Here is a 144,179-nt window from a genome sequence, read left to right on the forward strand (position 1 = left end):
TGGTCACTTGGGGCAGGGGACTAGGGATGATACCACCACCCCTCCCTCTTTAATAGTGAACCAATCCAAACACAAATTGACTACAGCTGAGCAAGAGATTTACAAAAAGGACTATAATTTTCCCACAGCTCACTATGACCCATTCCAAATGAGAGTTGAATGTACTCATTCGTAAGATCAGATTAAAACAATACTTCTCTGAAAAGATTCAGGAACAGCAAGATGTGACAGACCTGCACCCAGTTTCACAATTCTTCCCACCCCTCTGCACAAATTCTGTTGAATCCATTACATTCGAACAGGCATTGCAAAAAAAGATTGCGGATCTTGAGAAAGATATCCCATTCATCCATAACTATTGTACAAAATCACAACTGGCAGCCCTTACAGATTTGGCAAAAAATGCGACAATAACCATCAAACCAGCAGACAAGGGAGGCACCACAGTAGTTCTAAACACTACAGACAACAACATGGTCAACTGTCTCTTAAAAGACCAGATGAGCTATCAGACATTACTGGACGAGATCTAGAAGATGCAATCATTTATAAAGGACTCTACCACTATGCTACTGCTTCTCAACATTCTAGAATTCAATCCAGATGAGGACTGGCTCGTGACAATGGACATAGAGTCCTTATACACAAAAATCCCACAACAGGAGACTTTATCCATGGTACGGAGACTCCTGGAATCAGGGATTGACCTCCATGGAGAACCCTATGGATTCATCCGCGAACTGGCTGAGATTGCCCTCACCAGGAACTTTATAAAGTTTAACAACACTTACTACCAACGGGTATCGGGTAAGGCCATGGGAGCCACTTTCGCTCCTAGCCTGACCAATCTATATGTTGACCACTTCGAACAGAGTCACATCTCTCCTGCTACCAATCTGTTTCGGGACAAACTGACAATATGGCGGTGATAAATCGATGATATTTTCCTAATATTCAAGGGGACTAAAGAAGATGTGACCACTGTCCACCAGTGGCTCAATGAGCAAAATCCAAATCTAAAGTTCACCTTGGATTTTGATGAAAAGGAGACTTTCTTGACCTCACTATTACACCACATAATGGAGGCCTGAACTCAAGAGTTTACAAGAAGACCACGGACTGTAATTCTCTTGTGCCACTCAAGCTACCATCCCCAAGCCCTGAAAGACAATCTGCCCTTCAGGAAATTTTTGAGACACCAGAGATTGTGCACAGAAACTTCAGATTACACGACCAAGGCGAAAACACTCAATAAGCAAATAGAACACTGGGGATATCCAACAAGAATAATTAACAACACATACAAGAGAGCCATAAACATTCCGATATCAGTGACACTAGAACAGCAGAATAAAAGACCAACTGAGAACAATGGGATAACAGAGGTTTTTAGCTATTCACCATTGTTGAATAAAATCAAGAAGGAAATAAAAAAGCTCTGGCCAATTCTCAACACAGGTAAATGCACTTTACCCATATGACGTTTCGCTCTTACAAGAAGGCAAAACATCAGGGACAAATTGGTAAAAAAACGTCCACACTTTGATCAAGAAAAAGAACTGACATTGCCTACAATATGGAACAGGAGTCCTCCAACGGGCCATTCTCCATGTGGCCTATGTCCTATGTGTGCCCAAACTATGAGAAGCAAGCAAATAGATATTCGATGGAAAACCCAGTGGTTATAAAAGAGCTTTACAAACTGCAACACTAAAGGTGTCATCTATATGATAACTTGCCAGTGCCACCTTAAATACATAGGGATGACCACACGTGAAGTGCGAGAATGCATGATTGAACATAAGTTGTGTCTTAGGATAGGTAAATTGTCGGCACCCCTTGTCTCCCATTTTTTATGGCTGTGGGGCACACTCCTGAAGATTTTCAGTGAACCATCATTGAAAAAATTAAATGTCCCAAACAAGGTGTCAATTACCACAATGTTCTACTCAGAAGAAAACAGTCCTGGATTTTTCGTTTGGATACCTGTAACCAGGGACTGAATGAAGCAATTCAGTGGCAAGAACTAGTCGTCATGCCACGTTAATTATAAATAGATGACAAACTGGTTGTCTCAGTTCCGTAACATTTCGATTCTCCTTTAGAACCAGAGGACAAAATCAGACATCTTGTCCAGGATAGTTGGTTCTCATAAGCCCTTGTAAGATCACCTCTGACTAGGATCAATACAAGTATCAATGACCAATAACCTCCATCATAGACCCTTGATAGACCTCTCCTAAATAGGGTCTTCTCAGGCACGACCAATAACCTCCATCACTTGGAGATCCCAGTGCTTTGGACCAACATCAATAGCGCCTTTTTTTCAATTTTTTCAATAGTTACATGCTCTAACACATGGTCCTCAGGAAGGGCCACTGAGCATCAATACACATAAGATCAGATGTGTGAGATGCCACTTTATATGTCACGAAGTGTCAACTACATGTAAGTGAGCCATTGTAATGAGAAATGGACCTATGGTCCAGACCCCGAAAAAAAACATTACAAAATAACGGATCTATGAGTATTTAATATCCATCTAATAGGCAATGAGATATGTTGGTGCAAACATTGCTTCAGTGCACGTGACTCCAACATCTCCTGCAAATGTAACAGTCGCATGCCATTACACACAACAAGAAGCACAATGCTCCAACATGGCCGCCCGCATGCATGGACGGCGTGCAGTGATACGCATTGACCACTCCCCCATGAAAACATAGAACTGTTTTCCCAGTCTGCGTTCACCCGAGGGCTGTGTTCGTCCAGCGAGAGCGAGTAACTGAGCAGTGTCCATTGATACAGAATGGCCGATCACGGCAAGGTAAGCGGCTGCTCGAACCAACATGGGTATATAATAACTCTCCCAGAAAATGGGTGCAGGCACTTGTGTTGGCAGCCCATTCTCTGCCCCCCTCCTTTTTCTTCTCTTAGAATAATGAGGCTTTCTTTGGAAGAAATCAAAGCGGAACGTTTTCAGTCACGCTGTTCATCTTCCTAGATCAGCAATCTGCTGTTTCAAGGTAGGTAAATATAGGAGTACAGATACTTGAACATACATTAAAAAATCAGTGAGAATATGAATTTCTTGTACCTAAGGGCTTCAATAAGCTGAAACTAGGCAAAGAACACTGAACAGCATATGGAATATCACCACCCTCTTTCCTCTCCCCATTACTGTTCCCTTTCCCTTTCTTGTAAAGCATTCCCCCCATCCCCCTTTCCACCTAGCAGCAGAGTATGTGACCAGCCAAAAATAATTAGGCAATACAAAGTCATTCAAAAGATAAGACACAGAAGAAAGTTGGAACTTTTTTCACAATGTGTTTGTTATGCTGTTAAATGAAGACCAAACTAAGCCATTGGGGTACTTACAACCAGCCTTTTGCACTTTTTGTCTCCCTACAGGTGACAGTTGGACTCGCCTGATCTATAAATACACAGATGCAGGCTGGATTTGGAATTGCCATATATAAATCATGACCATTACGATATCCCAGATAACAAAGGGGAATACGACAAAATAAGTCCTAGTTAACTCACGTGTAGCCTTTTAAGTGGTTCTGATTAACCAAATATGAGCATAACCAATCTTGTTTGGTACATTTGACGCTTATGGGTGAATAAATTAACAAAAAAAACAAGGTTTCAAAAAAAAAACTTTCCATCCAATCAGCCATTCAGACAGGATATAATTACCAGTCCTACCTGTGTAATAATCAAGGGGTTGTTCTGTGTTTTTTTTTTTACATTTAGGATATTTCACATATCTAATCTAATTAGCCAAGATGAGGGACAGTTTCTTCTCCCACTATCCCTATTAGATAGGCAGCGCACCATCCATAACCTAAGGTAAGGCACTCCTGTTAGGGTCAGGGTGTTCTACAATTAGGGATAGCCAGGACATTGTGTTTATTTTCTCTCTTTTTTAATGCATGTGACAATCAAGTATATTTCAATCTGTTCTCCCAAGTAACCTTGTGTTAAGAAGACTGTTTCTTTAACGGTCAGGGCAAGTATTTGGTCCCACTTAAGGTTTAAAACATTACCCTGTTGTTGTTGGAGTCTGAAATGTCCCCACCTAAGTCTCTTCCTCACCGTGCTCCAGCCTTTGCCTCCACAGGTGGCTCGTCCAAGAGCAACTCACTATAAATACTGGATACCAGGCCTTCATTTCCCCCCTCCACAGAAGGATTTTTTTAAAGGCCGTCAGTTCCCTACGTAGGTTGTCACTCCATCTCGGGTCTAAGAGTGCTCCCTTCAATTCTATATAACGACATACCGCAAGATCACCAATTTGAAGATACTCCCTCGTAGCTCAATGGCTACAAACTGCTGCCCATCCCACAACTGCCCTGCTTTCTCTAAGATGGACTCATATCAAATGTGGAAACCCATCAGCTCATTTATCACATTTTGCAGTGGTGCGGCACATTTGCAACCTAGCAGAGAAAGGCATGACATAAGCCACTGTGTATGACTCCCCTCCTTCCACAAGTTGCATAATACCGAAAGCACCAGATGCTCCAAGACTCTCCTTGGCATTCTATTCTGTGGGACCCACAACCACTGCCACAATGAAAATGGGTCCAAAGCAGCATTTTCCAGATCTACCCATTGCTTGGACTGGAGCAGATTGAGGTGGTCCACCATCACACGAGGCTGCACTGCCCTGTAGTATCATGACAGATCAAGGAGTCCCACACCACACCTCTTCCTCAGAAGGATAATTGCATCTTACCCCACCTTTCCAGATCTATCCTAATTCTAGTCCATAGTGGTAGATAATTCTCCCCAAACAATTCATTTAGGTCTTTCAGTATTTGCACTCCTAAGTATCTGAAAACATTTTAGTTAATCACAAACGGCAGTGACTGAAGATATTCCAACTCAGCACCATCTGTCTGTCCCACCAGGAAGACTACTGATTTGATGAGATGCATCTTAAATTTGAAACTATACCATATTTATGTAAGTCCTCCATGAGGCATGGGATAGACTTTCTGCCTTACCACGTACACCATAGTCTGATCAATAAATAGGGCCAATTTATAAGTTTGCCCTTCAATTTAAATCCTCTGAATATTCTGGTCCCCTCGTATGCTGGAGGCCAATTTTTCCATCACTAGTGCATAAAATAAAGGAGAACGTGGGCAACCCTGTCTGGTACCTCTTTACAGGAGAAATGAACGAGATATCATCCCAATGACAATCACTTTGGCAGAGGGTACTGAATATAACAACTCGATCCAACCCATCCACAATTCCCCTATGCCCATCTTCCGAAGCACTGCTCTCATAAAAGACCAACTAACTCGGTTGAACGCCTTTTCAGTATCTAGGGGGAGTATAAGTGCTCCTTCACTTTTGACCTCCAGGAAGGTGAAGTGATCCATGTCTTTCTGATATTATCTGATCCTGCCTATTCTGTACAAAGCCAGCCTATTCCGGATGGACCAATTTTGGAAGAATCATCTCAAACCTCGACGCCAGGACTTGTGTGAAAATCTTGGCACCTATATTCAGGAGGCATATTGGTCTGTAAGCGGAGCATTGGACCCCCTCTTTCTGGATTACTATTATGAAGGACTCTAGGAAGCTTGGGGCACATCCCCACCCTTTTTAATACTCTTACATACATTGACCAAGAGGGGAGACAGGGGACCCATAAGCAGTTTTAAAAATCTGAAGCAAAACTAAACTCCCCTGGAGCCTTCCTCATTTTCATATACTGAATGACCTTCTTAACTTCACCCAGGGTGATCTCAGCTATCAAGGTCACCCTGCTGTCTTCCAGCGACAAAGAGGGAATGGGAATTTCCCTCAGATATCTCTCGACCTCCATGTCACAGGCAGTCTCTTCATTGGGCCTCATACCACAAACCTCCTAAGTATCCCTCCTAGGTCCCTACCTTTGTTACCATCCTTATCCTGTATCAGTTCTACCCTTCTCTCATTTCTGCCAGCATGTTGCCTAGGGCCAGAATGAACCCCATGCTTTCCCCTTTATCATAATACCTTTTTTTCATGAAGTTCATAGTTCTGCTAACCTCTCCTAAAAGCAGGGAATGCAACTCTTGCATTTTTCCTTGATAGTGTTCAACATTGCCTCCTGGACGGTCTGATCTCCATTAAGATTAGCCCTGAGTTGGGTAATGTCCTCTTTTAGTCTCCTTTTCGCATCCCCATTCTCACTTTGTCCCGGTACCTTCAGCAATAAGGCGACCCCTGACGGTGGCCTTTGCTGCCTCTCAAACATGACTTTGAGAGATCTCACCTGAGTTATTGATCTGAAAAAAACAATTTCCTTCTCCATGAATTTCCTAAATACCACATCTAAATACCACATCTCAGATGAGTGAGTCATTGTTACCAGAGACCACCACATTTGTGGTCCCCAATGGCCAGTGTATTCACCACCATGTCATGGTCAGATTACATTATAGTCTCAACTACCACTGTCTGAATGGTCTCCCAATATTCCCTTGATAAAAGTAAAAGATACTACATTCTCGTGAATGAATTATGTGGCAGAGAGAAAAAAGTTTATTCCTCAGGCAGGCTTCTTACTTGGTGCCACACAGGTATTTCTATCAGTACCATTGTATACTAATAATGGCTGCCCGTTCGTATGTTCATAACACAAACATTTACATCACTAGGTGATGACATTACGCATATGCTATGCTAGAATGCAGTTCTATCAGGGTGCTCTATTCAGAATAGATTTAATATTTTTTTATATATCAATTTGCCACATCTTGAGATTAACTCAATAACTCAGGACCTACTTTTGTCTATCTTTGACTATTGAATATTGGACAATGCTACAGGCAGATGTAATACATACTAGATCAGCAACACAGTAGGAGTATTTGGTAAGAATATCAACTTAACTTTTTGTTAAATACACTGCTTTGCCTGAATTCATAATGCTCATTCAGGTTTTATGTTGTCTTCTAACTATATAATTTAGAAGATTATATGGAACAGAATATGAAGAATATGAGAATCTACTGAAACACATATGCAGCATAAGTAGATCAATAAATGAGAATTTTGATGGATTTGTTTATGATGGTAGACGCTCAGGTTTTAGGAGCTAGTCAAAACATACATTTATGAACAAACCTCCATGTACGTTACAAGTTGTACATATAGTATATGCACTTGCTATGCCAACACGTGTTTCGACCTCTGGTCATTCCCAAGGCTACAGTTGTGCTTCTAGAATCACCCTGACTTGTTTCCTAAAGTCTTTTTTGGGGGCAGTTCTCTTGTTCCATGTGAATTTGAAATTCTGATTGTGTTTAAGGTTAATATAACAATAGAGGGGATTTTGTATAGGACACCTACGATTATATCAGCTACTAAGAGGAAGTATCCTCTAACAGAGGTATTAACCTTAACATAATCAGAATTGCAAACGACAATAGGTCATAACATGTGTTGGCATACCAAGCACATTGAAAAAAGAAATACTATATGTACAACTTGTAATGTACATGGAGATTTGTTCATACATTCACATTTTGACTAGCGCCTAAGACCTGAGAGCAAATAGTTGACATAGTTACATTGTGGAGACAAGGGGGAGAGTCTCTGCTCCCGGAGATAGGCAGCTGTCCATTTGTTTCTTAACATTAAGAATGTAAGACTTTTAGGCATAAGCGCATCAGCAGTCCAGTTATCCCCTGAATATTGTACCTTATTATTTACCACTAAAACTATGAGACATTTATACATTATTGAGCACTGCACTAATAATTAGCTTTTATTTTCACTTTTTCTTCTTTCTATTCTTGTTCATAATATGGTTTTTATATCATTATTTCTTTTGCTAATTTGCCACATATGCACAACAATGTACTGTAATACATTTTGTAAACTTATGTTCTTATCTTTTTTATATATATATATGCATTTCCCATATAAAATTGCGGTTCAAAGCTGTATTGTTTTATGATGATTAACAATAATGCCTTGATTATGACCAGATGGTCGAAACATGTGCCGCCAACTAAGAATAACTAGCACGAAACAAATATCATGGAATGGACTAGATAGATCTTTTTAAAAATCATTGTTTATTTGCTCTATATATTGTGACGAATCGAGGGATTCAGGCACTTTCCCAAATCGGGTAGCTCCTTCCTGAGAGGCTAGGGAAGTGAGCACGCTACACAACATTCCCCATATGGGTGGCGATAAGTGGGACCTCACAGGGAGAGTTTCCCCTATTGGGGATATGGCCTCCCTTTCCAAAAAAGAACATCCTTTTAATTATCCTCAAACACTCAATACAATCCTATCAATCGACAGACAATTGGACTCCTCTTATGTATGCTATTGTGGTGTTATTACAGTAGAAAAGTACCAGCCTGTTACAGTGAAGAGTAAGAACATAGGAGTGGTGAAGAATGCCTGTCTGTCAAGCCCTGAGATGAAGAAACTTAATGGAGTTATGAAGAACACAACTCCCAACACAAAGGAAGGACAATTCTGAGAAGCTGGGGAAGCCCCACCGTTGTGTGATAAAAGTGGGAGGACCAAGCGAACCATGAAGAAAGACCCAGGAGTTTCAAACCGACTGGCAGAGGGAAGCCAGTAACTCGAGAGAGCACAGGTTTGTGAGTCGGCAAATCGTAGGAGAGAAGCAGTTCCGGAATGTATTACGCAGAGAACAGCATACCGAGAGATTGTTTGGACTCTGGTAGTCCCGGGAGGGGCATTTGAATAGGACTGATGGAGAGCCCCAACCTTGATGTGCATAGAGTGCAGAACATCAAGAACAGACCATGACAGGACTGCCAAACCAAAGAGAATACCAAAAGGGAGTAGAGCATAAGAGGTGGTTGCAAGAAAGAGGAGGCACTGGAGAACCTTGACATTGCCGATATCACACAAAGACACACAAAAAGTGTCACTGTAGAGATCATAAAAAGGCAGAAAAGCCATCCTGACAAACAACTGAAAGGAAACAAGAAAGAATGCCTACCGGTGATGCAGCCTCATTACAACTGAGTCAAAGGGGAGAGCGGGAGACTGGGGGTACAGGGCATAAAAGTTAAATGGAACAATCATATTAATGAATGCTGGAAAGCTGAATATAAAGAATGGAGTAATCATACTTGTCCCAGTGAATGGAAAAGTTATTAGAAGAGTGAGAATAATTCAGGCACTCTTCATCCTCGTCCCAATGAAAGGCAAAGTTATAAGAAGAGTGAGAATCATTCAGGGACTCCTCATCCTCGTCCAAGTGAATGGTACTGTTATGATAAGAGCAAACATCATTCAGGGACTCCTCATTCTTATCCCAGTGAATGGCAAATTTATAAGAAGAGTAAGAATCATTCAGGGACTCCTCATCCTCGTACTAGTAAATGGCAAAGTTGTCAGAACAGTGAAAATCATTTGGGGACACCTCATCCATCCATCCATCCATCCATCCATCCATCCATCCATCCATCCATCCATCCATCCATCCATCCAGGAATCCCAAAAAGTTATTGGTTAACATCAGCTAGCACCACCCTTATTTCGATCCTAACCACATGACATGCACCTGGTTATCAATGTAAACTCAGTGGGCAACTTTGAGGTCAGTCTATTCATTGCAAACAAAGCAGCCCTTTTCTCATCTCAGGCATGATGTGCCCCCACCAGGCCCTCACCACTGTATGGGCATCATTCTTAGCTCTTTAGCTCTCCTTGACAAAAAACATAGATCATGTTGTTCCCAGCTTCCTCTTTATCTGTTCCCCTCCCCGAATATGAGCCTAGTGTCCCACTAAACTATCCAGCTCATGGAGGAGTTATAGTCCCTGTCCCTGCAAATCTGGTAGTTCTAATAGAGAGGCCATTATTCTGAGGGGTTGCTAGTGTACTAAATCTTGGTTCGTGTTTTGGCATCCTAAGACCTGTACCTTCGCTTCCAGGAGTACAACCTTGGTGCTAGACCGCAGCTTTTCACTTCTTCAGCTGTACACATTTATACCTTATTAGTTCAAAGGCCTAACTGATGTGGGGGCATACCTGCGCTCCTTTGCCATGCCTGAGAATAAAGATGCAATGGTGGGACGAGGGATTGTGTTTTGTTGAAAACACAGCCTGCAAGGTTTCAGGCCTACTCATAAATGCCATGTTAGTTCAGGTTATGACTATCATGTATATATGTATCCTACATCCTACATAATAACTTCTCTCTGTGTGATCTTGCACTCCCACCCATTATTCCCGCCCATGACACCTCCCATCCCCCTACACTGTTGAATGCTCATTTCCATTATTCTAATATATTTTTAACAATCTGAAACGTCTAGGAGGGGCAGTTGTCTGAACATGCATTCCAACATTCGCCCCTTTAGTTAACCCTTCATTTACTTACTTATCTCTTTCTCTTTGTCGATTGCTTCATCCTTAGGGACCAAAGCCCTACACAAATGATGCAAACTACCCCCATCTCTTGCATACCTTTCCAGAGTGCATGTAAGATATATGCAATCTCCCTCACCCGCTAAATCTACCCAATGCTCATTGTAGTTTAGTTTATTTACTTAAATAGCGCACCTAACCCAGTTCTCAGGCTCTGATGGGGTTGATATTAATGTGCTTGGGGGGGGGGGTGGTTGTTCAATTCTGACCATATGTGGCTTAATCAAAACCTTGGTTTGAGCCTACCCCTCATTTGTGCCCAGGAGAGGTATTCTTGCCCCAATAGTAACCATGATTTGTGTGCTGCTCGGGATACTCTTCACACAGAATCGGAGTATGATCTGACATGTGCAAAACACCACCAACAGGAACACCATGATCTGCTAAATTATCTTCACCAGTGTCCCAAGCCAGGATGGCGCCCATGAGAACTATGTGTCAAACCAATCTTCAGAGTGTACACCTGCTTCGTTTTCAATTCCAGTCTTCAACTTATGTAAGACCCCTATAATATGTTTCAGAGACCTGTTCTCCTTATCATTTGGTGGTATGTACATCCAACATGATAACTCGATCTAGCATACTCCCCATCGGTGAACACTTCTCTCACCAAGAACTTGGCAGCTGATTTGGCATCAGGATATGCACATAGACCAGTCTCAACACAACGGGAGAAAGGACAGACAGCCACTATCAAGTAACGAAAGGAATTATACCTCTCTCACATATCAGCAAAAATCTATATGTAAATTACAGAATGGACTAATTGTGTGTGGCAGAGTACCTTTTAATGTCTTCAAAGTTTGTTCCATAGTATAGGTCTGCCACACTGCACAGTTAGATGTGAACAAGGATAACAAGTTCTGACAATGGAAGCTGCTGTGTTTGCAAGAATGAGACTGAGTCTGTTTGAACGAGCTATAACACACAGTGCGGTCGACGTCTCATTCTTCGCTGTTTGGTGCTTTCCTCTAACCACTAACCTTGAAGGAAGGAGGGAGTGCTCGGCTTTGCAGACGGGAGCTGCGTGAAGCAGGGAGCCGTGAGCTGTGAGCTGCAAGCCGGTCCTTTGTGCTGTGATCCGAGCCGCAGAGCTGCTGTGCGGGGGTACGCTGCCTTGGAGCTGGCGCTAGGCAGAACAAAAGCATGATGGAGCAAAAGACTTACAGCAGTAAGCATGTTAGTACATAGCTTCATGCTGGAGGGCTTGGTGTTCGGTGCTGGTAGAGGGGAGTTTTTAGTTTCATCACAGCCGGTTTCTCATCCAAAATATCCCTAATATCCCTACTGGGGGAGCTCCACACTGAATATGGGAAAGGGTGGTCTTCCGGCTAAGGCATTACCATCATTTGACTAATCTTTTGCCTTGATGCATAAGAAGCTGTGGAAACATTGAGTACTGTGCTGTGCTTTAGTTACTGTGCTCCCGCTATTTTTGAGTAATATACATGCCTGGCTCGAATAGTGGCTTGGTTCAGAGCTGTTCGCTTGTGCTGAGAGGTGGCACTTTTTGAATAGTCCGTTTAAAGTTAAAGAGGGGGGAGAGCTTCCAAAACCTCTCATTAGAAACACGGTCCAGAATGGTGCGGAACGCATCTCAGGGAAAGCCACCCCACTCACGTGCATATTCCTCTTCGCAGCAGTGCTGCTTTGCGTGCTGGCACGTGGCAGCTGTAAATTAAAAATTGCGGTGCCCAAGGAAAAAGACTTATAAAAAAAAAATAAAACCATGGAAAATGTCTTTAGCAATAGAGGCAAAGATCACGGTTTACTACCACGTTGCTGCTCCTATAAATGAAACATCAGAGGATGTCATCATAGTGCGGACTGCACTGACAGTAAGCTCTCCCACTATACCAGCAGGTTTGGATAATACCCACTCATTGTTGCATTTGGTTTGGAATCTACAACGTGATGTGGTGGATCAGTCGAGTGATCGGCACAAAGCTGGGATAATAATGAATGAAGAGAACATCATCTGCAATAATCTATCGGCATCGTCTGATTTGACAGGGTTAACACTGGGCAGAATAGATGGCCCGGTTGTGAACTCATACTGTCTGAGTATGTCATCGGCTTCCTTCTCCTCAACATATGATGAACTGATATTTAATCCTAGATTGAACTCACTTGCTGTGATTATTGACACAGTTTTTTGGTTTGTGCTCAATAATGGTTGAGGAACAAGGAAAATAAATTAAAATCAAGTACTTGCCCTGGTGGTGAACTTTATACTTAAAAACAATACCTGTACATTTTCTGAAAAGTTGGGAATGGAAACAAGTGATGTGAATCCATCCTCACAGAGCTCTTAGGAAAGTGATATGGAAAAACAGTGGGCCCCACAGGAATCTGCAAATCTGACCAAGAACACAAGAAGGCGGGGGGATATGGAATTTCCTCACATTAGTGCCCTAGTGGAGGCTAAACCATCCTTAATGCCATGTCAGATTACAGCAAAAAATAGATTACACTCAAAAAGAAAGAAGAAGAGGGTGGCCCTAGAGCCTCTGCAAAAAACAAATTTGAAGGGCAAGAGACAGGATGAGAAACAGCTGAGTGAGAACAAAGTGGAAATGGGGAATGGCATGCGAATGGGCCTCATAAAGAAGTGAGGCCTCTGCTTCTGGAAACTAGCTGTCTGGGTTTACTGGACACATGGCTGTTTACTCCCAAACTCAACAAAATGGAGGCTGGCAGGAGTAAACTGGTGCAGGGTGTCCTAACCGATTCAGCGATAAAGGAGAGACGGGATGGGAGGTTTAATATATCTTGCCACATACAAACTGTGGCTAAATAATGTACTGAGGCTAGCATTTGTAGGCCTGGCCAGGACTCACCTCAAGTACAAAACAACTTGGTAACACCGAAGGTGGACAATGAATGAACTTTAGCCTCTTGTCTGGTTCCATCAGCAGCACAACAACTAAATGTATTAAGTAAGCAGCAGATCCCTCCGGTTTCCATACACCTGATACTTAAAAATTGTTGAGACTCAGCCTCTGGAAACAAGTGCCTTTTTAAATCGCATGAGGTTGATAGATATATTCAATCACATTCCGAAATTGAGTCTCCTCATCTCGAATGACATTGAGTCTCTGGTGCTGCATCCCTATTATAGTACAACCAATTGGTCACTGGTGACCTTTGTGTCTTCGGTAGTGGTTGAACAAATATGTCTTCACACTAACGCCCTGAATAATCTGCTCTTCGAGGTATTCTTCTTCCAGACCAACACACAATCTGCTGAATCTCTTGCCCACACACATTTAAAGGTAGGGAGATGAGAGGAGGAGAGGTACTGGAAAATGCTGTCACAGTCAGAGGGGGCTTATTCTATTGGTAGCAATCAAGCTCAGACTATTGGCCAGCTGTCAATGAGATTGAGCGGTAATTGGCTATCAATGGAGGCTCTGCCCTGATTTGAGATAACCACTCTTGAGTTGCCATTTAGTATTCTCTCCTGGAACTTCCGGGGTCATAATTCATTTCTGCAAAATCCAGGGGGCAGACTTGCAATACAGAAAGCAGATGTATTTTTACAAGAAATATGGCCAACATCACTGTTTGATTTAGATGGCTACCCTTTGATATTTGCATTGGCAGCACTGTGTCCTGGCTGGAAGATTCTGCTAACTCCCGTTCCTCCCCACTCTCCTCACCTGATTCAAAATCCTCTGGTTGCAGTTGCCTGTGAGAGAGGTGGTCCTTCTCCTTTTTGTGTAGAACGTATCTGTCTCGAGAGGAAGCCACAGTGAGCGCTAAAGTATAGCAAACCTGGGGCCCCCTTCCCGAGACCAGACAGTGCGAAGGGAAAAAGCCTGTTCAGGCAGAAAAAACCCTCAGAGGAGTGAAGCGGCTTGAGAGGATCCGGAGCAAGCAGTTGTAGTGGCGTTCTTGAGGCAGGTAGCTTATGGGAGCAGGCGAAGCCGGACATCCAAAGTAGAGAAGGAACCGGAGAGAAAGAGAGCCACCGGTAAGAGTACCAGCGGAGAAAACTACTCCGGAGCAACAGAAACCAAGGCGGCTGAATGACAGCGCAGCCGAAGGTAAGGCAGAGAAGGCGGACGCGGAGGACCGCGCACCGTAAGAGGAAACAAGCCGGAAGGGAAGGAGAAAGCGGGAAGAAGAGGCAAGGCAAGGAAAGGGAGAGAGAAGGAAAGGTAGTCCGAGGGAGGCGGACCGAAGGAACAGAGAAGTGACCGTGGCGGTCGAGGATGGAAAAACTAGCGTGTAAACCCAAAGAAGCGAGCTAGCGCAGTGAAGGGGGTTGCAACGCGGCGATCGCTGGGAGAGGAGGAGAGAAATACTTCCCAGCGGCGCCATGTTGGAAAACCACTAGACCGTAGGGTGCGTAAAGGAGGAATCACGTAGCGGAACCTCCGCTCGCCCCTCCAGCACGTAACCGCCAACGCAGATATAAACGCCAAACAGGACGGCGAGTGACACACTGCCCCTGAGAGGTCGTCCAAAGGTTGGTCTCTGTATCGGGGGAAAATCAGCCCTCTCATTAAGTCCTTACTCTGTGGCATGCTTTTCTTCAGTGCAAAGCTCCCGAATTTTCCAACAAATGGCACTCAAACACTGGATTCAATGTTATGCGACCCATAGGGAGGATATGCAAAAGATCCAATGAAGGTGGTCTTGGACACCTTGAGGTCATGGGCAATGCAATCTCCTGGAGGTGGAATAATATTAACTGGAGACTTCAATGCAGACTGTTCTCTGGCTTGGTTGTGCAAAATGAACATTGAAAGTCACTTCAAGGTTTCTGATGATGACATCTCCAAATCACAAAAAAGAGGAGAACTATGACTGGATCTATTGCTCGAGCTTGATCTGCATCCTCTAAGGCACAGGGCTTCAAACTGGCATGTGACTTGGAGGAATGGCTCCCACGACAGTTGTATTGATTTTATTTTTGTTAATCTCCTTGTTATTGATTTTTTCCATGAAAATGAAATCCTTCCTATGACTGCGAGTGACCATGACATGTTAAGCAGTAGGAGCACATTAAAAACCAAAAGAAAGAGGGAAAAGCATTGTCCAAATGTCACAGTGAATTTAAAGGACAACCGAATATTGTGGTCAGCAATTAATATAAATAGACTCAATTCTCCATTGGCCAGTTGTGGTACCACCCTCAGAGATATTTTAACCAGTAGTAACAGGAATTTAAGGAAATGATAGACACTCATTGTCCTAAACAGTTTGGAAAAATTGGTCTCACACAAATCTTAGGAAAACAGGGGGCCCCTTTTGATCAGGGAAATTGCAAAGAAGCAGGAATTGTATGCATTGGTCCATAGGATCAGGAGGGTGCGGTATAGACTGGAGAGGGAGAAAAGGTCTCAGATAACTACTCTTCGCACCAGTTACAGGAACTGGCTTACTGATTATACATTTGAGAAAGGAACCTCAAATTCAGGTTTATTCAGTCCCTTATAAGAACCCATGACACAAAACAATTTGGACAGCTGCTTCGTATATGCAGGTCGGGAGACAAAGCAATGCAACTTTGTGGTATCACAGAGGAGGCCTGGGGGTTACACATAGAAGGGATGTACTGGGAACAAAGGTTGCCCCTCAGAGAATCCTGTGTTCAATTATTTTAAAGAAGCAGATGTCGAAGGGTACATTACAAATGCGAAGGCATCAAGGCTCCACGGCCTGGACGGCCTCTAGAATGCAGCCATTAAGAAAGCCCCACAGTTATTGGCAGCTATCTTATATTAGGTTTTCTTGCATATTATTGAGTGGGCCGAATTTCCTCATACATAGTGTGACTCCATCTTGATGCCAGAACATAAAGGGGGATTACGTTTAGATCCTAAGAACTATAGGACACTGGCAATGCTCGATACTAGTGCAAAGATTTTCGTGACCCTTCTTTTGGAAATGTTGACAGCATGGTCTGATGCAAATAATTTGTTAAAACCGCATCAGAATGGTTTCAGAAAGGGTGGTAGAACAATGCCTTCAATCTGGGTTCTCCACTCTCTAATATCAGATACATATCAAAACCCTGAGACCTGTCTATGCTTATGTTATATTGATTACAGTACGGCCTTTGATAGTGTCTGTCGTGTAAAACTCTAGCAGAAATTGGCAGCAAGGGGCATTGACCCACAACTTTTTTATTATATTAAGGCACTTTACAGCAAGGCAACAGTCAGGGTGAGGGGGGCACGGCAAAAGCTTCCCTCCAAATAGGGGCCTTAAATAATGCTGTGTTCCTGCCCATCTCCTGTTCAATCTTTATGTCGCTGACTTACACTTAGCATTAAGGGGTGCTCATATTTTCCACCGAATTCTGGAGGGGAGAGCATATTCTGGGTATCCTATGCAGTTGATACTGTCGTCCTTTATCAGGCGGCAGTAGGCCTCCAGCATTTGTTAGAAGGCTTGTATTTATAAGTTAAGCGAAATGCCCTCTGAATGAATCTGAGGAAGACAAAAACCATGATAATTGGGAACAGGATATATGGAGGGACCTCATACTCGTGGGCCATGGGTGGGACATATCTGGAGCAGGTGAAAGAATATAAATATTTAGGACTACCTATAAAGATGACACGCAGCCTTGCATATTATTCTGAGACTCTCCCCCTAAGGCATGACGACATAGCTGGTGATCAGGGGTGTCTTAGATAGGAATGGGGGTCACTCTATTGAAGCCAAGCTTCAAGCTATTATTCCAGCAATAATGTACGTGATGGAAGTTCTGCCTGAGAAAACGGTTCAGTGGCTCCATAAATTAGAAGCTAAAATTCTGCACTCATTACTGGGTCTCCCGGGATCAGTACTGGTTGAAGTAATAAGGCTGGAATTAGGCCTGCAGTCCTTAATGTCCCTTTGGAAAATTAGCTCAAAATTAATAATATGGGTGCTGTTAAAATAACTCTTCTGTACTTGACAATAGAGCATGCAAGGCTGAGATCCAGTAGTGGAACCTACAAGGAATTGCTACACAAAGTTAACGCCTATTTAAAAGAAATTGACCTTCCTTTCCCGGATAAGAAGAGTAAAAACAGTTGCATGGGATAGTGCTCAGTCCATATCTAGGCTAGCAAATATGAAGCGATATGCGCTTTATACACATCAGGGACAGTTCACAGAAATTCTTCGTAGTTATATGATGAAACTTTCCAGCCCCGCCTTAATACATTCTATTTGCGTATGAGTATCTTACCAGTACTTGAATATGTGAATGCATGGAGGGGTACACCGCTGGAGGAGCGACTGTGCCTGTTATGTAAATTTAACATTGAAACCTCAAGGCATGGAATTGCATGCATTGGTCCATAGTAACAGAAGGGTGCAGTTTATATTGGAGAGGGAGAAAAGGTCTTGGATAGCTACTCTTCACACCAGTTACAGGAACTGGCTTACTGATTATAAATTTCCGCCCAGCCTTTTGCCTCAATCCCCACTATCTTTTTGCAAGCCTTCTGCAACTATTTTGGGAGACCGCTTTTGACCACAAAATAGAAAAATGGAATTTCTTGATCCAGTGAATCCCCTGTTTCCACCCGCCACATCTCCTGTATGTGTAATATGTATGGGGCAGGATCCTTATCATCGCTTATTGTTTGTTGCATAATCGACTGGAGAACATGTTTATCTGGTGTGAGAAAGGCATGGTATCAACAGTAGACACAGACACAAGTAAGGCAAGTTTCAAAAAACTTTATTTTGGTATTGCAAAGGGTTGGGAGAATGTCTGACTGGCCCTAATGCTATAACAGGAGTAGTCTCGATCATTAAACAAAGAAAAATAAGTCAAAGTCAGTCTAGTCAAAATAAAAATGTCTATACTAAAAAACTAACCTTGCCCTCATTCTCAAATGACTAATGTGAAAAGGGGATATGAAAAGCACAGGGTTTCAAGAGTTCTGGAAATGGTGGACGGGTGGCACAGTTCTGCGAATATGGCACACTTTGGCTTACTGGCACGATTCAACAGTTCAGGCTCGGGCATCAAGCTTTTCACAATTCAACAAGTTCTTTGGAATTCCTCCATCTTTCAACAAATGCACAGTTCACATCTTAACGTATTACTATTCAACACAGGCTTCTCCCATAGGGCACGAGCCTGTCTTTAATTTCACAAACTTCTGAAATTCAACTTCTCATGTGGTTTTTCCCTCCGCCGGGCTCCAACCCTCTTCTATTGTTCACCTTTTTAACATTCACAGTTCAAATCATTTCAATTTGAGTTTCCCTCCATCAGGTTTGAACCCATAATTTCACAGTTCAAATTATTTCACTATGGGTTTTCCTCCATCAGGTTCAAACCCGTAATATCACTTTGCAGGGTTGCCTTCCCCAACCTTCATTTCACAGAACTTTTATCTTATTTTACTTTAACTGTTGAAGACATTAAAAACTGCAAGAATTTTACATAAACCTCTGCTTGATTATTCTGACCTTCCTTTTTCCAAACAATTTAACAATCTTCATGAACTCTCTCTCCACCAATGCTTCTTAGTAATTGCAGGTTCTTTGTATTACACTTCCATTACTTTTCCCTCTTGGCATGCTGAAAGTTCATATACTTCGCTTTTCACTCAATCAACTTTCTTTCGGGATCCCGGTTACTTCTTGCCTTCTTCTCCCGTTTTATCACAATGTAAAACATTTCACAGAGACTTTTGATTGTGCGATTCAGCCTCACACGACCACTTTGTATGTTCATGTTACAGTTCAACAATTGCCTTTTTCATTCCGCATTTATCGGCACACGCGCAACCTTCAACTCTTGACATAGTTTCACTCACTTTTAACACAAGCAAAGCTTTTGTTTTATTTGATAACTCACCAGTCGGGCTAATTGGCTTTCGTTCTTCAACGCATTTCATATAAGAGTCAAGGCCTTTACCAATACCTCCTCTGCTCCTCCCCAACTCGGTCATTCATCCGGGAGGGGAGCAGGCTGCCTTGAAGCATTTCAAAAGAATATCCTTTCTTCTAATTCGGCTTCACCCTTTGAACGCTTACTGTTGTCCGAAAGTATGGAACTCTTGCCTGGCTTTCTCTCAATTCATTTTCCTCAACTGTTGATCAGCCCCATGGCTGTCCAATTTCGATAGCCTGGTTTGCATCAGCCCAGGAAGAGCTGCTCCTTCTTGTGCCCAGCCTCGCCCCCAAACATTTCTAAAATGTTTTAATTTCCCAGTCTTTATTTTTATTTATTTAATTTCTTGGATTTGTAAAGCACACTATAACCCAAGGGCATCGAAGGCGCTGTTGCAAGGAAGTGTCTTAGTTACAGTCTTCAAACTACAAGTCCCATATTATATTTTGTTCGTTTTGCTCCAACTTCGCTAGCTCCCCACAGCAGCATTTTGGCGATCTTTTGAGCTTTAATCTTTCAAATGGGATCAAACTGAGATCAGGGTCTCACCACGCGCCCATAGCTGCCAGGGTTTTAGAAGCTCACCGAGGGAATGAGTACTGGCTTGGGCATTTCCAGAAAACTGTAGCTGTCCCTGCTCTGGCTCCTTGTAGACACAGCTCCCTCAACACACTGCAGCCTCCCCGCCTTGCACTCAGGGTCAGTGTCCTAGCACTCCGCCCTCCTCCAGACTTCCCCCAGCTGCTGCTTCTTCCTCCTGGCTTCCATGCTCTGTCCAGAATCCCCAACTCGCTCAAAGTGTGGCTTCTGGCTCCACCTATTATGCTTGGTGGGAAAGTCAATTGGAGTCAGGTGGGAGTAGTTGCCTAGCCCTGCCTAACTCTGCCTCACCCCATTAATGGGAAAACCTAGTGGTGGCTCAAAACAGTCTTCCCTCTGTTTCTTAAGGTGTAGTCCAGATGCAATCCTCACTGCTCTCAGTCACCTCTTCTTATTTCCAGTGTTTGTTGGAAATTGGGAGGCGGAGATAGAATGAGATTGGAAATATCCCCTGGAAGTCAAGGGAGAGGGTTTTAGGGTATAATTAAAAAAGGTGACTAGTCTGTCTTGCTATTTGACACTCAGGGTGGAGGAGCGGAGCAGAGGTGCTTTCAAAGCCGGGGGCCTTGTTATCCCCCACCACCTGGAGATCTCTACAAGGGACCACTGGCCCATTGGACCCGAATCGAAGCCTGCACGGAGGACGGGTGCTACGAATTGCCTCCAGCTCACGGCAAATACCTTGAGGAGGACTTGGCCCAGGTCAAAGGTCTACGGCGGTATATCAAGTAAGTGTGGGGATTTGCGGGGGGGCCACCGAGGCAACAGGAGTGAAGGTTGGGCCCCTCTGCATGCCCCTCCCCATTGCTGTGACACCCAGGGGCCCGGGCATCGGGCGAAGAGGGGACTCCCCCGGGAGGTGAGACCCGGGTGGGGAGCCTAATATCTATCACCCCACCCCAACACCAGACGGCCTCGGTTCTGGCTGGAGGGATCACAGGCTGCAGGCCAGCACAGGATCCCTGGTGAGGAACAGTAACAGTTAAGGCTAGCGAACTGGAAGGTCTAAAGCAAGCGTACCAACGTGTCCACCATCTGGACCACAGAGAGCGCAGGCCCTCGGCGACTGATCTGCTGGCCTTCCACGGTCAATAACAGGGTGGAGGGGGCCCTGGGCTGCTCACTCACTGGCAGTCACGACAGCATCCACATCTGCTCCGACACAGCAGAGGGGGAACCCGAACACACAAAACCGGCGGTCACAACAACGCCAATGGCATCACAGCACCGAGTAGTCTATATCTGAATCATCCCGAGAACCCTCACGCCCCACCGGGATGTCTAGAGACAAGTCCAAAGATACCCCAGGCCCTTCCAAGATAGCGAAAAAGACTCAGGAGGGGACTCTTGCGCAAATCTAGGCCAGGGAATCGGGGGATCAGAGGCCTCAAGACCCTAAGGATGGGACCACAGAATCAGCGCCGGATACCAGGCAGGATCCACAGGAAATGCCTATCACCCATTCAATGCTCAAGGCTCTTCTGGGGAAAATTGTGGAGTAAATCACTGATGCAGACCAGAAGCAAATGGACGTGTTAAGGGAAGACTTTGCTAAAGGCCTACAAGAGATAAAAAGAGACTTCAACAAAATTGAAGAGAGGCTAGACACGAATGAGTGTGCCATACAGGAGCTGACTGAAGATGCACGAAAGGCGGACACCCTTCTGGAAACCCTAGCTATAGCCACTCATAACCTTGAGTTGAGGGACAAGGACTTGGAGAACAGGTCCAGAAGATCCAATATTCGTATTACATCCCTGCCGGAGGCTGTGCAGGATCAATATCTGGGTGAAACAATGAGAGCAATATTCGGAGACCTATTAGAAGAGGACCAGAACGGTGACATCATTTTCAACAAGATTCACAGGGTAGGGTCAAAGCGCCAAGAACCGGGAGCGAGACCACGTGAGGTCTTGGTGGCGTTCCATAGTTATACTCTGAAAGAGAGGATCCTGCAAGCAGTTAGAAAGACGGGCCAGATTTCCCACAATGGGTTAGAAATCCAGATGTATCAGGATCTATCTCAAACCACCTTGAATCGGAGAAAGCACATGGCTCCGATTCTGACCCATCTAAGAGAAAATCAGGTGCGATACAGATGGCTCCATCCATTTGCCCTCAGCTTCATGTGGCAGGGGAAAAACCATAAAGTTACGGCATGCGAGCAAGGAGCAGCTCTACTCGGACTAGAGGACGATATACCACTGCCATGTGCTTTGCCGGCTGGTCGAGCGGTTCCCCAGAAACCGTGGGGATGGACAGAAGCAGGTCCAAAGAAATCAAGGAAAGAGTGGAAACAGTCTCTCCGTGGATCTCAGCACCAGGACCAGCTACCAGATTAGATGGGGCAACCTGGGATAAAGGACAAATAAGCAGGTCAAGGAGCATGACCCCTAACTTTAAGACACCCCTGGGGAGGGTGCATACTTAAAGAAAATGACATGCTTAAAAGATCAGAAGCGGCTAGTGCCGACACAAGAGTGGGATGCAAAGGGGAGGAAGAGGAGACCTGGATTCTTGGAATGGGAGAGGGAGTTCCCACGTGGAGACGAGCTGGGCAGTCGAGAGGGGCTGGGCGCCAGCCGGACCCACCTGGTGGGGGGGGAGTGGAGGAGGGATGCAGGGAGGGGGAGGGGAGAGGAGGGAGGGGTGAAGATCCAGGAGTCAGAAACCAGCAAAAGACATCTAAGACCGAGGCTAAGCCCTTTTTGTCAAAAATTTTGAGACGCCTCTGTATCAATAGGAGGGGCAGGACTACCATGGCCCACCGCACTGGCTAATATGGAACAGCTGAATGTTCTGACCTTAACCATCAACGGTTTAAACTCCCCACTCAAGAGAAAGAAAATAGAGAGATTCCTCCACAAGGAAAATCCACACATAGCCACACTCCAGGAGACCCATATTCAAACCAGAGACTTACACAGAATCAAAATTTGGTGATATAAAAGGTTTATTCAGGCCACACAACCCTGTTAGAAAGGAGGAGTAATAATCGCTCTGAAAGACGGGTTAGAGTTGGCAATCAAGTAAACACAAAAAGATGACCAGGAAAGGTACCTGGAGGTGCTGCTTGAGGGTAGGGGGGAGACACACAAAATAGCAACAATTTACGCACCTAACAATGGCCAGGACTTCCTCATTCAGAAGTCCCTCTCCCGGGTGGGTAATTTTGGCAGGGGCTGCATCATATTAATGGGGAATTTCAACATGGCACGGGACCCCTCTATAGACAAAAGCAGGGTCACATGGGGCAGCAGGGGGGCCCTCTGTGGACCTCAGGAGGAAAATGGGGGAACTGGCCCTAATAGATACTTGGAGGGAGATCAAGGGGAACATGGCAGGATACACATTCTATTATAATGCAAGGTTCGGGTGGATATCTTTCGCTCAAATCATATACTTTTACTTTAGTTACAGAAATTATTATTTTTACAAGTCCATCCTTTTTATCCATAGATTTCTTCCAAATCAATCCAAAATTCAGTTGGCATAATGTATCTCCAAAATGAGTAATTTTAATTCTTCAAGCAAACACACAGCCGACACGTGTTTCGTCCTCAGGTCGTTCTCAAGGCTGTACCAAATTACATATTCATCAGGTATATACATTTTATATAAGTTTTTTGAGAAAACCATACCATACAGTGTCACATACCAGGGCAGGATGATGGGAAAGTCACGTCATATTCAAGTAGTAAATTCCAGTTTCAAAGAAAAAACAAATAAAAACCATAATTTAGTGTCAAAACTTGGTCAGATAACCATCATTATATAAGCCTCATGTATAGTTCGTTATTATCCTTTTTCAATTTGTAGCCCACACACCATGTGAACCCATTCCAGCAAACCCATAATGTGAGTAGCCAATTAGAAACTAGGAATATGTTGAAATATCATATTGATGCATTATTGAAATGTACTCCCTATATCTTTTTGATTTCGGTTTTCAATGCCCGACAGTTTCATTTGACAATTTCTTTCAACATTTTCTCAAAAAACTTATATAAAATGTATATACCTGATGAATATGTAATTTGGTACAGACTTGAGAACGACCTGAGGTCGAAACATGTGTCGGCTGTGTGTTTGCTTGAAGAATTAAAATTACTCATTTTGGAGATACATTATGCCAACTGAATTTTGGATTGATTTGAAAGTAATCTATGGATAAAAAGGATGGACTTGTAAAAATAATAATTTCTGTAACTAAAGTAAAAGTATATGGTTTGAGCGCAAGATGTCTGCCCGAACCTTGCATTATAATTTTCATTTCTGGATACAAGCTTTGTGGGAAGCTTGAGGGTAGGATATAACTTGCTGCCAACCTTTTCATTTAAGATTTTTGAGTGGTAAATAGCGCACACAATTCAGTAGCGATCCCACAATTTTGTTAGTCTACACATTCTATTAATACTTGCATAAAACCCACTCCCGCATAGACTATATATGGGTGTCTTCCCTCTATTGGGCACCTTAACAGATATTAACCTAGGGCCCATGTCAACATCCGACCATGCCCCTCTCACCTTGCCTATAGCAGACAGGCCACGCAGACCAACGGGACTGTGGAGATGGCAGTACCCAACCCCGTTGTTCAAAGATGCAATGCTAGCGAAAGAGATAGAACAAGAGCTGGAGGAGTTTGACGCCTATAATAACTGGAAGGATACATCACACCAGGTGTGGTGGGACGCCCTTAATGCTACGGTAAGGGGCACAAATATCGCATATAAGGCGAGGAGAGAAAGGGAGATGAGACTAGAGGAAGAAAACCTGGGAATTAGACTTAAAGAGGCAATGGCGCAGATGGCCACTAAACATATGAGAGCCACTGAGAGGGAGGTCCGCACACTCAGGGGTCAATTCAATCTCATTCAGACCAGGGCAGTGGAAGGAAGCCTCCTGCGCTTGCATCAAAGGTACTATGTCAAGGCAAACAGATCCAACCGCCTCCTAGCGAAAATGTTACGAAGGGAGGAAAATGACAGAACCATCTTGAGAATCAAGGGGGAGGGAGGCCAGGCATATACAAGAAATCATGAAATACAAAGGGAGTTTTGCCAATTCTACACCAATCTTGACTCTTCTAGCAATCCTGACCCTGCAGTGCAAGTGTCTTACTTGGACAGAGTTGCACTTGCGGCCATTTCAAAGGAGGACAGGGACAGGTTGGAAGAGGATATAACAACAGATGAGGTCAGGAAGGCTATTGGCTCACTAGTGACAAATAAAGCCCCAGGCCCCAATGGCTACGGGGCCGAGTACTATAAACTACACAAAAAATTTGTAATCCCACATCTAACAAGATTGTTTAACTAGGTAGGGCCCACTAAAGTACTGCCTAGGTAAATGGAAGAGGAAAAGTTCATCCTTGTACACAAAAAGGAGAAGGATCCGGAGTTGTGTGGGTCTTATCGCCCGATAGCGTTAATTAATGTTGACGCTAAAATACACACTAAGGTCCTGCCATCCAGGTTAGATTTGATTATGCCCAAGATAGTAAAATCCAACCAGGTGGGATTCATCAAGGGCCAGCAAAAGGCAGATAATATATGGAGGATAGCCCATCTAATAGAAAAAGCGCAGTGGAAGGAGGTCCCTTCTCTGCTGCTGGCGATTGATGCCGAAAGGCCTTCGATCGGGTGGAGTGGAGCTTCCTTTTCACCACGATGGTTAGGATGGGCTTCGGCCCCAAATACTTAAATAGGATTAAGGCCAACTATCAAGCCCCGCCCCTTCGATTGACAGTTAACGGTCAGGTATCCAACCCGGTTAAAGTAGAGCGAGGCACTAAACAGGGGTGCCCTCTCTCCCCGCTGCTGAATGCTTTGCACCTTGAACCATTCATTGTGGCGGTGAGAGCGGCAGATTCCATGATTGGCATACCATTTGGGGGTCAGGAATATAAGGTGGCCGCCTTCGGCGGATGATCTGCTTCTTACGCTGACATGTCCCGAGCAATCCTTGCGGGGGGTCTTCGAGGAGCTTACCCAGTTCGGACAAGTTACTTAGTCTCAATATGCCCACCCCCACTAAACAGCTAATCAAAGCTACGCACGTCTTCAGATGGTCTATTAATAAGATAAGATATTTGGGGACATACTTAACCGAAACTATAGAAAAAATATACCAGGCAAATTACCTACCTTTACTGGAAAAGATTAAATCAAAGCTAATAGATTGGGGTCCACTCTCCATCTCGTGGGTGGGGCGGGTGAATGTCTTAGAAATGACGATACTGCCACGGCTGCTAAATCTATTCGCTGCACTACCTGTAGACATCCCGCTTGCCTTCTTCAGAGCCCTACAGAAGACCACTAATTGATTCATCTGGAATCATAAGCACCCGAGAATCTCTGCAAAACTCATGAGAATGCAAACCTCTCAAGGAGTTATGGGAGCCATATTTTAGGGCATACTATATAGCAGCACAAATTAGAATACTTAGATACTGGCAAAGAGGTGACCGGGATAATCCATGGCAGAGGATGGATAGGCCGGTGGTGGCGGGTCACTTAGAGGGAATGCTATGGAAACCGAGGGAAGATAGAACACCTCAAATGTACGCCAGTAAAATTACCTCGAGTGTGGGGCAGGCATGAGGCACTGCAGTGAAATGGGCCCAGATTACCAAATTCCCATCCCCCTACACGCCCCTATTTGAGAACCCTCAATTCACCCCAGGCTGCGGCACCTCATAGTTTGAGAAATGGTATCAAGGTGGCTGTCGAATAGTGTGAGATATGTTTGCAGGTGGTAAGGTCAAAGATTTTGAGCAATGCAAATCAGACTTTGGGCTGGAGGAGAGGCATAGGTATGGATATATGCAATTGTGTCACTGGGTATCCCACCTAGAGCTGAAAAAAGCAAGTTTGCGGTCCCTAACCTCCTTTGAAAAATACTTAGATACCCACTTCTGGGACATGGGCCTGAGGACCTCCATATAAAAACATATCAAGGACGGGAAAAGCATACCAAGTAGGACCTATATGAGAAAGTTGGAGGCGGATACGGGCATGCACATAGGGGATCAAGAGTGGCAAAGGCTGTGGAGCCAGATACCTAAACTCACTAGATCTCTACAGGTCCCGGAGAGCTGGCTAAAGTTAATGTTTCAATGGCACTTAACCCCGGTCAGGCTGCATGAAATGTACCCAAATTCTCCCCACCTGTGCTGGAGAGACTGTGGAGGGGTTTGTATGTGGGCCCATATTTGGTGGGATTGCCCAAAGCTGGCCACATATTGGAGATACATATGCCAAGCTATAACGCAGGTCCTGGGGGAGGTGGGAGGGGAAAATAAGGGGTTGGATATGTTTTGCTTGCGTGGCACTCTGGCCGAAATTCCTACAAAATCACTCTGTAAAGTATACGTAATCGTAGGTGGAAGTCAAAAGCACCCCCCCAAGAGCATGAGTGTATTGCCAAAATATGGTCAGTGGTCTCCATGGAATGGCTAACGCACTCAATTCAGGGAGACCATTTGAAGTTTGCAACAGACTGGTCCACCTTCCTGGCATTCCACGGAGGAGGAAAGACTAGAGTATGGTGCCCTAAAGCGGTGACCGTGTTGGGAACCATTGACTCACAAGAATCCATGAAAGGGAGAGAACGGAGACGTGAGACTTGGCCTATGTGAAATGTAATGAAAGGAACAAGGCCCCATGTCGCCACAATTGGTGCCATGCAGAGAGAGAAAGACAGTGCACCTGGCTCCAGCATCAGGGAGAAAGGTGGGAGGGAGAGGAAGGGAGGGACGTTCCCTTTTTTCAATGTTGATTGTTCCTTTTAAAAATGTCAATAAACACATGTTGAAAAAAATGCATTCTGTCATGACTGTCATCCCCCAACTTCACACCCAGATACCCAGCTTTAACCCATATATCATCACCCTGATCTCTCAATATGGACACAAACAAGATTTTCAAATCTCCTACCACCAATGTAGTCCCAGCAGTGTGTTTTTAAAATGCATATATCCACTTACCCGTCCCAGCTGTGAGGAACAGGAGTGTTTTGATGAGATTATTTATATCCATGTGTGCCCAAGGAATACACTGTGCTATCCCTGGGCGTTTGTGTAACAATGGGAACTGTGCTCCTACACACTTCCCAACTTTCTTCTTTCCCACCACCTGCCTCTTAGCCACTGCCATTCGTTCAAACCTATTACATAACTTAGGTCCCCACAAACTTTCTACTCATGGAGATATTGCAGGTGGCTGTTTTGCTCCTTCCAATTCATCTACAGTATCTCACTCTTCTTCTCCTTCAAGTGTATAATCATATTCCTCATCTGACAATTCCTCATCTGACCCTGCCGCTGCTTAATCCACACCCCCTCTCACCTCCTTCTATCTTCACGTTTATTCTCTATGTGCACATCTTTAATAGCGTAGTATCTATCTGAAACTAAATGTCCCCTGCCCTCCATTCCTCCACCTTTATAGGTGTACACTGCCCATCCCGTTGTTCTAATTTTAACCGCGCCAACTCACCATCCACTTTCCTTAATGCATCCACTGGCTCCTTTTTATGGTTTTGCATCATCTCCTACTAGCCCTTTACTCCTCCCAGCTAATGGTGCTGTGGGGTTTGAAGATACCTATAGTGTGCCGTTGTGGGTGGTGGGGGCACCGTAGTGGGCAATGGGACATACATGCGATGTGTGTATCCTGATGCAGCCCACGTAAGGTAGCATCCTAACAGAGGACACCTGTCTGTTTTCTTGGGGGGTACAGGAGCGATTGGGATGATAGCTGCAGTGGTAACAGTACTTCATGCGGTGACCACCTCACATACTGCCTTGGAAGAATCAGTGGCGCTATCCTCTAAATCTTCCACCATTTTCCACAATTCCAGTACTTCCTTTCTGTTTTTAGTTTCCTTCCCTTATATTTAGCATTTAAAAAACGTGTTACTTAATTTATATCTATTATTTGTACCCAGAGTCGACAATGGCTTAAACAGCACTCCCTTTGTTTCCGCACACCATTCCCTATGGTATTTAAGAATCTTGTCTTGATCCAACTGAAGGGCCTTGCACATGTAATCCAACAGAGTTATTGGCTTAATGATAACTACCCTTTCCCGTCAGTATTTTCCCATTATACTAATACTCTTACCCTGCCCCAACAATCCATATCCCTCTGCCGTACCCCCTTCTTATACCCCTCACCCACCCCTCTTTGCCCACACTCATTTTGCACCCTTTCTACGTCACACCACAACCAATCCTACATCAGACACTAGTAACCACATCACAAAACAATCACCAACAGTAAAATCACAATACATTTGACTTTTTCATTCCAACACCCCCCCTATATGGGGCAAGGAGATCCCAGGCGAGTAAGGGCCTCTATCAAAACTTCTATGTCATACTCACGTCCCGTATATACTGGATGCAGGGATCCCAGACTCACTAAATATACAGAGCCTCTGCGTATATATTGTTTACTTCCATTATACAGCGCTGTCTTCTCCCCTGTTACCTAAGGAAAGGATCTTGTTACTCCACAAACCATGATATAAAAACTGCAACAAAAATATATATATATATAACATGACGTGGTTCTCTACTCCATCAACTCAAGCTCTCCTCATCACTCATGCATACCCACTCTCCTGTACACTGCCCAACACTCAAACACCCATCCCATACCTCCCTTATTTTGCTCCAAAAAGGAGGTGCACTTACATCTGCATGTTCACCTGAAGTCCTCCATCATGGGGTCCCAGCAACAGACTGCACAATACGGGGCAGCTCCCCGCTCCAGAAAACAGACAGGAATTCTGATGACATGGCTCCTGTGAACCTCTCAAAGGTTGTGCACAAGGGGGTCTAGTCGTTGCAGGTGGGCACGGCCCCTCCGGATGTGTGGCCAGGAATCCTTCATCTTCACGGGGGTCACTGGGATCATATTGGGGTCATCAAAAATGTAGGGAAACTACCATTGATCAGACTGAGAAAATACAACTGCTAACGAAAAAGGCTAGGTGCACCCTTATTTGAGAAAGACAAGAGCTTTTATTTTGTATACAAAAGGAAAAAGCGGCAGGGTATTACAAATCCACTGCTGAAGAGCTCTCTGACATCTTTCGTACAAAATTCAGATTATAAACACACAAATCGTCACTTATGACACACTCGATATACAGTGTTAATCCCCCACCTTCATTGGCTGCCGCCTATATACATGCTTATGATTACATATAACCCATCCTCCAAATAGTTCTGTGGTCTTCTAATTCCTCTTCACCACATGCGGGTAACGTCCTCATCCATCAGGCAATGCTAAAAAGCAATTGGGTAACATCAGCAAGCACCACCCTACTTTCTATCCTAACCACGTGATATGCAGCTGGTTATTAATGTGAACTCAGTGGGCAACTTCGAGGTCAGTCAAGTGCTTGCCAACAAAGCAAACCTTTCCTCATCCCAGACACATTGGTGCCCCCATCATGCCCTCCCCACTGTATGGGCATCATTCTTAGCTCTTCTTGGCACAAAACATAGATCATGTCATTCTCTGCTTCCCCTTTATCAGTTCCCCTCCCCAAAATTAAGCCTGGTGTCCCACTACTCAATCCAGTTCACAAAGGGTTTAGAAACCCTTTCCCTGCACAACTGGTAGTTCAAATAGAGTGACCATCATTCTGGTGGGTGCTAATGTCCTAAACATTGGTTCGTGTTTTGGCATCCTAAGACCTCTACCTTCCTAACTAATTAGTTCAAAAGCCTAACTGATGTGGGGGCATACCCATGTTCCTTTGTCGTGCCTGACAATTGAGGTGCAATTGTGCGGTGAGGTTTAAGGCCTCATTGTTCTGTGTTTCGGTGAAAACACAGCCTGTGAGGATTCAGGCCTACTCATAAACGCAGTGTTAGTTCAGGTTATGAGTATCATGTACATATGTATCATACATCCTACATATTAACTTCTCTCTGTGTGATCTCCCACTCCCGCCAATTATCCCCGCCCATGACACACAACCCTCCCCCCTACACCGTCCCATCTCATTTCCATTATTTTCATATATTTTTTGCAATCTGAATTCTGTAGGAGGGGCGGTGGTCTGACCATGCATCCCAACATTGGTGCAGACTTTTGGTTACAGACTTCATTATTGACAACAAGCACCCTAGTTTATTTGAGTTAGGTAGGGAAACCCCTAGGATAACTAAAGTTAGGCATTTTCTTTGTTATTTTACAAAAAAATCTGGTTGAATATGGGTCCCATTTGTCCATCTCCTCCTTTTGAACTACCATAATATGTAAAGATTGGAGCACAAAGGAACCAACATTTTTGGATTAGTTGTCATAGATTTGTGCTATTTGTAGTTTACCATTTCGAATCTGTTGGTGCACTAATTCACAGATTTGTTTACGGTCACAGGATAATTGACACCCAGTGTGGGGCCTGCTTCGGACTTTGTTCTTTCTATATCCACAGCATCATCCAATTGTCCACTATTTTGTTTTCACACACCTATCTATACTTGATAATAGGAGTTAACATTGAACCTTTCATAATTATTTTTTTAAAAAATCTTTATTATTTTTCTTAGATAAGCAAATAAGAGGATCCCTCAGAAACAATCAAATATCCAGTGTACAGTTGTCTCCCATTTTTTTTTTTTACATTGTAGACAATTGGGGTCATTATGACCCTGGCGCTAAGGGATTACCGGTACCGGTAAGGGTACCGGTACCGGTAATCCCTTAGCGCCCAATTCCCATAACGGTGGCTGGAACCAGCCGTTATTGCAGAGATCCGCAAAAGGGACCCTGGCGATAATTACAGTACCGCAATTTGCGGTACCGTAATTACCGCCTTTCCCCATTCCCATTATGCCCTTTGGGGCAAAAATGGGAATGGGGAAGGGCCATGGTGAAATGGGGAAGTACCGCCCCGCCAACCTTGGAATCGGGTGGTACTTCCCCATTTCACCATGGCAGACTCGTTACAATACCGGCAGCAACCATGGTGCTAATAGCGCCATGGTTTAGCGCTGGTGTTGTAATGAGGGCCAATGTGTGTACATGCCGAGGAGTGGGAGTAGCCCAGAGAGTAATGCAGCCCTTCGTTGGAGCCCTGGTGCCTTCTTAGAAGTACCCAATGGTGAAGCCTACCATACTTGACCACCATGGAGATATGAAGCAGCTGCCCAAGGCCTGCACATCCTGACATCAAACAAGAACATCGTGAGTAATTCCTTATCTAAATGCACATATGTCTTTATTATGATATATACAGGGCAAAGCATCACTAACAGTATAATTGGGGCATTGCTGAGCCTGCGGGCATACGCCTCTGCATGTCTCCTTGCATTAAATGCTGTCACTAAAGGCTTGCTGAACATATATTCCTGTGTCATGGTCTTATTTAGAAGAGTGACGGTTTCAGCTGGAGAAGTCTGGTTCCCCAGACTGAGCTAGTAATCAGTAACGAGGAAGGGGATGCTGGGTTCCTGACATCCAATAACTGATTATAATGATATACACTGCAAAAAACAATCACATTCTGAACTACAAATCTTACTGAGAACAACACAAATTCAGTATGGTAGCAAGCAGTGAGAAGAGACAAGGAGAGAGGGGTTAAGAGGGAAATGGGAAAGTATTCCCTAGTATGCCTTCGCTTTTCATATCATATGCTTTGTGATCTGGTCGTCGTCTGATATCTATAGTTTGGGCTCTTAGGTGGTGCTTAAGCGCCAGCTATAAGTTGAAACTATTGTATTGGAGTACAGGTAGGAGGTAGATGACATGTGATAAGGGACACACACCTTGTGGGCGCTGTTTGGTTATTTACCCACCCACTGATTGCCCCTGGAAATGCTAATCCCTATGGCCATTCCCACCAACTACCTGTCTTTACCCACCCAAAACACATCCTCCTGGGATCTCTTTGAGCTTGCTCTATTAAGAGGTAACATCAACCTTTAGTACATCACTGTTATTTCTCAGCAGTCTTCTGGACGTTAATGGTTTAATTAGAACTGCAAATGACTACTGGAATAATGAAAATGTCTTAAACAAGATTTCCTTCAGCCACTTGCTTTACATCTCTTCCGTGCACTGAAGTCCTGTTCAAAACAAGCAACGACAAAGCTAATAGGTTTGGCTTGAGGTATTAGAAAGGCATTTGCCAATACTTCTACCATAGGCCAAGATAATCACTTTATGTTCACGCTATTGCAGTCTTATGGCCATTATGGCAGTATCAATCAAATGCCTAACCTATGCCTACCCAAAAGCCCAAACTGTTGGCTTTGCCAATGTTGTTTATTGGTAGTCATCCCGTGACAATAGCTACAAAGTATTGCCTCCAGATTAGTTTGTTAAGGCTTTTATAGTGAGATCTAAAGTTTATATTTTCCATAGACATTAGATCTGTCAATTTACTTGTCCATTAGACCACTGAGATATTCGGGTTGCTCTTCCCCTGTCCTAGGGTAATTTCTGCTGCTCATAATCCATGCCTTTTCAATCCGGAAAAGGCATTCTAAGAAGATCAGGCCATTGAGGACTATGTCCTTTGTTAGAGAGATGTTTATGTACTTTGCTCATGTATCGACTCAGATTGCGCTAGAGCTACCCCAAAAAGCCTCTTAATCGTGGGAAGCCGAAACCACCACTGACAATATTCATGCTTTCAGAGAAAACTTGTTACTGTTTCCATTATTCAGGAAGGCCGGAGTACGCAGAGATACGGAAGCATTATTGTTATGCAAGATGACCACTGATCGAAATGCTGTCTACTTTGTACCTAAGTTTATTTGTTAATCCTGGGCCCACACGAACCACCTGATTGAACTTTTACCCGATGCCAATTGACAGTTGCATTCTTTTTTATGATGTTACTAATTCTGAAATTTTATTAATACCCATATTGTGATCAATGAATTTTATGGTTTTTGAGTGTTCTTGATTGTAATCCCTTGTGTGCACTTTTACTGATTGTATTGTTATTTGTAGTGCGGTAAAGACCTGAGTCAAATAAAGCTTTTATGAACTGCACTGAACTTGTCAATTTGTGTGGTCCAGGTGTAGTATAAAACGTTACTTGTTCTGTGAGTAGCCAACGTTTCATTCTGTGCTGCAATTGATGGACGTATCTCCACCCTTCTGGGGAACATTGCTAAGCAATGCTTGGTTCCAGGGGCCTCCCTGTCAAAAAGGCACCCTGAAACATTGCAAATGTAATTTGTGACAGCGCGGAGGAAGCCCCTTCGTAAACTATTGCTTTTGGTTGTCTTAAAAGTCATGTACACCTGACATTTGGGCTAATTACATGTTGGCCGTGCTATAATAATGTGCCAGTATTTACATATAATGGCACGTTACAGCACCAGCCAACTACAAGTTTGCTGGTGGGGTGTAGGGATGACCTACAGCTAAGAGTTGGAGGTCATTCCTCCACCACACCGGCAAAAATCTCCAGCATTACAGGCGCCGGTAATACCAGTACCTGTAATACTGGCAAACTCCCCCATGGAGTCCAATCTGACTCCATGAAATGGCGAGTTACATCCTCAGCAGGCAGTCGTAATCGGATGGCATTCCTCCAAACTGAGTGCAGCTAATGGAAATTCCATTTGCTGGTATCTTTATTTATTTTATTTTTTATTTGATTGGGCATTTGTAAGGTGATTATACATCAAAAACATTGTGTTTCAAAGTGCCCACAGGACAAGGGAAGGGAACAAGGGAAACAGCAAGACAATGGAAAATGAAAAATACAGAAAGCGGTCCTACTAGACCTTGTGAATATTTGGGTTGTGCAAGTGCAGGGAGAGAGAGACAGGACACAGGAAGGGGGTACGTACTAGATGATACACATAGCGGTGAAGTGCCAGGTGATAGTTGCAAGGCAACAGGTAAGTGCAAGAGTCGGTTGCGAAGGAAATAAGTAAGTGCCAAGCAGTGACTTTAAGATGGAGGATGGGTCACCAGCCCAACACTAAGTGCAGACCTGTGGGGCAACAGGCCAAGGAGTGCCCAAATTCAAGTTCATGGGGCAGGCGGATGCTGTGGGCAATCGGACAGAAGACCAGGACCCAGAACGACACATAAGTTCCCAAGCCACCAATCAACAGCTACTGTGTGGTTTAGCATGGGAGGGACAGAGGGAGGAGGAGGAAAAGAGGAAAATCTTGAGGTGTTTGCGGAACTTGAGGCGATCTGGCTCAAGACAGAGAGAAAGGGGAAGGCTGTTCCAGAGGAGGTAGCCAGTTGAGGAGAAAGAACTGCCACCCGCTCTCTGCTTAGAGAAGCTCTTGACAAGCAGAGAGTTGGAGTCGAAGGATCGGAGGGATCTGGAAGGATAATACTTGATGAGAACAAGTTGCAAATAGCATGGTACCTGGCCCCAGAGAGCCTTATGGATGATGCAGAGGGCTTTCAATTTGATCCTTGCAGCAACTGGCCAAAAGTGGAGAGATTTTAGGGCTGGAGAGATGCGGTCCCTGGGTTTAAGGCCAAGGATAAATCTTGCAGCCCTATTCTGGATTAGCTGGAGAGGCGGATAGAAGAAGAAGGTAGATTAAGGAAGAGGCTGTTGTAGTAGTCCAGCCTGGAGAGTATCAGAGCTCTGGTGACATTGAGCTTCTGGGGAAGGTGAGGAAGGGTAGGATGCCCCTGAGGAGTTAGAGTTGAAAATGGGCTTTCTTAGCAAGGTCCAAGATATGAGGAATAAAAGAGAGAGAAGAGTCAAAGATAACTCCCAGGTTTCTGGCCTCAGAGGAAGGAAAGTGGGGAGAGCTAATTGAGGGTGGCCAGAGTGAAGGGAGAAAAAAGGGAACAGTAGTCCCCATAAGAGGAATCTCAGTCTTGCTGGCATCAAATAGAGGTCATTGGAGGTACATCTAGACTGGATAGCGGACAGGTAGTCAGGAATGACAGAGGAGATTAGAAGAGATGCAGAGAGTAGTCTGAAGAAAAGTTGAGTGTCATCTGCATAACACTGGTAGTGGGGTGATGTTAAAGAGCCAAGACAAGAGGATACAGTCCTGGGGAACACCACAGGTGGAGTTAGAAGTGGGTGAGGAGAAAGAGCCCAGGTTAACCTGGGAGGGACAGTCAGTGAGGAAGGAGGTCAGCCAGTCCAGTGCCCAGTCCAAATTACCAACTGTATCATAGAGACGTTTTATGGGGTTGGAGTGGTCACTGTGTTAAAAGCAGAGGAGAGATTAAGTAGAATGAGAACAGCAGGTGAGTTGGAATCGATAGATGCAAGCAATTCTTCACGGGTGTTCAGGAGAGCAGTTTCTGTGCCTCTGGATGCTCGGAATCCAGATTGATGGTCATGCAGACAACCAATTAGCTCGGTATGCTGGGTCAGTTGTGGGAAGGCCATCTTCTCCAGAGTTGTCCCAAGGAAGGGAGTGAGAGAGATGGAGTGGTAGTTAGCCACACATGAGGGGTCGGCCGAAGGCTTTTTTCAGTAGGAGGCACACAAGAGAGTGCTTGAGGGTGGACGGGAAGGGCCCAGTGGCAAGAGAGAGATTGCAGAGGTCCATGAGTACAGGAGAAAGGGAGCCAATATTGTCCTTAATAGTTCTGGAAGAACAGGGAGAGACCTGTTTGGAAGAGACCTACATAGAGCGGATACCTCTAGTGACCTCATCCCGTGTGATAGGAGAAAAGGAGAGAAGAGTTAATGAGAGCGGTGGAGGGTCTAAGGGCAGCAGGGGGAGGAGGTACGGTGAGGATGAGAGCGAGCTCAGGATGTCCAGAGTTTTAGTAGTGAAGTGGGTGGCCATTGCAGTGCAGAGGGCCTGGGACTGTGGAAGCGAAACCAGCAACTGTAACCTCACTGGCGGATTTACTGCCAGGATACCAGCAAAGTTGTAATGAGCCCCATTGTGTGGGCCCTCCCAATATTTTATCTGTTTCGCATCTCAAGCTTAATTATCCTGAAACAATCATCATGGTGACAGAGTTGCAACTGACTATTGACATGGGATATTTAATAAGGTGTGCAACTAGGAAATCCACAGAATGTTGGCAGTTGTTTACCATACCCAAACTAGACCCGATTTGATGCAATGAAATTGGTGCATTTGCTCTATAAGCTTTTCCTAAAACGTAGCACAATGTAGCTTTTAAGCTTTGTCTTAATTGGGGCTGGGTGAAATTAGATTACTAAAACAGCAAATTGAGCATATCTTGTTAGCAATCTCCCCATTTCAAATAGAAATGAAAACAATGGAAGCACCAATTCAATTTATTACAAATGCGAAAAAAACGGAGTGAGAAATAAATGATTTTGAAACCTAAACCCTTTTGTTTGAAAAACTAATAAAACGGCCAATTTCAAATGTTAAACCAGCAGCAAAAACGTCCCTGTGCATTTCTCATTCTGACGAATCGAAAGTTTTTCAGGTGTTCGATCTGATTTCCATTTCCGAGTGGAGAAATAATTAAAAATAACGAAAAATTAAACTAAGTTCTCTTGCTCTTAGATACAAGATTTCTCATGCCAAGACCCACAACCCCCCTTGCCCCTACTCCCCCTATTCAACCCCTACCAGAACTACAAGATTTCTAATATTTTAATAACCTGACCCTGAGATAACCGTTCCGGAACTTTGAAACCTTTTGTCTTATGACATTAAACACAAGCTTGCCTTTCCAAAGGAAGTATAACATTACAAAATATAATCTTAAAACAGTCACGTATTTACCTGTTTATACTTAATATCCTCTATATTGTTGGTATTGTGCAGACAAAGGGGGATTACGCCATATACAATCCAAAACATCGAGTGATTTGTGTGCTTTATGCTTTATCTGCCGAGTACTTCCGCTTATCTATATCCGATGTCGGTGACAAGGACAGGTACCTCCCCAAAGCTTGTCCAGAAGGATCATGAGCTCCTCCAGCACCCATTTACTGGGAATCCCAATGACTGTAAATAGGCACCGAGTAACGGAGCAAGCAAGTGCAGGGGGTGAGTTATCCTTTCCGAGGGAACGTTCTCTCATAGCGTGCTTTTAAAAAAACCTGCCAAATAATTCATATCGAAGTTAAATCTTCCAAATCTATTTTCTAAAACACAGAAGGTTTTAAACATCGCTTATATTTCAATGTATGTCGCAAGGCCTATGGACATTATTTCTCTACAGTACAAATGGATCAAAAAAGTGTTTGACTGAACATTGGATGCACAGCCGATAAAAAGCGTGACGCAGGAACAATATTTTGTAAATGGTATATTGTGTTCCACCCTTGTGTCCCCAGGGACGTCATTTCACCAAAATGCTGTGGGTAGCGGAAGTGACATCACATAACCCTTGACCTCTGATGACATCACAGGACGTGGTGTCATTTGGCCCCACCCTGAAGTGACATAACCGGAAGCGATGGAACAAGACCTTTCAAACCTTGACAAAACGGGAATGGAAACGCATCACATAGCATTGTTCCTAAGTACAATACGAAAAATATGGTTACGATATCACTGTAATGTGATATACATTGCATACAAGAATGAATACACATATTCGTCGTTAATATGAGTGTGTATAGGCCCATATTACCAAATTACTGTGAATGCAAGCAGACGTCCAAGTCCAAATGATAATGATATATTATATACCACTTATGCTTAAGTGATTAATATAGAACACATATACATACAATATCACCCAACCTTTGTTGGTACTCATTTATCAACCTCAGAAGGATGAATGGCAGAGTGAGCCTTGCCGGGATTCGAACCTGCAACCTGCAGATCACACACACATTGCAGCAGCGAGTGCTCAACGCAGTGAGCTATCTTACCGGCAAAAGCTATCTGACCGGTGATAGTAAAATTAGCAATTACATGTCTGAATGTTCTGAAAGGCAGAAAGCGAACTACACTCTATTGCGGATACCACTAAACTGATAACTGAGAAACAGCTCATCTGCAGGTCTGGTGCAAAGTTGGCCACAGGTGAAGCCTGGTGGATTTACTTTTCAGGCTTCAGCGGTTAGCAAAATACATACCATTGAGAGGGTTCATAACTGTGTATTAAAGAATTTTGAGTAGCGCAGGGAAAGCAGCAAAGAGAAAGCAGGGCACGACATCCCATACTCTGGGCACTGAATAACTCATACATGGAACCAAACATCCTGAACAGCATGCAATGGAGATAGGAAAGACAGACACATTACAAAAAAACATTAATTGTGTATGCGCTATGGTCAAACATTTCGGAACTGTACACAAGTTTTAGCAGAAGGAGTTTGCCAATTGACCGAGGACACTGAGATGGAATGTCTTATAATCATCACAGAGACTACGGCAGAAAAAGACATGCAATAACTGCAACTTGCGAAAAGCAAAATACATAGTCCGAAATGGATGCTTAGTCTACTCTAAATGCTTTTTAGAAGTGTTTGTCTGCCTTGTGAATTTGAGGTGTTTAAGAACATACTAAATCAGTGACTCAACCCCTGAAGTGTGCTTGAAATAAACTTGTAATGAGTCTATCAATTATTGTATAGAATTCCAGAAAGATAAATTGTTTGTTATCCATATTCTTTCTTATTTAGGGTCACTTCTGAAAGTGTTACACTTGTGGAACTCCATGTTTTTAAGAGGCCTGAACAAGAAAGCCAGCCACTCCAGAAACAAAGAGCCACACAGCACTGGCCCCAACCAAGGAGCTTCAACAAAAAAAAAACAAAAAAACATCTTTTTAATTTTTCTTTTTTAGGGGTAGCAAGGGAGACCACAGGAGTAACAAGGGAGACCTCAGGGGTTGCAAGTGCAACCCCTGGTGACCCCAAATTACATCCCTGTGTGTTTCACTAAACTCTTAAACCATTAGCATTATGGAGCGAGTGCCTTTACTTGCTCAGTAATGCAAAGGGAGTTCGTAGTGCATAATTTTTTTAAATTTGCAAAATATAAAAAATAATTAGATTCTTTGCACAAGCAAAGATTGATGCTGCCTGTCGGCCTGCGCAGTGTTTTTTGAGCAAGGACCGAAGTTATTTCAAAAATGTGCCATACCAAATGCATGCTAAGCACCTGTCAAATGCAGGTCTTACCTGGACATTTTGTTTGTTTTTCTTTAGCAAGGACCATCTTTCCCTTCCCTGATGACACTATGCCTGCGGATGAAAGTGCAGATGTGAGGCAAGTTTGATCAGGAAGAGGGTGCATGGCCCTATTGAAAAACCCCAGAGCGAATCAGGAGTACTTCAAGGCAGAAGAGTGGCCATTTTGGTTGTTGTTGACTTGAAAATATTTTAAGAGGAAGTTGACTGAAGGCAAGAGGGCTATGAGAAGGAACTGGAGTGGAATGGAGCGAGGGAGACTGATTATTGAAGAAAACAACAATACAGATTAAGGGAGCTGCTGAACTCAGGCACTGAGAGAAGAGCCACAGAGGTTCAGAATATGACTGAAGGCAAGGGTGGTAATTGAAGCTATACGATGGATACAGAAAACAGGAGCACTGAAAACAGGAATTTCTAGTTAGTTAGGTTATCTTATGTTAGTAAGCTTTGTACCATGCCATATCACCAATCCGTGTCTATATCATATTGTGCCTTCCCTTGAAAGCTACAGCTTAGTCTGCTGGAAAGGAGAGCAAAAGTGACGTTAGAGGGAGGGGAGCAGGGACAGAGGTTGCATATACTGGTAATGAGTCTGGCAGTGTGGAAATGCTTTTTTTGCATAATTGTGGATGACTAATAGTCCACTAAATATGGATTATCTTTTCCAGAGATAGGGCACATACAAGTATGGGTTGGCTTAATATATACCTATTTGAATTCCAAGACTGTTTCAAATGAATTTGCAGGCAGAGATCAAATAGGTTTGGGTGTGTGAGAGGTTCGAGGGCATGCATTGGCAATTTTGCAAGACATGTTTGCTTTAAATATCTGCAGTGTCTATTTATGGTAGTGCAGGCAAGTTCCAGAATAGTATTTCTGGGACTGCCAAGCCAACTCCAGAGGTGCTCAAAGGTTCAAATGTGTGAAAAGATGCATTTGTTTAGTAAAAAAGGCAGGGGAGTGGAAAAGACAGAATTAATTTCGTAAAATGTGATTGTATCTGGCCCTTAGATGAGGGGAAACTCTCAAAAAGTAATTTGACTGCTATAATGTTTTAATCAGACACAACTAACTTTGGGGAATTTTCCACCCACCCAAGGTCAGGCTTGTACAATTTTCATTTCTTTAATAAAGTTATTTTTATGAATCTGGGACTGTCAATTTACCAATATTGATTCCCTACAATATCCCTCTCCTTTCAGGATAAGAAACATGCAGGGTTGCACAGAAGGGCTATGTAGTAATACAATTAGAAACATGTATTTAAATATAAACAACATATGCAGCCATTCAATTCCAACTTCAATGAAGAATGATCAATACACTGGTCACAACACTTTTCTGTGCTACCTTTACCTTGAACTTTGTAAATACACACATCCCATCTGTACATTTGGTGTACTCTGAACACCCATCCACTATGGATTGGAAAATGAAAGAAGTCTCTGGACAAAGATTTAATTTGCTAAAACAATATTCCATAAGAATAACCCTGCCTATCTAAGTTTCTCTACTTCCCGTTTATTGAAAATAGATCCCCCCTACTCAATGGGCATGTCGGAATTTCAAACAGTGTTCTAGAAAACTCAATTGACATTGCTGCATGTAAACAACTTGCAAAGAGAGAAATATCTGTTTAACATGCTTGATCGCTAGATTCCCTTCAATGGTGCTTTGTTTGCATTACCATGTAAAAGTGTACCTTTCTCATTTTCAATGGACTACGTAAAGGTGGTAGAATGAGTGGTGGTGAATTACCCTTTCACCTATGTCATGAATGGTTCAGTGCCAGTAACAGAACTCTGCTTGGTAATGTAATCAGGAAATGACATCAATTTACATTATTTGTCTAGGTGTGCACACTGGGAGATAGTCTTTTGACTCCCAGAATACTACTTCTGTGTTTGATCATTACAGAGAGAAGGAGGCAAGAGATCTCCCCGTATAAGCACCATAGGCACTATTCTATCAAATGTATGATTCCAGAAGCACGTACACTTCTAAACTATTTATTAATTTCTCAGAAAATATAGTCCATTTATCTACCCTATTCCCTCAGTCCTTTCAAAAATGAAAAGGGCTGCGATTTAATTGATTTCCCTTTAAAGCATCATTCCCCTCAAGATTATTTCCCCTTAATATTATACTTACATATGAGTTTCTTTTGGCTGTCTCACAGATAGGTGGCACCCTCTTAAGGACTGGTCAAATGTTCCTCACTGGAACAGGTGGGCACCCGACAGCAAGATGGTATCACCTTCCCTCCACTCACTGGTTCCCTTCTTTCTGTATTTGGGCCAATCTGCTATCTTTCCCACCAAAGAAGACCTCAGACTTTAACTCCAGCTAGGGATTCTTTGTAGTTTCCTGCCATTAATATAAAAATGGGTCCAAAAGGAAAGCAATCCAGTCCAGTCTTATTTATTTAGTTATCAATTCTCCCTTCTCTCCTTCTTCCCCTCCATCAGCCAGCCAGTCAGTGAGTAAGCATGTGAGTGAGTGTCCGTGCAAGGAACAGGGTTTGGACCTTTAAAGATAAGAAACCACTCCCTTTAGAGGAGTGTATAATTTCTGTTATCTAATTGGTTAATGTTTGTGATTGGACATAGTTCCACATGTGACATCACACGAAATAATCCCCCTCTGCTCATTGTGCACTTCAATAGTTTAATGAAGAGGGCTGTCTAATGGGAGGGACATCAAAACTAATTTTCCTTCCCATTTGATGTGATGTGATCTAAGAGATTTTGACATTAAACAATAGTAATTTTCTGAAACAATATGTTACACACATATGATCAAGGTACTAATCAGTTAAGCAGATTAATTTTACCTAGATGAATCAAATAATGTGACTTTTATCCCAGGACGACATATGGGGGTTGTCTTGTAGTATTCTTTCTTTTTTGCACCAATATTTTTATGCAAAAATGCCCTTCAGAACTCAGAAAAACAGGCTTCCCGGCACACACACTGGGATATTTGATTCATTGGCATGTGCCAGTTCTGTGTAAAATATTAATATTAACTTAATTTACATAATTAACAAAATGTGAACAAAATATCATTTTACATTCAGCTAAACAGTTTTTTGCAAGTCTTTTTAAATTGTGTTCACAAGTTATGAACTAAAATATGATTCCCCATGCAAAATTCAAAAGGCATTTATTTCTACTGTTTACAATATCAAGGGTCGTCTACAGATCTTCTGGTTGGTTACAGAACATCTGGTGTCATATACTGTTTGTTCATTTGAGATCAGGGCTGGGCATTTATGACTCCTGAGAATGCTGGTTGTCATTTTGCAATGTCCTTTGAGGTTCATTTTCTCATAGACACCTGTTTATTTAGCTCTGCCCCCTGAGTGAATACATACACGTTCTGTCTCAGAGAAGCATGGGTGCCGGTCTTCCATGAAGCACATGATTTTACAATCTGCAGAGAGCAGACAAATCATAGAAGTCCTTATGGGAAACTCACATTACTTCAAAGTGAAGGTATTTGGGCACTGGGAACCAATATAGTAAGTATTATAGAGATGAGTCTACTTTGTGGGCGAATTGACAATATATACGACACAGAGATTTGGACCATTTGCATTTTCCTCCCTGTAGTTTGGAACTGCCAGATAGGGAACATTACAATAAATTAGATTGGATTCAATTGAAGCTTTTATTAACATAATCTGATGAGAAAAGGGAAAAACAGGTACATTTGAAGGATTCTTAATTACTTAAGGCAGAATTGGGATACTGTAGTTACTTCTGGTTTTAACAACAATGGATATACATCAGGGCCCCATGGTTTCCTAAATGGTTTAGGTTGTGAGGCTTGCCTTGGAACGTAACTAGCATACAATGATTGAGGTAGCAGGGTCTGAAGGTGAGGTCTCCTTCAGTCCAGATAATATCTATCTCTGTCCTGCAGATTTCTATTCATGAGACCTATCACTGCTACCTTCTCTTACCTCTAAAGAAACCCTTATTTGTAGGGTGGGGTAATTCCTGACCGCGATAATTTGATTAATCTAAAATCGAATGCCATGGTATAATTAAGCAATAATCAGCGACATGGGGGGTATTACCTGGTCAGGTAATGCCCTGGGCCTAAGTTACGGATGGGCCTGATCGAAGTGAGGGCCTTAATGATAGCCCTGGGTCATTACCTGAACCCGGTAATGCCCATCCATGGTGAATGATAGTGAATGATAAGTCATGATTAGAAGATAATTCCAGTGGGGAGAGTTATAAGACGAGTTATGGAGCCACCTGCAGTACTCCCTGGCTTCAATGACAATTGTATCTGATTCTAAGAGGACGGACCAACAATTTAAACACTGAGCCCATAGAGCAACGTCATTAGGGATCAGGAAAAACAGAAATATGAACAATACATGGGAAATGCACAAGTGGAGAGGGCACACTTGAATGGATGGGAGGTGGGATCACAACACTGTGACCAATCCTACAATCAAGTTCTAGGAAAAGGATGGTTCAAATTATCATCCACCTTATCGAGGCACTTAAACTTATGGATACAATATAAACAGAGGTCAATGCTAAGGGAGTTAGGATGGCATTCCAGAAAAGTGGTGTATTAGCAGAGACAGGAAGCGGATGCAGTAGGTGTATGTAACTGGCCCAAGTAGCTCAGTCCCTGAGTGAGATAAGGCAGCTATTGGGATTTGGTGCACAGAGCCTGTTGAGGGTTGTAGTTCTGACACGTGCCAGGATCAGGAGAGATTAGGAATATGGACTGTGATTAGCCTGTTGTGAACTAGATCTCATATCCAGGTGGGGTCCATACAGCACCTGAACCTGTGAAGAAGAGTGGCCAGCCTAATGGGGTCTGCAAACCAGAACCATGTGGGATTCAGTGACCACCAGAACCTGTGAAGGAGAAGTACCATCCCTATAGTGCCTGGCATGAGCTTGAGATCTAGAGAATCTAGGCATTGCCTGCAGTGGGCCCAAGCACAGGAAGGTAACCCCTGGCTGGTAAGTGAGAATAACATTAGCCTGAAAAGCACCAAGGCAGATGGGAAGAAATTACTGCTAGGAATCTTTTTGGGTGTCACCTAAAGCCAGGGGGAGCCACACATTCTGGCTTGTAAATGTGTGTTGTGTCTCGATCTACAGAACATCATAGGGCAATTGCAGATGAGCCAACAACTAAAGCTACCTCTGGAGCAAGCAACACATTCAAGTAAGATGTGTATTCGGGCATAACATACTGAGCCCGTGAGTTAACTGGAGTTATTCTACAGGGTGAGGCACACTGGGCTGCTGTTATTTATAGCAGGTACATTACCCTAGACTCTAGGTCCTCTTAGTATAGCATCTTGATTTTGTAATCCTCGACTCTGACACTGTTATCATTAGGGTTTACCCTTGTGTGTTTTAGCAATCTCCCTCATATTCCTTATATGTGATTCCCTAACCCCTTATTCCCTGAACAATGAGGTTCAGGGGGAAGTCAATTCATAGGATAAACCTTGGGAACATCTCTCAGAAGAATTTAAAAAATGATTAGATTAATAGATATTTGTTAATATATTGTTAATTTATTTGCTCCACTCCTATTCACCATTGACACTGTTAGCAGCCCAGTAGAGTACACTCATATTTTGTGTACACTTGGTTCCACTTATAGGCATTCACGTAACCGTCCCTGGAAAGAAAAGAAAATGTGTTTAATTTTGTTTTTTATTCATATGGCCGGGACCAGGAATGATTGCTAGAGACCCCCTGGGAGCCAGAGGGCGCACCCAATACATGATGATGAACCAGAGGTAGGACATGGGGTGACCTTTCCCTCTTCCTGGCCTCTAAATATATAAATATATAATATATAATTGCCCCTAAAAGTCTTAGAAATGCTCCATTGTTTGGTGGGTTCCTGGGCATGTCCATGTTCAACCCTGATCAGGCCCTCAAACCTCTGCCACTAACACGTTACAAATGCACAAAGAGGTCCTTGAACAACCCTTCACCCAACTTTTAAAAACATTGTTGTTCCAGTGTGGACAATGAGCCTTCTGTAGAGCTACAAGGGGACACATGGGTCTGTGAACGCAACATTTTAAGATTAAGTGCCATCATCGCAGAGGTGGAGGTTGGAAATGAGGATGAATTGGGAGGGATATAGGAGGATGGAGGAAGACGGAGGCAGAGGGTGGACAGAGGCATGGAATGTTTGCTGATCCAGGAAGGATAGCTGAGGTGAGAGGAGAACAGGAGGAAATAGGTAAGTCACAGAGGGAGGTGGGAGACGTAGCTGGGGATTAAAAAACATGAGGATTTCCAAAGTTGGTCAAGTCAAAGAGCCAAAGTGTAAAAGTGGAGAAAAGAGGTTGTATGTGAAACTGACATGCCCTACCGTGGAGAAGGGTCAAGTTAGCTGTGCAGCGTTGACTGGAGACCTTGTTAACCCTCGGCTGATATTTGGTAGGGCTTAAACTTAAGTCCCCCTAATTAAGCAAAGAAATAGCTGGTAGCCATAAAAGGATTGTGACCAACAATACTTAAGAATACTTGCAGACCCTACTTGCAGACCCAGCCGAGAGCTAAAATGTTGAATATCTGAAAATTCACAAAAGACTGACAGGGGAGAAATAACCTGCCACATGACAAGCATCTTCAGTAAGGACCTCTTAGGTGTAAAGAGCTGAGCTTAGAACTGTGAGAACATTGTGTGTTGGACATTCAATTTTAACGAACATTTGTTGGAATGTTCTCATGGTGATAACTGTATCAAAGTTTGGCCCAGTGTGCATTGAAACTGCCATGCATTCTTTGCTCCTTTTGCCATTATTGTGTTTAGAGAGACGCATTGTATCTTGGTTATCACATTTTGCTCTCACCCAAACGAACACCACTTTAAACCTGCATCCTTTTGACAGATTTTGTCTTTCAAGTCCTCGACCAATTGTGCCATAACTAGACACAGTTTACCTGTAAGTCTCTTCCTCTGCATGAAACAACACAGAGACAATGGCACATTCTTTTTTGCAGAAAACCTTGAATCATGGATTATCAGCACCCGGACGGGGGGAGCCAGCCAATCATATGGCTAGGAACACAGGCTTGAACTGCCGGTACAAACCTGCGTTCCAAGCTGCCTGACGGCTGGCTACCCCACCTCCATCTTCCCCCGACCTTCGTCCCCTTTGCCCCCCACTACTCCCCTACTTACCTTATTTCGTAAGAGCACTGCTGCGCCATCTGCCCCTTCTCCTTGCCCCCTGCAGGCCACCATGGAAAGGGAAGAGGGGTTCTGGACAGAACCCCACTTCCCTTTCCATGGTGGCCATCTTGGAAAAGGATTTTCATTCCTACAGCAGGATGCCGCGCGTGTCCTGTTGCAGGAAGGAAAATCCTTTTTTTTAGCACACACCCCAGGTTACCGCTTTGGTAACCCGGGTGCTAATAGCCTTCATCCCTCGTACCAGGGGCTGGAACTGTGGATAACTGCCCAGAGCCCTCATTATCCACCCTGCTTCGCATGGGCCGATGACTTGGGCTGCCCAGCCATATTCTCATAAGATACAGAGATAAAAAAAGTTTGAGGAATGAAATGTGTTATTAATCCAAGTTGTGTTCATTGCATTTTCTTATCCACACCATCGATAGGGCTGTGCAGTGCAGTCTAATTTGAGATCCAGTTTTCAAAGTGTACCCTGCTCACCTGTAAGGACATCTTTATTCATTCCAGTGAATTGTATACCTTAGTCCAGACATTTAATGCATTCATGTTATGCATTTAAAAATATATTCTATCTAATCATGTGTATGTTAACCTTACAAAAAAACATATTTACTAGATCTTATGTATCGTTAACGAACATTTATGAATTTATTTGCAAGTTAAGCTTTATTGAAGGATTTGCGTGGAATCTCTGCCTATCAACTCAGCATTCATATGTAAATTTGTTCTTGAATAACAAATCCTTTTGATTTAAAATGTAGTGTACACATTTTCTATTCTGACAATTTTTTCAATGACTATTTAAAATAGTGTATTTTATTTTGCAAAACTCGAATACACGTTAAATTAAATACATACCTAAAAGGTATATATTTGCACATGGCTAAATACTTGGACATAAAGGGAACACAAGCAGTTATTAAGATGGTAATCCCAAAGGACATATATGATAAGGATTCATATGGTTCATAAGCAAAGGGTCAATGACTGATTTAACTCTTCACTTAAGTTGCTTGTGGAAGTGGCTTTGTGTCACCTCTAGTCAGCTGAATCATCATGACATATAATGGCTTCCGACCTCGGGGCATACTTGTTATGTTAATTTAACAACATTTATAACACGCATGTTCACCCGAAGGAATCTTAGCGCAAGGATATTCACAGTAATAGCAATCACGAGAATTAACAGAAAAGTACAGTTTTGAGCAGGTGACGGAAATGCAGGTGATTTGAGTGGAAGACCATTCCAAAGTTTACTGCCACCACTGAGAAGGCTCGTCCACAACTCTCTGAAGGCAGAATTCAGGAACTGGACCAGCAGCTCATGGCTGGAACAAAGAGCCAGCCGAGGTATATAGGGTTCGTATTTATCCCGAAGGAAATCAACCCCTACCATATAGTATGCCTAATGGACCAGGCCTAGAGATTTAAAGGCTATTGTATGTTTCACTAGAAACCGGTTCAGAGCTCGCTGCTCTAGGCTAATATGGGAGCCATATGGCTTAGCAGTGGCTGTCCGAGCAGCCAGATTCTGTAACAGTTGAAGCCAGTGAATTAAGCCCAATCGTTGAGGCAAATATAATGCATTACAGCAGTTGAGCCTGCTGGAGATGAGAGAACCAACAACTAGAGGACAAAGAGATGGGGGGAGGAAAGGCAAGACCTTCTGAAGAACCCTCAGTTGGAAATGTCCAGTTTGACAAACCACACTAACCCGCAAAGCCATTGTGAGAAACCAGAAGGTGTCTCACCCGCTAGTCCCCAGGGGTCTCTTTCTCGGGAGGCCAGGGCACGGCCATCGCCTTTGGATCCAGACCCTTGGGGTGGACCAGTGTAGGAGGAGCACCTGAGTGAGGGGTCTGCGGGGAATTGGAGTGGGACACCTGAATGTGAGGCATAGTATCCCCCTCCATGTAACACATTTACCCCATCCTGCTCTGTAGGATATTTGGGAACTTTACTCCCCCTTTCCCTTCATGAACACTTGCACATGGACAGCCATCCTTGGGAGAAAACAGACTCACACCTGAGCATTGTACCGACATGTCCCACTATGATGGTCAGGCAAGGTCAGTTACTTACCCAATCACACCTGACTTCTATTAAGCTTCCCCACACAGATAAACGGCAGAGCACGAGAGCACACTCTGAGCGAGGCAAAGCACATGAAGGAACAGCATTTTCGAGATGGCAGCTGAATGAGGGAAGAAAGACAGCAAACCAAGAAGGGCGCACAAGAAGGAGATACCCTTGACCTTTCTGACAAGAAACCGCGACTTTCCAGACTTCTTCAGATTAAAAAGTATAAGGCCAGGAAATCAGACTGAAGAATCCTACATTGTGTGCCCTCCTGCATGGCTGACTGGGTTGGGGAGGAGCAGCAGCCACTGTGGTATCGTCCTTGGCTCCAGGTACAAAGCAGCGCCAGAGTGATCAACACAGCCGGTGAGTTGGAGAGACCGATGCAAGACCAGTCTGAGTTGAAGACAAGGTTGCAAGTGGCAACACTGTATAAAGAGCGGAAGAATGAAGATTGCTAATGCTTGTGAAAAAATATACGAGGAAAGCTTAATTGCTGATGGATGTTTGAACTTTAACAGAGAAAGATACAATACCATTGACAGAGTGGTCAGGCACCGTGAGTGTGCTCAATCGAAGGTCTCTGTGAGGTTCCAGCCAAGAAGTGGCAGAAGCGAAAGTAAAAGATGAGAATGAGAAATTAAGTGAATCGAAGTGGTCCTGTGACGGCTTAAGCAAAATCCATTACACAATTGAAAGTGTTCCATTTTTGATACAAAGAGGAAATCTTAGAAAGTGAGATTACATGGTGCAAGCCCAGACGAGGGAGCCCAATTGTGAACATTGTGCTTAAGGGGTCCGAGCCGGAATGAGGGAGACCAATAGTGAACATTGTGCTAAAGGGGTCTGAGCCCGAAGGAGGGAAACCAATTGTGAACATTGTGCTAAAGGGGTCCAAGCCTGATCGAGGGAGACCAATTGCGCTAAAGGGGTCCAAGCTCGAAAGAGGGAGGTCCGTGGTCTGAGTATGATCAAGGGAGACCAATTGTGAATATTGTGTTAAATTGGGGTCCGAGCCTAAAGAAGGGAGATCCATGGTGAACAGAGGACTCGAGAAATTGTGAATGTGAAAATCCTGATAAGAAAGGAACTTTTGTGCTTGTTTGTTACACCAGGCCCTCTGCAATAAGAGACTGTTATTGGGAGAGAAACTTTGGCAGGAGGCCCTGATACCTGAACTATATCCTTGTGGCAGAGGAGCCAGAGTATATGCTAAACTCGAGCGTGCAGCCTTGACCCATGCTGAAAACATGGGGAAGGGAAGCCAACTGCTCAACTATCCTGACATATCATTTCTTGAACACTTTTCATTTTGCATATATTGCTCTCCCACACCATTTGTATTTAGAGGTAAGGATTGCCAACATTTTTATTACTATAGGCCCTTTTATTTTGGCACAGACTCCACTAGGACTACATTATTTTTATTGTATGGTTGTAGCCGGCTCCCATCCTTAGAGTTAGGGTTACATAGGCATTTAATCAACCCATTGATGTTCAGTAAAGACCTTTGTGATCACTTGTGTCTGTCTTCACTGTTTGATACCATGCCTTCCTTACACCATGGACAAAGAAGCTGACAGGGAGACCCCAAGATGTTTTAGCACTGTCACTGCAGTAGGGAAAACACCCAGTGAAAAAGGCCAGAAAGAAGCGGACCAAGAACCAGAGTCAGAGGGGGCGCTCACAACCAGGTCCTCTGTCTTGTCGCTGTTAAGTTTAAGCCAACTGCCACCCATCCAATCTCCCACGGCCACCATGCAGTCCTGAAAACGTGACCACACCTCGTCCCGGTCCAGATCTAATCTGACGAGGATCTGAGTGTCATCGTGTATGAGTAACACCTGAAGTCATAGGAGCAGATGAAGACAACCAAGGGCTGAAGATAGATGTTAAATAACATAAGCGACAAGGCGGAGCCCTGGGTGAGCGAAAGACCGAGTACAAAGAGAAGAGAAATGGGGGCAAGAATCGTATTGGCGCCAGTCAGTCAAAAATGAAGCAAACCCCTCCAGGACAGGACCTGAGATGCCAATGGAGGCCAGGCAAGATAGGAGTAGGGAGTGATCGACAGGGTTGAAAATCGCGGATAGGTTGAGTAAAATTAGGGCCCCCACTCCTACTCCATCAATCAACCTGGCCATGTCATCCATTACTGATACCAAGATACTCATTGTCCCCCTTCGGTGGCGGGAGCCCTACTGATAGGGGTCAAGCATAGAGGAGGACTCAAGAAAAGCAGAAAGAAATGGGGAGATAAGAGCCTCAAGAAGTGTCATAAAGAACCCAAGTAGTGAAATAGAATGAAAGTTAGACAGAACAGAAGCATCTAGTGACAGTTTTTTTTAAAAGAGGGACCACAATAGCCTGCCAGAGTTCCATAACGATAAGTCCTGAACAACACAAGAGGTTTACAGCCTGAGAAACCAAGCAGATAATCTTAGGCAGAAGATCCTTCAAAACAAATAAGAGGCACAGGATCAGATGGTGCTGAAGAGTTCAATTTATAAATAGCTGCCAGGTCAACCTCATCTGTAAATACTGGAAAGAAGACCAGCTAGAGGCAACTTGCTGCCTGACTGGCCAAGATGAATATGACTACGTATTCTTTCAATTTTGGAACAAAACAATTCTGCCAACGCATCGCAATGTGCCTGAGAAGCCGGGTCAGTAGGCAAAAAACATGTGTTGGAGGAGAAAGACCTGACCACAACAAATAGCTCTTTAGATTGATTGAGAGCACTTTCAACCCTATTTGTAAGAAAATGCTGTTTAGCTGATTTAATGGCCAGATGGTAACTTCTAGAGACAACAATCAACTTATCACAGGAGCTGTAAGAAGAACGCCATCTTTGCGTAAACCTAATTTAGCCAATTTAAGTTCCTTCGAATACCATGGTTTAGAAGGACAATCACATAGCTGCATAAGTTTAAGAGGTGCCATTTGGTCAGCAGTAGCCAAACGTGCCTGGGATAGAGTAGAAACGTCCATTAATCTAGTACTAGTGCAGTTGGTCTTAACCACAGAAGAGAAATAGGACTTGTCTATACTGTGCCAATTTCTCCTAAAAGCGGTACACTTGCGCAGAGAAGGCAATGAAGACATGAGGGCACCAAGAAAGGAACCAAGATTTGATCTGACAATGGAATCAGAATTATAAATGAGACCACAAGACCAGGGATAGCTGAAAAAAATCGAATCCAAAATCTCACCCAGCCAGTGAATAGGTTCAAACTCGTGCTGATGTAGACCTAAGTTGACAAAGCTCTCAAGGAATCGATCAAGTGTAGCTGTGGATGGAGGATTCAACCTAATGTTAAAATCACCCAAAATAATGAAATATGCATATTTCAAGTGAAGTGAAGCCATAAACTCTAGAAATGAATGGAGAAAGTGCATGTAGGTACCAGGAGGGCGATACACTAATAGAAAATGAATACACTCTGAGGCAATATAGCCAACCATACTTAAAAGGCTTCCATTGCCAGGTTATAACTATGTGTACCATAGTAATGTTAAACATTGTTTTAAAAATGATATCAATCCGCCCCCCCAGATGTAAAGCAACTCTGTCCAAGATGACGCTATTCTAGTTGTCAGGTAAAACATTGGGAAAACATTAGAGCTGACGTATCAGACAGCCATGTTTCCGTAACACAGAGCAAATCTGGCCCATCTTCACAGAGCAGATCATACACATAATCAGCGTGCACCATTAATGATCGAGCATTGAGCAAATACACGCTCAATGGAGGTTTAGCGCTGGTATCTGACAGATCTCGGATTGGAGTGAGGATTTCAAAGTTCAATGGAAACACCATATACACAGGTGCCATAGTCAAAAGACTGGAGCGGGAACAGTGGAGGCAGCATGTGAAGGAAAATCCCCTGGGCCCTGCCGAGTCCTGGAAGGGCCCAGATGGGCTTATCTTTGGCGCAACTTCGGCACAGCTCGCTCTACTCCACTGAGCTCGCTCACTGTGCTGTTGGCCACCATAAGCACTAAATATTCACATGGTATTACAGAGACCAATTCCCTCCTACGAACCCCAGCCGAGAGGAAGGACTTTCTGCAGGATGTGCTTGGGAGTTTGAAATAAAAACAGGACTTGTAACTCGAGTACGAGCCTCAGCATCCAAAGAGGCTAGGCACCCTCTACACCAGAGAGGCCTCTTGTTTCAAGGAAATAAGATGAAATAAACCAAGGAAATGAAAATTAAGATATTAAAACGGAATACATTCTGTGCGTGCCAGCAATGCAGTGCCCAGTCACGTGTATACGTTGTTTGAGTCTCAGCAGGGAGCCTGTGGGTGTGGGACCAGCATGGTTTCATAAGAACCTGGCTCCACATGGTGAATTGCAGAGGATGCAATTTGTGACAGTACATGAAGTTAGAGATTAAAAGTAGGACTTGAGTTTTCTGTCCACTAAAATGTCCACGAAATTTTCATTTGTTCAAATTCCATGCTAGCGACATAGTTTGATGGACGTTGTGCTTGCCTGTTCTTGGTTGGCCAAATATTTGCACATGGCCTCTCCCATCGTAAACTGTGTTTAGTATCTAAGTGACCAGTAATAGGATGCATGTGATTTGCAACTCTTCCTTTCCTCCATGTAATCTCACCTCTTAGCCAGTAGTTTTCAGAGTCACTTCACCTAATACTCTTACTTGATTCCAGGACTGTATTTTATTAGACGATTTCCAATGGGTACACTGTCTTTATCAGGGTGTAATCTTGGGCCTAATTGTTTTCAATTCAGTCTTTTGTTCTGGCTTTTATGGAATATCTCTTTGTTCTTCTTGGCGCGTGGAATACTTTTTTTTGCTCTTTTCAATTACACCCTCTTTACTAATTTGGTTTAAGACACTGTAGTAGCTCACTGGTGCAGACAATGGGTGATTAAGCCATATAGAATCCAAAACATCGAGTGATCCCTAACAGAAAAAAGAATATTTTCTAACCTCTTGGGTGAGTGGACCCTAATAATGGAATGGAGAATGGGGTTTATATTTGATAGGGAGCTAACACGTTTGAAACTGTCCAATGATTTAGTCTCTCGCAGGGTGCTCATCATTTCTAAAGAGAGCACAATAAAAATGTACTTCAAGTTTATCAATGAGCAAATTTTAATGCTGTTGTCCAATAGAATTTGGGCAGTTTAGGCCTATTAGCAAATTAGACAGTACACTTTTCAGGAATCAGGACACACTCATTTAGCATAGCACACGCTTATTACAGCTCGTCAACTCACCATGGGTCCTTTTATCGTTAAGCACATAATATTAATTTGGTCTTCCAGTTGACCAACATCTTAAACGGAATACATCTATTTGTGAACACATCTACTTGGGTACACAATGGATGGATACTGGGAATGTGAAATTGAGGTGCGCATTGTGGCCATAGCAGAATATTCACAGACTACTTTGTTCAGAGTAGGGGAAGACACTTTTTAGAAATATGCAGGAGACCTCATAGCAAAATAATAACGTGTTAGGTTTTATGTGTTTTGGGTGTGCACACATCAGTAAATTAGGAAGGGCGTGGCAAGGAATTCATGAAATATAACTATACGCCTCTTGCAGTTTCGAAAGATGGAAGGGGAGCTTGTGTGTAAAACAATATATATAGCTAAACCAGCTAATGTACCTGGCAATGGCAATGGATGGTTTAGGCTGGAGATGATTTATATGATGAATCCAAAATGAAAGACTGATAATCATTGGCATTCTTTTTTAGATACTGGCCAGAAAGTGCCAGGGAAGTTGTCACGCGGGAATGAGTAAGCAGTTTTGAGGTTTGAGTCATTTGTGTTTAGGTTCTTTGAATGCCTCAACGTTTCCGGTAAATCACCTTAGTTACAACCAATCCATTGAAACTGTATTTCACTATGAATACTCTTCTTACCAATGTCAGCCAATATGCCAATGCCACTCCTGGGATTGCTTTTACCTTAAGCCAACTAGTGACGTGTCTCATATAGCTTATGTAGGGTGCCTAGGAAATACTGCTGATACTAATGATAATCATTATTTCTTCATGGTTGAGGGTCACACTTTGTTTACTAGCTCTATTCGCCTCAAAACTAAATGATATTATCCTCTAAACATGTTCTTTCATCATTCAGTCATCCGAGAGGCTGACCAGGTGTATATGGTTAATATCTCTTCCACTGGTGCTAAGAACCCAGTCTCTTGTGCTTCGGGTCTCTTTCCCTTGTCACTCCCCTGGTCTAGTGTATGCTTCTCCATTCTCTCTCTTTCACCCTCCTCAGTTTTAACTGGAGCCTCCACATTTCTGATATCCTTGAGTGGTGCTCCATGGGAGAGGTATTGAATCAGGTCAGCTCTTCTCTCATTGCAGAGCCACTTATGGAACTTTTCAGCAGGGTTCCGCGTTGGCTTCCACATGCTCTTTTCACCCGTTCCTGCAGTTCGGTCTGTGCAGAGTTGCTTAGGCGACAGTTAAGTCAGGCTCTGCTTCAGCCTTGCAAGGGTCTTTCTCCTCATGTGTGCAGCTTCTCAGGGCTACTCTGGCCAGCTGGCAGCTACAGATGTTCCACTCTGCAGCCTCATGGGGAAGGCCGTGGCCCTACATGCCAGCACTGGCATTCTTGGTGGACAACTGGGGGAAGTACTCTGATGACAGAGAGTATGCAGGCAATTTCTGTGCTATTCCACGCATCTGATTGGACAGACACAATCCCCTGGGTGCTAATTGAGGATTGGGGGCAAGTGATCACTTGCTTCTTGTTTTCTCACACATAGAGCTATAAGAGAGGTTAAATACCAACCCAACATGAAGATGTAATCTATTGTTGAAACTACTGTTTGTGTTGCTCTGTGAAATTAGTTCTGCCATTTAACATCCGTAGGTGTAGGACGTCTAAAAGATTAGTCCATAATTTGCATTTCATATTGCCCATGTTTAAAAGAAGGCTGGTTCTGGTATGTGCCGTTCTAAACCCAGTAGCATATTATCTGTGCCATCATTGGTAAGTGTGGGGACGTTTGCATTAAATCCTCCTTAGTTATAATACGGTCTCCAGAATTATTAATCATCCACTGCCTTATCAAACAGCCCACTCTTTCTTGCATGCACTTGATAGCAATGCTCCAGAATGGGTAGTAGATACGCATTATCAGCATTTTCCATGACTCCTATTTTGCTGATGTATTTAAAGCTACCTTTCCAGATAGAATGCTAGTGACCTTATTTCTCAGATACATTTTATTAAGCGCAGCTACGTTAGTGATACCTATTATTGAGCCTCTGTTCGGCCTACTCCTAGCCCTGCAGAACAAATTCCTTTCGCACTCGGACAGACCATTGTAATATTCACTGTTAACCATACATAATAATGTGAACGTAAGCAAACTTCCTTGAGCTTCAAAATGCTTAAATCTGCTTGTATTGCAAAATATTATGCTCAACACATCTTTACCTTTGCTAGTGTCTCTATAATGTTTTCAGCTTGCAATACAGTTTAGCTTGCAACTTTAATAGCAACAAAAGGAGATTCAAAAGAAGATTAAGAATGACCCTTGAATCATTAGTGTGAAAGGCCCAACTTTGTAACTTGGCCAAGCAAGGAAAAGACCGGTCTGTCTTGCAGGAATATTATTATCAGACAATATGCAAAGGATTAAGAAAGATATTCTGTAAAAAGAAAATAACATGTCCATGCTTTGAAAAGAAGCATAGTTATAACATATTGAGAACATTCCTGATAGCTTCTCAATGTACATCCTGCACTTATTCAACCACTCTCAGATTATTTTAGAAAGCCATAATGAAACCCTGAACTAATTCAAATGAATATATTACTTAAGCACATGATTTTAAAAAAAAAACATATGTTGTGTGGCTTGAAATAGATCTGTATTGATTTCTGTGCTTTTTTATGTTGGTTTCAAGAGACTAGAACCTTACCTCGGAGCAAGCTAGCCCCACCTTGGGAAGTGGCTGAGAGAATACTGTCTGAAATAGATTTAGCATTCTGAAGTTCAGACTTCTAAAGTGTATTTTTTCTCATACAAATCTGGCCCTATTTAAATTTTGAGCTTCCAAGGAAAATCCATACATAATAAATCACATTGTGAACACTGCATGACAATACATCTGTACTGTCCAGCTTATGCAAGAGAACAAAGTGATCTGTCATGACCATGAAGGGCTGAACCCCTTGTAAAGCGCTATTTACTTGGATAATGGGGCTAGAGCATGAGATAATATTCACAGGGCAAATGAAGGCATGGCTGGACTTTGGGTTAAAAAAAAACAATGATACATTACCAATGTTTTTGTGTTCAAATGATATATGGAGCGAATTGTCCAACAAAGATATCAGAAATTACCAAAGCAGGAACACAAGGGGGTCATGGGGCTGGAGAGAGAGAGAAAGGTAAATAATACTGCATAATCATCAAAATTCAAATATTTTCATAGACAGCACTACCCAAAACCAGTGCTCATCTCTATTTCTTATTACATTCCATTCACCATTATTACAATCTGTGTGTATGTGTCTATCACCACTGCCACAAGACTCCAAAGTTGCATATTAAACCAGTGACAATAACAGTAGGTTTGACCTGTCAAGCAGATAGGGAAAGACAGTTGTGTCTATTGTTAATCATGGTTACGTTCATATATAGACCAGAACCGCCCACTTGGTGTAAGTCAAAAGTACTGGTAACCACCCAGCCCCATAGGACAATGAACAACCAGTGGTGGATATGGCGGAAAAAATTATGACCAGGTATGATGATATAAAAACACTTTTCTCTCCCAGAGGTAGCACATTAAAAGTTCCAATAAATATGCTGGCAAAGTATGAACGGTGCTCACCTTTTAAACCCAGCAATATGTTGTGAAATATTCCCTGGAAAACTAAATCCCAATATGAAACAAGTGCTTGTGATGTTGTGAGTAAGCGTCTGCACTAGGAACATGACAACCTGATTAAAATCGTGGTAGTCAAATACTTGAGCAAGCTTGCAAACTTCAAAAAAAACCAAGGGGTTGCATCCGGCAGCTGAAAAAAAGTTACGCTGTCCACCTGCATGTGCCCTTTGCTGGTGCCATGAAACGCAGCCACAATCAGGGGAAAATAACTGCATCCGTGTCTAGGATTGCAAACTCTCTTGCCAAATTGTGGGCAAATACTCATGACTTACTTTCCCTCTTATAATTTCCCCTTGTCACTCCCATGTCTAGCTTTCAGAAATACGCCGCTTTATAAAGCTAACTTATATAGTAAACATACCATGGTGTCACTCAAATATATAAATCCTTATAGAACTATGTTAGGCAAAAAGTGTACAATTATGGCATTATTCTCCTCATCTTCACTTTGCGATTACAACTACGGGAATGCAATTAAGCAATAGGCAAACAATGGTCTCGTAGTGTCAAACTTTCAAGTATGACAGTAGCACTGCTTAAAAAAAATAATGTGTATGCCATTCGTTATGAGATATTTAGAACTAAGAAACACATGGCATTCTGGATTGTGGACTGTCTCCCATCCATGCAGTAACTGGGACCAGGACAATAACCCTGACAGACCTTGCTTAGTTTCAAAGTGAGGAAGGATCCAGCCCTCTTAAACCATGTTTCTCTAAGTGGTCCTGTAAGATGGGCTCATTTATTTGCAACATGGCCATAGGGGATGGCACCCCTTCCTCACTTTGAAGCTAAGCAGTGTTCATTGCAGTTACTGCAGGGATGGGAAACCCACTGTTGCTGTAAAAATATATTTTTTAAAAAGGTATTAACTGCAAGACTACAGCTACCAGAATGCAATTCAGCAAAAGGTAAAAAATTGTCTCTGAGAGCAAAACTTTCAAGGACTAACAACAGCACAGTTTAAAAAATAAAATAATTCTGATGCTGATTCAGTCACCCATCCATGCAGTAACCGGGACTGACCCTGTTTCACTTCAAAGTGGGACTGACCCTGCTTAGCTTCAAAGCAAGGAAAGGGCTGGCACGTTTCTCTAAGTGGTCTTGTAATTTGGCTCCTTTATCGGATAACATGGCCTCATGATGCTAGCCCTTTCCTCACTTTGAAGCTAAGCAGGATCTGCCCTGGTTACTGCATTGATGGGAGACCTTGATGGCATTCATGTCCCTGGCCAATGATTTGTCACCCCCCAACATCACTATAGCTGAAAAAATATATATTTTTTAAAAACTGTAACCGCGGGTCCTGAACTACACATACCCTTGGCTATCCATAGTCCTTTATAGCCATGAATATACAAAGAATTGAGAAATAAAACATGCTTTCCTGCCCCTCCAGGCCCTCACCAAGTGCCCCCTCCTCTGTGCCAAATACCGCCCTCCCCAGATCGCCTCCTCACCTCCCCTGCCCTTTCCCTTTCACCCCCACAACACAAACTATTTCTGTGATGCAGTTTCCTTTGAGATGTCGACTATTCAAGGCTAAAGCCGAGGATACAGAAAGCTTCATGTTGCAAACTCAGTCCCTGGACCCCCTCAAACTCCAAAATTTCATGTTGTGCCCTCTAGCCATACCCTACCTCTAGGCTCTTGGCATTTGGAGGGTTTTGACCTGCAAATAGCTTTTTTCCTGCGCTTTATTTCCCCATATCTTCAGCTATCTGTGGCTATCTCTCGCGTAGAGAAAAAAACAAGATGGCGGCTGCTTCATTTCTAAACAACCCTGGTTTTGGGTAAATCCTTGAGATATCTCTATATATTTTTGGAAAAGGGCATTCCCTTCTTCAACAAAAATTTTAAAAACAACTTCACAGAATACCCCCAAACCACGCATGGATCGCATCAACACTTCATACCCAAGTTGTTTCGGACCAGGTCCAAATCCGTTCAGCGGTTTGGGCTGTGACCTGGTTTGTCTATGGTAAAATGAAAGGGAAGTGGCCGCACATTTCGCACATTTCTTTTGGGTGCTTTTTTAATTTCTTACAAATCTTTATGAAACTTTGCGGTCTGGGAGGACCACAGGTTTTTAATCACTTTTGAAATTTCGGCCAAAACCATTACTCGAATCAAAAGTTATTAATGATAGTATTTTGAGGGGTTCCGATGGGAGTCCGATTCAACTTATTACAGGACCTGCGGGTGGCTCTGTAGTTATGGTTATGTTGTTTAACCCATAGGAAGAGCTGTTTTTGGGAGGCTTATTGCTTCATCCCCTTAAACGAATCCTCGGAAAACTTTGCAGACACAGTACATGGCCCCGTCAGATCGACGCTGTGAAGATTGGTGAGGTTTTGTTAAGGGAAGGAAAAGTTATAAGGGGGTCCACAAGATATGTGTTTTTTCCCATAGATACAATGAAAAAAGAATATTGCTCATGTCTACAGCTCAAACCGCTGGACAGATTTTTACCAAATTTGCAGCAGGAGTGGCGGCTTGATCCCAAAAGTGTGTCTTCATATATTTGGTGGAAATCTGTGCAATGTTTTTATTAAAACGGCCAAAAAGTAGCTAAAACAAAATTAAGGATATCTGGGTTCGGTCTGTGGGCTCACTACCCTGTTCAGTCCATGGAGGGGCCTCCATTTGGCCAAGAGGGCAGTGTGATGTCCACAGACATCGGACGTGCCTGCTGATTGGTCAATACAAAGCGTGAGGTGCACCAGATTTTTGGAAACGCCCGCCATGTTGGATCCTCGGACGGCCGGAGATGCCTGTGGATGGAGAGGTGGGGGAAAAAGTCTGTAAAGCACATTTTGGGTCATTTGGTATTGGAAAGAGGGGGTGGAAAAAAGATGATATGGCAGTGTTTCTTGTAGATTGAAAAAGACCGGGCAGGTGCCGTAGCCATCCACGGACATCGCAGAAGTTTGTAGACAGCACAGTGAATGGACGGCTTGGAAAATACATTTCGGGTTTGGCTAGAAGAGGGCATAGAAATGGTAGGAAAGTGGAATGAAGATAATGTGGAGCTGTTTGCTTTTTATGTGTAAAAAAAGGGTTTGGAAATTTCTCCATCAATTTAGGTGTCAGGGGACACTATTTCGATTGTGTGGGGGTGAGTTTACCGTGTATGACATGTACTTGTTCTGCAGTATATTGTGTTGTGGTCAGTGGCCAGATTCAGTGGGGCATGTCCCTAGAATATGTGCATTGGGCACAATAACCACAGTATTAATGTAGTGGGAGTACAAAGTGTTTGTAATATGGAGGAATGATGTAGTACAATTGAGGATAGTTCTCACAGAATATGTAGTTGATTAAGATTGCTGTGGCTACTTAGTGTTGTAGCGTCATGAAGCTGCAATATCTGGTTTATTTTCTGTGTGAAAAAAACAGTACAATTGGTTAAGCATGAGAGTTCAGAATCTGTAGTGTTATACAGTTTTCAATGTGCATTTTCTTTTTTAGACCCTCATAAACAGTAAATTTTAAGTACTATGTTTGGTACAACATTTGTGTATGACATACAACTGTTGATTTGCCATTATATAAGCAATGGGTCATTGGGAAAAGAAATCAGTACTGCATAAAAAAAACAATTACAGTTAAGAGAGTGTAAAATTGATAGTATGTTTGCTTGAAGTATGTTGTCCTTAAGGGAATGCTTGAAATAGTTATATAACTGTTGGCGTATTTTAACTACATTAGAGGTTAGAAGATGTTTTGTTATATAAGAATTGAGATAGTGCATTTGAAGTGCTTTGCACTGATTAGTGTTTTTGAAGTAGTTAGATACCTGTTGGCGGATTCTAACTTGATTAACTTTCAGAAGTGTTCTTGCAGTATTATGGATGTAGTCGGATACCTGATGGCGTAGTCTAACTTAATTAATTGTGCTATAGTGCAATAGTTTAGTGACTACATTTGGGTTGAAGGAATATTAAGTAGGCATTTGTTAAATGAGCTGGTAACCTATGCTTTGGGGTAACGGAGGAATCGTTAGATTCAAACCGACAACTTTTTTTTCTTCACATATGCAGTGTAGTGTGCTTAAGTAATTGCAGCACCAGCATGGTATATTATACCTACTGTTGTGAAGGTTTTCTTTCCAAGAGATAGGTGGCCATATTTGAAGCCTGAAAGCTCACAGTTATTTTTGGTACCATTTGCATTGTACCTTAGAGCATTAGTATGTGTCATATCCCCTCGACATACCCATCACCCACACCAACGGGGAAGACACAGCAGGCGGGATGTACGAGGGGGCAGTTCCACCTCTTTTCGCCCGTTTCCTTGTTGGCGTCTGCCATGGCGCCTCATTCATGCCCGACGGCACTGTGGTCGTCGACTCTGCTCCCGCGTACGGGAGCGATCACGTGATTAATCATGGGAACTGCTATAGCCAACGCTGACGTCTATGTGTTGTCAACCAATCAGGAATGACGTCCGATATCACGTGACGCCTTTTTATGGTCATGTGACCAGTCATGTGATTTTGACTCCTTTTAAAAAGGAACCGAGGAGAATCATTCAGTGCTTCACAGCTGTTTCAACCAGAGAGACCTGTTTGGCCTTACTCCTTGCATTTCTTGTTACCTTTTGGATTTTTGACCATGGAACGTTCTTTGGATTTGTACTGGATTATCCTTTGATTCGACACATTCTTCTGGAACTTTGGAACTCTTGACCCCCCATCTGATCTTGGATTTTGCTCTGGTTTTTTCCTTCTGTTTTGGCGAACTTTTGTGAACCACGAACTTTTGACCATCATCGTTCTGGCTTCAGGTGTGAGTCGGAGGAACTACAGTATTTTCCAGCCTGCTGTTGGTCTTCCCTTGTCGTCCATTCAGGTTTCCCACCTGTTCCATCATTCCCCGGGTAAGCTGTATTTGGTTATTCTTGATTGCTTACACTGCCATTATTGATCATAGCAATTCTGAACCTAACCTTTGCCTTACAGCACTCAGGGGTCCTTCCGGTGTTCCCGGTATCCAACAGACGACATCACTCATCACCTGTGGCCTCAAAGATTGCTCGGGCAGTGTTTTTTATCTGCTCGAGCGGTACTTGGGGACGGAGGTATTCTATAGCTGCACGACCATCAAGGTGGACATCAGGATCAGATCAGAATAGACTGTGAAGCCTATTGGTCGTCCAGCAATGGATACCTCCTCCGGGGACCCCGTGACGGCTTTAATGCAGGCAGTGTCAGCACTCAGGACTGATATGGCAACCGCTACTGCAACACTTCGAGCGGACTTGACCGCAGCCACCACAGCTTTACATCATCGACTCGACACGGTATTAAGTGCAAGTCAGCCCCTGCCTGCAGAAGCTGCATTTGATGAAGTTAGTCCTCCTCCTGCTATACCCCCTTCCTTCCCTGCCGCTCCTGTGGTAATACAAAACCCTTTTCCTTTGGCTGCTCCCGAGAGATACCAGGGCGACCCAAAGAAATATCGCACTTTCATCAATCACTGTAAACTACATTTCATGTGTCGTCCTCAGGCTTTCCCCGATCCTGTGTCAAAGGCAGCCTTCCTTCTCTCCCATTTATCCGGGGTAGCCGCCACATGGGCCAATCCATTGTTAGAAAACAATCATCCTGCGCTTTATGATTTTGAGTTACTGACCCAAGAGATGGCGAAAGTATTTGACACCAGACACAAAGCTCAATCCAGAGACATGGAACTACTGGATCTCACGCAGGGTCGATCAAGCCTAATAGAGTATATCACCAGATTCAACCAGTTGTCTGCTGAGACTTCCTGGCCGGAAAATAAAAAGGCTGCTTCATTGATATAGCATTGGCCCGTTCATTGAACCTTCCTTTGGTCACGAAGAACTGTCCCGAACCAGTCCAGGCGGTAGATGGTTCTTCGCTTACATCTGGTCCGATACTGCAACAGACAGCACCATTAGAGGTGATTGTCCAGGAAAATCACAAAGAAATAATGTCCTTTGACCTCATTGCCACTCCTCAGTTCGGTGTGATATTAGGCATTCCTTGGCTAAAACTACACAATCCTCTCATCAATTGGGGAACGGGTCAGGTATCGTTTGAGTCCGAAATATGTCAATGCTATTGCCTACTGGCAACACCCCAGTCTTCCAGTCCCGCGGGAATCTTGGGTAGTCTAAATACCATGGCAATAGGAGACAACAACGATCAACATGATACACACACGGTAGGGGCTGTCACGGATGGGATACCTGCTGTTTATCACGATTTCTTGGCGGTATTTGATAAGAAGCCTGCAGAAGGCCTGCCACCGCATAGACCTTACGATTGTCCCATCGATCTGGTCCCTGGTGCGTCTATCCCAAAGGGCCGTATCTACTCTCTGACACAGGTAGAAGAGCAAACCTTGCAGGACTATATCCAGCAGGCTTTAAGGTTAGGTCATATTCGTCCATCCACCTCTCCCGCTGCAAGTCCTATTTTCTTTGTTCCGAAAAAGGAAGGGGACCTCCGTCCCTGTGTCGATTATAGGCGCCTGAATGCCGTTACGGTGAAGAACCGTTATCCCATACCACTGATCACTCCATTACTGGACAAACTCACCCATGCTACCATTTATACCAAACTCGACCTTCGTGGGGCATACAATCTCATCCGCATACGTGACGGTGACGAATGGAAGACTGCATTCTGCTCACGACAAGGTCTATTTGAGTATATGGTCATGCCTTTTGGTCTTTGTAATGCTCCGGCTACTTTTCAACATTTCATGGACGATATTTTCAATGATTTACTGAACGCTTATGTAGTTGTTTATTTAGACGACATACTGGTGTTCTCCGCCTCCCTTGAGGAACACACAAAACATGTCAGGGAAGTACTGTTGCGTTTGCAAAACAACGCTCTTTATGCCAAGTCTGAGAAATGTTTGTTCCACACCAATCAAGTTGAATTCCTGGGGTTTCATATCTCGCCCAAAGGACTTTCCATGAATCAAACCAAGGTTCGGGCGATTGATGACTGGCCGGTTCCCACCAATCTAAAGCAGTTGCAATCATTCCTGGGGTTTGCGAACTTCTATCGGAGATTCATATCAGGGTTTTCTTCGGTTGTGGCTCCACTCACGGCACTCACTAGTCCTTCTGTCCCTTATGTATGGTCCACGGCACAACAATCTGCTTTTGATCTATTGAAAACCCTGTTCACCACCGCTCCGGTATTACAGCACCCTGACCCCGACCTTCCTTATATTCTAGAAGCAGACGCTTCATCTTTTGCTTTGGGTGCAGTGTTATCACAGATCTGTCCCACCACCAACCGTTTGCATCCAGTAGCGTTTCATTCACGCAAATTTACGACCACCGAATCCCATTATACGGTCACAGAAAAGGAACTGCTGGCTATTAAGGATGCACTACAGGTCTGGAGACATCACCTTTTAGGTGCCAAACATCAAACCACGGTGTATACTGACCATAAGAATCTCCAAGACCTTGCTTCTTTGAAATGCACAAACAGTCGACAGGTTAGGTGGCATTTGTTCTTTGCCGCGTATGATTTTGTGGTCAAACATAGGCCCGGTGTTGGTCACGGTAAAGCCGATGCTCTGTCTCGTTCACCTGGGGGGGAGACACTTCCTTGTTTTCCGGACACCCTGTTAGGAAAGAATCATGTAATCTGTCTATGCACACCAACTCCTTCTTTGTTGTCTGATATTCGCCAATGGGTCTCTCAGTATCCACAATCATTGGCAGAGTGGGATCTGGTTATACAAGATGGGCTGCCTTTTGTTCATGGTGGTAAACTTTTTCTACCCACAAGTGAGACCCGAAACCAAGCGCTGACCTGGTCCCACGACGCTGCCATCAACGGCCACCCCGGACAACTACGCACTTTGGACCTTCTTAAACGATGGTGCTGGTGGCCCACGATGAAGCGCGACGTGTGTGACTACGTCAATACTTGTGCCGTGTGTGCCCAGGGTAAATCGCGCAGGGGGCGGCCCTTGGGTCTTCTTCATCCTCTCCCCATTCCTCCACGACCTTGGCATACGGTCTCCATGGACTTAGTCACTGATCTTCCTCGCACCCAGGGGTTTGACACTATTTGGGTCGTAGTCGACTCGTATACCAAGTTTGCACGCTTCATACCTTGTAAAGGGATTCCTTCTGCCCCAGTTCTGGCCAAACATTTTTTCAAACATGTATTCTGTCTTTTTGGTTTACCCCATGTGTTGGTCTCTGATCGTGGGTCCCAGTTCACTTCCCGTTTTTGGCGGGCCCTTACCACTCTGTTGGGCATTGATGCCCGGTTTTCCTCTTCGTACCACCCAGAGAGCGATGGGCAGACGGAAAGGGCCAACCAAACGTTGGAGCAGTATCTACGTTGCTTGACGCTGCAATATCAGGATACATGGCTCAATTTACTACAGCTTGCGGAGTTTGCCTACAACAATGCTCTGCACTCCTCTACTGGTCACTCCCCGTTCTTTTCCCTTTACGGTCAACATCCACGTACCCTTCCCATTCCCGATTTTTCCTCTTCCAACACCCCCGCCGCATCTGCTTGTGCCCGAGACATTGTTTCTGTTCACGCTCAGACTTTGGTCCATTTACATGAGGCCCAAGCTTCCATGAAGGCGGCTGCCGATAAAAAGAGAGCTGTTCCTCCCGTTTACAAAGTAGGGGATAGGGTGTGGCTTTCCACTCGTCATCTACATATCCCTGGCTGCCGCAAACTGTTGCCACGTTTTGTGGGTCCTTATAGGGTGGTCAAGGTACTGAACCCGGTGGCGTTGCGTCTGGCGGTGCCATCTGCCTGGCGGATCCACCCGGTTTTCCATATATCTCTTCTTAAACCTTGTCCTGGATCCACCCGCTTGGGTTCGCCTCCTGCTCCTGTTTCTGTCTCTTCACCCGATGTTTATGAGGTCCGGGCTATCTTGGGTTCCCGTATCCACAGGGGTGTTCTGCAGTATTTAGTGGACTGGTTAGGTTATGGCCCTGAAGATCGATCATGGGTTGCTTCCCGGGATGTACATGCTCCCCGTTTGTTGGCCCGTTTTCATCGTGACAACCCTACGAGCCCACGTGGTCGTGGGCCTTTGGGGGGGGGCTCTGTCATATCCCCTCGACATACCCATCACCCACACCAACGGGGAAGACACAGCAGGCGGGATGTACGAGGGGGCAGTTCCACCTCTTTTCGCCCGTTTCCTTGTTGGCGTCTGCCATGGCGCCTCATTCATGCCCGACGGCACTGTGGTCGTCGACTCTGCTCCCGCGTACGGGAGCGATCACGTGATTAATCATGGGAACTGCTATAGCCAACGCTGACGTCTATGTGTTGTCAACCAATCAGGAATGACGTCCGATATCACGTGACGCCTTTTTATGGTCATGTGACCAGTCATGTGATTTTGACTCCTTTTAAAAAGGAACCGAGGAGAATCATTCAGTGCTTCACAGCTGTTTCAACCAGAGAGACCTGTTTGGCCTTACTCCTTGCATTTCTTGTTACCTTTTGGATTTTTGACCATGGAACGTTCTTTGGATTTGTACTGGATTATCCTTTGATTCGACACATTCTTCTGGAACTTTGGAACTCTTGACCCCCCATCTGATCTTGGATTTTGCTCTGGTTTTTTCCTTCTGTTTTGGCGAACTTTTGTGAACCACGAACTTTTGACCATCATCGTTCTGGCTTCAGGTGTGAGTCGGAGGAACTACAGTATTTTCCAGCCTGCTGTTGTTCTTCCCTTGTCGTCCATTCAGGTTTCCCACCTGTTCCATCATTCCCCGGGTAAGCTGTATTTGGTTATTCTTGATTGCTTACACTGCCATTATTGATCATAGCAATTCTGAACCTAACCTTTGCCTTACAGCACTCAGGGGTCCTTCCGGTGTTCCCGGTATCCAACAGACGACATCACTCATCACCTGTGGCCTCAAAGATTGCTCGGGCAGTGTTTTTTATCTGCTCGAGCGGTACTTGGGGACGGAGGTATTCTATAGCTGCACGACCATCAAGGTGGACATCAGGATCAGATCAGAATAGACTGTGAAGCCTATTGGTCGTCCAGCAATGGATACCTCCTCCGGGGACCCCGTGACGGCTTTAATGCAGGCAGTGTCAGCACTCAGGACTGATATGGCAACCGCTACTGCAACACTTCGAGCGGACTTGACCGCAGCCACCACAGCTTTACATCATCGACTCGACACGGTATTAAGTGCAAGTCAGCCCCTGCCTGCAGAAGCTGCATTTGATGAAGTTAGTCCTCCTCCTGCTATACCCCCTTCCTTCCCTGCCGCTCCTGTGGTAATACAAAATCCTTTTCCTTTGGCTGCTCCCGAGAGATACCAGGGCGACCCAAAGAAATATCGCACTTTCATCAATCACTGTAAACTACATTTCATGTGTCGTCCTCAGGCTTTCCCCGATCCTGTGTCAAAGGCAGCCTTCCTTCTCTCCCATTTATCCGGGGTAGCCGCCACATGGGCCACTCCATTGTTAGAAAACAATCATCCTGCGCTTTATGATTTTGAGTTACTGACCCAAGAGATGGCGAAAGTATTTGACACCAGACACAAAGCTCAGTCCAGAGACATGGAACTACTGGATCTCACGCAGGGTCGATCAAGCCTAATAGATTATATCACCAGATTCAACCAGTTGTCTGCTGAGACTTCCTGGCCGGAAAATAAAAAGGCTGCTTCATTGATATAGCATTGGCCCGTTCATTGAACCTTCCTTTGGTCACGAAGAACTGTCCCGAACCAGTCCAGGCGGTAGATGGTTCTTCGCTTACATCTGGTCCGATACTGCAACAGACAGCACCATTAGAGGTGATTGTCCAGGAAAATCACAAAGAAATAATGTCCTTTGACCTCATTGCCACTCCTCAGTTCGGTGTGATATTAGGCATTCCTTGGCTAAAACTACACAATCCTCTCATCAATTGGGGAACGGGTCAGGTATCGTTTGAGTCCGAAATATGTCAATGCTATTGCCTACTGGCAACACCCCAGTCTTCCAGTCCCGCGGGAATCTTGGGTAGTCTAAATACCATGGCAATAGGAGACAACAACGATCAACATGATACACACACGGTAGGGGCTGTCACGGATGGGATACCTGCTGTTTATCACGATTTCTTGGCGGTATTTGATAAGAAGCCTGCAGAAGGCCTGCCACCGCATAGACCTTACTATTGTCCCATCGATCTGGTCCCTGGTGCGTCTATCCCAAAGGGCCGTATCTACTCTCTGACACAGGTAGAAGAGCAAACCTTGCAGGACTATATCCAGCAGGCTTTAAGGTTAGGTCATATTCGTCCATCCACCTCTCCCGCTGCAAGTCCTATTTTCTTTGTTCCGAAAAAGGAAGGGGACCTCCGTCCCTGTGTCGATTATAGGCGCCTGAATGCCGTTACGGTGAAGAACCGTTATCCCATACCACTGATCACTCCATTACTGGACAAACTCACCCATGCTACCATTTATACCAAACTCGACCTTCGTGGGGCATACAATCTCATCCGCATACGTGACGGTGACGAATGGAAGACTGCATTCTGCTCACGACAAGGTCTATTTGAGTATATGGTCATGCCTTTTGGTCTTTGTAATGCTCCGGCTACTTTTCAACATTTCATGGACGATATTTTCAATGATTTACTGAACGCTTATGTAGTTGTTTATTTAGACGACATACTGGTGTTCTCCGCCTCCCTTGAGGAACACACAAAACATGTCAGGGAAGTACTGTTGCGTTTGCAAAACAACGCTCTTTATGCCAAGTCTGAGAAATGTTTGTTCCACACCAATCAAGTTGAATTCCTGGGGTTTCATATCTCGCCCAAAGGACTTTCCATGAATCAAACCAAGGTTCGGGCGATTGATGACTGGCCGGTTCCCACCAATCTAAAGCAGTTGCAATCATTCCTGGGGTTTGCGAACTTCTATCGGAGATTCATATCAGGGTTTTCTTCGGTTGTGGCTCCACTCACGGCACTCACTAGTCCTTCTGTCCCTTATGTATGGTCCACGGCACAACAATCTGCTTTTGATCTATTGAAAACCCTGTTCACCACCGCTCCGGTATTACAGCACCCTGACCCCGACCTTCCTTATATTCTAGAAGCAGACGCTTCATCTTTTGCTTTGGGTGCAGTGTTATCACAGATCTGTCCCACCACCAACCGTTTGCATCCAGTAGCGTTTCATTCACGCAAATTTACGACCACCGAATCCCATTATACGGTCACAGAAAAGGAACTGCTGGCTATTAAGGATGCACTACAGGTCTGGAGACATCACCTTTTAGGTGCCAAACATCAAACCACGGTGTATACTGACCATAAGAATCTCCAAGACCTTGCTTCTTTGAAATGCACAAACAGTCGACAGGTTAGGTGGCATTTGTTCTTTGCCGCGTATGATTTCGTGGTCAAACATAGGCCCGGTGTTGGTCACGGTAAAGCCGATGCTCTGTCTCGTTCACCTGGGGGGGAGACACTTCCTTGTTTTCCGGACACCCTGTTAGGAAAGAATCATGTAATCTGTCTATGCACACCAACTCCTTCTTTGTTGTCTGATATTCGCCAATGGGTCTCTCAGTATCCACAATCATTGGCAGAGTGGGATCTGGTTATACAAGATGGGCTGCCTTTTGTTCATGGTGGTAAACTTTTTCTACCCACAAGTGAGACCCGAAACCAAGCGCTGACCTGGTCCCACGACGCTGCCATCAACGGCCACCCCGGACAACTACGCACTTTGGACCTTCTTAAACGATGGTGCTGGTGGCCCACGATGAAGCGCGACGTGTGTGACTACGTCAATACTTGTGCCGTGTGTGCCCAGGGTAAATCGCGCAGGGGGCGGCCCTTGGGTCTTCTTCATCCTCTCCCCATTCCTCCACGACCTTGGCATACGGTCTCCATGGACTTAGTCACTGATCTTCCTCGCACCCAGGGGTTTGACACTATTTGGGTCGTAGTCGACTCGTATACCAAGTTTGCACGCTTCATACCTTGTAAAGGGATTCCTTCTGCCCCAGTTCTGGCCAAACATTTTTTCAAACATGTATTCTGTCTTTTTGGTTTACCCCATGTGTTGGTCTCTGATCGTGGGTCCCAGTTCACTTCCCGTTTTTGGCGGGCCCTTACCACTCTGTTGGGCATTGATGCCCGGTTTTCCTCTTCGTACCACCCAGAGAGCGATGGGCAGACGGAAAGGGCCAACCAAACGTTGGAGCAGTATCTACGTTGCTTGACGCTGCAATATCAGGATACATGGCTCAATTTACTACAGCTTGCGGAGTTTGCCTACAACAATGCTCTGCACTCCTCTACTGGTCACTCCCCGTTCTTTTCCCTTTACGGTCAACATCCACGTACCCTTCCCATTCCCGATTTTTCCTCTTCCAACACCCCCGCCGCATCTGCTTGTGCCCGAGACATTGTTTCTGTTCACGCTCAGACTTTGGTCCATTTACATGAGGCCCAAGCTTCCATGAAGGCGGCTGCCGATAAAAAGAGAGCTGTTCCTCCCGTTTACAAAGTAGGGGATAGGGTGTGGCTTTCCACTCGTCATCTACATATCCCTGGCTGCCGCAAACTGTTGCCACGTTTTGTGGGTCCTTATAGGGTGGTCAAGGTACTGAACCCGGTGGCGTTGCGTCTGGCGGTGCCATCTGCCTGGCGGATCCACCCGGTTTTCCATATATCTCTTCTTAAACCTTGTCCTGGATCCACCCGCTTGGGTTCGCCTCCTGCTCCTGTTTCTGTCTCTTCACCCGATGTTTATGAGGTCCGGGCTATCTTGGGTTCCCGTATCCACAGGGGTGTTCTGCAGTATTTAGTGGACTGGTTAGGTTATGGCCCTGAAGATCGATCATGGGTTGCTTCCCGGGATGTACATGCTCCCCGTTTGTTGGCCCGTTTTCATCGTGACAACCCTACGAGCCCACGTGGTCGTGGGCCTTTGGGGGGGGGCTCTGTCATATCCCCTCGACATACCCATCACCCACACCAACGGGGAAGACACAGCAGGCGGGATGTACGAGGGGGCAGTTCCACCTCTTTTCGCCCGTTTCCTTGTTGGCGTCTGCCATGGCGCCTCATTCATGCCCGACGGCACTGTGGTCGTCGACTCTGCTCCCGCATACGGGAGCGATCACGTGATTAATCATGGGAACTGCTATAGCCAACGCTGACGTCTATGTGTTGTCAACCAATCAGGAATGACGTCCGATATCACGTGACGCCTTTTTATGGTCATGTGACCAGTCATGTGATTTTGACTCCTTTTAAAAAGGAACCGAGGAGAATCATTCAGTGCTTCACAGCTGTTTCAACCAGAGAGACCTGTTTGGCCTTACTCCTTGCATTTCTTGTTACCTTTTGGATTTTTGACCATGGAACGTTCTTTGGATTTGTACTGGATTATCCTTTGATTCGACACATTCTTCTGGAACTTTGGAACTCTTGACCCCCCATCTGATCTTGGATTTTGCTCTGGTTTTTTCCTTCTGTTTTGGCGAACTTTTGTGAACCACGAACTTTTGACCATCATCGTTCTGGCTTCAGGTGTGAGTCGGAGGAACTACAGTATTTTCCAGCCTGCTGTTGGTCTTCCCTTGTCGTCCATTCAGGTTTCCCACCTGTTCCATCATTCCCCGGGTAAGCTGTATTTGGTTATTCTTGATTGCTTACACTGCCATTATTGATCATAGCAATTCTGAACCTAACCTTTGCCTTACAGCACTCAGGGGTCCTTCCGGTGGTCCCAGTATCCAACAGACGACATCACTCATCACCTGTGGCCTCAAAGATTGCTCGGGCAGTGTTTTTTATCTGCTCGAGCGGTACTTGGGGACGGAGGTATTCTATAGCTGCACGACCATCAAGGTGGACATCAGGATCAGATCAGAATAGTATGACATATTGGGTAGGTGAGTTTATTTGCATGGTGGAACAATTGTCTGAATTGCAAAAAGGGCATAATATGCCATGATTTGCATTCTGCAGAAGCTGGTGAAATGGAATAGATTCACAATTTGGTATGGATGTATATATAGATTGTTCATTAGGGATGTGGTCTTGTGAAGCATGGTTGCAGAGAGTGCATGTATGCTTCCATGTGTATGAAATCTGTAAGATTTCATTCATAGGGATGTTTTTGGTTTCCAGTACTTGTATTAAGTACATTAGGAATTCTTGTGGATATTCTTGTGTGTTTATGATCCATTCTACCATTCCTGCACAGTACACTAATTGTTGAATTCTACCTGAGACACTGTAAGTGTTGTCAGGATGATTTGTGGCATTTCTGTGAGATGCATTTGCAAACAAAACTGGTCTGAGCTGTTTAAGTAAATGTTGTGAACAATTGGTTGCAATAGAAAGATCAGATTCATTGTCATATTAGCCTAACAATTTACTCCAGTTGGGTTTCTGAATTTAAATGAACCAGAGAGTTCTGTTTGTGGATCGTTAGATGGACCTGCAGATCTTTTTGGAGAAGAGACATTTGTGTCTTTCTTCTGATGGGCGTGAAGTTGACTTTGTACTAGACAGTTTTGTAGTTGGATTCTTTGATGCAGGAGTTGGTTGTTGGTTTTAGTGGTATTGTTGGGAAATCTGCTATAGCTTCCATTATTTGTCTTTTAAAAGGTTTGCATTAAAGTTAACTAAGAATAGACCATTTAGTGTACGCAGACATGAAAGTGCTGCATAACTCAGACCTTCTTTAAAGACTATGCTGCCAATGCCAATCAATGCTTGATCTAGGCTTAGACCTTGTGATTTGTGAATAGTGACAGCATATGCAATGACAGAGAAAATTGCTCTCTGCGTACATAGATGTCTTTAAAAAGAAGGATTTGCCCATATAGCTCATAGATTAGTCTACTGTTTAAGATGGATTTTGCATCTTTAGTAAGCAGCCCGATTCTAATGCTTTTTAAAATGTTAGCATATGTGAGGTCTACAGACTGGTGCATGTTTTCAGTTAGTTCTCTGTAGTGAAAATATTGCCCGAGATTTACATTTCCAATGCTGCCGAGAGTATTATGTAATTCTCTGTGTCATTATGTTTTGAAATAGTTTGCCCTTTCAATCGCATTAACTCACGGAGGTCTCCGAGAACAATAACATATTTTCCTCCAAACAGATCTTCATAGTTGGTTTTGAGGACTTCTTGCATTCTAAAATGAATTAAAGCCAATATGAGCTTGTACACCATGCTTACTTAATCTATCAGGAGCACCTTCATTTGTTTTAGAAATCTGCGTACCTCAGTAGCAGCTTCTGCTGACAATATGTAGTATTCTAATTTGTTCTGCTGTTCTACAGGGGGGAGAAGTAGTCGGTGTAAAGTGACACCATCTATGTTGTAAGCAGCTAAACCTGTGGGGGCTGTTACTACAGCCGAAAGGTTGGTGTTTGTTAAGTTCTGTTAAAATATTCTGATTGTTTTAATTAAGAATGTTTTGCCTGATTTTAGTTTCATGTTTAAAACCATGCTCAATTTCTTGAGTGACTTCTAGATAAATGGTGAGTTGTTAATCATTTATGTGAGATTCCAGATCTGACAAGTCTTCCTCAGATTTTTCATATTGATACGTGGTATTTTCTGCCTCAGTCATGGCTATTTCTGCTTCATTAAGAAGGAATGGTTCTTCAAGTGGGTCCTGGCTTCCCGTAAGGAAAGATTGACTGGCCTCGGGAGTGTCATTGTTCCGTTGAGTTTCAATTTCTTCCTCTTGTTGGTGTTCATTGTTTGTATTGTTTGAAATGGTCATTTGCTATACTGCTTTCATTTGCTTTAAATGCAGCTTCAATGAGTCATAGTCATATAATAATTATTTTTGTTTTCTCCAAGATTTAAAAAGTTGTAATAGGGCCATGTAATACAGTTCTCTACATTGTCGAGTTTAAAGTGATAACATTACATGATTAATTAGTTAGGTTTGCTTAGTTTCACTAGGCTTCCTTCACAAGTTGAAACAGAATATTTGCCAGTTTCTCATTCGGTGTGACATTGTTTTTGTAGGTGTAGTTTTGGGCAGTGTCATGTTTGGCTAGTATGTGTCCAAGTACACTATTTTTTTAAAAAAATGTCCTATAATTATATTTGTGAAAGAGTTCAAGAAAACCTTTTTAAAAAAAATATAATCATACCTGTACTATGTTTTGTTAGATGCAGATCTTGTTAATCTGGAAATTGAAATCTTGTGCAGTTGCACAGTAGTTTTTGATGCAGATGTCTTTCATTAGCAGGAGATATGTACTCTGAGAGTTCAAGTGTACATCTGAAGCGTTGAAGTGAGATGACATGGCTAGGTGTAGAGGTTTTGGATGTGATTGGTTGATGGATGTGTGACTCTTTGAAAGCAGCAAATGAGGAAGTGTTTAGAACATGGAAGTGGAAAAGGTAGAAGGGCTGCCCCCTGTAAGCGGGTCCGCGGATACCACAGTAGTCCACTGATGGCACATTCTATAGCCGGTCTTTTGTGGATGCCTGGCATGGAAAAGGGACTGGGGGGAGTAGCCAATCAGGTTTGCTGAGTGTGGTGTACAAGAAGAGAGGGTAGTAGGAGTTGTGTTTTCAGGAGTTGTGAGAGAAGTGATAATGGCTATGTGTTTGAGAATGCAGACTGTGAATTCTGGGTGACTCTTCAATTCATTCCTTGAAGGTATATGCTGAGAATCATGGCATCCTTGGAAATATTGGATTGGGAGAAGTGGAGGTTTCCTGGCATGCAGTTTGTGGCTCAAACTGGGGAAGGTTGCTTTCATTCTGTGAGAGTATGGCTCACTTTAAAAGACCAGATATTGTGATTGCCCATTGTGGAGGGGACAGTTCGGGGTTTGTGATTCCAGTGTCTTTGCAAGTTGGGATGAAGGATTTTTTAAAAAGCTTAATGAAACAGCTTCCTGCTGCTCACATTATTTTTTCAAAAAATAAATCAGAGACGCACATGGAGATGTCCAACATACTTTTTCAGTCCTTAAATTGAACAATCAAGGCAGATTGTCAATATAGGTTCATCTGCTTTTGTATGCTGCAAGAATGTCATATTCTGATAATGAAAATATGAATTCGGAGGGTGTGAATTTTTTTTGTCCAGATGGATTCACTTCCCAAATGTCAGAAATGCAATTTTCTTTACAATCTTAGAAATGCATTGAAGAGGTTCCTGTAAGGAAAAAAAAGGTGTTTGTTAACAACCCTCTCCCCCCGAAAATGTTCTTTTCAGAGCCACCATTAAAGATTAAGTAACTTACATTGGGCCTCAGCACGAGTTGGGCGGTAGCCCTTCAATGCGTCAGTAACTTTGATACCCCCGTATTTAAGGGTCCGCCCAATCTCGGGTTTGGCGGCATAATGCACCAACTTAACGCCCATTTTTGGGTGCAATTAGTGCAGCACTATTAGCACCGAAAATGCCCCTAATGGGGAATACCCATTACAGCCCAACCCTTGATCTGGCACTGGCGGTAATGCTATTAGCCCGGGTGCTATCCCGGTGTTATAACGCCCAACTAGTGATGAGGCTCATTGTGTTTAATTTCCCTCCCTAACCCCTTCAATTGGACGATCTGTCCACAAACACCATGGTAGTCTGTGGATGGCACGTGCCACATCAGGATCTTTTGATGTTGCCTGGCATGGAAAGGGGCCTGCGCAGGCTGCAAACAGTTACGCTGTCCATGGACATCGGAGAAAGAGCCAATCAGGTTTCCTGGGTGTGGTGTACAGGAAGAGAGGGTAGCATGATGTTTGCTTGTAGGAGTTGTGAGAGGATTGAACATGGCCATAGCAATATCTTTCAGCAGGCAGAGTGTTTGGATTTTAAGAGACTCTTCAGTCCACTGCGTGGTGGTGTATGCTGAGCATTGTGGAATAGCCAAAAATCTTGGATTCCCTGAAATGAAAGTGTTCTGGTACAGAGTGTTTGACATGAAGTAGGTGAACATGCTCCCATTTTGTGCAAATATGGTTCAATTGAAGCATCCAGACATTATTATGATTCATTGTGGTGGGAACCATTTGGGGAACGTGACTGGAATATCATTGCAGTTTGCAATGAAGGAGACATTGGGAAAGTTGAAGTAAATGTTCCCTAATTCCAAAATAATTTTTTAACATTGCTCAGAGACTGATGTGGATGCTTTCCAGTTCATTTGGTCCGCAAATGGAAAAAGCGAGGCGCAACTTCAATAAAGCTGTGTGTGCTTTTGTTTCTGATGTTGGCATGACTCGAAAGGAGCAACATTTTTCAGTGAGATGGAGTCCATCTAACTGAAGTGGGTAATCCTATTTTTGTGTAAAACATTCAAAATGCTTTGAAGCAGTTTTTGTGAAAGTGAGAAGAAATAAAATAACATTTTTGTGTTTTTGGCTTTTATATATTTTTTCATTTTTGGTTTTACAAACTGAACTAAGAAAACAATTCACTAGTTTTCATTAAGAGCAACCCTTTTTGAACATAAAACAATTAAATGATTTCAATCGTCCCACATCTTGATTTCTTTAGAAGTCTGCCAGACTATGCAGGCTGCACAGGGGCCTGTGACATTTTTTTCTCAAATCTATTTTTTAACTGTGAATGGTGGCTCCTAAAGGAACCGCTTATTGGTGTTTTTTCTGATTCTGTATTTTTTATGGGTTTTTCAATTTTTTTTGCAAGAGTGAAGTGAAGGTTGGGAAGGGAAGGAACGGAAGGTAGGGAAGGGGCACCTACCACAGAGATGAAGGGGCAGGTGGAAAGGGGAAGATATTGAGCATACCTTAAATTTAAGGTAGGGGGCACTGTTCCTCATGCTCTTTGACAACTGCCTCAAAAGCACTGCAAAAGTGTTCCCTCCTGCAGAGCGGTGTGTCACAGTACGTGCAGCACACTGTCACCCTCAAAATGTAAGGATCTAGAGCCTTCCGTATGGCCTGCGAGACCCTCTGCCCCACAGGAGTACCCTGTGTGGTGGCCGGAGTGGGAGAAGAAGATTGCGCAGAGGAAGATAGCCTGCTTCTTCCTGAGAAAGGAACAGACTTTCTCACTGCCGCTGGGTGTTTAGAATGGACAAGGCAGCACATTGATGTGGTCCTGAAGGAGTTGTGCTCTGGTTGTCCATGACTGAGTTTCACCCCAAACTCAATGCATTCAACACGGGCAGACTTCACCTTCAGGATCCCACACACAGTTTTAAAGAACCACCACACCCAGGACTCACTCCGGGTGCTGGAGGTAGGCACTTCCACTACCTCTCTTCGTCTTGTTCTTCCTCTACATCATTGCACCTGTTCCCCTGTTCAGGCCCTCCATATGGTGATGGTTGCAGTGGGGGTGGTTGGAGAGCAGAAGTGGTCATACCGGATGCCATGTTGCTACACAAAGAAAGGTCTGCAAAATGTCCTACAATATGCTCTGCCCTGGATAGCCAGATTGGGAATGAGGAAAAGTAATGAGTGAGTCACCTTAGAGGAACCGTCTGCAGACAGTTGCCCTGTCTGTGGACTGCTGAGTCGCAGAAAGGCTTGAAAAGTTGTAAAAAGTTGCCAGATCAACGTAGAACGCTTCTTGGAACTGTGCATGGGTAAAGTTTCTGCTTGAAACACCCTAGATTGGCAGGTAATTGACTTTTAAACTGTCCACAGCCAGGGACACCGTTCACAAACACTGCCGCCATGCTGCACAGGTGCGGTCACATGATGACGTCCACGGACGTCCGCGATCCTGACTGCCATCCCCAGACCTCCTCCAGCCGGGAATCGCAAGGCGCATGCAAGGGTGATCGTAGAAAATGCACTGTGTCTGCAGAGTAATACAAAATGCTCTCTTTCTGTTTCTAGGGACTGTAAATGATGAAACTGGGGCGTTTTTTCATCATGAACACTATGTACTGTAAAAGAAATAGAAAAAATTATTTTAGTACAGTGTGTTCAAAATACAGACGTTATCGTCGCTCATTTCATCTCTTGGGAAGTTCCCTTCAAACCATTCTAGTGTGCTTGCCATTTCTGTAAGAAAAATAGGACTTATGTCTTATAACACATGTTTGTGTAATGAAAGCTAATAAAAGAGAAATAAATACAATGGACTTACTATTTAGTGAGAATATCTTGTACAGTAAGCACCTGCTGTTTCTCAATCTGTTTCTCAATCTGTATCCAGAATTGTACTGAAGGGATTATATGAAGTGTATTGTTATGGTTTGTGATTGGTGCATTCCAAAACATGAATAAAAATAGTATTTTCAACCAGTTTTACTTGTAACTATAACGTCCCTTTAACAACATTTTTTTATTGAATTTCATAGGCTATTATAAGTGCAATTTAACCATAACGTCCCTTTAACACATTTTTTTCAGTGAATAAATATATATATATATTCAGTGAAAAAACTTTGTTAAAGGGACGTTATGGTTCCAAGTAAAACCGAAAACCCCCTGAAATTCGCCAGTTATGGTAAGCTAAGCAACCATAACTCGCGCCACCACCATGCACTGTTAAGACTAACACCCACAACATCAAAGATGACATCACAAATGTCACTGATGACATCACTGATGACATCACATGTGTCTCCCTCCTTTTTCCTTTACTGACATATCTAGGCCACATGGTTTTCTTCAGTTACAGTCATGAACTAAAAATTGTAAACATACTATATTTGTAGACGTATTCTTCAAGTATGTTCTTACAGTAATTCCCTTAGGGTCCAGTCATATCATATGAAACATATACATATGGGAAGACACAAGGCTTGAAAAACAGCAATTCTTTCTGTGCATGAAGATAATCAGTAGAGTTATCAGCACTTTCTGATAGTTCTGTTGTTTTTTATTACTGTATTTTCCCTGTATATGCTCATATTTGTATACATTGTACTCACACATCTTTCCTTAGGGTCCAGTCACATCATGTGATACATGTACATAGGGTAAATAGCAGCTTTGAAACAGAGCAATCATTTATTTGCATAAAGATAATCAGTTAGGTTATGAATTGTTTCTGCTACTACTTCTGCTTTTTTGTTTACTTCACTTTCCCTATATATACCCATATTTGTATGTGTTATTGTGTCTTTGTGTTTTGTCTGTAATAATGCAATTATGTTATGGGTGGGTTTTATTAGCTACTTATTACGTATTTCACAGTACACAAAACTCTAATAAGAAAACAGTTATCATTTCATTATTCAACATATCAACATTATGAATATTATACCTTCATCATGTATGCTGCACACAATGCCTATGTTTCTGCATGAGTACCTTAGTATACTGGTTAGAACTTCATAATAGAATGCTATTTATATCAATGCATCGTTTAATGCACTAATTAGCTCTTGATATTTATTCCAATGATCTTTGACACTTTTTTCTCAACATTAGAATAAGAATCCCTTGTACAGACATTTCATGAAAAGTAAATGCACATGTAATGTCATCAGTGATATTTGTGATGTCATCTTTGATGTCGTGGGTGTTAGTCTTAGCAGTGCACAGTGGTGGCGCGAGTTATGGTTGCTTAACTTACCATAACTGGCAAATTTCAGGTTTATTTTGGTTTTACTTGGAACCATAACGTTCCTTTAACAAAGTTTTTTCACTGAATTTCATAGGTTTTTAGTAGCCCAACTTAACCATAACGTCCCTTTAACCAAGTGTTTTCACTGAATTTCATAGGTTTTTAGTAGCGCAACTTAACAATATTTACTCTGACTTTATGTAATTTGTAACATACTGAACATACTGAACCCCCTCTACTGAATTTGATGTCCGCAAACACACTAACCATTCATTTAAATACAATATTTTCTAAAATGGAATATACCAAAAGAAGAAAGATAGGTTTCAAACATGATTACCTCACAGAAACTCCACAACTAAGAGCAACAGCAGATCTACAGATCACTCAGAACAAACCTTACCTGAAATAGTAAGTGTACGGCATTTTACTCATATATTTGTAAACTTTCTGTATTAGATACAAAAAAAATGATATTATGTTTTTTTTCTCACAGAAATGTCTAGTACTCGATTGGCTAGAGGAGCATTTCCCACGTGAGGAAATGTCAGAATATAGTGAATCTAATGGTAGACACTTTACTATATAAACCAATGAATTAATATTATTTTATATACATTTAACATATATATATTTCTTTGTACAGACCATACAAAAATTGAAAATACTAAAGAAAAAGCTGTATTGGATAAGACTCTTCAGCACATAGAAGAAAGAATTGACCTACTCTTGGCAAATTTTAATAATTTTAAAAAACTTTGTGGAGGATCACTTCAAACAAACAACTACATACCATTGTCACACATGTACCTGTCCCCCCTCACCATATCCCAGACAATTATCCCCAAACCCTCTCCATGAACCAAAACGTTTTGATGAGACTTCCATCCCTTCTTCTCCTCATATAAATCTTATTGAAACCCCCAATTCTCCTGTTTTTGTTTCAGTTTCTGCCTCACCTTCTCTGTCATAAATGTAACATACATGCAAAATAAAGTAAAATTATTATATTGTGTCCTAATTACTTTCTTGTTTTTAAAAAAAAAAACAGTTGAGGTGTCCGCGGACAGCGCGGGTGTCTGGAATGTCTGTAAAGAAACGAAAATGGAGGTGTCTTAGTGTCTTAAGAACACTGTACTTGTCCGTACTGTTCGCTAGCAAGTTGACACTGTTCTAAGAACACACAAGGTGTCCTGAAATGTTCGTCAATGGACGAAATGTGGGTGTCCTGACGACGCTGTCCGTATTGTTCGGTGGCAAGATGAAAGTGTTCTTAGAACACATTATGTGTCCTGGGATGTTCGTAAATAAACAAAATGCGGGTGTCCTGAGGACTCTATGCCTGTCCGTATTGTTCGCAGGCAAGTTGAAACTGTTCTAAGAACACAGGCTGTGTCCTAAAATGTTTGTAAAGAAACAAAATGGGAGTGTCCTGAGGATGCTATGCCTGTACGTATTGTTTGCAGGCAAGTTGAAACTGTTCTCAGAACACACGCGGTGTCCTGAAATGTTTGTCAATGGACGAAATGGGGGTGTCCTGAGGATTGTTCGGTGGCAAGATGAAAGTGTTCTTAGAACACATTATGTGTACTGGGATGTTCGTAAATAAACAAAATGGGGGTGTCCTGAGGACGCTACGCCTATCCGTATTGTTCGAAGGCAAGTTGAACTGTTCTAAGAACACAGGCTCTGTCCTAAAATGTTTGTAAAGAAACAAAATGGGAGTGTCCTGAGGACGCTATGCCTGTCCGTATTGTTTGCAGGCAAGTTGAAACTGTTCTAAGAACACAGGCTCTGTCCTAAAATGTTTGTAAAGAAACAAAATGGGAGTGTCCTGAGGACGCTATGCCTGTCCGTATTGTTCGCAGGCAAGTTGAAACTGTTCTAAGAACACAGGCTGTGTCCTAATATGTTCATAAATAAACAAAATGGGGGTGTCCTGAGGAAACTATGCCTGTCCGTATTGTTGGCAGACAAGGTGAAACTGTTCTAAGAACAAACGCCTGTTTGTAACTGTTTGTTTCACTTGTGACACACTTTTAATCACTTCAGGGCCCGAACAGTGTCAGTAGAGCACCAACGCGCATGCGCAAAATAGTTTCAGTGCATTTGGTGTCCTGCGGACACCCGCTCCCTTCGCGAACATGTTCGCGAACCTATCATGTGACCGTGCCCACGATCAGCGTATGTTCTGATTGCGAACACTGTTCATGTCCCCAAACAATTTAAAACTACATTTTCAAGTAATCTACAATATTTTCCAATAAAGACTCACCATAGAACAAGTCCCACATATTAATCCTGAGTTTCTACATACTTATTGTGACTTTTTGAACCCTTTCTTCTGTTCGATCTGTCCACGGACAGTGCGCATGTCCGCAAACCGCGCATAAGCACCCCTGTAAAAGGCCACGCCCTAGAGCTCATTCTCATTGTGTTTCTGGCTATCCTACAGTGCACAGCGAATTTTGCTACCAATTTGCAGATTTTCAACTCAACACCAAGCTGATGGCTTCCATGGCTCCACTCATGCCACCTGGTGCTGCATCTGCCTCAGCACTACCCCCACCCCCTCCACCACCACCACCTCCCCAAGGGCCTGAAGAGGGGAACAGGAGTGAGGATGGATAGGAGGAAGAATAGGATGACGAGAATGAGGTAGTTGAAGTCCCTACTACCAGCACTCGGCGTGAGTCTTGGGTGTGGCGGTTATTTACCATTCGTGGTAATGGTCCTAAGGTGCGTGCGAACCAAGTCACATGCAACGAGTGCAAAATGGTACTCAGTCGCGGGAGGCATGGTTCATACAGCTTTGGGACAACTACCATGAGGCGACACCTAAAGTCATTCCACTCGGGGGCCGTTCGCAAGGTTGTACGTTGCGAGGAGTGTAGCAGGTTGACTTCCTCTACTTCATCCTCCGTTTCTGATCCTGTCACCACAAGGAACACTCCTGTGGGACAGCGTATTCCTCAAGCTGCCTCACAGGCCATACGCAATGATGATGACCCTTACATTTCGAGGGTCACAGTTGTGTGTATGTACTGCAACGCAGTACTGTGCAGGGGGGAGAGACTTCGTAGTGCTTTTGAGGCTATCGTCTCAGAGCACGAGAAGGTCTGCTCACTACCCAAGTCAAACCCACTCTACATCTTCCTCTCTCAGCTCGGCCTTTCTTATCCCCGTGGTTGGTGTCCCCCCTTACCCTCCTTGCCCCTCCTCTCCTAGTGTGTCTTGTATAAAAAAAAACAAAAAAATTTAAAACAACAAAAAAAGGCTCTTTTCAGAGCCGCCTTTTACAGTTAAAAAATAGAAGTGAAAATAGATGAAGCAGGTCCCTGTGTATTTTTTAGAAGTCCACGGACATCTAAAATTTTGGGGTGCTACCCTATCATAACCATTGCAGTTTTATCTGGGAGGAAGTGGTGGCTCTGAAAAGAGCCTTTTGGTGGTGTTTATTTGTGTTTGAAACATTTGAAATGCTCAACACCTACTATAAAATGGATGCTGTAATTCCAAAAAAGATTTCAATGCATTTTGTACATTTCTAAAAAAAATCTGATTGCCAGCATAAGTAAGATGGACTCCATCTCTGCGAAAAATGTATGTACTACGAAACATAATATTTTCATTGTGAAAAGAGCACATGCCAAAATCTCTTAGAAAGGCACAAACAGCCTTATTGACATTGTACCTTGCTTTCTCCATTTGTGGACCAAATGAAGAAGAACGAATCCACATTTGTCTCTGCACAATCCGTGAAAAATTACTTGAGAATTTGGAAACATGTCCATGACCTTCCCAAGTCCTTCTTTCATTGCAAATTGCAAAGAAATTCCAGACACATGTCATAAACTGTTCCCTCCACAATGAATTACAATTATGTCTGGATGTTGCTCTGTCTCCAAAGTAGCACAGAGAGGAAGCAAGTCCAACCACTTCATTCCACGTACTCAATGCCAGTACACTTCCACATGTGGAATCCAAGATCTACAGCTACTCCCCAGCTTTCTGCATGCACCTTCAACCAATGTATTCACGAGTCTCCCAAAATCAACTATGATAAATCTAGTCTATAAACTACTATGCTGAAAGTCCTGCTTTAGCACTAGCCAATTTAAATAACATTCTTCTAGATGGTACAGCAAAATACCTACTTGAAGAAATCAACTATATCAAGAAAAAATATTTTGGAAGTGAAAGCCACTTACAGAATGAAATAACTTTACAACAAATTAGCAACAATTCTCTGCATGGCAACCTTCTACTACACACATACAAAAAGGAAATACTGAAATTTAAAAGTACATCTGCTGAAATACCAAACCATGTGTGTGTATGTTGCCGTAACACTTTTTATAAAAGTAACACAACTGTAGACCTAACATACAAAATAGAAGACAATGAAGATTCTAAATGGTTTGAATTAGCTCTCTACCTTATAGCAGAAAACAAATACGAAATAACTGACCCCTTAATACTTTGCAGTTACTGCACTACAAAACTTGACAAAAACCAAACTCCTTCACGTGCTATCACAAATAATTTTGAATTATTTCCACTACCAAAACCCCTACAACTGAATTTATATCAAACCATCATAATTCAAACCGTGCACCCATTTCAAGCAATAATATGCCTTCAACCAAAAACAGCAACATTACCTCCCTCTGAATTAATGAAAGGTATTTGGGGAAAACTAGTGCATTTACCATTAGATCTAAAAGAAAATATGCACACTCTAGGAGTGCAACATCCAATGGAGCAATCTTTAATTATCTTGGTAAATGGTGTACCTACAAAAGACAAAACAATATGGCAACAACTGGTAGATTCTCATAAAGTTAGATAAGCCTTGCAATATCTAAAAGACAATAAATAATGAATACTAAAAAGAAATTAATATTGAAGAAAACTTGAAGGATACCACTGAAATAATTCAATAGACACAAGAAGCTGGTCAATTTGAGGTCCTAGATCCTGCTACAATATCCAATACTTTAGACCATTATACAATTCACCCGTTGCACTCTAATGACGCCGTAGAAGATGCACTAGAAACGTACCAAATGTGTCAAAATAAATGATCACCAATCAGCATATGGGAAAAAAGTATAGAAGCACATGCTTTTCCTCTACTTTTTCCTACTGGCAAAGGAGGAAGGTACGATGATAGACCTATTCAAATAACAGCATCAGAATATCGCTCATTACGGATGTATTCTGAAGATCCCAGATTTAGACAAAACGTGGAATACATATTCCACCTACTCTTTGAAAGTGAACTAGCAACTTTATGTTACGGAGTTGCACACACATTAAAATCAGGATCTCACTTTCAAAATATGTCAGCCACACAATTAATACAAAAAGTGCAACAAAAAGATGAGGTTTTACAATCAAATATTACAAATCTATTAGCAAATATGCATGGTACTAAAGTATACTGGTTTCGACGTCATGTAGATGTACGTTGTATGATAAGAAACCTTGTCCCACCCACTTGGAGTCTTACATTAAGTTGTGCAGAATATGCATGGGAAGATTTACATGATTTCCTATGCATATCAAACAAAAACAAAACAAACATAGATATACTAACACCTGGAGAACTTTGTTCTCTAGTTCCTGTTAATGTTTCAAGATATTTTCACCATTGCTTGATTGCTATGCTACACTTTATTTGTAATAAAACTGCTCCTCGCCTTGGAGAAGTGCAACACTTCTTTTGGAGAAAAGAATACCAAGCCAGAGGACCACGACATATCCACATGCTTTTATGGATTAAAGATGCTCCTAAATTTGGTCAAGACAGTGACGCCACTGTTTTACAGTTTGTTGAAAAATATGTCACTTGTCAAATTCCATCAGAAGCAACAAATAGTGATCTTCATGCACAAATTTTACAATTTCAAAAACACAAATGTGACAAATATTGTCGTCGCAAATACAAAAACAAAGGGAAATACAACACCAAATTCTGCTTTGGTTTCCCTAGACCGGTTACAAAAACAGGTCAAGTGAACAACTTCATGTCTTCAGTTAGACATAGTGTTAAAGGTAAATCACCTAAAAATACATATTACATAAAAAGAACAGAAGAAGAAAAATTTATCAATGATTACGATGCAATCATTGCCCACTTATGGAATGCAAACATAGATGTGCATGCAGTACATTCCAGACAATTCCACTGCAGTTGCACGATATGTTACAGCATATTAACCATATTAACCCAAGCAGCTACAAGACCTCTGGAATGACCTGTTATCAGACAAAACACTGTCTCAGAAATTATACTGCTTGGGCATAAAAATGCTCTCCCATAGAGAATATGGCTCCTATGAAGCAGCAGATCATTTAACTGGTACTGCTTTGTATGGAAAATCTGAAAATATAGTATGGCTAAGTCTTGGTCCTGCTAAATCTAGAAAAAGAGTTCTAAAATCATATGAAGATATAGAAACAATAGCCAAACATGATCCCAACAGCCAAGACAGTTTAAAAAACAATTTGCTGGACACATACCACCCAAACAGAAGTACCACTTTGGAAACCATGTGTCTATACCACATAGCCCAAAACTTAACATACAAAAATAATATAAAACCTGATGAAAAAAAAGGTAGATACAGAGTGACAAATTATGAAGGTAGCTTAGTAAAACTCACCAAACCAAATTTAATTAATCGTATCAAATTGTCATTAAAGACTCCTCAACATAAAGAACTATATTACATGTCCCTGCTACAACTCTTTAAACCATGGAGAAAAGAAGAAGACATACTAGATAACTGTGACTCCTATGAAGACGCTTTCAAAGCAAATGAAAGCACTATAACTGATGTAAACTTTACACAGTACAAAACAATGTTGCACAATGAACAGACAGCAACAGGAAGAAGAACTGCAGGCCCAACTAGATAAGGACACTCCTGACAGTTGTCAACCTTCTGTAACAGGAAGCCAAGAACCACTGGGAGAGCCACTAATAACAAATGAGGCAGAATTAGCTATGACAGAAGTAGGAAACACCATGTGTCAGTATGAAGATAAAGAAGACTTAACTATACTACAATCAAAACTAAACAATGAGCAACATAGCATTTTTCAAGAAGTAACAAAAAAAATTGCACATGGTGTGCAACATGAAAACAAAGAATGCACCTGCCAAAATTACAAACCTATACTCCTGCCAGTAGAACACCAAAACAAATTAGACTATTACAAACTTCCTCCAGAAGCTGCAATGGAACTACGCAGAGTATTAAAACAAATGGAAATTATACCAATAGATGAAGTGAGCATGGTCTCCAACCTAATGTTGGCCTTGATTCACCTCAGATTACAAGAAGTACTCAAAACAAACTACGAAGAGCTCTTTGGAAGCAAACACATTATTGTTTTCGGAGATCTTCTTCAATTGACACCAGTAAAAGGTGAGCATATTTTTAAAACCTTAGGGCACAAACTCTGCCGTAAAACTGTTGGCAGCATTGGAAATGTCAACCTTTGGCAACATTTCCAATACAGAGAATTAACAGAAAACATGCGGCCATCTGCAGATCTCACTTATGTATTAGAGTTGGTATATTATCTCAAGAAGCACAAGCAATATTGAAAACCCGGCACATTCATGCACTTTATGGCGATAATGCATAAGCTACGGATGTTATGGAACAATTAGCCCACAAAAATGTCAATTGTATGGCCTTATTGCCAACTCTTGAAATCTGTTTCAAATTCAATGAAACAATGTTAAAAAAAGAAATGCAACCAATAATTGAAATTAGCGCCACAGACAAACTAGACATACATGGTATGACACTACCCATGTTTGAACAAGCCACAACGAGACTAAATAGTTTAGAAAATTCAATCTCCAACACAGCTGGATTGGAAAAAATATTAAAATTATTCTTAAATTGCAGAGTAATGCTTAAACGTAACCTTCATGTGGATCAAGGACTACTTAATGGAGCACTGCGTACAGTTATTGGCTTTCAAACATACCCATGTGACAACAACATTCAGTTTGTCAATATTCTCTTTGACAAACTTTCAGAAGTGAAAAGGATAGGACGCTCAACAGCCCGATTCCTTCTCTTCAAAGACATGTATGTACGAAGAGAACAATTTTCTCTAACTCTTGCATACGCAGTCACCATTCATAAATCACAAGGTCTTACCCTAGACAAAGCATTGATAGACATTGGTAACAGAGTCTTTAAAGAAGGCATGAGCTACGTAGCACTATCACGCGTACGTACACTTGAAGGTCTATTTCTAATCAACTTTGATGCAAGTAAAGTAAACGCTGATATTCCTTGCATTTCAGTAAACAATAGACTTCGTTCACTATACACCCCCATCTAAAAACATATCCTATTCCACAAAAAGTAAAATGTTCTAAAAGAAAACTTAATCAAACAGAAATGCAACAGGATGTCACTGCAAATCCTCCAAAGAGATTAAAAGAAACTAATACTTCATCAAGTACCACAATCAAAAAAGAACCTATTACGGAAAGTAAACCAGGTACTTCTTCAAAGAAGGAAGACAAACTCCAAAAAAAGCACTCAGATACAGAACTACCTGGTCCATTTAAACTTTCAAATGTAATTGGTGTAAGTTGCTACGCAAATGTAGCAATGAATATTCTATTTCAATTACCTCCAATGGTTGACAACATTTACTTACACAGTACAGACCAATTGTGTTTGCAAATGTTAGTACTTCATAGAAACACAACAAACAATCCTGGCAACACGTATAGTGTTTATGGAATCAGACAACAATTGGACTACTGTGCTGGAATGGTGAAATTCACTATAAACTCACAGAAAGATCCACAAGAATTTCTAATGTACTTGCTACAAGTACTGGAAAAAAAAAACATACCTATAAATGAAATCGTCCAGATTTCATACATGTGGAAACATACATGCACTCTGTGCAACAATGTGACACAAGAACAAAACCCCAATGAGCCCTTTGTGTATGTATCAATACCTAATTGTGAATCCGTTTCATTTCAGCAACTTGTGCAAAATGCAAACCATGGTAGATTATGTAGTACCTGCAATTTGGATAATCGCTCCACCTTACTAATACAAACACATAGTAAATACGTAATACTAATGCTTCTACGTTACAATGCAGATGGTACCAAAAACAACTGCAAGCTGACTGGGTTCAAACATGGTCAAGTATCACTTGGTAAAAAAACCTTCACAACAATAGGTATAATCTACCACACAGGAGCCACAACCAATGCAGGTCACTATACTGCATATATAAAAATAAATTTGGATGGTTCGAATGTAATGATAGTACCATTACTCTAAAGCAGAGATTACCTGTAAATCTTACAAACGCTTATTTAATCTTCTTAAAACCAAAATGTATTAACTAAACTGTACTTAAACATTAACTAAACTGCTATTAGAAAACTATAAACTGTTACAATATGCCAACAGCTATATAACTACCCCAAGATTCTTCAACAACTAAACAGATAAATGAATACCACTAAATTATATAAAAAAATAAACAGTTAGAATACACCAACTAGTATCTAAATACCCCAAGATTTTCAATAACCAAACAGCTAAATCAATACCACTACATTTTGACAAAAAATATACAGTTGGAATACGCCAACTGGTATCTAACTATCCCAAAATTTTACAATATTCGAACAGATAAATCAATACCACTTCATTATAACAAAACACAGACTGTTAGAATATGTCAACTGCTCCAAAAATCTGCAACAAGCCAATATATAGAGCTTTAGAAAGAAATAACAAGTGAACACTGAAAACAAACAAACAAATAGACTGTAGAATAACAAAAAAAGGTGTTTTTTAAAATCTAACATGGATTTTATTTTCTCCCACAGACTCAATGATTTTAGCAACAAACACAGAAACTGAGCAAATTGCACAGTACACTGGTTTTTAATCTACTAAATATGAGGGTAAAAAAAAAATGTTGATTATTCAATGTTATAAGTTGTACCAAAATACCAATACTAACATGATATTTTCTTTTATCACAGGAATAAACAAGACATATACTTCAGTTACTAAACCAAACAGTAAGTATATTATATTAAGTACATCAATCACAGCAAATCACACCCATAGTGACTTATAACTTTGCTGCCTATAAATTTGATCTTGTCCATGCACCCAAGACTATAGGCCCTGCCCACAACCACCACAGCATATCACACCCATAGTGGCTTATAACTTTGTTGCTTATAAATTTGTTCTTGGATCCCAAAGTTATTAACCACTATGGGTGTGATATGCTGCGGTGGTTGTGGCCAGGGCATAGAGTTTTGGGTGCATGGCCATATATAGAGTCAAACATTTTAACTATGCCACATGGACACTTTTAATGTCTGCGGACATCATGAGTGTTCTTAGAAAAGTTTCAACTTTGCTGCCTATAAATTTGATCTTGTCCATGCACCCAAGACTATAGGCCATGCCCACAACCACCACAGCATATCACACCCATAGTGGCTTATAACTTTGTTGCTTATACATTTGTTCTTGGATCCCAAAGTTATAAGCCACTATGGGTGTGATATGCTGCGGTGGTTGTGGCCAGGGCATAGAGTCTTGGGAGCATGGCCATATGGTCATGCTCCCAAGACTCTATGCCCTGGCCACAACCACCGCAGCATATCACACCCATAGAGTCAAACATTTTAACTATGCCATATGGACACTTTTAATGTCCGCGGACATCATGAGTGTTCTTAGAACAGTTTCAACTTGCCTACGAACAGTACGGACAGACATAGCATCCTCAGGACACCATCATTTCGTTTATTTACGAACATCCCAGGACACATAATGTGTTCTAAGAACACTTTGAACGTGCTTGCGAACATGTGTTCTTAGAACAATTTGAACTTGCTTGCGAACAGAACGGACAGGCATGCCATCCTCAGGACACCCCTATTTTATTTATTGACAAACATCCCAGGACAATGATGTGTTCTTAGAACAGATTCAACTTGCCTGCGAACAAAACGAACAGGCTTACCGTCCTCAGAACACACCCATTTCGTTTATTTTCTAAAATTTCAGGACACCGCCAGTGTTCTTAGAACACTTTCAGCTTGCTTGCGAACAATACGTACAGTCGTAGTGTTCTCAGAACACCCCCATTTAGTTTATTTAGAAAATTTTAGAACATCTGCGTTGTCCGCGTACAAAACGAACACAACAGGGGGGTCTTCCACCTAAATAAATAAAACATTTAACCCATCTCTTACTCCCCCACCCTCCCCAAACACTTTTACACACCAACACACTCTACTAAATAGTATTTTTCCACCAAGTTTCACCGTGCTGTCCGCGGAGGTCCGCGAATCCAAGATGGCGGGCGTTTCCGAAAATCTGACGCGCTTCACGCTCTTCACTGTCCAATCAAGGAACACGTTGCATGTCCGTGGACATGACGCAAGCTGATTGGCCAATCAGGACACTGTCCGCGGAGCGAACAGGGAAGTGTTTCCGTGGACCAAACATAGATATCACTAATTTTTTTTAACCTATTTTTTGCTCATTTTATAAAAAACTACTGGACGGATTGTCACCAAATTTGCAAAAGCACGCTTTTGGGACCAAGCCGCTGCCCCTGGTCCAAATTTGGTGAAAATCCGTCCAGCGGTTTGGGCTGTAGGCATGAGCAAAGTGTTTTCCCCATTCAGTCTATGGGAAAAAAGAAGTTTTGGGACCGCCCTTATAACTTTGCCCGCTCTGGACCAAATCAGAGTGACCAATATACTTTTTTTGCAAAGTTTGGTGAGGATTCGTCCAGGGAGAGCAAAGTTATAAGCCACCCAAAAAGGGCTCTTCCTATGGAAATAGCAACTTAACCATAACTACACAGCCACTACCATGGCAGTGTAATATACATATATATATATATATATATATATATATATATATATATATATATATATATATATATATATATATATATATATATATATATATATACATAAATATATATATATGTATATATATATATATTATAGGGCGGCGATAGCCCTATAGTTAAGGCGAGTCAGAGACACATAAGAACCTCTCAAAATTCTATTGTTACTCATTTTTGATTTGAATAACAGATTTGACCAAAATTACAAAAGTCTGCTGCTCCCGACTACAAAGTTATGTAAAGATTTGTTAAAAATTAGAAAATGATTGGGTGCGTGGCTAGGTGCCATTGCGGGATGGACACCTGACGAGTGAACTTCCGCTCCGAGATATATTTTCTCAACGCTTAAATGATACGTAATATGAAATTCAGCTATAAAACTTACTGCTGACGTGCCTTTACATCCCTGGTGGTCCATGGGCCACTCCTTCACAGAGTTAAGTATATATGAGATTCAGTAAAAAACGTTGTTAAAAGGACGTTATGGTTACAAGTAAAATTGAAAAACCACTGAAATTCGCCAGTTATTGTAAACTAAGCAACCAATACTCACACCACCACCGTGCACTGCTAAGACTAACACCCAGGACATCAAAGATGACATCACAAATATCATTTATGACATCACTGATGACATCACATGTCTAGCCCCTTCTTTTTTGTTCACTGCCATATATAGGGCATTTATTATTTACTGACAGTCAGAAACTTAACTTTCAAAAGGTATTACATTTATAGATATTGCTATTCTCACATGTTCTTACACTACTTTCCTTAGAATTTAATTGCATCTTATGACGTACATATATAGGGGAAGAAGCAGGCCTGAAACACAGCAATCATTTCTGTACGTGAATACAATCATGTAGGTTATACACAGTTGCCAATGATACTGCCTCTTGTTTGCTTACTTTACTCTCCATATATAAGCCCCATATTTGTATGCATTGATGTCTATTTATGTTTTGTGTGTATTAGTAGAAACATGCAGTAAGTGATGCATTATTAGCTACTTAGTACATGTTTCACAGTACGGAAAAGTCTGATACAGAAGCATTCACCGTTTTATTATATAAGTTTGGAAAATTACTAATATAGCACCTCTGTGGTGTATGCTGCAGCCAATACCTACATTTCTGTATAAATAGGTTCCTGTACTAGAAAGAATACTGCAATGGAATGTTCTTTAGAACACTACATTGCGTGATGAAGTATGTAGTTTATTGCACATCTCCTGATAATCCCTGACACTTTTTTGCCAACATTACATTCACAACCCTTTGTATGAAAAGTAAATACACATGTGATGTCATCAGTGATGTAATCAATGATACTTTTGATGTCATCTTTGATGTCCTGGGTGTTAGTCTTAGCAGTGCACGGTGGTGGCACGAGTTATGGTTGCTTAGCTTACCATAACTGGTGAATTTCAGGGGTTTTCCGTTTTTACTTGTAACCATAATGTCCTTTTAACAACTTTTTTTTTACTGAATTTCATAGGTTTTTATTAGTGCAACTTAACCATAATGTCCCTTTAACAAAGTTTTTTCATTGAATTTCATAGTTTTTTATTAGTGCAACTTAACCATAACGTCGCTTTAAAAACGTTTTTTCAGTGTATTTCATGGGTTTTTACCAGTGCATGCTATTTTCCTACAACTTACTAATATCATACTTACCAAATATAAAAATATTTGTGTCCAATTTACAAAGTGTCACCTTAAAACTTTGCCATTTCCCACCTTTTAGAATAATTTTTAACACTTCTATACACTTTTTGCAACTACTTTTTGCAACTATTCAACTAGTTTTGCATCCGTAGACACCTACGAACAACTGACTTCATTACGGACCTTCCGGACAGTGCCACATGACCACAGGCTGGCGTGGCATGATGATGTGTCTGAGAACCCGTCCGCACTTCACAATAAGATCCATCCTCCGTGGACAGTTCGGAACAGCATTTTCTACTGATCTAGGAACTTTCAACTTCAAAATTCCCCTTGCACACCCCCTACACCTTTTCATACTCATTATCCATTACCAATCTAGTACACAGTACATACTTGGAAGAATTTTATCAAAACTGCTATTTATCTTAAAGATGGCATCAGTTATTGCCATCTCTCCTCCCCAAGAGCCACCACCACCACCATCTGGAGGACCTTCACAACAAAAAAATGCACAGTACTTTCAAAGACAATGAAGAGGACCAAGAAGATGAGGTAGAGGAAGTGCCTACTTCTAGCACCAAAATCGAATCATTGGTGTGCCAGTTCTTTGCTACTGTTGGGAGTGTACCAAAGGCTAAAGCTACCAAAGTGAAATGCACTGAGTGCACCTGGATAGTACTCCTACGGAACCACTTCCATGCACCGCCACACCAAATCCAATGACCGCAATGCTCTCAGAAATGTTATTCCTTTCTCAGCAAGTAGTAAGCTGTCTTCCTCCACCTAATCTTCCTTAACAAATACTCTTACCACACAGCCTGATGTCTGCGGGCATTGGTGCATTATAAATAAATAAATGAATAAATAAGGAGGGCTACAGACCATTGTCCTCCATTGCAGCCCCTGAAATGGGGGATAAATGCCATTAGCACCCTTGGTTCCCAAAGCAGGAACCCAAGGGTGCTAAAACATAGATTTTTCTTCCTATAGCTGGACGCCTGTGGCGTCCCGTTGTATGAAGGAAGGATTATTCTTCCTACTGCGGTACGCCTGCGTCGTCCCACTGTAGGGAGGAAAATACTTTTCCAAGACAGCCAACATGGAAAGAGAAGGCAGGGCTCCGTACACAGCCCCTCTTCCCTTGCCATGGCAGCCTCCAAAACCCTATGAACACATTACCACAAGCACCTTTTTTCCCCTTTCCCTAGCGGCCATGGCCAGTTGCCAGATTGTCCATGTCATAACCTTATGCCATGACCCAGACAATCTGGCTACTGCCCACGGCCACAGACTATACACAGTCAAAAGGGTATATGACTATTTTTTGTACCTACCTTATTACACTTGTCAAAAAATAAAACATGGGCACATTTGTAAAACCATGCTTTAATGTCCTTGCCAATGCTCCTCACGAGTTTGCTCGCAATCCACCCATGTTTTATTTTTTTTACAGTGTCAAAATGTATGTACATACAATAGTCATATAACTTAGCCCCCACTTGACAAAATCTATAATCTTTCTCAAAACTTTTGTCCACATTCGTTAAATAACAACAAAGTTATAAGCCATCAAAAAATGTTGAGACCCCCCACCCCCTCTAATTTCGCCCCCTCTTGAGAAAATCTCACCAAACTTTAGAAAACCATTTATATCTAGATCCAAAATCGTTTTGCCAAATGTTGTGCAGATTTGTCAAATGACACCACATGTATATGCCTTTACAATATTTTGGGACCCCCCTCTAATTTTGCCCCCTCTTGACAGAATCCCAAAAAAGATTGCAAAAACATTCAGGATTAGTTCTAGAATAAAACTGCAAAATTACATGCAGTTTCATTGAGTGGCGCAAAAGTTATAAGCCATCCAAAAACTGCTTTTCCCCAACCCTGCAATGCAGAAATAGGTACAGATGTCCTAGGACATCTGAAGGGTCTGTGAACACCACAGGACTGCCCCAGGACATCCAGAGTGTTCGCAGACTTTCAGGGAGGTGAAACAACCAGTTTTTTGGCTTCTTCTGGCCATATCCAATCCAATCCTCATCCCCTCCATATCCCCAGAGATTGTTTGTTAAGTTTGACAAGTGCAATGCTGCTTTTTTTCTATATTTTCGCACGCTGTCCACAGACTCCAAAAAAGTTTTGCAAATCCAAGATGGTGGGCATTTCAGGAAAACTGATGCATTTCACGTTTTCTCACCACCCAATCTGCATCAGTGTCCCGATGTCCGCGGACCACGGTCCACAGACAGTGCAGCCAGTCAGAGGCTAGTCTGCGGACCGAACAGGGAAGTGACTCCGCGGACCGGACATAGATATCACACATTTTTTTGCCTTCACGTTTTGGTCATTTAAAAAAAAATACTGGACTGATTTACACCAAAATAACAAAAGCATGCTTCTGGGCCCAAGCCGCCGCTCCTCCAGCGGTTTGGGCCGTAGGGGTGAGCAAAGTTTTTTCCCATTATGTCTATGGGAAAAAAACAAAATTGGAACCCCCTATAAATTTGCCCCCCCTTGACCAAACCTCACCAAACTCTACAAACAAATTCAGAGTAGCCCATATACTTATTCTGCAAAGTTTGGTGAGGATTCGTTCAGGGGGAGCGAAGTTATAAGCCGCCCAAAAACTGCTCTTCCTATGAGATGAGCAACTTAACCATAACTACATGGCCGCTACCACAGGCCATGTAATGAGATGAGTGTGAGGTGGGACGTGCCTGCTGAGCCGGGAAGTCCCGTGACGCGCACCCCGACATTCCTGTCAGCTGGTCGGTTACGCGAAAGTGAGAGGACTCGCTAATACAAAGGTTGTGCATTTTATGCACAACACGGACCCGGCTCTGTTATAGTCAATGAAAAAGAAGCTCTGTGACACATTTAAAGGTGCAGGAAGCACATACATATATAAATATACTAATACATAGAAAACAGCAAGTACACAGTTTATTAACACTACAAGTTTAAAAGTACAGCTAATTTCTACGTAACAACTGTTTGGAAACTAAAATATATCCCTCATTTTCATATTATAATTATATGAAGTAAGAACTGCCTCCTCATAAGATAGCATATAGAAACCATAAATGCTATTTTAAATAAACAACTGTTTTCTCTCAAGCTTCACAGTTAAGCACTTAATCATTTGATGGATAACTTAAACTTAAGGAATTGAAACCTTTTGTTCTTTTCTGATACCTGGTCACTTCAGGGGTGGAATTACATTGCACTGTAGCCCCCATATAAAGGAGGAGCATAATACTAAGAAGGAAAGAAAAGGAAAGTACCTGTGTTTAAAAATTTGCAATACACCTTTCAGATTTTGGGTGGTTTCTTACATAATAACTGGAACATTCACGAATTTAAAAGCTACAGTGTAAAGTCTGAACATCATCTTACCGATGCACTTTGAGAAAACGTGTTATATTTTCAGAAATAAAGAAAAATTCCCCTTATGAAAGTAACTCATCTATAAGTAACGTTTTCTTCATATTTTATAGACTGGGTGCTTTTTGCTGAAACAAACGGTGGAACTTTATACTTGTCATTTTCATTATGACGTCTAAGAAAAATCAAGTAAAAGAGTCATCAGGCTCTACTCCTAATAAAAGGCCCAAGAGTGAATCTCCAACACCAAAAGAAGACACATCAGAGGATACAATGGAAGCCATACTTGCCGAAATTAAAGCCTGAAGCCTTTTATGGAGGCAACAAATACAAAACTACAGTAAATTGATGATAAGTGGTCTGTCTTTGAGGTGAGAATTTCGAAAGTTGAACAAAGGGTTAGCAATACAGAGGACATTACAGGAAGAGTCCAAGAACTTGAAAGCACTGTAAATCCCTACAAAAGCACACAGAAAACCTGGAAAATCCTAATAGGAGGAATATCTTGCAAATTGTTGGTCTTTAGGAAGGTGCTGAAGGGAAGGGTCCAGTGTCATTCATCAATACTCTTATAATCGAGCTTTTAGATAATCCATCATCAATAAAGCTGAATATTCAAAGATTTCATTGAATCGGACCACCAACGTCTACATATTCCTCTAGTAGCTCCAATAACATTCCATCTAGAACAATGATTTTTGCATTATTAGATTATGCTCACATGCTCATGATAATGGAGAAAGTTAGACTATTAAAACATTTTACATGGAATGGCAAGAAACTTTTCATCACTCAAGATGTATCAAATGCCACCGCTGCCAGGAAGAAAGAACTCCTGGCCTTCATACCTGCTCTCAAACAACTTAATGCAAGATACGGTATCATACATCCGGCTATCCTTAAAGTAACTCTCAATGATCACACATCTTTATTTCAAGAACCTCTCACTTTAAAAAACTTTATACAAAATCAGAGAAAAGAAGATATGGACACGTCTAGACCTTTCACCTAAAGTTCTATTACTCAAGTTGTTATATTTACCACAGATCTTAGCAATGAATCTAACTTTTTGGAGTGGGGTACTGGGTTTGCCGTCTTCCCAGAGGAAAGCGAAAAAATTACTCATGTTCTTTGGAAGAAGTATTCTTTATTTTTTACTCTACCTCCCAAATTTTCTTCTTTTTGCTCAGCATGAATTGGAGTGGCTGTTTCATGTTAGCTACTATCATTGTTCAAGTTCTCCTTTACTCAAGATTGATATGTTTCATGCTGATTTTGTAAGTCTCCTGTTTCCCTTTTGTATCCTTCCTTAATTGTCCCTATTGAGTGCTTAAATGATATTCACATTTCCTCAATTGGTATTCAATATATTTTGGCTTATTACAATTCTTAATTTGTCTTGCTTACCATGTATTGCGTTTGGATGTGTAAATCTTGTTGGATATTTTTATGACCCCTTGAATTCAATGTAACAGCGTGGAATGTTAAAGGGTTACACAACCCTGTAGAGAGACAGAAAGTTCTCTCTCAACTAAATCAAACCAAACACTCTATTGCATGCATTCAAGAGTCTCACCTTTCCAAAGCAGAAGTGGTCAAACTTAAGCGTCATTTAGATGGTCAAGTCTTTTCTACTGCAGCCAATGTAAAGACAAATGGTGTCATCATTTTTATTAATAAAAGGTTTAATTGTCAAATACTAGCAAATTAATCAGATGATATGGGCAGATTGGCAATAGGCAAACTTCTTGTGGATTCCACTGAATTTACTGTTCTTCATGTGTATGGACCTAGCTCTTCAGATCCTTCCTTTTGGTCAAATCTCAAGAACCATGTCTTCCACTCTAATCCAAATAATTTGATTGTATGTGGGGACTGTAACAAGACTGTAGATCCTTACTTGGATAGAAACTCTAGTGTTCGTTATAAATCCACAATATCCCATACACAATTTATTAACTTTATATCTGAACTAGGCCTGATAGATTCATGGCGTATCACTCACCCTACAGATTCCGAATTCACTTTCTTTTCTAATCCTCACAAAACCCTTTCTATACTAGATTACATATTCATCTCCAAACCTCTTGCGAGTCATCTTATAAATGCCAAGATAGATTGTATAACAATATCGGATCATGCTCCTGTCCATCTAACATTATCCTCACAACAAAGGTCATGGACACCTAGAAGATGGAGATTTAACTCAGCTTTGCTTAAAGATGAGGCTTTTACTTCCTTTATTGTACAACAACACCACTATTACTTCTAAGAAAAAACAAGTCAAGAAACTTCAGTCTCTAATAAATGGGATTGTTATAAAGCGGTCCTTCGGGGGAACATTATTTATTTTATGGCCAGGAAAAAGAAAGAGTTTAAATCACAATCAGAATATATTTTGAAAGAGTTTAAGGCCCCTGAATCTCAATTCTCATGCACCAACTCAATCTCAATTTTAAATTCCATTGTTAGACCTGGACTTCAATATAATAAAATTGTAACCCAATACTCATGCAATAATCTTCTCAAATATAAAGCAAAGATTTATCAACATTGTAATAGATCAAGTAAGACCTTGGCATCCTATCTAAAACTTAAAAAAGATAAAAAATACAATTGCTATTGTAAAGGATAATGTGGGTGGAAGAAAGTTTTCAGGTAAGGACATTTTAAAGTTTTTCTCAGACTTCTATAAAAAAATTATACTCTTCAGAAATATCCCCCAATGATGACCACATACAGAACTTTTTTCAAGCTGCCCCATGCTCCTCATATCCATTCATTAATCTCCAACCACTTAACATCCCTATATCTATTAATGAAATCCAGAAAGCTATTTGATGTCTTAAAAAAGGTAAAGCCCAAGGGCCAGATGGCTTTTCTAGCGATTTATATGCACATTTCACAACTATACTAGCACCCAAGTTCCACACGCTGTTTTCTCAATTTATTATAAGTGGTGAAGCATGAGGATCACTTTTAGAGGCTATGCTTATAGTATTTCCCAAATCCGGAAAAGATCCTGAACTCCCCCGAAGTTACAGACCAATTTCTATTATTAACACAGATTGCAAAATCTTTGTGAATGTATTAATTAACCAATAGACTATTACCAGTGATGACTAGAGTAATAAAACAAGATCAAGTTATTTATATCAAAGGTAGACTTTCTTGATCGAATATTAGGTTAATGTTAAATTCCATAGATCATATTCAGAACTCCAAGGACCCATATGCAGCGGTCAGCCTTGATGCTGAGAAAGCATTTGATCAAGTCAAATGGAAATGTATGTTTGAAGCTCTCAAATGGCATGGTTTGGAGGCCCCCTTCCTAAATATGGTAAAAGTGCTCTATTCTAATCCAAAGACCTCAATTTGTATTAATGGACATATATCCCCCCCCTTTTTAGAGGTACTTGTTAATGATTCTCCCTTTCCCCGCTTCTAGTTATCTTAGCAGTAGAATTCTATCTGGAGAGAATAAAATATAATACCAACATTAAGGGTATACATTGTTGTGATGTACACATTAAGTTAGCTGCATACGCTGATGATATATTATTATTGTTTAAAGACCCAAACTCTTCGTTGCCACACATCTTAGATATTGTCTCCGAATTCTCAGCCGTATCAGGATATAAACTAAACACAGACAAATCCGGAATCCTCCCCCTCAATGTACATTGCCCCAAACATCATATTTCGAATGCGGGTATGAAATGGTGTCCTAATGGTTTCAAATATCTTGCCATCCATATTTCCTCTTCCATTAAGGACATTGTAAAACATACCACCAATTCCCTTTTATTGAGAATACAGGACGTAACAGACTGCTGGTCCCCTCTTTACCTCTCTTGGTGGGGCAGGATGGAATCCATTAAAATGGTGTTAACACCCATTATTCTGTACATTCTATATATGTTACCTGTCTCTCTCCCCTCTTACTTCTTCAAAGCCATTGACTCCTGTTTAACCAAATTCCTCTGGAAGAAAAAGAAACACAGATTATCGCTTCATAAACTTAACCTATGAAGGGCAATCGGTGAAGTGGGATTTCCTGATTATAGGAAATATCATATTGCTTTTGTTTTAAAACAAACACAATTGTGGTTTGCATATGAATATTGCGATGATGAACCCCAATGGTTACATTTGGAGACAGCAATGGTATTTCCCCTTAGTTTAGCCGACTGCTTCCACATTAAGGCAAAAACGAAATTTATCAAGTGCACAGCTAGTTTATAACTGCATGTTACCTAAGGAAAGTCTTGTTTCCTTCAATCAACAAGACAAGTCAATATATCTAATCTTATATTTGGTTCAACCCTCTGATCAAAATCAACAATAAGTCGCTTTATTCGAAGCCATTACTCTCTTGAAATATTAAATATCTCAACCAATTGATTGTTCAAGGTGCTCCTATTAATTTTAATATACGTGTAGATAGATTTAAGGTTCCTTGTTCATTTTTAAAACAATTTGTATCTATTATTAATGCTATTTTTGAGAACTATGAATCTCTTATTAACAGAATTATTTATCCAAATGCTGAAAGACTACAATCCCTCTTCAAATTGACATGTTCTGCTGCCTCATATTACACAACTCTTTGTCAAAATATACCCTCTAATATTCTGCAAGACTGCCTATTGGCTTGGCAACAGGATTGTATGCCTTCAACTGAACAACTTGAATAAAGGTTGGAATACTACTGCAGCAACTAACCTAAACCAAAATGTTGACCATGTTGATCTGATCACAAACATGAGCCCACAGAACGTACTCCAGATTTCTTCTATAACTGATTTGAAAACAGGAAGTGCCGCAGATAATACAGAGAATGAATGTTTCACTGAGGTGGAATCACCAGGTGATAAATTAAGATCTGTTTGTTTTGTAACAGATAAAGCGCTGTACAAACATGTTACTGAAGCTAAACTGTGTGCTCTTGCTTCTCATGGTGCATGCCAACCACTTGAAAAAGACTTTCCAGGTGGACAATATCCAAGAAATACCAGTTTGCGTCATTTCTCCTCTTCATCATATTTCATAAAGAATGCATTAAATGAAAACTTAAGAGTGAAAAGGCTGGCTTACTCATACAAATGAGACTATGCATATTGCCATTATTGCTGGCTTTTGGGTGACCATGAAGCCAAAAATGTAAAGTGGGTTCAAGGCTTCAGTGATTGGCAGCGTCTTGGACAGTCAATGATGCTACACGCAAAAAGCAAATCGCACCTGAGATCTACTTTAGCTTTTTTAGCTTACTACAATACCAAAGCATTGAAACATTTATTGACAGACACATTTGTGAAGAAGCTAAGAAGTTGCATGAAGTGCTAACTATTCTTTTAGACATAGTTCTAAGTTTGTCTACTTTAGGAATGCCTTTTCGGGGTCATCAGGAAAACCAAGATGGTCTCAACTCTGGACTTCTTTTGACGGTTGTTAAGTTGATTGCCAGGTAAAATCCTACTTTTAATGCTCATCTCAAGTCACAAAGCTGTATAAAGTATGTCAGCAAAATCATAACTGATGAGCTCATTGACATGATTGCTTTGGAGACTAGGAAGTCAATCCTAGATTTGTGTAAAGAGGCAACATTCTTTATACTGATTGCCGATTTAACGACTGATGTATCCCATGTAGTTCAAACGGCCATATTGGTATGATATGTTCATATTGATAGAGAAAAAAACAATGTGACCTTCAATGAGAGCTTTCTTTCTTTCATTGACCTACAACAAGCAGATGCATCTGCATTGTGTTCACGCATTGTGAATGTTCTTTTTGGGAATATGGGCTGAATCGCAATTATCTATGTGGGCAGGGATATGATGGAGCAAGTGTGATGTCGGACACACAGGGTGGATTGCAGGCAAAAATGTAAGATTATTTGGGAGTCCATCTCTATGCCCTTTACATACACTGCCCTGCTCATCAAGTTAGCTTGGTTCTGGTACATGCAGCAGAGAATAGGGCCAGCCCAACCACCAAATGTTTCTTTGCCATCATACAATCAGTGTACACTTACTTTGCATTTTCTAATCGTCGCTGGCCACTTTTATTGAAACAAGCAGAAAACCATGTACACCTGACTTCTCTTGCCCAAGAAAGTCACTCAATAGTTACAAAGGTAAATGCCCAACTAGATGAGATTTGTAACTTTGATGCTCTAGAAGACTGCAATGGAATTCCACAAGAGGAATCCTCCAGGGCAGAAGAAAATGAAAAAGCACTATATGATGTCATACCTAGTTCATCAAGCCAATAATATGAAAAACCTCTCCATGTGCCATTGTGCTTAAAATTCCTGTGTGAAACACATTTGTTTACTCGTTTGAAGGCAGTTGATGCTATGAAAGAGAACTTTTTTAACACAATTGAGTGCCTTGAGGATGAAGCCCATGCCCAATGAAGTAATGGAGAGGATGTAATGAAGGCAAGAACACTCCTCTTAACAATGGATTGGGTATTTTATCTGAACTTGTTGTGGTGGCAGAAAGTCCTGACTGTTATGGATCCTGTGGCACGCATTTTACAGTCTAAGTCAATTGACCTATTTTTGGCTGCTGAAACTTTCAAAGTGACAATACAGAAGCTTCAAAATTTAAGGTCAGATGATGCCTACTTTGATTGTATTAAATGTGCCAGAGAAGAATGGAAAGCAATGGGGCTTTAGCGGAATGATTTCCCTGTCCAATGTGAAAGGCGTGTACCAAGGCATGATGGAGAAACATTAATGGATGTGACACTTTCACCTTTGGATAAACATAAACTAAGATACTTTGAAGTATTGGATAACATGCTTGGTGAAATGAGAGATCGATGCAATGGCTTCCAAGAAGTGAGCAAACTGTTTAGCTTCCTACAGCCCCAAAGGTCAAAACTGGGAGTGCATGCCCCACGTGTACAGTGCTAAACTATCTGCAGTTTATAGTCTCCTCTTCTCTGGAAGATGTCTTACCAGAGATGTCCATGCTGTGCAGGATATTTTTGACCCTGTCAATAGGCATTGCAAGCGCAGAGAGGAGCATGAGTACGTTAAGGCGTGTGAAAAACTACATGCGCTCTACCATGACACAGAAGCGTTTAAGTGAATTGGCGCTTCTGGCAATTGAACAAGATACTGTGTATAATTTAGATGTATCAAAACTGATAGAAGCATTTGTAAAGGCAAAGGCACGAAGAGGCAGTGTATTCCTATAAAATGTGGGGACCTTTGGTTGGCGCTGGCAATTTATTTACTTCTAGCATTGCACTTTATTTTTTTATTTATGTGTTGGACATCATTTTATGAAGCTTAGCTGGCAATTGTGTTTTGACTTCCCTTATTGCACAAGAATGTCTATCAAGGAACTTTTTTTTTTGTTGCACAATATTGAATTAATTGTACTTTGAAACGTTTATTTATTAAAGACATATTTCCACAAGGTTTTGTATTTTTGTGAAAAATTTCCAGAGTTGTAATTACAAACATTGGATCCAACTAGACTTCTTTTCTAGGAAATTGTGTGCTCTTGAAAAGCTTTAAGTAATCATGTTTTGCACTTATCCTTGAAACATGTTCATTTCCAACATTAGCTTCAGGCTTCATCCTCCAATGTATCCATTAATAGCAAAGCCTTCTGAGAAGGCCCAGTTAGTCAGACCCCTAGGTAACTTTAATAAAGACAACTTCATAAAAAATAGCTTTTGTCCCTAATGTTTGCCATTGTGCACTTGTGACCACAATGAACTCCGCCCACTCAAAGCTCTGCCTCCATGACCCACCCACCTAGGGCCCTACGTCAGGTGCTGCCCACAGGGCCCTTTGCCTTAAATCTGCCACTATAAAATGCCTCTAATGTTTTGTGCAATCCCGCATCGTCAAGCCAAATGTCAATTCCTTCTGATGTAATCTCTTGCATTATTTTGCCTTAATCCGCTTCTGTACACTCTCCACGAATGAACAGTTTCTTGGCATCACACACATCTATGTTAGTCATTTTAACATGGCTTTTTGAGATGTTGTAGAACTTTCTTTGTACAGGGGCAAAAAGTACCATGTTCCTGCTTAATTTCCATTCACAATGCCAAATCAAAAATCAATTCTTACTCAATTTCCTTTTTGCCTTAGTACTCTACACAATCTGTTGTTTTTCTACACCTACCTACTCAGGAGTCAAGCATTACAGTGGCCTTTTAACAACGCACAGCAACCTTATATCTACCTCAATGCAGTTACACCAAAATTAATATCCTGTCACCAATGCACTTGCCATGAGTCAACAATAACGGACCAGATCCCGGCACACAAGCCCCCAATTTGTAGCGTTATAGTGAGAGACCCCCCTTAACCTGGGGAGTTCCTTCAAAACCTCTGCAAGTTTATTTTTGTAGTGCTGGCCTTATTAAAGACTCATATAGAGCTGCCTAAATCTCCCCCCGTTCCCGAGCAAAGCAAGGGCTTTTAATGATGGGCCTGGGACATTAACACCTATTCCAGCCCCTGGAACGGGTGCTTAGCGCCATTAGCACCCCGGGTTACCAAAGCGATAAACTAGGGTGCTAAAAATAAAAAGGATTTCATTCATTGAAAGGGATGCGCGAGGCGTCCTGTTCAATGAATGGAATCCTTTTCTAAGATGGCCATCATGGAAAGGGACGGCAGGGCTCTTTAGAGCCCCTGTTCCCTTTTCATGGTGGCCGGAGAAGCAGGAAAGCAGCTGCAGTGGCAGCCTACACTGCCACAACAAGCAGGAAAGTGGGGGTTGGAAAAGGGGAAATACATTTTTAAATAAGGTAACGGACGTTGGGGGAAGATGGCGGCAGGGGAGCCAGCCGTCAGGCGGTGTGGAACGAGGGCTTGCAGCAGTGGTTCAAGCCCAGGCTCCTAGCCACCTGATTGGCTGGCACCCCTCGCCAGGGTGCTAATGTTTATTTGGGCCTTTGATTAAACCCCACAGTCCCTTACCCATAGACACAGAGTAACAGGCTGCTAAAGATGGCACTTTTCATCTGCCCTGTACTTGGCAGGCAAAACGTTCTTCCCTACTTCTCTAAAATATCCTCCAAAATGCATCGTTTCAACCTTGGCAGTTGTTCGAGCTTGGTTGCTTCCCCATATTTACCAGGGCAGGTGGGGTCATCAAAAGTAGGCACCATTGTCCTTATCCGTATGTTGTAGATGTATGCATATTTTCATAACCCAAACATTTGAGCAATGTGTGAAAGCCACGGTGCAATTCCCTGGTTTTATCCCAACCCTCCATTAACTTCCTTCATGCACCCCAAACCAGCATGAGCTCGTCGGCGTCCTTAGTTTCTGTGTGGAATGCTTTCCCCGTGTTAGCTGCAAGATGTCAATAAAGCTAATCTTCGCTCTGCAGGTTTCACGGGGTAATAATCATAAACTAGCCGAGTTCCCATTGACAGCACTTCAGTGTTGAACACGAGCACAAAGAGCCCTTTTCATTTTTACAAATCTACAGTATATTTAAAAAAGCTCAATTTCATCAGCCCTGACAGGCTCCGACAGAGTAAAAAGAGAGAGCAGGATAAACTACAATCAAATGAAATACATCCCCCGGTGCGGCCTTTCCATCAGTCCGCGTGCTCGCTCTATGCTCGAGCTCACAACAGGAGGCTGGCAATGTTTACAGTGTATTTTCAGGACCACGGCCTATTAATCAGTCCAGGGTTATACATCCATTACTCGCGCCCAAGCTGCCCAGAAGCACTTTAGTTTGATTGTTGATGTCAACAGATGCACCACTGAACACCGCCGGGTACTGGAGGAAGAAAATAATAAACACTTCTAGTTGAATTGTTATATGTGGCGCATTCACGGTTCATGTGTGACGTCATTCGGAAGGCATAGCACAATACACGGACTTCTCTGATTTTGCACAATATCATTAGACCTTCTGGATTAGACATGGATTCCTTAGCCCAGAGCAACATGGGGCCATACAAATTGGTGACATTCCACAAAATGTTTTAGTCTCCAAAGAAAGAGGGTTGCCATGCAACTTGATTTGAGGTTTTGAGAACTCTTTTCAAAGGACTGGTGTCCACTAGGGGTTGTTCTACAAAACCTTATAACATGAATTATGGCGAATATGGATACTCTGTGCATTTTGCAGCAGTACAGGCGTTCCCACTATCTAGTCGAAATGTTCCACTTGCTTTAGGCTAAAACCTGCACCAATCACTGTTGATTTCCTTTAATGGCAATCTTTGCGCCACCGCCTAGAAACACATTTGGTGAGCATCTCTTTGAAGACATCCCTGATAGCGCCTTATTTCCTGCCTGCTCTAGGAATCGGTTTCTTGAATTCTACTTGCTAGTCAGAAAATGTTTTTCCACGGATCGTCCAAGGGGCCCTGTAGAATGCGTTTCCCCTCGGGTAGATTTGGGCACTGCACGGGCGGCCCGCAAGCCACATTAGGGAATAGAGTGCACTGCGGTAATAGTTGTCGTTTGTCGCCCTACGTGTTGCCTGGGACTTCTCTGGGCCTGCTTCTGCTGGTGGCCTCATGGCAGGCCTCAGCAACATGGGGGCGGGAGGAGACAATGGAAAATCCGGCCAGGGTGCCGTGGCCTCAGGAAGGAACACAGGCTCCATCGTGAAGAGAAATTAGGCCATGGGATGGGTAGGCTCTTTTCCCTTGGCCACTCCGGTGCTGCATCAGCGTTGTGAGGGCACAGTGCCATTTCTTGCCAGCAGGTGGCAGGGTCGGTCTCAGTTTTTTCCGTATAGCAGAGGTAGTTTTCTTTGGGCCCCTAGGGACGATAGAGATTTGTGAAAAAACGTTGTTAAAGGGACATTATGGTGAAGTTGCACAAATAAAATCCTATAAAATTAATAGAAAAAACTTTGTTAAAGGAACGTTATGATTACAATTAAAACCGAAAACCCCCAGAAATTTGCCAGTTATGGTAAGTTAAGCAACCATAACTCGTGCCACCAATGTGCACGGCTAAGACTAAAACCCAGGAAATCAACGGTGACATCACAAATGTCATTGATGACTATCACTGGTGACATCACATATCTGGGCCCCTTGGTTTTGTTCACTAACATATCTAGTCCACGTAGATTTGTTCAGTCATGGAGCAAATTATAAAATTCAAAACGTGCTATATATATATAGACATTAACATTATTTTATGTTCTTAAGGTACTTCCCTTCTGATATGGCCTCAGTTTATGGTGCACATACATGTGAAAATAACTAAGCCTCAAACACACAATTAATTTTATTGTTGTCACTTCTGCCAGTGTGCCCACTACTAGCCAATCCACGATCAGCCCGCACTTACCTGGCACATCTCTCGCTGCACATCGGGGCACAAGAACACAACCTTCTGCCCGACACTGGAGAAGGATGACTGGTTTTCCAGGTGTTTTCCGACCTTCATTGTCCTGGCAACTCCCGTGGAAACTCTCGTATGCCTTGCAGCACCGCAGAGGAACACAGCGATTCACGCATCACGTGAGGTGAACTCCTGCCAATCACGTTCATCCTCTGTCATCACGTGATTTTCCCACGCTGCCGGGTTTTTGCATCATGTGACTACAACTAACAGTCAAAAACGCCGGAAACCACAGTGGCAGCACTTCTCAGCTGCTTCTCGTAAGGACTGTTTGGCGTTATTGTTTTCATCAAGGATTCATCGGCTCTACGATCACGGACTGTATTTGGATACTCTACTTCTTCCTGGCTTCATCTGTTACCTTTGCCCTGGAACTCTTCTTGCTTGCTTCTAAAGATATTCAACCCTGTACCTACTTCACGGATTGCTTAAACGGACTGTCCCTTTGCTTGGACCTTGTGCTTTGAACTGGTTTTTAACCCCATTACATGTTTTTGGACTCCTCTTGTGCCAACTTGCCCAGGTGTGGAACTACTACCCAAGCCTCTCTGAAACCCGGCCCACGGTCCCTGCTGGTTGCCCCTAGTGCATTACGACCTGGCCCACAACTCATCTAGGTAAGCCTTGCTACAATCAGTTCCTTATTGCTGTGTCCATATTGCATTAGTTTGATAACCGTCTATTGCCTTACAGTGGTCAAAGGGGTTCTTCCGGCGTACCCTGGTTCCAGTTGACGGCTCACTACACCTGTGGCCTCAAAGATTGCACAGACAGTATTTGGTCATTCTGTCTGTGTGGTACTTGGGGACGGAGGTATTCAATAATCGGCACGACCATCAAGATCAGAACAATTGTTCATGGAGATGAAGTCTAATGTTCTTGTAATTTTTTCGTGGTGTTGTTTCTTTCCTCCTTACTGTTCCCCTGTATGTGCCTCAGATTTGTATACATTGTGGATCTTCATATGTATTGTTTATACTAACACATGTATGTAGTAAGTCTTCCATTATTAGCTATTTTTCCATGTTTAACATCACTGAAAACTCTGATAAGGTAGCATTTATTATTTTACTTGCCAAAATTACCAGATTAAAAATACTGTACTTCTTTAGTACATCCTGCACCAATTTCCTATGTGTAGATATTATTAGGTAGTTTCATTAACAAGAACAGTAAAATATAACATTTTGTTTAAATTAGTTAATTTTTTAATACATTAAGTAGTCCATAATATCACTACCGAACAACCCTGATATATTGCTACCAACGTTGTAAACGCATGCCCTTGTACACATTTTTAATTTGATATGTGATGTCATCAATGACATTTGTGATGTCATCTTTGATGTCCTGGGCGTTAGTCTTAGCAGTGCACATTGGTGGTGTGAGTTATGGTTGCTTAGCTTACCATAACTGGCGAATTGCTGGGCGGGCTTTGATTTTACTTGTAACATAATATCCCTTTAATAACGTTTTTATCACTGAATTTTATAGGTTTTTATTTGTGCAATGTAATCATAATGTCCCTTTAACATTTTTTCACTGAATTGTATAGGTTTTTATTTGTACAATGTAATCATAATGTCCCTTTAAAGTTTTTTCACTAAATTGTATAGGTTTTTATTAGTGCAACTTAACTATATCATCCCTTTAACTAAGTTTTGTCACTGAATTTCAGACCCCCCTTTATTTGCTACATGTTCATTATATCATACTCACCCCCGATGTACCAGCTGTATACTCCATGGACAGTATGAATGTCCGTGGACATCAGGTAGCATCAACAAAACTCAGAAGCACAGGGGACAACAAACATGTTGGAGCCTGCTGCGGAAAATGGTGCTGCTGTCTGTGCTGTCCTGAGGTCCTCACTTTGTAGCTTTTGGAGGCCACTCCCCCTAATTTGTCAGAAAAGTAAGAAGAAGGGTTAAAAAAAACGAGGTCACCTTTGCTGCCAAGCCTGTCACGGGAAAGGGAGCTGCTGTCTGTGCTGTTGTGCTGACCTGAGGTACTGACTTTGTTGCTTTTGGAGGTAAGGCCCCCTAATTTGCCAAAAAGGAAGAGTTAAAAAACCTGCAGTCACCCTTGCGAAGAAGTCTGCCACAGGAAAGGGTGCTACTGTCTATGCAGTCGTGCTGACCTGAGGTCCTGACTTCGTTGCTTTTGGAGGCCATGCCCCCTAATTTTTCCAGAAGACGCAGGGTTAAAAAAGGGTTAAAAAAGAAAAAAACACAGTCACCCTTGCGGCGAAGCCTGCCGTGGGAAAGGGTGCCAATGTCTGTGCTGTCGTGCTGGCCTGAGGTCCTGACTTCGTTGCTTTTGGAGGCCACTCCCCCTAATTTGTCTGAAAAGTAAGAAGAAGGGTTAAAAAAAACCAAGGTCACCTTTGCTGCAAAGCCTGCCATGGGAAAGGGAGCTGCTGTCTGTGCTGTCGTGTTGTCCTGACTGCTTTTGTTGCTTTTGGAGACAAGGCCCTCTAATTTGCCAAAAAGGAAGAGGAATAGGTAAAGAAAAAACACAGTCACCCTTGCAGCAAAGCCTGCCATGGGGAAGGGTGCCGCTGTCTGTGCTGACGTGCTGACCTGAGGTCCTGCCTTTGTTGCTTTTGGAGGCCACGTCCTATAATTTGCCAGAAAAGGAAGAGGAAGGGTTAAAAAAAAACTGCAGTGACCCTTGCGGCGAAGCATGCTGTGGGAAAGGCTGTCTGTGCTGTCCGTGCCTGACTGTGCCGGCATGCCACTGCAAAGGCAAAGTGACCACAAATGAAGGGCACTGTTCCTAATTACGCTGTGAGGTGAGGAAGATGACGCTGGCGCTGAGTATGAGAGCATGAGGAAATGCCTAATCTAAAGCCAAGTCTAATATGGGAGCAAGCTATAACCATCAAATAATAATGAGGCAGTCCTAGTGGTGTTGTGTTAAATAAAAGGGCCTATACTAAGAAAAACCTATTGCCAATACTTATGTTAATACAAACAAAGAGTGTGGGATAAGGTTCAGAAGAAAGAAAGAAGTGTTCACAAATAATAAGTCTGGATGCAGTAGTCAATGCAGTAGTCAAGGTCTCCCTTACCCACCTTTTGAGCACGGGACAAAGCGGGACTCCTGAGCACAATACACGATCGAGCTTTCCCAGCATAAGCCAATAATTCTGCTCTCAGCTATCAGAGCCTTCGGTGGTTAAGTCTCTTTTCTACAAAACGTCTCTTGCCTCCAAGGACCTGATGGGTTTCAAAATAATAAACAAAAGTTCCTTTCTGCTTGTGCGTTGGGTGATGCCTTTTCACCCTTGGATCCCCGTTTTCCGTGATCAGATCCACCTAAAAGTTATTTGCAATATCAGGACCTTCACAAAAAATAATAAACAAGTTCCTTTCAGATTGCACTTGGGGTGACGATTTGTCAAATCTGGGTTCCCCTCTTCTGGGCTCAGACCCTTCTCAAATGCTTGCCTTCCCTCTGTTGGGTTCACTACAGCCTTTTCAACACTATCTCATCGATGGTTCACAAATCTTAATGCCTTTTTAAACAGTTCACTGTGGACATCCCTCTGTCAGGTGAACACACCATTTATCAGGACTTTTATACTTCGCCCCCTTTTCATCAGCATCCCTACACCGGGTTCACTCTTGCCAGCTTGATAAATATACAGTTCTTATGATACAGGATTCACTTCCCTCAGCTTTACAATCATCTGCCAGTCAAAAAGTTCAACTGTAGAGAAGATTTTACTAGACCCCTGTATGACCACTTTGGGCCCTTTCTCATGTCTCCCAAGTCCTTCTACGGTAGTTTCAACCATATGGTAATCAGCCAGAGTTTCTTGAGTGAGCACCCACGTGGCGCCATACTCCTCTGCAGCTGGTTTTCCCCTCTATGGTATCAACAATTCTTTGTACTCTTTCACAGTTCAATTAGCCTTTTGCCAATTTCGTTCAACACAGTTCGGTTTCTTATTGGCTCTCCCCTCGACTCACTGACTGTGATGAACCACATGGCTTTTATTGCCTCTGGATTCAAGGCTGCTACCATGGAGCCAAGTGTCTTTTCCCAGCTTGGTTATCAGCGGAGGAGGACCCTGCGTACCATTGACATCTGCTGCAACACACGCTGGCTATTGTTCTCGGTCTTAGGATTCCTTCTGCAGAGGTTTCACAGGCCTTGGTCAGAATGGGCAAGGTTGCTTCTCTCCTTGTCACCTTCTCTGTTCGCGCCGTCTTTCTCCTGACCTAAACCTCTGTGCTGAGTTAGCTCTCTCATCATGCGGTCTGCATTGCTCATATTGTGCTCTTTTGCTCCACCTTTTAACCCTGTGGGTAAGGGGAAAGGGCAGTCAGGTGTGTGTGATTCTGGTCGATTGCCTGACTTTGCCAGACCCTTGTGGTGGGACATGTCAGGTAAACAGCTCTGATGTTTGTCTGTCATATTTTGTGGTGCCCAAAATTGTTCTTGTCAGAAAAGGGGGTGGGGGTAGAGAGTTTGAATAATCTACAGGGTAGGATGGGGAAAAGGTGTTATAAGAAGGGGCATACTGCATCTCACCAATCGGTGTCCTACTTCCACTCTCGAGGACCCCCTATCCAGATGATCCTCCCTCACTGGTCCAGCCCCAGGAACAGGATCCAATAGCGATGGCGGTGTCCTGACCACCTGGATGATATATCCCTGCAGGAAGGGGATTTTGGCCCACGATGAAAACAATATACTATTAATTTGTCAGGGGGCGGGGAGACAGACTATGGCAGCCCCGTGGGCCAGTCCGCGTGCCTCTGACATACACCGGCATACACTGATATTGACACTGATCGATTTCGGGACTTGGGAACTTTCTCTCATTATCACCTTTTATCTTTTAAAACTCTGTTCATTGCTGTGCTTTATTGCTTATTTGCTGCCTTTCTTTTTGGACTTTTTTTCTGGCCTCACATGCACTTTTTCAAAGGCCCCCAATGGACTCACTAGGAGTCTCCCAGAAAGATTTTCTGTTTGAAATTATCTCGTTCCAATTGTTGTTGTTGTTGAGACTGGTCAATAGGAAAACACATACCATTTGGCCTGTGGTAAATTAAGGTTACTATAGGAGCGACAGAGAATGGTAACTGTGTGGTTGTGGCATAGGGGGGTGTTATCCATGGTCAAACGTAAAGCGACCACACACGTCTTGGCTACCCAGGGCCCAAAGAAAGTCAGAAAAGTCAAGGAGAAGGAAAAATCCCCTCTGTTGGAGAATATAGTGGCTGCACCTGGGGTGTTGCAGGGTTCCTAGGACGTCTGGGGGGACCATGGACACATTTACAAAATGTCATATGACTGGATAAGCAGATCAGGGTGGCAGAGTTGGCAATTACTTTCAGGGGGGAGGTGGGCCACCTTGTGCAAACTCGTCCTAGCAAGCACTCAAGTGACAGTCGGACTAGTACTCGGGGCAAGAGGAGGTCCATGCTCATTGGCTGTCTCCTGCCCAGCGTCTGGCCTGGCTGCTGTTCCAGTAATCCTAATCCCTTCCTTGTCCCCAGCAACAGATGAAAATAACCAGGCTGACCCGCACAATGTTCCTTATGAGGACACTGATATTTCACGTTCGTTGGTAGTTGAAACACAGAGCACGTGAAGATGGTTCTGGGTGCCGAGGAACTAAGCAGTGAAATAATGTTACCCCTGATGAATTCTTTGATGAATTCTAAAATGGGTATCATGAATACCTTGCTGATCTTGGATGTTCAGGTGTGGATGCTAAAAAAAGAGGTTGAGGCACTAAGCACCCAGATTAGACAATGTCTGGATTGCGACCAACCATGGGAGGGGGCCAGTCAGGGAGTTGCAAATGTAACCCCTGTGCAGTCTCTTAATCCAGGAAGAGGTATCGGGGTGAGAGGGGAGAAGGTTATGAGCCAAGAATTAGTAGTTCCTGTGGAAATACATATGGCTTCCAACCATCCTCCCAGCCAGCGCATGCCCCCCTTGATGTCAGACAGTCCCCAACCTTTACTCCAGAGCTCGAGACCTTCAGGTATTCTATGTGGGGAACAAGCGATAACAAGAGAGGCCCCACTGCTGGCACAGGATAAGGCAGACTTTAGGCGTTATCCCCTCCAGGTGTCCCCAGAGGCTCTACCATTGGTGGTTATAATACTGAATGTACCCTTTTGGAAACTGGGTGTACTGAAGACTGCAGGGCCCTGATCAATAAATCAGTTCAATGGGTTAATTCAAACATTTGGGGTGGCTGCATAGATCCTCGCCTGATCCTAATGGCGCACAGAGTACTGTGTGTGGGCTCCATGGAAAAATTGATTGCTGGGGACTGTGTGGTGGTAACCTTTAAGGATGCACAGGTGACTAAGTATCTGGTAGAGTCTAACCTGGGCACCCCGAGCCATAACCAGAGTGCCTGTCCCGCTAAACATCTTCAACCCACAGGACAGGGAGAAGGGAGGGGCAGTACCAAGGGACATGGGTTGTGTTTGCCCAAAAGTTCCCCTGGGTTCACATCGAACCCCCTTCCAAGGAGCTCAGTTCCCATATGGGACAAGTCACAGGGTGCAGGGTGTGACCGGTCAGGAGGGCAGTGTATCTGACTCTGTGTTTGCCCACAACCAATTTGCTTGTCTGACTGATATGGATGACATTGGGGCGTGGACAGTCTGAAGAGGTGGTATCAAGTGCTGCTCTGGGCCCTCCCAATGCTGGGGCTGTGCTATCATGTAATGTGGCTGGAGTAAGAAGAAGGCTGGCCTGCTCAAAGACACAGACCACATTTGATGAAGTAGATGTTGTACTACTCCAAGAAACATGGTCCCAGGATGACATTTATTTTTACTGTTTTGTCTCACACCATAGGTTGGTGGAGAGAAACAAGTGAGGGAGAAGCTATGGTGGGCTATGTAATTTGGTCAAAACGCACCTGGAGATTGTGCAGGTGGCTCACCCCGGTGTCATATATATTGGTGGATAAAATCCTTAGACAGGGTCAGGTGGGCCTTTCAGTAGTTAATTTCTATAATAGTCCCCATAAATGGCATGGGAAGAACTGTCTGGGTGTGTTGGCTACAGTCCGGTGGGTGTTTTCCTCCAGGCTTTCCATGGAAAATGTTTGTCTGGTGTTGCGAGTTGACTTCAATGTAAAACTGTGGGATGGGCAGTCGATAATCTGTCAATAACACAGAAGATGCTGTGGCAGGGATATCCCCTCCGTTCATGGTAGGTACTAGACTCTGTGTGGAAGGGTGTGGAAGGGCTGCGGCTTTGGCACTATCTCTATGAGTGGGGACTGTGGGCAGTAAATGGGCAATTGGCAAGGATATTCCTGGCCAAGTTACTTTTTCCTTTCCAATGGGTAGCTCAATGATCAACTATTTCTGTGTGCCAGTTGAGCACTGGGGTCTCATAAAAGGGTTTGGGGTGGTAGACAACAGCTGTAGCTACCATTGTCCCATCAAGTTTGAGGTCGAGTCAGCCCCAAGGGTGGACATGTTTAGCCAAGTGTATCCCCTGGACAGATCCCTAGATACCTTCCAGTACAGGCTTAAAGGAAGGAGGATCTATTAAGAAAGGCAGTCCTATCAAGCTCACGTGAACCTGATAATCTGCTTTCAGGGGATTTGGATAGTGACATTATCCTGGCGGAGTTTGGAACCATGATGACCCAGCTCCCCCGGGTGTTTGCGTGGTGGTTTGACTCTGGTTTGACTCTGAGTGCACCAGAGCTAGGAAGAATCTTCTAATCGCTCTGAGCAGTACAGGAACTCCTAAAACTGCCATTATAGGTGGTGGGGCCCATTATAAGAAAACTTTGGCCATTAGCAAAGGGCAATTGAGGAAGAAGCATGTGAAGGTTGGGTGTTAGCCACAAGGGATAACGACTCCAAATTGTTCTGGGAGATTGCCCAGAGGGGCCCCTATTACAAATTCAATACTGATACTCTGATTAACAATGTATCAGATAAGGCATGGGTGGACCACTTTTCAACCCTATACAGTGTGGGGAGAGGGGCTGATGAAGATGGGCAAGCGATGAGGGGCAGTCCGGGACATAGTGAAGAGATAGGCACTGAGGGAAGTATTTTTTCTCAGTGGATGAATTAAAGACGGCTATTGGTTGCCAGCGTTGTAACCGAGCCCGGAAAATCTCCTGGCTGATTTGTTATGGCTCCCGACCTATGGCCACCAGTACTGAAACAAGGGTTTAATGCAATATTAGTGGGTGGTGCTATCCCACCCTCATGGTCCACTGCAGTTATCCAGCCGATATTTAAGAAGAAACTCTGCCTTCTCCTGTTTCGTACAGACCCATATCACTCTTCGATTTCTCTTCAAAACATTAGGTTGTGCCATTTTGGCAGGACTGGGTTGTGAGTAGAGGGGTCTTCTCTCTGGTGCAGTTAGGTTTTCGGCCAGGATTGGGTACAGCTGAGCAGGCACTCGACATTTATTTGGTAATGGCACATTCACTCTATCTGAAAGAGGAGGCACTTTATTTACCCTTCAACCAACAAGTTGTGTCAATTTGTGGGATATGCTCCAGTCCATGAATTGCCTGGGGCCCCTGGTAAAACTTCTGGCCAGGTTGCATGGCATGTGTCAGGAATGGTACTAATGGGCACTCTACGGTTTTATTCCAGTTCAATTGGGTGTACGCCAGGGATGTGTTCTGGCACCCATATTTTTTTGCCTATATATAAATGGTCTCCACCAGCTACTCTTAAAATCTTCTCCAGACGTACAAAAGCAGGGTGGCCAGCCTTTACCGGTCCTAGTGTATGCAGATGATTCTGTTTTGATGGCCCGTACACCAAGAGCTTTGCAGTCCATCATCTCGGAATATGCCGACTTTATGGAGTGGCTGGATTTGGAGGTAAATGCAGCAAAGTCGGCGGTGATGATTTATTGGAAGGGGAGACAGCGATTAATTGCAGGGCCATGCGCTGCAGGGACAGTGTTATCCCCAGGGTTGATTTCTTTGACTCCTTGGGGGTCAGATTCTCCAATAAAGTTGGAGCTATGGCCAATGCAGCTGAACAGGCCCGGCCGTTCAAGCAGGCTTGGGGTGCGGTGTCCAGGGCCATGTCTATGTTTAGAACTAAACCAATTGCTACATTGCTGCAGCTCTACAAGGGTAAAGCAGCCTTGTTTGTTAGATTTGGGATGGAATTGTGGGGTTATTCACATGCTAGTGTAGTCCAGACTCTGGAGAATCAACTCCTCAAGAACCTGCTGGAGCTACTAGTTTCGGCTCTGAATTTCAGAGTACATACGGAATTGGGTTGTACACCAATTGGGGAGAAATGGCTCAGGCTATGGGGTAATGGTAAAGCATCACTCAGCCTCAAATTGATCATCTTCCTATTAGACAAGGACTCAGGAGATAAGTTACGATGGCTGTCCCACATTAAGAAACTGCTGAGGGCCATCAACATCACAAACCTGTACCCACTCAGTAGTATGCTATCTCTGGCGGAGAGATAAACCGATGGACTGTCTGCTTTTATGTGTCTGTGAGAATGGATAGAGAAAGTATAGAAATATTGAAGCCAAAGAACCGTGTGTTAGTGACAATTATGTCCCCGGGCGTCCAGCAATACTTGCTGTGTGCAGAGTTCCCTGGGGATCGCGTTCTCATATCTAGTGCAAGGTTTTACTGCATCCCCCTAAGGGCTGAGGTGGCAGCATGGTCCGGGGGGTGGGGCAACATACCAATCCTGCCTGGTGTGTGAAGCACCATACGAGGACATGCCACATTTCTTTTGCCCTGCTTATGTACAAGCCAGAGGTTGGCTTATACAACCTCTTTTACAGGTATTGGGCTTTGCACAATATCGACCTGCCCTAATATATTTGTTGTGGGTGGACTCACCATGTGTGGGTTGGTCCTTACTCACATATCTGAAAACAGCACTTTATCTCAGGAAAAGACTAAGTATACCGCAATGTAATGAGTTTATGCAACCTATTTAATGAATTGTGTCTGAGATTTTTCTAAGCTGCTATTTTGGTGAGGTTCTTATGATCATATGTTTTATTGTGTCATAATTGGTATGTATTTGTGTATTTTGCATTGTTTTTATGGATTGTTCTTATGCATTTCTGAAATAAACACGATGATAATGATGGTTGTACCCTTCAACCAACAATAAAATATACTTAAAACAACATTACTTATATTTACTACACCCAAATATACATTTTTGTTCAATTCAACATTTCAGAATGTAAAAGCTATTTTTTCATTTAGCACACAATATTATGGAATGTACAAAACACAAATCATAACTGTAAACCTCAAATTATCAGTTCAGTACAACTCTTCATACAGACTGAGATACACCAGCAGCTCATTGCAAAACAACCTCTCACCAAATAGTAAGTGCAGTGTATTTATTTATTTATTTATTATTACCATTGATTATGTACACGTTTCTCATAAGCAAATATCACCATTTTTTATTTTGGCAGAAATGGCAAACACATTTGAATGGCTAGACAAGCACTTTCCCAAAGAGGAAATTAGTGTTTATGAAATCTCTAATGGTAAACAATACATTTTTCAATACAAACAAATAATGTAATATATATATACAGGGCTCATCGAAATAATAAGTTCTTCTTTTCTTATAGTACATACTTTACCCAAAGACAATACACCATACATTAATTATGGATAATCCCCTCAATCTGAAACACAATCCCAATTCCCAACTATACAAAATAAATCATGATATTGTCTACAAAATTGGATGAATTTAACAATGACTATAACAAAATTTTAAATTATGTAAACAGTCATATTATAAAAACTGTTGATTATCACTGTCCTACTTGCACCTGTACCCCTTCCCCAGCAATCACTGCAATCAAATTCACAAAATATAATTGAAAGACAGTATGATGAAATTTCTCTCCCTCCCTCCGCTGATGATGACTTTCTAGAAATTCCAAATGCTCCCATTTCTGTTTCCATTCCGATTCCCCATCCCTTTCATAAATACATTTATTTTTTCTACTATCAATATCTTATATATTACTTTGTGATGAACCCTCTTTTTAAAAAAAACCCTATTAATAGTCCCCAGACTATTCGGCTGCCTGAGGTGTCCATTTTTACGCAATCGGATGTCCGCAGACATTGCGCCTTGTATGGGCATGTCTGTTCTCACATGGCACACTTTTAATTAGTCTGTGGATAGCGTGCCCATTTGCAGACATCCCTGCACAAGCGGCAGGCATCTCCTACTGGCAGATGTATGCGGATACCCACCGCCATCGCGGACGCTCCCCGGACATCATCATGTGACAGCACCAGTGCAGCGTGATGGCTTGTCCGCAGGCGGTGTCCGTGACTGTGCACAGTTTGAAACCACATTTTCAGCCAATCTAGGATGTTAAAAGCTAAAAGTTTACCCGTGCAGAGCTCCTAGACCCATACATATTTAATCTGTCAACTTTTTACAACTTTCCAAGACCTATTTTTGATTCAGTAGTCTGCGGATGGTTCCTCAAAAGGGACCCACCCATTAATTTTTGTCATTCTCATTCAGGCTATCCAGGAGAGAGCACCTGCATCTATGGATTCAGTCATGGCCATTCCTCCTTCCCAGTGGCCACCACCACAACAACCACCTGGAGGACCTGGACAGGGGAACAGGCGCAGTGATGCAAAGGATGATGAGGAAGAGGAAGAAGAGGTAGAAGAAGTGCCTACTTTCAGCTCCCAGAGAGAGTCATGGGCTGATGTTTTTTTACCACTGTTGGGGGTGTCCCGAAGGCTTGGGCTGCCAAGGTGAAATGCAGTGAGTGCAATGTCGTACTGCCATGACACCACCTCCATGCCAGATCAAACCATCCGGGTGCTCTGAAAAAGGGAGTTTTTTTTCTCAGGGAGAAGAAGGTTAGTAACATCTAGCCCATCTTCCTCAACTGTTCCTGCCACCACACAGGCTACTCCTGTGGGGCAGAGAATCCCGTTGGATGCCTCACACGCCATGCAGAATGCTCTTGACCTTTACCTTTCAAGGGTGACAGTACTCTGTACTGTGACACACTGATCTGCAGGGGAGAGAATTTTCAAAGTGCTTTCAAGGCTCCAGAAACACTGTGATCTACCTTAAATTGAAGGCCCGCCCAACGTCTTCCCCTGTCCACCTGCCCCTCCATATCTGTGTTTGGTGTACCTCCCTCCCCCCGCACATTACCTTGCTTCCTACAAAAAAACAAAACCTAAACAAATATAAAAGACAAATAGACAAAAAAGGTTCCTTTAGCAGCCACCTCTCACAGTTAAAAAAAAAAGAACTAGAAAAGTAAATCACAGTGCCTTTCGCACCCTGCTTAGTCCAAGGACTGTACGAATGTCCGCAGACACCTGGAAAATTCCATGCATGGGTTGGGGGTATTAAAGTCAATTATCTTGTTTTTCATTCAAAAACGGTGGCTCTTAAAATAACCTTTTTATTTTCTTTCTGGCTTTTATATATTTTTTGGATTATTTGGATTTATATACTGAACTAACAAATATTCTACTGAAACTAATCCTTTTTCTAACATTCACAAAAAGTGCTTTTAATTTTTTTCTTTTTTCCTTTTTGTTTACTTCAACTACTAAAACATACTTCAATCAATATCTTATATGTTCACAGGAACTGTTTCAATGCATTTTGAACATTTTAAACAACATCAATCAAATGCACGCCATGTCTTTGAAAAATGTTGACAATATCAAATTTGATATTTTCATTGTGAAAAGATGTAATGCCAACATCCTGCAAAAAAAATGCATGCAGCTTTGTTTACATTGTGCATTGCTTTCTCGATTTGTGGACAAAATAAATTAGAACCCTTCCACATTTATCTTTGAGCTATCCGAGAAAAAATAATTTTGGAATGTGGGAACAGTTCAATTAACTTTGCAAATGCATCATTCATGGCAAACTCTAAGGAAATTCCGCAGACATCGCCCAAACTGTTGCCTCCACAGTGAACAGCAATGATGTCCGGTTGTTTGAAAGTAACCATATTCTCACAAAACGGGAGCAATTTCGCCCACTTAATTTCTCGAACTCCATACCAGGAAACTTCAAATTCTTGAAATCCAAGATTCCCACATAATCTACCCTGCTCACAGTACACCTTTAGCCAATGGGCCCAAAAATTGCCCACCAACCAGACACTGCTTTGTCAAAGCCATAGTGATGGCCATCTTTACTGCACACAACAAAGATCACTTTTGCTTCCCAGTCTTCCTGTACACCACACCCACGAAACCTGATTGGATGATCCCCTCAATGTCTGCAGACATCCACGACTGTCCACAGTCACCGCAGTTCCCTTTTCATGCCTGGCATCCTTAAAGGACCTGGATGACATGTGTGGTGTCTGCAAACTACTGCAGTGTCCACGGACACCACAGCCCAGGGCAGCTCTTCTACTCTTTGTTCTTTTATATTTGTAACACTCCCTTGTTGGCTACTTCCAAGTAGTCACACATCCACCCACCAAACAGATCCGAAAAATCTACATGTAACCCTGGCATCTCATTTCAACACATCAGATGTACTCTTGAACTCTCAGATTACATGTCTCCTGTTACTTACAACCACCTGCATCAAAAACGACTGTGACATTTTCCAAGATTTCTATTTGCAGATTCAACAACATCTGCATCTAACAAGACATAGTACAGGTATGCTCATATTTTTTAAAAATTTGTCTTTCAACACGTTTACAAATATATATATATATATATATATATATATATATATATATATGGTTGCTGCCACTTACCGTGTAGTAACCTTCTCAATATGCATGTTCTATTTTGTAACTACTCTATCAAATTCCATGTATTGCAGCATTCTGCACCTGCTCACATCAATTGGCAGTTACTTAAATGTACTGCCAACATATTAAACTTCCACACACCAAGTGCCACTTATAAATGTTCTACAAATCATTTCTTTCGATCTGCTTTTCCTTTCATTGCGAAAAGTGTTATACACAGTGCTGCTGTAAATGCACATATACATTTTTTTAACTTTCAAAAAAATGTTCCTAAAAAGAAACATTTTTAAATGTACAGCATTTTCCATTTTTAATTCCATGTAAATCTCATACTTTCCAGCCTTTCTCATTGCATCCCTTATAGGCCACCATTCTCCACCTGCTGTCACATATGTTTATACTGCCAAAGTATCTATATACAACACTTCACCTACACATAAACTACTGTTCTTTTCCAACCACTACTATAAGACACCAAGCACTGCTCCAACTACGCTCTGCCATTGCATTACCAGTAGGCCACAGTTTCCCTAGTCTTTAAAAACACTGCGACACATTACACGTGCATTGCAAAACAAACAAACCACTTCTCTTATTAAAATCACCAGCACAAAAATAACCTAGATATGCATCTTTTTACACACCCATTTTTGCCCTGTTTCCTATAATGTCCCAAACAGCACTACTCATAGGGCCCCATTATGCAGTTGCTGGTAAAACCCACCGGAAGCCAGTAGGGTGCCGGCAACCACATATTACTGTTACTGCCACCTAACATCCCAGTACTACTCGGATATCACAGGCGGCAGCAGTACAGTAATTTCCCATTCCCCATGGAGTCCGATAAGAATCCATGGGAATGGGAACACTAAAGCACTGGCACCATTAGTAATGGTGCTTGCGCTTCAGTGTAAAACCTTCTGGTACCAGCCTGAACTCCGGGCAGATCAGACCTGCTGGGAGTACACTCGCCCTACCGACAAACACAGAGTGAGCTGGTCCAGAAAAGGTGGCAGTAACCTTTTTGTGGCACCTTTATTTCCAGACCGGCTCACTCATAATGAGGGCCATAGTACAATTGTTCTAACAACCTAGTTAACATACTTAACTACACCACCCATAACACAACTTTTTTTAACTCTTTTTCCAACAACTCCTACTACCTTAATAAATACCAACCTCTCTTACTAAAAGTACTTCACCATTACCACATATACTACCCACTAACTTTCCTTTACAATTACAGGAAAAAAGAAGATTGAAGAAGATAGCTATTGCAGAAAGAACACTCTGCACATCCTACAAAGTAAGTACATTAATATAGCATGTATATATCTCTAGTTGTATCAAGGTACTTTAACTACAAATTAGCCTAGATTATTCTGTTCTACTGTACAACAATATATTGCAACATTCATACCCTTTCAATTTCCATCTAAACACTGCTCTTTATTCAATACACCACCCATTCCTTATTACCTAAAAACACATCCACCGCTTAAGAACCTCTATATATTAATTTTGTTTACTTAATATTTCATAGCCCTATGCATATGAGGTCCTAATTCCAACTCAACAACTTTTAAACTCATTGCATTCCAAACCACCAACACACTTTAAAATGCATACACAAACTTCTTCACCCCTTTATCCATTAAACCCACACAACCCTCAAACCTATGCACTAGAAAACACCATTAGGACAACCACTGCTTTCCTAAAATCATCATAATGTCGTTACATATCCAATAAGACCACCACTCCCTTACTCACTAACTCCAGCTTATCACACATGTACAGCTTCTTACTCTTACAACATTCCCAACCACGGATATCATTCCACTCCACTGCACATTCACACAACACTCTATTCATCTCTATAATCACATACACATTCCACAACTTTCAAGCACAAACATTCTTTTTTCCCAACAGACAGAGCAGAATGGCTAATAAAAAAAACAACTCCATAGAAAACAAAGAAACAATATAGCAGATAAGAATAAAAACAAGCCATATAGTCATTATATTCTAAAACAATTTATAGAAAATATTAAAACAAAAGAGCTGGTAACCTCACTCAACAATACGAAACCAGCCACAACTAAAAAATGTAAGGCCCCTCTTGCAAAATCTAAAAGTAAAAAAAGATATACAAAGAAAACCTGACCTACTAATGAACCTAACACTATATCTACAAATGTTAACGTGGCCACTGTCTCCGGAGGATAGCCCAGGGGCAACGTGCTCGCCTTGGAAGCAAGACGAGATGGAGCAACACAGGTTCGATCGCCGGGTCCACGCTTAGAAACCTCTGGGTATTAAGTGCATTATAAATAACCTATCATATCATATCAGAGTAAAACAGTCCAAAAATCCCAAAATAAATGTTACAAAAATGTTTCTGCCGTAGTGTTGTTAATCTTATTATTACGACAGCTAAAAAGTCACGATCTATCCTTAAAAACTGCTGCAGAAAACACATTCCACTCCACTGCACATTCACACAACACTCTATTCATCTCTATAATCACATACACATTCCACAACATATCAGGAACTGCTTACAATGGCACCTTTCACCAAATCAAAATGTTAGCAACAAACCAATCCATTATACAAAATCCATATACTGTACTATGCAAAAAATCCTGCTGTAGAACTGAACATTTTTAATATCATTGTCCTACATTCAACAGCCAAACAACTCCTTCGAGAAATAGAGCACATCCAAACTAAATATTTTGGAGCTGAAGTTGAATTAGAAAATTCAGTACTTTTAGAAAACTTTAGCGAAAACCTCACAAACACCACCCACCTTACAAACGCATACAAAAAGAAATAGTTTCAAAACACATCTGCTGAAATACCAGAAAAAGTATTTGTCTGTTGTCGCAGAACTCTTTATAAAAAGAACACACAAATAGTAGCTCTGACCTACAAAATAGAGGACAATGAGGAATTCCAATGGTTCCAATTAGATGAATATCTAACAGCAGAAATAAATACAAAGAACTGACCCCTTAATAGTTTGCACATACTGCCATACAAAGCTTGACAATTAACAAATACCATCACGTGCTATCACTAATAATTTAGAAATCTTCCCACTCCCAAAAGCTTCCCAACAAGTTAACTTGTATGAGAGCATTATAATACAAACAGTACACCCATTTCATGCTTTAATATGCCTTCAACCGAAAATTACCAAATTGCCTCCATCTGAGTTACTAAAAGGCATTTGTGGCAAAGTAGTATATTTGCCATTAGATCTTAAAGAAAATGTAGAAACTCTGGCAGTGCAACAGCCCATAGGTCAATCATTGATTGCACTAGTTAATGGTGAACTAATACAAGACAAAAAAGTTTGTCAACAACTAGTCGACTGAAACAAAGTTAGACTAGCAATACAATATCTTAAAGAAAACAATGAACGCTACAAAGATACAAACATAGAGGAAAACTTAAAAGCAACCACCCAAATAATTCAAGACGCACCAGAAACTGGTCAATTTGAATGTGTAGATACTGTTACTGCAGCCAACATTTTAGACTAGTACACAATTTACACACTACACTCCAAAGACACCATTGAAGATGCATTAGAAACATATCAAATGCATCAAGCCAACGGATCCTCAATGAGCATATGTGAGAAAAGTGTAGTAGCACATTCTTTTCCTCTCCTCTTTACTACAGGAAAAGGAGGAAGAAATTATGAAAGAGCCACACAAATTACTGCATCAGAACATCGCTCTTTACGAATGTATTCTGAAGACCTCATATCCAGACAAAATGTATAATACATTTTTCGCCTCCTGTTTGAAAGTGAACTGGCAACTCTATGTTATGGAGTTGAAGACCTACTAAAAACAGGCTCTAGATTTTCAAACATATCCGCTACGCAACTGCTTCAAAAGATAAAAGACAAAGATTATGTTTTGCAGTTAAGTATCACAAATCTATTAGCAAACATGTGAGGTAAAAAAATACTGGTTCTGATGTCACGCTGAGGTACGTCGTATGCTAAGGGACCAGGGCCCACCCACATGGTTTGTTACTTTAAGTTGTGCAGAATATGCATGGAAGACTTGCATGACATCTCACACACTGCAAACCAAAACAAAGAGGTAATAGATATAAAAACACCAGGAGAACTCTGTTCTCTTGACCCTGTGAATGTATCAAGAAACTTTAACCATTGCTTCATTGCTGTGCTGCACATCCTCTGCAATAAAACTACCCCTTCACTTGAAGAAGTGGAACAATTCTTTTGGAGAAAATAATATCAAACCAGAGGAGCACAACACATTCACATGCTTTTATGGATACAAGTGTGGCCATGACAGTGATGCCACTGTTTTCCAATTTATTGAAGAATACATTACCTGTGACATCCCTTCAGAAACGACACATAGTGACCTACGTACACAAATCTTACACTTTCAAAAACTTAAGTGTGGCAAATATTGCCGATGTAGACATACAAATAAAGGTAAATACTCTACTTAGTGTTGCTTTGGATTCCATAGACCACTTTGCACAACAGGACAAGTATATAGTGTGATGTCTTCTGTCTGACACAGTCTGAAAGGGAAATCCCCTAAATACACATACAACTATAAAAGGGACAAAGCATTCAAGTACATCAATGATTACAATGCAATCATTGCCCTCTTGTGGAATGCAAATATAGACATACAATACATTGCAGACAATTCCCATGCAGTTGCAAGATATGTCATAGCCTATCTCACTGAAGCTGAGAAAACAGAGCGAGAAGACCTCTGGAATGACATATCATCTGACAAAACATTGTCACACAAATTTCACAGTTTCGGTATAAAAATGCTCTCTGATAGAGAATGCGGGTGCTATGAAGCTGCAGACCATTTAACAGGAACAGCCTTATATGGAAAATCTGACAATATTGTCTGGCTAAACATTGGTCCAGTTTACTCCCATAAAAGTGTACTAAAATCTGACCAATAGATAGAAACAATAGCCACAAATTATCCCAACAGCCAGAGCATTTTAAAAAAAAACAATTTAATTGACACATACTATCCAAACAGAAGTGCTGCTTTGGAAAACACATGCCTGCATGACATAGCCCAAAACTACTCTTGCAAAAGAATGTCATGCCAGATGAGACAACTGGCAAATATTCAGTCTCAACTTGTGAAGGGAGCCTAGTAAAACCTACAAGATCCAGTCTAATTAATCTTGTAAAGTTATCATGTAAATCTTCACAACATAGAGAACGTTATTCCATGACCCTACCACAAATGTTAAACCATGGAGAAAAGAAGAGGATGATTAGGTGACCATGACTCATTTGAAGCTGCATTCAAGGCAAATGAAAGCAGAATAACCAATGTCAATTTCAAACAATACAAGCACATGTTGGACAATGAACGCCAACAAGAGGAAGAATGTGAAGCTCTACTATATAAAGACACTTCTGAGGGCAGTTAGCCTTCTCTTACAGGAAGCCAAGAACCACCTGGAAAGCAACTCATTCTAAATAAAGCAGCAATAGCCATGCCTGAGGTAGAAAATACCATATATCAATCTAAGAATCTGAAGAAGACTTGTCAGTGCTCAAATCACTGATAAGTGATGAACAACTCACCATTTATCTAGAAGCCACTTAAGAAATTGAACATGGTTTTAAATATGTAATTAAAACTTTTAGCTGTAAAAATTATAAACCTCTGCTCCTGCATGTAAGTGGTGAAGCTGATTCTGGTAAAACTTTCTTAATTAAAATAATTGGCACATTTCTACAAAGCTTAACAAATAACAACCGTGCATCTGGTATCAGCAGAAGCTGCTACTGAAGTACTAAGAATTCTGAAACAAATAGAAGCGCTCCTAATAGATGAAGAACGCATGGTTTCCAAACTCATGTTGGATTTAATTCATCTAAGAATGCAAGAAGTCCTGAAAACCAACTACAAAGAACTGTTTGGAGGAAGCACATTATTGTTTTCAGAGACCTCCTACAGTTACCACCAGTAAAAGACCAGCCTATTTTGAAAACATTAAGTCACAAACAGTGCCACAACATACTTGGCAACATTGAAAATGTAAATCTCTGGCATCATTTTCACTACAGAGAACTAACTCAAAACGTGCATCTATCTGCAGACCTCACCTATGCCAATATTTTAAAAAACAATAGAACTTGTCTGCTTACTAAAGATGCAAAATCCACCTCAAATAGTACACTAATCCCTGTGCTATAAGTAGCTCTTGGCAAGAAAACCTTCACAACAGTAGGCATAATATACCACACTGGTTCCACAACCACTTCAGGTCACTATGCTGCATATGTCAATAAAGAAGTGGTTGGTTTGAATGCAGCGACACACCTGTTACTCCAAAACATAGGTTACCAGCAAATCTAACAAATGCCTACTTAATATTCCTTAAACCCAATTTACTCTCTAAAATAAAGTACAATAAACATTTAAAATATACCAACAGGTATCCAACTAAATCCATAATATGATATGATATGATAAGGCATTTATAACGCGCCTAAACACAAGTGTTTCAAGGCGCGATGAGGCAAGGGAGGGGAACAGAGGGAGGACGGGCAATGATCCTACTAGGCCAGGTGTCCTTCAGATCACGCAAGTGCGTGCGAAGGGACAGGGACAGTGCAGTACATGGGAATAGATAATAACAATAAGTAAAGTAACGGCCAGCATGTGGCAAGTGCATAGGTAAGAGCAGACATCAGGTGTCAAGGGCTGGAAGGGGGACTGTAGGGACACAGAAACAGTCCCCAAGTGTGGGGGTTGCCAGGTGGGCAGTGCAGGTGTGTGACACTGGCGGCGGAGGGACCTGCGCTCGATATCATAGGGTGTCCAGGGAGCCAGTGCAGTTCAAGTTAGTCAGGAGGTCAGCAGAGGAGAGGAGGAGAAAAAGCAGAAGCAAAGAGAAATAATACAATACTACTTTTTTTCAACACTTTATTTAGATTTTCATGAAGAACAAATAATTAAACAGCACATGGGTTTCAAAATGATACCGATATGAAATTAACCTAAAAACTTTCTTCCTATGTTGTCAGGTATTTCATCATAAACATATCAATTAATAGGATAATTAATAGATTTCAGTGCAGAGGCAGCGCACGCGAGCGGCGCAGAAAGGGAGCGTGTGCTAGCTGTGTGCGCTAAACAGCATTCTGGCGCACCACATTTTCATGAATTTTCCAAGCCATTTTGAGCCCTGGCACAGCGAACATCCCGCAGCGCCTGTTACGCCCCCAAGAACGCCCCTTGCACAAGGAAAAGCCATTGAAATCCCCAATACGGTGCTAACCCTGGACCAGCTCACAGGGCCGCTACACTGTAATGATGTGAAAATACTACGCGTACCCCGCTCACCGCAGCCAAAACGCATGAAAATGTACTTGCGCACCCCCTTGGAATACAGGTACCCCGCTCGTGCAGCGAAATCGCGTGTAAAACTCCAGGCGCACTCCCGCAATACACGTACCCCGCTTGTGCCAGGTAAATTGCATGGAAAAAGTCCCCCCTGTGGTGTGGGCTGCCTGTGGGGCATGCCCAGGGTGGATGGGCTGCCTGCGCGTATTCCAGGGGTATGCAGGGAGTTTCACACACGATAGGCCTGGCGCGAGCGGGGTACATGTATTTGGGGGGTGTGCGTGGAGTTTCACACGCGATAGGGCTGGCGCAAGCGAGGTACATGTATTTCAGAGGTACACAGGGAGTTTTCCACGTGATAGGCCTGGCGCGAGCGGGGTACGTGTATTTCGGGAGTGTGTGGGGAGTTCTACACACGATAGGGCTGCTGCGTGCGGGGTACGTGTATTTTGGGGGTGTGCGTGGAGTTTCCCATGTGATAGGGCTGGCGCGAGCAGGGTATGTGTATTTCCGGTGTACGCGGGGAGTTTTACACGTGATAGGGCTGGCACGAGCGGGGTACGTGTATTTTCGGTGGTACGCAGGGAGTTTCTTGAGCGGGGTACATGTATTTCGGGGGTGTGCATGGAGTTTCACACGGGATAGGCCTGGGGCGAGCGGGGTACGTGCATTTCAGGGGTGCGCAGGGATTTTCACTCCCGCCCGGGTTTCCCCCCCATGCCCTGCTGGCATCCCACACCACAGGGTACCAGCCCACACACCAGTCCATGCCCCGCAAGCAGCCCATCACCCTTGCCCATGCCCTCCAGGCAGCCCACATGGCACGATGCACATGGGAGCCCCAACCCATGTCCCCCACCCACCCCACCCACTCCCATTGATGGGCACCTGCCAGCAGGCCCTGACTCATGTCCCCCCACCACCCACCCCCCCCAATGACGAGCACCTGCCAGCAGGCCCCGACTCATGTCCCCCACTCCCCACCTACTCCCATTGACGGGCACCTGTCAGCAGGCCCCGACTCATGTAACTCCCCCCCACCGATTGACGAGCACCTGCCAGCAGGCCCTGACTCATGTCCCCCCATCCCCCATTGACGGGTACCTGCCAGCAGGCCCCGACTCATGTCCCCCCACCCCCATTGACGGGCACCTGCCAGCAGGCCCTGACACATGCCCCACCAAACAACATGTCTTAACAAAACAGACCCATGGCCCTAATGCCAACCAAAATCCCCCTTGCACCCCAGTACAAGCATGCAACCATCCACAGCACCCACTCTCAAATGACCCATGGCATGACACTCTTAAAAGAACCACCATGCCCATGCATAAATGCACAACAGAGCCACACAGTGGCAACACATGACTGAGGCAATGTTCATTGAGACATGCACAAAACAAATGATAGTACACAACACCAATCATGAACTCAGAATGAATGTATTAAAAACCCAATGAAATTACATAAAGAAAATCAAACTTGAAAATCAATAAACAATGGCAGATATGAACAAAAAGTAATGAAAATCCAATGAAAAACAAAAATCCACAGCATGAAAAAAGAAAAGTCGTCCATCGGCAATGTCAAAATTGAAAAAATATTCCAAAAAATATAAAACCATTGATCCATGGGAATTGTCCATAAAGAAAGTATTTACAAGTCTTCAACTATATACAAACCAAGTCCAAAGAGTCCATGATCCCCAAAATAAATGAAACCTACCAAAAAGTCCTATGAAAAAATAACTATGTACATGAAGTGAAGCAAAGTCCATATTAACTCCCAAAAAAAAGAAAAAACAAAGGAAACCTAACACTAAAGAACTATGTACAAATGCGGCAGGCAAGTCCTACGGCTCACTCTTTCATGTTCTGGGCCAGGGCATCATCGAACTCCTTTTCAACCTCCCGGAGGCAAGCCTCTTCCCTGGCCTCGAGGTCTTGCAGGGATGCAGTCATGGTGGCCTCCAACTCCCTGCGAGTTGTCTCGAGGCAATCAGCCCGCCTCAATGCCCTGCACATGGAGTTCTCCGCCCTGAGCATAGTGAGCCGTGCCTCCTCTGCCCGCCGCCTCTCTGCATCTATCTGCTGGCCCAACCGCTGCCACACGGAAGACACTCCCAATCCAGGGTCCTCCTGCCCTCCGGCCGATTCCTGGCCCTGTGATGTTGATGGCCCCGAGCCATCATCGCTCCCACCTTGAGCCTGCTGACGTTCATGTGCCCTGCCTGTCAATGCCTGCATGTCCTCCTCCTGCTTGGGGTCCAGTTGTTGGGGTGGCCACCTCTGCTGCACCTCCGACTCCTGACTGTGGCAGGGATGTGTCCTCCACCAGCCTGGCCGCTGGGTCAGGGGCAGCTCCACAGGGTGCCCAGGTGATTCTTGGGAAGCTAGATGGCACAGAGGACGACTGGCGCATAGGGGGTGTAGTTGAGGAGGGGGTCGGTAGAAGATCCAGCACATGGAGGAACCCAGCGACAGTGACCTGTCCTAGTAGGTCGTCGCGGTCAATGAGGTATTCGAAATGACGTGCATTCTCCTCACAAGAAGTCTGCATGTCATCCCGAATACCACGTTGACGCAATGCCACCCTAGCTAGGACAGGCTCAACCCGGTCACAGATTGCCACGTCCGCAGGGAGAGGAAGGTCAGTTGTTGTTCACACATCTCCTCCCTGAGAACGGGTCTGGACGAAGGCATCCCTGCTGGTGCGGGATGATGCAGTCACTGGATCGGGGACAGGATTAAACACAGGCACCTCCGCGGTGGCCTGTGCTGCCTCCTGTCCCTGCCCCTGGACTGCACACTAGCACCAGTGGAATCCTCCCTCCAGGCCCCTGTGCGTTGGCCTTCCACGGCCTCCTCCTCAACCGAACCCCCCACCAACCTGGATGACTCCGTGCCATCTACCTCCATAGCCCTCTGTGGGGGCTCAGCTGCCCCTTCTGCTGCCGAGGAGTCCACCTCCGACCTCCGCCTCTTGGACCTTCCCTCGGTAGCTGCGGCCGTGGACGCGGCGGTGGGATCCCAGCCGCTGTGCTCCACAGCACCGTCTCTGCCCTCTTTATCAGTTGGCGCTGCAGACAGGGAGAGACAGAACACAGTCATCAGGGCACTGTACAATGGTATTATACACACATGACATTTGCACATGAAAGGCAGTGTCAAACTTCACAGATGGCATCACACTCTCCAGCAAACATATCATTTGAACCCACACACATGCGCAAATTAACAGGAATGTTGCAGCAGGCAGCAGCATAGATACACATACAACCTCATGAACATCCGAAGGTTAGCCTGACGTCACATGCAACATGGGGAGTGTCGAACACATGCACACACGCCACCAGACATACATGCATCTGTACATCTCCACCACCTGTCACAGTGCAATTATCAGCAACTATGTCACATCTGCCAATTAGCCTCCTACATGTCGGTGTCACATGCATCCATGGTGTACCACAGTTGCACACATGTCAAATACACACACACGCACATGCAGGGCAAATTTTGTTTTTGGGGTGCCTGAGCGCTGCGTGACCTGTCATCTTCCCCCAGGGGTCACAGTCAGCATTGCTAGAGCACAGGGGTATGTATTCCATCTAGTACCCTTCCCCCTCCACCCCAATTACCCAGGACATTTGTTTACTGCACCTCCAATTCGCACAAGAACATCAGTGCCATGGTTGGGAGGTGACCAAGTGGTAAGGGAGGCAAAGGTGGCTGACCTCAAAGAGGTGTCCGCGGTAGGGGACGTGGCCAGGATGTGCAGGGTGGCCCAAAAGGCCAGTGTGTGGAGGACCAATCAGGGATACCTATGCCCCCCCAATGGATGGGGGAGATGCAGCTGACACCATCCGAGCTCAGGCCCTGTTAACCTGGCCCATATTGTTCACCGAACTGGCACGGAATGACTCCCAGGCCGAATTCCGTGTCATGAAGTCAAAGCTACATGTGGCGGTGAAAGTTGCTGTCACCAGGCCATGTGGTTCTGGGGCAGCAATGTCATCTGCTGCCCCAAGTAGCCAGGGTGAGGAGGCTGCAGGGGCAGCTGCAGCTCAATCAACCCCAGCTCTGAGTCACCCAGCCGGGACAGTGTTGGTCCAAGACCATCACACCAAGGTTGGTCCTGGCAACAGCACCCAGCAGCCAATGCCTGCAATGAGACCTTTGATCATTGTGCCGTTTCCTACTTCCAGTGCCCAGTCCACCTGCACTTGAGCCCCTACTGACCAGAGTGGCGTAAGCCACTCAGGGTCCGCACCACGTCTCAAGAGGAAGAATCGTGCTCTTGCGGAACAGGCTGGGACACCAGACATCGCTCACCCCTCCGGCACATCAAGGAAGCAGAGTTTCAATGATGTGGAACTAGACGCACTTGTGGGCTACGTGTCGGCCCATGGCCGTAAAATGCTGCTGACTGCAGGTTGCAAGACTACGACTGCTTAACGTAGGGCCCTCTGGCAGTGCATTGCATACCAAATTAGTTCCCTTGGATTCATGAGGCGCACAGCTGATGATTGCTCAAAGCGGTGGAATGACCTCAAACGCAGAGCAAAAAACAAGCTGGCTTCCAATCATGCCTCTACTCTGGTGACTGGCAGTGGGTCTCCACCAGAGGAGGAAGTACTCACAGAACATGAGTCAATCGCTGGAGGCTTCATCACAGAGAATCAGATCCATGGCGTAGGAGACCTACCAGATCTTGAGGCAATGTCCGGTGAGTGGCCATGCATATGTGTGCAAAACATGTGTATGTTGCTTGGATGATGTGTTCTGATTGAGTGCCAGGTGAGGCTGTGTAGTCATGACTGCTATAGGTCACCCATGTGATGCCTCCAAACCATCCCCCGCCCTTGGGTTTGGGTTTCACAGTATCCCTTCTGACCGCAGTTTACACTTTGCACCTGATTACTGCTCTTGCCCTTCAACTGACATCATGCCACAACATTGTTGATACTGTTTTCCTGTTCATTCTACCTGATTGATGGAATCATTTGCATGATAAACACACATTTCTCTGCCCTTCTGCCCCAAATTCAACATACTTAAGACATAGATTTCACCCCACAATGCTCCACATTTGTTTACTTATTATGGAAATGATTTCATCAATCAGGTTGATTGACTTTTGTGCACCTACACATGTTCTGCAAACTCTCACTTCGGGGCCCTGTTTGAATGTTCAACATGACAATTGACTTCTGTCATGTCCAAGTGACCAACCATTGATGTATCCATGTGCCTGCCATCACTGTATTTGTAAACACTGTCTTTGTTGCAGCGTGTCACACATGTGTGTTTTTTTCACACTCTTTGCATGTTCTATTTCATGATGTCCATCTCACATGGATGGGGGACAGTACTGATTTCCTACCATATGGGTGTCCTTGTCAAATCTGCTATGGCTATGCTACGTGCCATCTGTGTGCTGGCATGTATCATGTATGTGTGAGGCAGGTGCTATGCAGCATGCAGCACATGTGTTGCTTTTCCATCTTGGAGTCCTCAGTGTCTGCTTTTAGGGTCCCCTTCCACTTCATTGCCAGTGCATGCCAGAGTCAGTGTCATGTGTGACATGTGTCATTTATTTATTCGATGTGTAGATTGTGATGCCTATGTGTGTCGGCTGTGCTGTTCATGCCTGTTTTCATTACTTTTCTTTTATGTTTGTGCAGGTGATGAGGCACTAGATGCTGTTGAGGAGGAGGAGATGGTGCAGGGGCAGGAGTACTCACTGCCCCAAACAGGCACCAGTGGAGGACGTGGGGTGGTGGTGGGTGAAAATCCATTAGTCCTACAGACCATCCTGTCCACGGGTATCTCTGGGTACACCTCCGAAGACCTATATGCCTCAGGTGCTGAATCTGACATTGAGACAAATGTCCCATCGCAGGTGAGTGTTTCTGGCAGGGATGCCTCCTCACGGGTTTCCTGGAGCTCAGCTGAGAATGTGCATGTTAGCTGCTCTAGCTGCTGTCATAACCTTGTACTCTGGGACACCTCAAGTGCACCCAGAGTATCTCGGAGGGACCTGTGTTCTAACCTCAGTGCATCCCTGTGGGCCTGTGACTCTGTAGATATGGCTGTGCACAGAGTCTCCGGTCCAGCCTGTCGGTCCCCGTTGGACGCCAACATGTCCTCCCTGTGTGAGCGGCACATGGACTCTGTTGCCTGCTGCTGGAGCTCCACCTGCATTTCAGGGGGGAGAATGGAAGTGGCCACCCTATATCTCACACAATGCCCACACAGTATTGCCTGGTGGCGCACGGCCACCGCATTGCCGGGCACCACACCTGTTTGGGGCAAGGTGATGTGCACCTTGCTGTGCTGGTACTGCCTGAGGCTGCAGGACTGCATTCCTCCTTTGATCTGCTGGCCCGGGAACAGGAGCAAATATAGTGGAGGGGTGACCCTGTATCCATATCTGCCACAGGCGGACATTCCAACACTGAATGCCCCATAGAGGGGTTCCATCCCCAGGTCCGTGCTTAGAAACCTCTTGGTATTAAACGCGTTATAAATAACCTATCATATTGTATCATGTTTTTAGACTTTCAGAAACTCAAGGACACCCTTTCTTGTTGCATTACACCTAGGGTTGTCCTGCATCGATTAAACTCCACATGCACTTTACTCTTAATATTCGAGTTCCAGATTCTAGGGAGAGGTTTTCATTTTTTTTAAATGTTATAGCTCTAAGTTTTGTAAACCCGTGAGGAGATCCGGGCATCACGCGAGGCTTTGCAAGCAGAAGTCTGTGCTACCCATGAGTTGCTGCATGGGGATCCCCGGACCATCATCCTGCAGAACCAAAACTTTCAGACCCGCATGCTTGCTGCCATGGAGGAGCATCCCTGGGCTTTGCGTGGTCTGCCTCCCATACCACGCACACCTTCTAATGTACCACCAGAGGGTGATGACAGCGATGGCAGTTCTCCCACTATAGGGTAGCCGTGCAGGCCATGAGCCCATGGAGGGTATACTTTTTTCTCTCAACATCCACGCATGCGGATGTTGGGGTGCACCCTGTACCTCCTCCCTCCTGGGTGCCCCCCCTCCTCCTGGTCGACACATGGCCATTTTTGGTTTTTCTTTTTAATGTTTCTTTTTGACAAAATAGAATATTTGTTTTATTTTTCTTTTTTGTAGTTCATATTTGATTCTGATTTGAAAAATGTCATTAGAATTTCATTTTTCCATTTTCATTTTTTCTTTTGATTTTTTCAGTTTATTATTTTCATTTTCTTTTCATGTTTAATTTGATTTTTTAATTTTGCTTTGATTTTATTATTTTTTATATTTTATGTATTTACTATTTTGATTTTTCTATTTTCATTTGATTAATTTAGTTTACTGTTCATTTTCTATTGTTTTCCTTAATTTTCATTTAATTATTTAAAGTTACATTTACTTTTCTGTTGATAACTATTTTCTTTAAGATTGTACATTCATGTTACTGTGTGTTGCTTTGTGTGGCTCCCGTAGGTATCCACTGTGTGTTCCAGCTGGGCCCATGCAGGCTTGTCCTGTGTTTGGGTTTGAATCTTGGGTTCCGGACACATATGCCACTCCTGCTTCCCCTTTCCGTGGGCTCGCAAGGTTGTGACCAAGTGACAGTAACTTACACAGAGGCATTGGGCTCCCATAAGTTGTGTGGGCAGTCTGTAGTACAAACTGTGTATACACCCCTAGTGGAGACTGTTGATGCAGGTGGAGCATGGTTGATTTGTATATTGTATTACATACAGGACATTTTGCGTATTTGCATGTACCTTCTTCATGTCTTAACAAGCCTGTCTCCATTGCAGATGCAGTTCATGTTGTATGCAGTACGCTTCCACATTTACCTACCAGCACCACACTGGGGATGGAAGGGGTCGATGTGCTGCCTTTGTCAGGTTGTGACACTTGCGCCACTTTAATTTTTTAATGTCATACTTTGCCACTGTCGGGTCCTGTACTGAAGTTTTGTCTTGCTGGTAAGTATCTGTTTATGTATGCTGTTTCTTTTTCATTAGTGAGAGGGAATTGTCTCTGGCCTGTTTCCATTTGGGACGGTGCACTTTGTGACACTTGTGTCATGCGTCGTGCATTCATTTGGTTGCTTTCACATTGCATGCCATGCCATGGTGTGTTGGGTAGCTGAGATGGGGTTAGGGAGGGGTTGGGTGACATGGCACTATTTGGGTGTACTATTTTGCAAGGGGATAGTCCTTCATGCTGCATGAATGTGTGCCTTTTACTGACAGAGCATTGGATGTGTTTAAGTAGCTAGGGATGCACACAATGTAGCACTTCCAGGTAAACAATCTCAGGGTGGTATGGTTGTGACAGTTGACTGTCCCTTTTGTCATCATCATCAATTGTCAGCTGGTATGTGCCAGGCCTGTGTGCACTCCGCAGGGGTGGTATTTTAGGTGAAGAAATTTGACACAAGCTGGGTACGGGCTGCTTCACCACGTGCCCTTTCCCCTCCCATGCGCAGTGGCCGTGCATGTGGTTGGGGATGTGGGGACACCACCATGTCCACCGGCACGCCCCACCGGGTTGCAACGTTGTGCAGGAAACATGCTGCCACTATGATCCTGCACACTACTGGGGGCACATATAGCAGCTGCCCACCAGAGCAGTCAAGGGAGCGAAAAATGTGACTTGAGCACTCCGAATGTGCGCTCCACTATGCCCCAGGTTGCAATATGGGCTGTGTTGTATCTTACCTCGGGCGGTTTGGTGGGGTTCCGTATTGGCGTCATCATGTAGGTGCTCAGAGGGTAAGCACTGTTCCCTGGGGAGGGTGATAATGGTTGTCATAAGTTGGGTTTTCCCATTTTTCAGTGTCTGACATGCATGCATGTGCAGAGGCATTTGTACTCACCAATGAGGCATGTGTCGCCATGCCTCCCAGCTTCCAGGTCCCGGTTTAGGGGTGACATTTTGAATATGAAACTATCATGGCTGGGCCCCGGATGGTTGGCATATACTGAGGTGATGATTCCCTTGGCATCACATACAACCTGCTCATTGATGGAATGCCAGTGCTTGTGGTTTCAATAGATGTGCTCAGTGGCTCCTGGAGGATGTAGAGCCACATGGGTGCAATCAATGGCACCTAGCACTTTGGGGAAGTGTGCCACCCCATAAAAGTCCTGAACCACGGCCTGCCTTTCTGCAGGTGTTCTGGGCACGTATATGGCCCTGCGGACTGAGGGGTGTACAGTCATGATCGCCAACACCTGGTGTAGGCAGCGTGACTGTGTGGCCTGTGAGACACCCCCAACTATGGAACTTGTCCACTGAAATGACACAGTAGCTAAGAAATGCAGTACATTGAGCACCTTTTCCAAGGGGCTCAGTGCTTGGGAGCACGGTGTGGGTGATGTGAGGTCATCCTCCCACTCTCTGACCAGTTCTAGGATTATTAGTGGCGGAAACCTGTACCTCCAATAGACCTGGTCATCAGGCATCCCAAAAAGGATGGTCCTGGGTAAAAAAATGCGGGGCATGGCTATCCTCATGTCATTAAAAGGCCCCCATAATTCCAGATAAATCCTCTCCCTTTTTTTAACAACATATGTTTTTCAAAGTTTGAAAGAGTCTGTACATCTAACAGCCAACCCTCAACTAGCCTTTTTTTCTCATTTTCCATACTCTCAGGATTTTCTTGCTCGCCACATTCAGTACATTATCAATCCAGCTTGAAAAATCACGTGCTACATCACATCTACCTTTGGGCGAAAGTAGAACCACAGCAGATGAAGATCTCGGCAATGCCACACGCAATATCATATCCAGCCTATCAAGCACTTCCTTCCAGAAGTCAACAACCCTAGGACAGTCCCATAGCATGGGCAACCGCAAACCCCTTTCCCGACAAAAGCCCTAGCACGTCTCAATATCAAGCATACCCAACCCAAACGTCTGCACCAGAAATCAATAGAGGCAACATAGGACATCCTGGTGAGTATAGTGTGAATTCAAATCCATTTTAGCCTTTGTGATCACCCTCCAAAGCCCCTACCACTCCTTCACTGATATATTTCTGCCCAGCCCTTCAATTCAGGCTTGTTTCAATGCTACTTTTAAAAGTCAAGATAGTTAAAATACGCCAACAGGTATCAAACTACTTCAATTTTTTAAGTAGTACGTACCTATGAGGCATGTGCCTCATAGGTAAGCACTGGGACAAGGAAGAAGGATGTGGAGGTAATTCTGGGCAGAGGAACTTAATTTGGGATTTGGGGCAGTGGGTGGTATGGAGAGGGGATGTGTGTGGTGGTACGAGGATTATGTGATAAATCCTAATGGTCATCCATGTTGAGGCTTAGCAGGCATGATACGTGTTATTAGTGAATAAAGAGGCATTTTGGTGCAGCCAATCTAGTAATTTCCTAGTTTGGCTTGACCTTTTTTTTACTGGGCATGTCTGAAAAGGCAGTCCTGTTAAGTGTAATTAGCTGGCTAGACTGTCATTTGAGTTTCTTACTATGGCATTGTACATTTGTCAGGGCATCTGTGATGAAATAACCACGATAAGTGTTATTGCTTCAACTGCCATTTTGGTGCAACCAGTCTAGGTGTGTCTGAAGGTGGCTTGGCATGCTTTACTGCAATATGCTTTTACTTGTCTAGATTGGTCTACATTGTGCAGCCAGTTGGACATGTTTTCATTGTGGCATGGCATTTTTTAATAGCAAAGCATTAAATTAATTAAAGCATTATTGTTCTGCTGCACTGTTGGCGACTTGCATGTATTGGACTTTTGGATTGGTGTTACCCTATAAAACAATTGCAAACGCTCTGGCTTTTTAGCCAATTTTATTCAGAAAGTCTGCTGTATAATGAATTAAAACACATATTTATATATTTCTCCTAGTGCAGTGTGCGACGTACACCTGCAGCAGAATATTTGTGCCTATTTCACAAGCGTGGTAATCTAGGCCGGCCCAGAGTGTGTTGTAACCCTTGATTTGTTTCTGATCTGGGGGAGGGAGGCCCGCTCAGTATGGCTCGCATGGGAGCCCCCAAATTGTGTGCTATGCCACTGCATAGTTCAAGGGAAGGGGAAACTCTTGGTGCACGTTGAGCACCATGTGAACATTCAGAGACTAAAGGGAAGTGACAAGTCACAGGCACATGGCTAATGGGTGTCATGAGGCAAATCAGGGACAATAGGAGATAAAATGCGGCAGGTTAGGGGTCAGTGGGATGATAAATGTTATAGTTATAGGTTATAGGGGCTATGGTAGTGACATGGGATACATCAGGAGCAATTGAGTTAAAATGTGACCTGTCTGTGAGCATTGTGAGTTCAGTGGTAAAATTCAGAGGTCAAGGGTGGCATGGCATGAGGGAATTTATGGAGCAATAAGAGTGACATGAAACAGTTGATGGCACAATGGAATGTGGCAAGTGGCAATTTTGAGGGAAATGTAGATGCCAGATTAAGAATGTTCATAACCGTGGGAACAAAAGTATTCCATCTTAAAGGCAGGCATCGAAATTTTCTGGGGATAATGTCATTTTTATGTACATTTCTGACTGAAAATTATGATGGCTGTTTTGAAAATGCTAAGTCATTGTTGCCCCAGTAAAATACATTGAATAGGGGTCATTTCACAAGTCCTGAGAGCAGAAAAGTAGGGCACCATCCCAAGGCAGAAGTGACTTATTGTTGATTTTACTCTGGGTGATTTCAAAACTTTTGCTGTTGGAGTGGGGGCACGGAACAAGTGTATCAACCGCCTTTTCCACTCCTCCTGCAAGATTGACTGGTTTTTCACCATAATGACATGTTCATAGTAGCATACAACAAATTAATCTGCCTGTCTTTTGCATCTGGTAAAAGTAGGAATTAATTGAACATTTTGCCAGCTATGTCTAATTGGCAGGCATCATTTGCACTCTTTTCAATGTTGCATGTAAAATCTCGAAGGTTTTAACAAACATCATAGGGCCTCAATAGGAGTTTGCCGTTGTGGAATTAATGTACCAGTAATTACGTTTACCAGCACGCTTGCGCACTGTGAACTCTAAGTTTGTCGGTGGGGTGGCCGGAATTACTTCCAGCTATTAGTAATTCCAACTCTGCGGAATTACTTTCAGCAGAAATAGCCAGTATTAATGGCACTACAAGTACCAGTACCAGTAATACTGCCAATTAGCCCCATGGAGTTCTGTGGTGAGAGTTAACAAGAGGGTTGGAGAGACACCAAGCCTGCAGACGAAGCATTCGAAAGGAAAAGTAGGTCTGAGTGGGAATGATAGTAGCAGGGACCCATTCAGGGAAGATCAAGGCCACTCCACCTCCAGAATGTTTAGGCCTGGGCTTAGAGTGGATCTTGTAGCCCTTAGGGAGGAGTGTGTCAAAAGCAGTGACAGAGCTGGCAGTGAACCATGTCTCTGAGAGAGAACGAGAAAGTCAAGGAGAAAGTCTTCAAGAAAGAGACAGATATCAGAGGAGTACTTAACAGCAGGGCTAGAGTTGAGGGTAGCTAGGTGAAGCTGGTTGCCACCTGTGATGGTATTCCAAAAAGGGGTACAGGGATGTGGTATGCCCATCGGTGGCGGAGAAGGTGCAAGAGTGGTGGCAGATGGAGGAGTTGCAGGAGAAGGGATTCAGTTGATGAGCGAAGGAAGATGCCTATCTTTTTTTTTTTTTAATTGTAACAATTACTTTACAAGTAAACTACACAGTGTTCCATCCAGTATTTTTTTTTTTTTAACATCTCATCTATTCAGCTTTTCCGTTAGCCATGTTACTCTTTAAAACATTCATCATATCAAGTATGTTTATCACAAGCACAACTGTCCAAAATTATGTTTTTATGATTAGTCGGTTTGTTGTCAAGTAAACGGTTGATTCCTTAATTTTTTGAGGTAGGTCCTCACTTAGCATGTTGTCTACAAAATCACAAACTGCACATGTGAGAGACACGTTTGTTCCTGAGAGTATCCCAAACCACCAGTTGCTCATATCTTCATCAGCTGGAGCAAAGGCTTCAAGATACCGTGTTCGTTGTTGTATGATTTTGAGGCACTCGGTGATCAGATGTTTAATTGATTCCACCGAACTTCCACAGAAACTGCAAAGTTTGTTCTCAATATTGCTCGCTCTTCTTCTCCAAAGAATCTCCTTGGTTTTATGTGTATTCAGACGTAGTCTCATGAATCGGTTTCGATGTTTCCTCGATGGAAATTTTTGTAAATATCTGGGCAGACAATCTAAACAGTTTATTACCGGGCCCAAATCAATTGACGAGGTTAGGCAGTTTCTTTGTTCAAGGTTCTGGATCCAATTCCACTTCCTTAGTTTCTTTTTAGCGATCTGTGGTGTTTCAATAAGTGTCTCCCTCTTTATATCTGCTGACTCAAGAACTTTTATTAGACCACTGGACCAGTTTAGCATTATACTACAGTGCTGTTGTTGAACCATATTCGTAAAAATATGATATGCTGGTGCCTGGACCTTCAATGACATCTTTCGTAGCATGGCTAACGATTTCCATATGACTATATTGTGCATCGATTCAATCCCAAGTTCATATCTTAGGGCAATCATTGATACACTCTTTGCTAACTTAAGGATACATCTCCAGAAAATGCCTTCAAGGGTGGGCCAAAGCTGTTAATCTATATTCCAGCCCGCCTCTGCTCCAAACGTAATTGAGGGCACTACCTTTTGTAAATAAAAGGTTACAACCGGTTTTAGCGAGAATTTGCCATATTCAGCGTGGAGTTTGGCTCCTTGCAGCGCAAAAGTCAGCATGCGTTGTTTGAGGTCACAAATCCAGTTGTGTTCTCTGATTGAAGTGTTAAACACGATACCTAGATATCGTATACAGGGTGTAAGTTCGATCCGCACAGCCTCAAGATTCCATCTAAAATTCTTCATCATTCTTTTAGATGAGTGCCCAATTATCATTATCTTTGTTTTCTCCA

The sequence above is a fragment of the Ambystoma mexicanum genome, chromosome 8 (genome assembly GCF_040938575.1).
Source record: "Ambystoma mexicanum isolate Mex_15411 chromosome 8, UKY_AmexF1_1, whole genome shotgun sequence".
NCBI classification, from domain to species: domain Eukaryota; kingdom Metazoa; phylum Chordata; class Amphibia; order Caudata; family Ambystomatidae; genus Ambystoma; species Ambystoma mexicanum.